At 49.9% G+C, this 141,849-nt stretch overlaps 3 protein-coding genes and 1 long non-coding RNA gene across 4 annotated transcripts; 3 read left to right on the top strand and 1 right to left on the bottom strand.

Annotated features, from left to right (window-relative positions):
• Nucleotides 1-32,845: 32,845 nt before the first annotated feature.
• LOC133227488 (uncharacterized) lies at nucleotides 32,846-40,550 on the bottom strand. Its single transcript, XR_009729845.1, has 6 exons — nucleotides 39,696-40,550; nucleotides 37,224-37,659; nucleotides 36,976-37,082; nucleotides 35,913-36,791; nucleotides 33,700-34,922; nucleotides 32,846-33,084 (listed from the first exon to the last, which is right to left on the bottom strand). It is a non-coding gene; the product is annotated as an uncharacterized LOC133227488 (long non-coding RNA).
• On the top strand, nucleotides 37,652-39,697 carry BLACAT1 (BLACAT1 overlapping LEMD1 locus). The gene has a single exon (XM_061382004.1). The coding sequence runs from the start codon at nucleotides 38,722-38,724 to the stop codon at nucleotides 38,821-38,823; it is 102 nt and encodes a 33-aa protein (XP_061237988.1). The 5' UTR covers nucleotides 37,652-38,721; the 3' UTR covers nucleotides 38,824-39,697.
• Nucleotides 40,551-58,982: 18,432 nt separating the features above from the next.
• Nucleotides 58,983-89,734, top strand: LEMD1 (LEM domain containing 1). Its single transcript, XM_061382003.1, has 6 exons — nucleotides 58,983-59,079; nucleotides 60,324-60,443; nucleotides 60,999-61,121; nucleotides 63,901-63,971; nucleotides 87,464-87,540; nucleotides 88,463-89,734. Exons 2-6 carry the CDS (start codon nucleotides 60,362-60,364, stop codon nucleotides 88,659-88,661), a joined length of 552 nt encoding a protein of 183 aa, XP_061237987.1. The 5' UTR covers nucleotides 58,983-59,079; nucleotides 60,324-60,361; the 3' UTR covers nucleotides 88,662-89,734.
• Nucleotides 89,735-123,272: 33,538 nt separating this feature from the next.
• KLHDC8A (kelch domain containing 8A) lies at nucleotides 123,273-129,977 on the top strand. The gene is made up of 5 exons (XM_061382002.1): nucleotides 123,273-124,080; nucleotides 126,731-126,895; nucleotides 127,115-127,330; nucleotides 127,904-128,005; nucleotides 128,948-129,977. Exons 1-5 carry the CDS (start codon nucleotides 123,705-123,707, stop codon nucleotides 129,139-129,141), a joined length of 1,053 nt encoding a protein of 350 aa, XP_061237986.1. The 5' UTR covers nucleotides 123,273-123,704; the 3' UTR covers nucleotides 129,142-129,977.
• Nucleotides 129,978-141,849: the final 11,872 nt, after the last annotated feature.

Genomic DNA, 141,849 nt, shown 5'->3' with positions numbered 1-141,849 from the left:
TGTGATTTGGGAGGCTGGAGGAGGACTGGTCCAAGATGGGAATAACTGGAAAGTCAAGGTGGATACACATGAGAAAAGGGTAATCATGGGGGAAATAATTTTTTTTCTATGAGGATGAATTTGAAGACATCAAGTAGAAATGCTCTGTGGATGCATACGGTGAGATATTAGAAGAGAATCAGAGCTCAAGATGCAGAAAAGGAGGGAATCAGCCACGTGGACATGATCTCTAAAGCTATGAGAGGGAGTCCGGTTGCCAGGTGAGCAGCTGGAGAGAGGCTGTGGATACGGAAGAAGAGGCGGTCCAGGGGAAGTGTACACTGGGCCCCCCATCCCATCCCATCCCAGGGGGAAGTGCGCACAGGGCCCCCATCCCATCCCATCCCATCCCAGGGGGAAGGGTGCACGGGCCCCCCATCCCATCCCAGGGGGAAGTGTGCACTGGGCCCCCTATCCCAGCCCTGAGGCCCCTGCGTGCAGCACAGGGCGCCCCTCTAGCAACCCCGCCTGCATGTTGGAGGGAGGGCGTTTGTGCTAAGTCAGGCCCATCAGAGAACCCCAGCACTTTTGATGGACCTGATGGACAAAAAAGCTGCCTGCACCAGTGCATGAACAGGAGGCAGGCTTTGGTCCCGGTCTGGGGGAGAGAGCCTCAGGCTGAGCCCGTGAGACAGGGAGGGAGGGAAGGAGACCTTGCTAGGTGCAGCCCTGCGGTGCTCCACCAGCCCTGCCTAAGCCACTGGTGAGCAAACAACTGCCCTTTGTTCTGTGGGGTGGGGTTGTCTGTTTCCTGCGAATGGAATATTCCTAAACCATGGCGAGGAAGAAGGAAACCCTGAAGAAAGTCACTTTTTGGTAATTGAGGGAGAAGATGTCCAAGTGGAGAGGGAAGTGAATAAACAGCGTCACGTGCTGGGGGTCAGAGGCGTCCTACCGTCCTACGAGCGAAGACTGCGCCAGGGAAGGAGAGACGCTTCCTGAGCCAAATCCAGACCCGGGCCTCGGGCTTCACAACTCATCACCTCGAGAGGGGAAGGGCAGCCATCTCTTAGCTGTTCCTGAGGGCTCTTCCCCACCCACGGCTTTGCTGCAGTGCCCAGCTCCTAGTCCTTTCCAGAAAGTTCTGGAAACTTTAATCGCCATCTCCCTGCCCTCATGCCAAACTTCTACTCATCCAACTTCAACCTCAGACAAGAAAATATCTCATATTTCTTAAACTCCAGACAAAGGAAGGCCACGTGGCTCCAAACTCGACCACCCTGACCCTGGGACAGTTCTTGCTAGCGTCCCGCTCAATTCCTCCAGGTTGAGAAGGACTCATTAGCCGCCCCCCTGACGAGGGCTGGGTGGGTCTGGAGGTCTGAACGTGATCCCGGGGCGGGCGGGAGGCGGGGTGGGTGGAGAGGAGGCAGACGCGGTGGGCTGCGGGGCACTGCGGCTCAGTCCCGCCTGGAACACGCCCCCGGCTGCCGCGTCAGGCCAGGCTCTTCCTGAGCGGATTACCGCGCGGTCTAAGTGACTGAAGCTGCCAGAACGCTATTGGAACGAGCGGCTTACGAAACGTAGACACCCAGCCCCGGCGTGTCCCAACACAGAGACTGCGAAAGTAAGCAGAATAATCTCCCGGTGCTAAGCCGATCCATTGTCCCGCTTCTTGCTAAACACCTGCAGTTTCTGCCCTTCCCCCACCCAGAACCGCATCTAGGGCCAGGGGAACTTTCTCCCTCTAAAGGTGGCAGAGGCTGCCCTCCGGGCGCCTGAGAGTTGTGCACAGCTGAAAGCTTCGTCCTTCGGCCTACATAGCACAGAGGGGCCTGAGCGAGTGAGCCAGGGTCGCAGGTCAGGTCTGTGGCAGGGCCAGGATTAGCACTGTGTCTCCTGGCCCCCAGGGAGCGCTCACTCCTGTGCACTCATTGACTCTCAAGAGTCTTATCCAGTTCAGTTCAGTTCAGTCGCTCAGTCGTGTCCGACTCTTTGCGACCCCATGAATCGCAGCACGCCAGGCCTCCCTGTCCATCACCAACTCCCGGAGTTCACTCAGACTCATGTCCATCAAGTCCGTGATGCCATCCAGCCACCTCATCCTCTGTCGTCCCCTTCTCCTCCTGCCTCCAATCCCTCCCAGCATCAGAGTCTTTTCCAATGAGTCAACTCTTCGCATGAGGTGGCCAAAGTACTGGAGTTTCAGCTTTAGCATCATTCCTTCCAAAGAAATCCCAGGGCTGATCTCCTTCAGAATGGACTGGTTGGATCTCCTTGCAGTCCAAGGGACTCTCCAGTACCACAGCTCAAAAGCATCAATTCTTTGGCGCTCAGCCTTCTTTTTAGTCCAACTCTCACATCCGTACAAGACTATTGGAAAAAACCATAGCTTTGACTATACAGACCTTTGTCAGCAAAGTGATGTCTCTGCTTTTTTAATACATTGTTGAGGTTTCTTATAGCTATCCTTCCAAGGAGCGAGCATCTTTTAATTTCACGGCTGCAGTCACCATCTGCAGTGATTTTGGAGCCCCAGAAAATAAAATCTGTCCCTGCTTCCATTTTTTCCCCTTCTATTTGCCATGAAGTGATGGGACCAGATGCCATGGTCTTAGGTTTTGAATGTTGAGTTTCAAGCCAGTTTCTTCACTCTCCTCTTTCACCTTCATCAAGAGGCTCTTTAGTTCCTCTTCACCTTCTGCCATAAGAGTGGTGACATCTGCATATATGAGGTTATTTGATATTTCTCCCAGCAATCTTGATTCTAGCTTGTGCTTCATCCAGCCTGGCATTTCTCATGATATACTCTGCATATAAGTTAAATAAGCAGGGTGATAATATACAGCGTTGATGTACTCCTTTCCCAATTTTGAAACAGTCCATTGTTCCATGTCCAGTTCTAACTATTGCTTCTTGACCTCAATACAGGTTTCTCAGGAGGCAGGTAAGGTGGTCTGGTATTCTCATCTCTTTAAGAATTTTCCAGTTTATTGTCATCCACACAGTCAAAGGCTTTAGCATAGTCAATGAAGCAGAAGTAGATGTTTTTCTGGAATTTCCTTTCTTTTTCTCCATGATCCAATAAACATTTACAATCTGAAGACACTCCTTGGAAGGAAAGTTATGACCAACCTAGATAGCATATTCAAAAGCAGAGACATTACTTTGCCAACAAAGGTTCATCTAGTCAAGGCTATGGTTTTTCCTGTGGTCATGTATGGATGTGACAGTTGGACTGTGAAGAAGGCTGAGCACCGAAGAATTGATGCTTTTGAACTGTGGTGTTGGAGAAGACTCTTGAGAGTCCCTTGGACTGCAAGGAGATCCAACCAGTCCACTCTGAAGGAGATCAGCCCTGGGATTTCTTTGGAAGGAATGATGCTAAAGCTGAAACTCCAGTACTTTGGCCACCTCATGAGAAGAGTTGACTCATTGGAAAAGACTCTGATGCTGAGAGGGATTGGGGGCAGGAGGAGAAGGGGACGACAGAGGATGAGGTGGCTGGATGGCATCACTGACTGGATGGACGTGAGTCTGAGTGAACTCCGGGAGTTGGTGATGGACAGGGAGGCCTGGCATGCTGCAATTCATGGGGTCGCAAAGAGTCGGACACGACTGAGCGACTGATCTGATCTGATCTGATCCTCTGCTTTTTCTAAACTCAGCTTGTACATCTGGAAGTTCTTGGTTCATGTACTGCTGAAGCCTAACTTGAAGGATTTTGAGTATAACCTTGCTAGCATGTAAAATGAGTGCAATTGTATGGTGGTTTGAACATTCTTTGGCATCGCCCCTCACCAAGGGCAAGTCACTAAACCTCTCTGTGCTGCTGCCTCCTTATCTATGAAATCAGAATGTTGAGAGTACCTGCCTTGGGACTTCCCTAATGGTCCGAAGACTCTGCCTTGCAGTGCAGGGGAGACGGGTTCAATCCCCGGTTGGGGAACTAAGATCCTGCATGCCACAACTAAGACCCAGCACAGCCAGATAAATAAATAAATATTTTTTTCAAAAGAGTCCCTGCCACACAGACTTGTGAGGATTAAAAGGGTTTTTCTGTGCTAAGCAGTTAGAACTGGGACTGTTACCATCTCCCCTTCCACCTCGCCTCGCTGCCCCTCTCTGCCTCACACATTTGCTTCAACAGCCAGGCTCTTGTAGAATTGCAAAAACCTCAGGAGCAAATTGTGCTGTTTCTCCTTTTAGTGCCTGGGTCCTTCAAAGAGGCTGTGTCCTATTCCCGACCTCAGTGTGCCCACCGAGCTCGTTGCTCGTGTTGCTGGCGTGTTTGCCTGATTTCTTGTGTGTCTCCCCAGCTGGCCTGAGAGCTCTGCAGGCAGGCTTGGGTCCCTGGTGCTGGAACTCTGCCCAGCACACAGCATGCCCTTGAGGGGTGTGTGTTGACCAACAGAACAAATGGAGCGTTCGCCCCTAGAGTGCTGAGTGTGGGTCTGCCCTGTAGCGAGGGTGCTTGTGTAGGGGGACTTTGTAGTGTCACCATGGTCCCAGAGATACACCTCAACATTTGTCTCAGTCCCCTAGGCTGTCTACCATACTGTAACAGGCATCAAAACACAGTGATGGTCCAAGCTAGGGGAAGGGCCAAGGGGAAGGATGACAGGACCCGAGTGGTGAGAAGTCTGCTGTCGCCCAGCTCTCCTCGGGTCCTCGGCGATTCCTGGGACCCTGGCACCTGCCCCTGGTGTGCCGCAACAAAGCTCCCTGGTCTGGAGTCAGACCATGGAGACGGTCCCACAGCTCTGCCGTGCCACTGCCCTGAGCCTCATAACAGGGGGTAATAATACCTATTCCACCTTTCCTGAGGAGTCGTGTGGCTCAGATTCATCCACTCGCCTACTGTTTACCTATCCATCCATCCATCCTTTCCATAACTTTGATCAGTATCTTCTATGCCAGGCATGGCCCTGGTTGCAAAGGATAGACCTTTGCTTAAGACATACTTCCAGGGAACTCGGAGAGTTATGAAACAGACAATGAAATCATGAAGTGTGAATTATGACCAAGAAATAGAGTGTAATAGCATGAATGAGATAAACGGGGGACAGGCCTTGATAGGGTCCCCAGGAACCCTGCTCATGGGGGGGTAATGGGTCTGTGGTCCTCACGGGCACAGACCCCTGGCACCACAATGCTGCTGCCTCGCTGCCCTCCCATGCCGAGGACGGGCTCTGCTGCCCTTCAGTGCGGGGAAGAGCTTGCACCTCTCAGGACTTAACACCGTGAAGCTCAAACTCCTGCCAGTCCCTTGTGTTTAGACCCAGTTCAGGGTAGTTCAAGGTGTCTGGGAAGAGAAGGAACACCATCCACAATCCCTCACTACCCCTCTGGCAGCTGGGATGCCCTGGCCCCTGGGATTCTCCCTCTTGGACTCATCCAGAAGCAGTCTAGTATTGTTCAAAACCTCCACCCTGGAGCTGGGTGGCCTGGGTTTGAATCACTCCCCACCTCCTTTACTACTAGCTGGGTGACCTTGGACAAGTTACCTAACCTCTCTGAGCTTCAGCTTTTGCATTTGTAATATCCACACATGTAAGATATAAAGTGCTTAAAACAGTGATCGAACAAAACAGGGATCGCACGGTGTAAGCTCTGTTTTATGAGCACTACCTCGGCCATCACCATGATGTATCATGTGCTATTTGTCTGCCTCTCCCGAAGTCTTTGAGGGCAGGGACCCTCTGACTTCCTCATTCATCTTGGTATCCCCAGGGCCTGACTCAGAGCAGACAGGCCGAAATATCTGTTGAATGATGACCGACTCAGGGGTCGGCGGGAGCTCTGGGACAGGCTGGGTAGAGCCAGGGCTGGGCGGGGCACTCGTACAGGGGTCTGAGGGGAGCTGTCCGAGTCACAGGAGGCGCGTCAGTGGCCACCTGGTCTGGGTGTCATGCTTTTCTTTTCCTGCTCACAGCTCCCGAGTGCTCTGTGACCATCTGCCGGGGCGGGAAGGGCAGGTGCCCAGGGAGGTAGAGCGGAGCCAGTCTAGAGGATTCACGCTCCTGTCACTAAGCTGCTGGACCAGGGACAGCTAGAAGGAGTCCACAGGGCCCTGCAGGATGGGTGAGGCACCCTGGAGTGGCCACGGGAGGCAGGAAAGAGGGGGCGGCCCTAGTGGCCACCAAGATGAGAGGGGCACCATCCCCGACAGACAGGACCGTCTGTCAGCAGAGCCTGCCCCATGCCCTGCCCACACTGCAGGGGAGTGGGGGCCTGCTCTGCGTCTCTCAGGGCTCCCACCCCGGTCCCTTGTGTGCTTCCCAGCCGTCACACAGCCTCACAGACGCTCACGGCCACGTGGACCTCAGTCTTTAAAGCCCGGCAGAGCCTGGACGGGCAGAGCAGGGGGCCCTGACATCACTCAGGAATTCACTCAGCTGAGTGGGCTGAGGAGTCACAGGTGATCAGAAGTGCATTCTAGGGGGGACCGTGTTCTATCGACGAAGAACTAGTTCTATTTCCAGGGGAAGGGCCTGGACTGTTGGATTATGCATGAGGCGGCGCCCTCTCCTCTCTGAACCTGCACAGAGTTGGGCTGCTTTTCCTTCTCTTAGTCCTTGATCCCTAGAGATGGGACCAGTGAAGAGTGGACAGCTGGGCATGTTGGCCAAGCCCCATTTGGCTGGAACATCCTGCAGAAATGACGGCAACCTGCTGCAAAGACCCCAGTGGACAGGGACTCTGATAGAGCTTTGTGAGTCGGAAGGAGACATGAAGGGCACTGGGAGGGAGCTAGTTGTCCTTCAGACCTCAGGAAGTGGTCTCCCGCAGCTCAGAGACCTCCGCTGGCAACTCCTACCTGGTGACTCAGAGGTGAAGAATCCGCTGGCAATGCAGGAGGCACAGGAAACAGGGTTCGATCCCTGGGTTGGGAAATTGCCCTAGAGGAGGAAATGGCAGTCCACCCCAGGATCCTTGCCTGGAGAAGCTCATGGACAGAGGAGCCTGGTGCAGTACCGTCCCTAGGGTTGCAAAGAGTCGGCCACGACTGAAACGACCGAGCAGACACGCATGCACATTACGATGACGACTCCTGCATCACCGCACACACATATAGACATCCCACTCACCATTATGCAAACACATATGCACCCTCACACAGTCATGTATGTATGCACATACATACAACTCCGCTCACATAGACACACCCCTTTCCCACCCTTACCAAATCATCGACACACATACACACACCACTCTGCCCCCTTCACTGGTTTAGACGGTTCCAGACATGCCTGTGAGATTTGAGTTTGTTTCCAGTGAGGAATAAGGTGATGGCTAATGGCCAGCTCGAGGGGGTGGTGGCTGCTGCTCTTAGCTGTTTTTTGCTGCTGTCGTTGCTCTGTGCATGAGGAACCTTAGCTCCCTGGCTAGGGATGCTGCTGCAGAGGAAGCAGCGAGGAGCCTTAACCCCTGGGCCTCCAGAGGAGTCCCGGCGGCTGTGGTTCTGCTGATGTTGTTTGCGTGACTGTCGTCCAGGCTGTGTTTGCACTTGTTTTCCATTCATCTAGTCTTGCAAGATACGTTTCCACATTGGCTGAACGCCTACCACGTGCCAGGCACAGTTCTAGGTTCTGGGGATCTCAGTTGGGTTTCCCACGAGGTTGGTCTCGAGATAAGGGCTTTAAAAGATAATTTTTAAAAAGCTTTATGGAGATAACACACATTTAAAGGGAATGATTTGATGATTTTTAGTGTGTGCACAGAGCTGTGCAACCATCACCACAATCAATTTTAGAACATCTTCCTCATCCCGTAAAGAAACCCTATACCCACCAGCAGTCATTCCCCATTTTCCTCCTCCCTGCTCCACGGCAGCTGTGAATCTACTTTTTGTCTATAGATTTACCCACCCTGGATATTCATATAACTGGAATCATACAGTCTGTGATCCTTTGAGACTGACTTCTCTCACCTGATGTAACGTTTTGAAGGTTCACCCATGTTGTAACATCTGTAGGCTTTTTGTTCTTTTTATGGCTAAATATTATTCCATTTTATACACTGGCTGTACAACATTTGCTTGTCTATTCATCAGTTGACAGACAAGTGTTTCTATTTTTTGGCTATTGCAAATTATGCTCCAATGAACATTTGTGTACAAATTTTTGTGTGGTCATATGTTTTCAGTTCTACTGAGTATATACCTAGAAGCAGAATTGCTGGGTCATAAGGTAACTCTATGTTTAACATTTTGAGAAACTGCCAAACTGTTTTCTAAAGCAGCTGTACCATTTTACATCCCCACCAGCAACGCATGAGCATTCCAACCTGAGACAAGATTTTATTTGGAAAGTGATCCCAGGAAACACCAGTAGGAAACATGGAAGGGAGAAAAAGAAGGGAAGGCAGCCAAAAGAAGATCCTTATCCAGCGAATCACCACTGAAAGTAATCGAAGCCTAAGGCCATTGCAAGTCCGTCTGGGAGCCAGTATAGAACTAGAACTAGGTATCCCACCTGAGGAGCATGGTGGGGAGATGGGGGTGGAGGGGCGCAGATCCCTAACAGCCCTGGCTGAGTACTCCTACGTGTGAATCTCCTGCCAATTCTCTTTTGCTTGATGCAGAAGCAAGCAAAGCAAGTGCAGCAAGAAAAATCTGTCAGGCAAAGAAATGCAGATGCTGGCAGCTGAAGCCAAGCCTGCTGGTCAGTGACGGTGGTAGGGAAGAGGAAGCGAGCCGGGGCATCAGCAGCATCTGCTACCGGGGGTGGAGCACAGATCCTGCCCTCGAGGGGTTACCCTGCAGTGAGAGACTCAGACTAGCATAAGCGGTGCACGGTCAGGTAGCACCCTACGGGAAATAAAGCAGGGAAGGGGACGAAGGGAGGTTAGGAGAGCTGCGTCAGCTCAGGGGGTCAGGGCGGCTTCTCGGAGGACGTGAGCTTTCAGCAGACACCTGAACAGAGCCAGGGACAGGCCATCTGAAGGCCAGTTAGGTGTCTGATGGAAGCAGCACTGGAATCTGGGCTCTGGGGTCAGCACGTGCTCAAAGCCCGAGCAGGGAATACTGCTGGTGTCCTGGTAGCGAAAAAGGCAGAGAGCAGTGGGAACCCCCAGAAATGCAGCCAGGGGCCAGGCTGGGAAACAACGTTGAATTTTGTCCTAGAGGTAAAACAGAGGCCACAGAATGGGTGAGAGCAGGGAAATTTCCTATCAATTTATACTTTGGTTTCTTGCTATCAAAGCCATTGGGTTCTAGAAATATTGAAAATCCCTAACCCAACATTTAATGAGCCCTTTAGGCTGCCAAACGCGATAACAGCTCGCTACTGGGCATCCAACCACCCCCTAAACATTCACTCGTTCCATTTATTAGTGCCAGGCACTGGTCTAGGTGCTGAGCGTGCAGCAGTGAGCATCTGACCTAAACTCCTCTCTCGCCAAGCATACATTCTAACGGGCAAGTAACGTAAATATGTCAAATACGCTCTAAACATATGACTCATTAGAAAATGATCACGGCTTTAGACTACAGAAAAATGAAGGGGACACAGGAGTACAGAGTGTGGGCTGGGGGTCGGGGCTTAGGTATTTTAAAGGGAAGTGTCAGGATGACTCCTGAAGGAGCTGATAACGCAAGGACAGCGCTCTCAGCTTGGTTGACTCCCCAAGGCTTCATCCCCACCTCCAGGGAAGGCATCCAGAAAACCTGCCACTGGACAGAGGGCACGGCTGGATGTCCGAGGAGCCAAAAGGGCCCCCAGGGTGGAGGACGGAGGTGTGCCCATCAGCGGGTCCGCACACAGCCTGGTGGGGGTGGGGAGGGGCCAGCCTGGGGGCAGGGCAGGGGGGCTGAGTCTGCCCGGGCACAGGGGAATATTGATGAGCTTTCTGGCAAGAAGTGACGGAGCTGGTGGGGATGGTGTAATGAAGACAGATGATCCCAGGCCAGCCCTGCTCATCCTCCTGCTGGAGGAGGGAGGGGGGCGGGGGTGGGAGAGCTCCTTGCTAGCCAGCGCTGTGGCTGGCAGCTGCCCGCCCTCCCTCTCCTACCCTCCCCCGCCCCGCCCACCTGAGTCCTCCTTCCTGCCCCCCGCCCCCCGTTGGGATGAGTCCCTTTCCCCTTCTCCACTCCGTTCTTCTCTCTTCCCCGTTTCTCCCTTGGCCCAACCTTCCGCAGCTCTCCCACCTCCCTTCTCTTTCTCTTTGCCCCCGTCCACCCCCAGCCTCCTGGCCGTGCACTCTCCTCTCTGGGGTTTCCCGTCCCCTGGCAGCTCTCTGAACGGCAGCCACGCCCCTCCCCATTCCGTCAACACTTTCCTGAGCGCCCACTGTGTGTCAAGCCCTGGCCATACTAGACTGTAGGCCGTGGCTACAGCAGTTCCAGGGAAGAAGGGAGCAGATTTGTGTGTGTCTCTGATTATATCTCTCTTCCTTTCTTTCTCCCTTCCTTCCTCTCTCTCTTTTTCTTTTTTTCTTAAAGTGGAAAAATATGCATAAGATAAAATTTATCATTACAGACGAAGGTGTGTGCACTCACACACTTGTGCACCATCACCAGTATTTAGCTACGGGACATTTCATCACCCCAAAAGGACCCCACGCTCATCACTGGTCTCTCACCCCTCCCCTCAGCCCCTGGCAGCAATCAATGATTAATCTGCTTTCTGTGTCTATAGATTTGCTCTTCTGGCATTTCATATGAATGGAATCATACAATATGTGCCTTCTTCTGTCTGAATTCTTTGACTCAGCATGTTTTCAAGGTGATTCCGTGTTTTAGCATGTACCAGTACATCGTTTCTGGTTGCATAATATTCCACAATATGGTTATCTCATTTGTTTATCTGCTTGCCCATCAGCTGATGGACACTTGGGTTGTTAGGCACTGAATTTTGAAACAAACACCCCCACACTGAGCCCCACACCACTCTTACCTGTGTGGCATTAAGCATCCATGTAATGTCTTTGAGTCTTGACGATTTCACCTGTAAAATGGAACTGTAAAAATTTAAATTTCTCATCCCCTTTCAGAGAATAAGAAAAATGAGCTGGTTGACCAGGTTGAACAACTGGAAACCTGCCTCTCACCTCTCTATTCCTGTACCCACTATCCATCTGTTCTTGAATTTGGGATAAATGTTCAATAAAAAGATCTACTGCCAAGACCAAGGGGACTGATGTATACTCTTGGGATATCTGTCATTCATTCATTTCTCTGGTTTTAACATGCACTATTTTTTAGAGGTTGGAGAATATCACTATGAACAATGAGAGAAATTAAAAACTCACTCCCTAACGACTGATTTTTGATGGTGGGCTCATGTGAGTTAACCCGTATCCTGGTGTGTGAATGCCCAGCTAAATGTGTTCATTGAGATGGAAATACTGATTTATTTCAGCTGACATAACATAGACATCATTTTAAAGCCATGTGGGCACACTCTGCTGGCACAGACGGCTCTGAAATGCACGGCCGCTGTGACAGGGTGGCAGAGTGGAAGAGAAGATATATGTGAATGGGCCTCAAGAGCTGAGACGCTTGATGGAAGTGTGAAGTGGGGTTATATCACGCTCTCATTCCCCCAAGGAACTGCCTGCCCCCACCCCTGCCCCCACCCCAACCATCTCCAACATAGGAGAAGCCACATACAGAGACTGTACATGTCTGCCTTCATTGAAATAGGCCAGACATTGTACTTATGTCCCCGAGTACAGAGGCTCCCTCTGAAAGGAAGGACGGGGAGTGGATGGAAGTCAGTTAGACTAGACATGCGGAATTCCTAAGTGGCTAGCTGAGCACCTCCATGGGGGAACACGTCTTAGCTCCCTGGGGAAGGAAACTGTGCCTGGTCGTCCTCACCCCACTCAAGCTCTGCCTCCTCTAAGGTCTCAGAGCATGAACCTGCAGTCAGGACCTTAGCACTGATGCCCCCGGACTCTCCTTTACACAACTGGACTGTGAGCCATTTGAGGATGGTGCCTTTTGTAGCTGCTGTGGTTTCCCCATGGGTCCAGGGATACAGTAGGAATATAGAGAGGGGTCATGAATCAGAGCAGTGGTTCTCAAAGTGTCCCCCCAGGCCACCTGTATGAACTACCTCCTGCTACAGCTGGTTACCAATGACATTGCCAGGGAGCCACCCAAGAGATTGTACTTCAGTAGGGAAGGTGGTTGGGGGCCATTAATCTGCATCTTAACAGTGTTCCCAAGTAATCCTATGCTTAGTAAAGTCACTAATACCCTGAATATTCATTGGAAGGACTGATGCTGAAGCTGCAGCTCCAATACTTTGGCCACCTGATGAGAAGAGCTGACTCATTAGAAAAGACCCTGATGCTGGGAAAAACTGAAGGCAGGAGAAGAAGGGGACGACAGAGGATAAATGGTTGAATGGCATCACCAGTTCAATGGACAGGAGTTTGAGAAAGCTCTGGGAGATGGTGATGGACAAGGAAGCCTGGCGTGCTACAGTTCATGGGGTCACAAAGAGTCGGACACGACTGAGCAACTGAACACCACCACCAACAATCCTATGCTTAGTAAAGTCAGGAAACCACCCAGACCAAGGATCAAGCTAGGTGATCTGGTAGGCACTTTCCAATCTGACAGCCTGTGACATACTGCTCCATCGTCTAAGCATTCCGTCTCCACCCACTTGTCATTACGAGCTTCCTGTGTGCCTCGCTCTTGCCCGTGTAGGAGACTGAAGCTGTCAGGGCTTAGGGGAATAGCCAAAGAGCAGACCAGCATCACTGTCCCTGCTCCCAGCAGAATAGCAGGGAGGGCGAGGCGAGGGGGAGAGGGGGCAGTGGGCTGGGGATGGGGAGGCAGCAGGGCGGGAAGGGCTGAGTGAGCAAACAGGAGGGGCACTCAGACCCTGGCAGCCACTGGGTCACTGCTGGTGCCCTGCCCACCCAACCAGCCTGCTAGGAAGGAGGGACCATTGCTGCCCAGACAGTCTCTGCTTTGATCACCAAGAGGGCTCACCAGGACACGTAGAACAGGCTGTTGAGGTCAAATAGAGCTGATGTTGTAGGATGAGAAGCCAACCCCCGGGCCTTTGGACGCCCTCATCTGCTCCTCAAAGCTAGTGTCTCTGGGCACACCGTTGGCAGGGAGACCCCTGTCCTTGGCCCTCCAGCATGTCTCTGATAGTTCCCCTTCCCTAAGAGGAGCATACCCAGTGTTTAATAACCATTCCTGTATTACATATATTACCTCACTGATACTTTATACCACCCCTATCATTAATATTAAACCCCTTTCACAGATGAGAAAACCGAGTCAGTCATATATTGCAGAGTTTGCACGAGGTCACTTACTTCTTTCAGCTGGTGAGTGTCTCACCGCTCCCCTAGCACCCATCTGGGTCCCAGGTGTCCTCTTCTGCATCCTGCGGAGCCCTGCCCACCTTTCTCAGAGCAGAGGGCCTGGGACTCGACCCCTGCAAGGGTGCCTTCAGGTCCCTCACCTCTCTGGTTCAAGACACGGCCCTTCTGTCGATGCAGCCCCAAGGTGGAAACCTCACCACACTGGTGACTCAACTGAGTTTGCTGTCAGATGAAACCAGTAGCTTGATGTTTTTTGGTCCTAACGCCCCCATCCTATTCTTGCAGAACAGGAATGCCGTGCCCAGGGACAGGAGTTTACATTGATTGCTTTGAATGTTTTCACTGACACTATTTGTGGTTCTGTCTGCCATATCCCCCGTAGACAGACAGACAGACATACGTGCACACACTCACCTCCTCCAGACAACAAGCACACATCTTGGATAGTCCTCTCCTCGACAACCTCTGTTTTCCACTTCCCTTTTGCAGAGTGGAGAAACAGGGTCAGGCAGTGCTTTTTCTGGTGTTCTCCGAGTCACACCGCATACTCAGACCAGACAGCCCCATGCCCAAGACGGGAGGCACTGCGTCAGAATCCCAGCCTGAGCACTTGGCAATGGACCCCAGAAAATAAATTTAGCCTCTGTGCCTCAGCATTCTTCCCTGTAAAACGGGGATAATTAGTATTAGTTTGGGGATTAAATGTGATGTGCGTACTTGTGTGCTAAGTCGCTTCAGCTGTGTTTCACTCCCTGTGACCCTATGGACTGTAGCCCTCCAGGCTCCTCTGTCCATGGGATTCTCCAGGCAAGAACGCTGGAGTGGCCAGTGTTGCCATGCCCTCCTCCTGGGGGTCTTTCCCAACCCAGGGATCAAACCCACATCTCTTATGTCTCCTGCACTGGCAGGCAGGCTCTTTATTATTGCCACCCAGTAATTGGTTAATAAAGGTCTCCTCTCCCTCCTTGCCTCCTCTGGTCTCTCTGGGTCCCCTAATCTGCTTTCTTGCCCTGACCCTTTCCACGTCTGCTTGATCACACTTGCCCTTGGTTACAAAGTGGAACCCAGAATGTCTGTGATGAAAGGGCCTCAGATGCAGTCTAATCCAGCCCCTTTGTTGTCCAGATGAAAAAACCACGGTCCCTCCTCCCATTTCTCTGTTGCTTCATTTTGTTCCAAAGTGGTTGTATTTCCAGTACTCCATCACCACCTTTTCTCTCTCCAGCTCACGTAGCACTCAGATAGGACTGCTTTTCGCCAATGCAATCAGTGAGCGCCCAGCCTCCCGCTTGCTGGATTTATGGCTCTCTGCTGCCTTGCGGGGTCCTCAGGGGTCTGTGCGGCTCAGGAGTTATGGACGCACAGAGACTGGTGCTGTGCACTTGGCCCAACTTGTCAGTCACCTCCCGGGGTGGGTTGCTTGGAATAAAGAAAATAAAATACTGGGGCCAATATGCTGACTACATTTTTATGCTCCCCATTCAAATCCAAAATTTTCCCCATGGGGCCTGCTGGAAAATATTCAGGGGAAAAAGGCAGAGATCGTTCTAGGATCAGCCAGGGAAGGAGGCCTCCCGGGAGGGTGCAGCGTGTCCAGCGGCTGGATGTTCCTTCTCAGACGGGTCTGCGCCTGTGTAAGCAGGATGCTGCAGTCACAGAGGGTGGCCAGGGAGAGACTCCGATTTCTTTGAAATCTCCATTAATCTTTCCAAACCAAAGTTAATAGCAACCAGCTTCAACTCAACTCTTAAACCCCCTCCCTCCAACCCCAAAATCCCTCTCAGCCTGGTCAAATGCCTCTGCCGGAGGCAGTGAGTGGCAGCCCGCGTGCATATCTGGGGCAGTTTTGTAATAGTGGGATTGGATGGTGTGGGAGCTAGCTTTCTTCCCAAGTGATGAGAAAAATACAATAATTTCTTAAGATAAAGGACATTCTAACACTGAAGGAGAGAAAGAGAGAGGACAAAATGTCAGACTGAAGGACTATTCTTTAGACTGAATCAATTTGGCTTTATTAAAAAGATACACGATTGTCTTTATGTCTGCTCCTTGCAGTAGAGCAAGAAGCTCCGGGTCTGGATTCAGAGATTTGGGATTTCATTTGGGGCCTGCCACTGAGCCGAGTGTGACTTCGGGTAAATTAACGGGCACACTTGAACACCAGTGGACTTGCCTTCCCAGGTGGCTCTAGTGGTAAAGAACCCGCCTGCCAGTGCAGGAGACATAAGGGACTGGGGTTCAATCCCTGGGTGGGGAAGATCCCCTGGAGGCGGGCATGGCAGCCCCCTCCAGTACTCTTGCCGAGCACCCCATGGACAGAGGAGCCTGGCGGCTGCATCCCGTGGCATCATGCAGAGTCAGACACAACCGAGCTGGTTCAGCACAAGCGCACGAGGTCTTGCCTTCAGTCTCCTCACTGTCGAACGATAACATTTACCTCATGGTGGGAGCAGGGAGAGGAGTCAGGAAAGGAAGGCGACCTCTGCTGAGCGTCAGTGAATAGACGTGTGACACTGGGTGTCATTTGATTCTCCGGACAAGCTAACGCGGCTGGGGCCATCAGGGCCACTTTACAGATGGGCGAACTGAGACTCCTGGACTAGACCATCTGTCTCCAGCTCTCACAGACCCAGGGCTGGCTCCCACAGCCGCCTGGCTGCAAAGCCACGTTCTTTCCAGAGGGCAGGCAGGCAAGGGCGGGTAGAGGCTGGAGTTCCTGCTCTCGGCCTCATCCTCCACTGAGATGAGGAGGCAGTGGAGCTTTGGCGAAGCTTCTTTGGCTAGAGGGTATGTACCCAGCGTCATAGATCATGCTGCTAAGACGTTGGTCACGAGCTCCTTGTCTCTGCAATATGCTCCTTGAGGGGACGGTCACTGTCCAATTCATGGAAAAGGAGTAGATTTTGTTTTTCATTCATCACCGAATACCTAGATCTTAGTACAATGCCTGGCATACCGTGGTACATTTATTTAATAATGCAGAGCACCTACTCTGCACTGACTCTGTTGTAGGTTCTGGGGTTTCAACAGTGATGAAAGCAGATTAGACACCTGCCCTTCTGACAATTGCAGCCTAACAGGAGAATCAGCTAGCAAACACAGAAATCAGCAAATAAAACAGTCTCAGATGGTAGTAAAGTTCTGAATTTAAAGGAACAGAGTAAAGGGAGAGGGTGTGTCTGTTGCAGTGGGGGATTTTTCTCAAGAGGTAACATCTGAAATCTGACTGGAATGAGGGGAAAAGCTCTTCGTTGACAAGAAGGGGGAGAGGTGTTTCAGACAAAGGGAACAGCAAGCACAAAACCGTGAGGCAGGAACAAGCTCGGAATGTTGGAGGGAGACAGAAGGAGGCAAGTGTGGGGAGAGCTGCGGGAAACGAGAGAAGAGGGGTCAGATCATATAAACCCCCATAAGCCAAGCTAAGAAGCTTGGGTTTTATTCTAATTCCAGTAAGAAGTCTTTGGAAGGTTTTAAGCAGTGGGAGGGATGTGATCTGATTTACGCGTTAAAACAATCACTCTGGTGTTTGGACAGAAAGTAGACTCGGGTGGGAAGGAGGGCTGGAAGCAGACAGAAGGCCGGTGCAGTGGTCCAGGAAATGTGGTGAACCCAGCCCCGACCAATCTCACGGGACTCGAGGGCTAGCAAGGGAGATGGGAGAGGGAACTTGGTTTGGGCACCAGGTCTTGCTGATGGATTAGACGCACAGGCTGAGGAAAACAGGAATCAAAGATATTCCCTAGGCTTTTGGACAGAGTTGATGGTGCTGTTAACTGAGATGGGAAAAATGGAGCAGGAACGGGTTGGGGGCAAGAGGTATAGAAATCAAGAATTCCACTGTGGACTGTTAAATTTGAGATTTCTGATAGACATCTGTTATGATTTGAACTGTGTTTCTTCCCCAAAGATATGTTGAAATCCTAACCCCTCATGCCCATAATCTTATTTGGAAAAAGCATCTTTGCAGATAAAAGTTAAGAGGAAATCATTGGGGTAGCCCTAATATAACTAGTGTTCTTTTAAGAAGAGAAAATCTGGGGACAAACAAGCACAGAGGAAAACACCATGTAAAGAGATTTGGAGGGAACATGGCCATGTGACGATGGAGCCAGAGACCAGAGTGATGGTGTTACCAGCGGGGCTACTAGAAATCAGAAATGGCAAGGAAGGATCCTCCCCTTAGAGGACTCCCAGGAAGCAGGGCCCTGCAACACCTTGATGTTGAACTTCCAGACTCCAGGGCTGTGAGAAAATAAAATTCTGTTATTTAAGCCAACCAGTGTGAGGTGCTTTCTTACAGCAGCCCTAGGAAGTTAGCACAGCATCTAAGTGGAGAGGTCAAGTGGGCATCTGGATGTGCAGACCTGGAACTCAGGGAGAGGTTGTGTTTCCAGTCATAGGTCTAGATGAGTCTGCCTTGAGTGTGAATGAGAGAGAGTTGACAGAAAGGAGGCTTCTGAGAGATGAGAGTGGGCAGTGGGGTGGGGTGGGGGAGGGTGCGGAGGTGTTTCAAGGAGGAAGAGAATGTTTCAAGGAGGAGAGCCTGGTCAGTTGTCTCAAAGACCAATGACAGAGCAAGTCAAACAGCTTGTTTGTACTTCAGACTTGGGAAGAGAGAGGCTGAAAAAAAATAATAAACGAGGGAGGCTGCATATGACCTTGACAAGAGAGATGTCAGCAGGTGGTGGAGACAGAAGCCAAGCTGGAGCAAGCTGAGGAGAGGATGTAAGTTTAAAAGTCTAGAGTGATTACAGAGAACTGCTTTGAATTTTGCTGTGAAATAAATGGGCCTTTCCTGAAAAAAGGTATAGGGCTCAAGGGAAGGTTTTCTTTTAAGGCAGGCATTATTAAGGCATATTCCTCTGTTAGTGAGTGACGAATGGTTCAGAAGAGAGACGGGACAACCGCTAGGAGCAGAGTCCTGGCAGGAGTGGAGGGGCCAATGCAACCAGGAGGGAACTGGCCCTGGATGAAAACAGAGCCTTCCCCTCTATTCTAACTGCAGGGATGGCGGAAAACGGAGTCGAGATCGTGCCGGCAGGATGGCAGATTTGGTGGTGGGCAGATGAAGTACTTCTCATTTGTTTGCATTTCTTGGTATTTATTGTATTAGTGAATATATTACGTATGGGATATATATATAGGAGAGGAGAAAGAGGAAGTATGAAACAGTCCTTTGAGAGGAAGAGGAAACGAACACAGCTTGGAAATGTAGAAGGTTGCTGGAGAGAGTGCTCTTTTGAGACTTAAAGTCCTAAGTTTCAGGGCTTCCCTGGTGGCCCAGTGGTTAAGACTTCACCTTCCAAGGCAGGAGGTGTGGGCTCAACCCCTGGTCAGGCAGCTAAGATCCCTCATGACTTGTGGCCAAAAAAAAAACATAAAACACAAGTGGTATAGTAAGAAATTCAATAAAACCTAAAAAAAAATAAGTGCTAAGTTTCCACTGAGACCAGTCAATAGGCCGGGTTGTGCGATTTTCTTCAGTAATATTCAACTGCTTGGGTACAGAGGGGTGGGTGGCTAGCTAGATTTAACCAGAGTTTTGGATTTCGGCGAGATCCCGAATGGAGAGAGGCAAAGAAAACGAGTGTTTGTGAGAGACAGATCACAGTAATGAACCTTGGAATTCAAGCTAGATAAGGAAGAAGCGCTCACATGTAGAGCATGGTGTACAATAAAAACTTATTTGGTGGATTAGGTCGCTATGAGATCAAAGAATAGTTGGAATGGGGGTTCCACAAAAAAGTTAATTGGAAAGATAGGAGGCATCAGAGACTGAGATGCCTGAAATGAGATTGTTGGAGGTGCAGATATCGGTGAGAGCAACATTTAGGTATGAGAATACAAGTGGGTGGAGAAGATAGCAAAAAGGTAGCAAGGGGTGGGCTCTAACCCCTTCATTACCAAAGATGCTGGAGTTTTTGCAGGAGGAAGAAGTAGCTTGGAAGCACCTCCCTTGACCCAAGATGTGTGAGGTGCAAGAGAAAAAACACCCTTCACTATTGTCTTCCTTCATCCTTGCCGGTAGGCGGGGCTGTGGAAGAGGCAGCATTTTCAGAGACATCCAGGTGCCAGTAAAACAAGACAGGAAGGGAACGCTCAGGGGTGGCTTTCAGGACAGAGGGGCTTGGGCTGGTGACAGATTGCACCCCAGGGGATACAGGGGAAAGGCTAGGGAGGCTGGGAAGAGGTGGGAGATGGGACTCAATTCATAGTTACACGGAGTGGTTTGAGGATTCTGGTCTGGGATTATGGATAACGTGGGAAGCAAGGACTTGTGATAGGAGGTGTGACGGGTGTGTTCTGGCCGTATCATCATCAGTTAAAGCCACATCCAGTCCAGTGTATTTAGCTGCCAAGTATGGGAAGAAAAGGATGAATGAAATGAGCCCTTGTATCCTTGAGATGTCCAATGCCCTGCCAGGCACATGGCATATTCATTGATTAAAACTCCGTGTATTTGATGCTCTGGTGACTGTAACAGGAGAGGGTCATAACCCAGAGCACTGCATACAATAGGTGCTCGGAATCCTGCAGATAGTGATGATCTCTTACTACCTTTGATGCTTAATATGGAACTAGTTTGCATTTTAGCCCTTCTGATGAAAGTCCGCTCCTGCATTCGAGACTCACCAGGGGCTAGATGTGGTTGTGTTCTGCCTTAATGGGCAAGGTGTGGACGGCTGAGGCAAAGGTGGGGATAGGAAGGTGACCTGTCCAAGGTTGGAGCTGCAAGACAGCCCTGTCCCCCAATCTCTGCCCCAGACTAAAACCTCCTTGCAGGCCCTGCTCTGGAGACACAGAACAGGTGCATTCATTGGCCAGACTGAGGAAGCCACTCCTGCCCTGGCCTTTGACATCCCTTCCTTTTCCCTGTAGCTGCTTTTCCCCCAGAATAAATGATGTCTAATTTTTTAACTCTTATTTTTTCTAGCCTTTTGGATTTTGTTTGCCTCCTCTTTGCTTCATTGAGGCCGGGGCTCAATCTCTGCCTTTTCTTCCCCAGAATAATGCTTCCCTCCTGTCCCCACCCCTCCCCCACACCATTAGCTATGAGTCCAGATCTTTCTCTAAGAGGCCTCTAAGGTTCCCGCTGATGTTATGCCCCAGTGTCTGAGGTGACCTGGCCTGGTCCCCGTGTGGCTGAGAGAGCGCCCCTTTGTGCTGGCTGATGAAAGGCTGCCCTGTCCTGTCTAGGACCTCAATACCGGGAAGGTAACAGGAGAAAGCCCACTCCCCTCCTTAGGCTCTGCACCTGCTGCTCTCAACTTTCCTCGGGGGCCACAGGGTGCCCGGGCAGGCAGCTCACTCACTAAGCCTTAGAAGAGCAACCCTAGGAAGCAGGTCCAGGAGCCCTTCCTGCCCTGTCCTCTCCAGACAGAATGGGGCCTGCAGAGAGGCTGCCCAGACCCCACGGCCTTTCCTCCCCATCACCCCCGCTCCATCCCCATCCTGCTCATGTTTCTTGAAGGGATTTGGATTCTTTCAGTAGAACAATGAGCCTGCAGGGAGGTTGTTCCCCTCTGTGACTGAGAGTTGAACTACAGAATTTCTGGGCTGGAAAACAGCTCATCCTGTTAGACATCCTTGCCTTTGGCTGTAGAAAGAACAGCGTGCAAACCTTCAGACCAGAGTCACTTTCTGTAAAAGACTCTGTTATTTTTCTTGGTAACACATCCTGGTGCTTTAAACTGCAAAAGTCAATTCAGTTCAACCTATGTATACAGAGTGACTTTTTAAATTGCCATTGTTACATTGCTTCACCTATTATCTCATTAAGTTATTTCATTACTCATTTTGGACAGGTAATATCCATAAGCTAAGCTAAGTCACTTCAGTCGTGTCTGACTCTATGCAACCCCATAGATGGCAGCCCACCAGGCTCCCCCGTCCCTGGGATTCTCCAGGCAAGAACACTGGAGTGAGTTGCCATTTCCTTCTCCAAGGCATGAAAGTGAAAAGTGAAAGTGAAGTTGCTCCGTCGTGTCCAACCTCAGCGACCCCATGGACTGCATGCAGCCTACCAGGCTCCTCCATCCATAGGATTCTCCAGGCAAGAGTACTGGAGTGGGGTGCCATTGCCTTCTCTGGTAATATCCATACAGGGTACAATATCAGAACTACTGGAGGGTAAACCATGAACACTGAATTTCCCTACTTACTCCTGTGCCCCACCCACTCAGATCCCCTTCCCAGAACCGACTGTTACCTTGTCTCGTGTATTTTTCTGTAGCTGTTCTGCACGCATCTAGTCTCACTTCATGTTCACAACAGCCTTCTCAGGTGGGTTCTGTGAATCCCCTTTGGTTCAGAAAGGCTAGGCAAAGTGCACAAAGTGTGTTAGTAGCAGTGGCAATTCCACTTGAGCTACGTGTAATTTCAAAGCCCACACAGCTTCTGCTCTAACAGGTTGCCATTCAGCCAGCTCACTCTTCCCTTCCCTTCCACAGTCATTCACTCAGCAGGGTTGGCTCGAGAGCCCGGGTGTGCAGGGCCCTGTCCTAGGTGCTGAAGACTCTCACAGACGCCAGGGATCACTTTGGCTTCTACACTCACCAGGCTTATGGAGGAGCTGGGGAGGTCGAAATTTCACAAACATGGCTTGGCCACAGGATTTGTATATGGCACTTAAGCAGACCACTCTCTCTTTCTGACTGTCAGTTTCCCTATCTGTCTGATGAAGAAAGCTTAACCATCTGATGAACTTGACTCAAGGGGCTGTTGTCAGAATCTAGGGATAATGAATGCAGAAGTTCTTGGGAAGCATACAGTCCCAGCACATGGGAAGGAGTCCAGGGTGTTCCTATGGACGGCTTCCCTGTGTGAGGGCCAAGGGTCACTGACAGATGAAGTCAACAGCACAGAACAAGGAGCTGGGATGTGATAAACTGAAACAGGGTTACCATCATGATGCTCTTTATTTCAGGGTTGTCTTTAGCATGCAGGGTAGGTTGCAACAGACTGTGACTAGAAGTAAAATGTGGGCAGCCTGTGGGGTTGGCCTAGAATGAAAAAGAACAACACACAACTGAGTCTCTTTCAAAACACTAGCCTGCAGGCTCTGAGGCTTCCCAGGCCCACCCCGCTCTCTGCCTGATAGATATTCACCTGCCTTTGAGGGTATGTTACCAGCAGATCAAGGGCCTTCCTACAAGTTCCTTCTGCCAGGACTCTCTGGGTGCCCCTCCCAGCCCATCTTCACCTGGCTATCCCTTTTTCATCCTGCAGGCCTCCGCTTAGATCCCATTTCCTCAGAGAAGCTTTTTTCCCTGGACTCCCCAGTGTAGATTAGGAGCCCCTGCTATTCACCACCCCCACGCCACCCCCATCTCTCCTGATTAGCTCATATCACCAGTCAGTACCCATCTTGTGCACCAGACTGTCAGCTCCAGGGGAGTGGGCACCAAGCCCATCATTTGCTTGTGTATCCCCAACGCCCAGCACAGAGCTTAAGACATGCTAAAGTATTTGTTGAATGAACATCTGAAGTTAGTCCCTCCTACCTCTGTGTTCAAACCTTGTTTCTACCTTGTTATAGCACTTCTCACACAGTTGGAGTTCTATTTTTTTAACACGACTGTCTCATCTGAATCTTCTCCCTTGATATTCCTGGTGCCCAGCCGGCATCACGGCACAGGGGTGTTCCTGCACACCGATTGCTTGCTGAAGGAATAAAGGAGGTAATTCCTTGCAAGGAGCTGCTCTAACCGCAGGGCATTTCCTTTGCAGACAGTTAAGGAGCAGTCTTATCAGGTGGGCCCAGGAAATGGGGGACGGGATTAGGTGGGAGCTGATGGGGCTGGAGAGAGGAGAGAGCAGAGAGCCTGAGTGCCATCTCCCCGCTGTTACTGCTGCGGTGTGGAGGGCAGGAGATGGCCCCGAGGGAGGAGCCCTGGTCCCCGGAGGGATCCTATCCGAGGGCTCTCGAAGCCCCGTCTCTCACTGGGATGGGCCTGGCTCAGGGGACCGACCCCGGCTGCCCTCGCCGGTCTCCTTCTGGCGGGGGAGGTGGAAAGAGCTGGGGCGGGGTGCGGGATGGGGGTGACTGAGACCGCCGCCCTCTGGGCTTTCCCCCGTCCCCACCCCGTCCCTCAGTCCCTGAAGCATCAGCCAGAGATGGGATGAGAAGCGGGTGGCTCGGGCCGGGCGGCGGGGGAAGGGCGGCGCGCCAAGGCGCCCAGTGTCCTCCGGCGGCTGGAGCCAAGGCCCAGGCTCTCGGGCCCCACGACGCGAGGCGAGCCGGGGCTGTGCGGTGAATGCAAAGAGCCAGGCGAGCGCCCAGCGCCGCGCAGCCGACGGCGTCCTCGGCCGCAGCCCAATGAAAAGAGAGCAGATAATTTATTCTCTAATCCCGGTCCGGGTGCCGGGCGCTGGCGAGTGGCGGGGGCCGGGAGGGGGGTCCTCTCCTCCCCGCCCGCCCCCGCCGGCCGCCCCCTCCCCGCCCCCGCCGGCGCCCGGCGCGCACACACACATTTCCTGACAATTAGCGAGCACACCTTGGCCGCGCGGCCTCCGGCGGCGCCGCAGCTTTTGTCTCCCGCCCGCCGGGCTGCGAGGCGCTGGAGCCCGGGCGCGAAGTTGCGGACCCGCCGCCCCGGAATGCCGGCCGCCGGCTGTGGTCGTAGGGCGCGGAGGGCAGGGTGGGGGGCCCGGCGCGCCGGCCCCGGGGCTGGGGGGCTGCCCCAGAGAGGAGAAGAGACAGGAAAAAGTAAGGCAGCGCTGCCCCCTCTTCCTTTGTTATAACCCTGAGTGTGAGCGCGCGCGGGAGTGCCTGTGCGCGAGTGTGTGCGTGCCGATATGCGCGCGCGTGTGAAAACGCATGCCTGCGTGTGCGGGTCGGGGCCGGCCGGGGGCGGCGGGGCCCGAGGGCGCCGGGCGGCCTGGCAGGGAGGGGAATTGCACCGCGTGCCGGGTCTTTCTCACTCTGCGCCGAACTCGGGCGAGCGAGCAGGTAGCCGTCCCGCTCTCGCCGGCTTCTCGAAGGACTGAGCTCGGAGTTTGTTCACAGACGAGCGCTGCGCGGGGGAGAAGGGGCGCGCCGGCCTGGGCCCGGCCTGCGGGTATTGGGGGAGTGGAACCTCCTGCAGAGGATCTGCCCTGACCGCAGGGGGCGCACCTGGGGGGTGTCTCTGGGCTTTGAGCGCGGCGCCGCCGCCGCCACTGGGCCTCCCCGCCCGGGGGTGGGAGCTCACGATGGCCCCTGCGAGCCCGGGGAAGGGGCGCGGCTGCGGGGGCTGCTGGTGGGGTTGCGGAGGGCATGGGAGGCGGCGAGACTAAGTGTGTCTAAATGCCAATTCCCCGAAGTTCAGCGCATCGGTTGTCATTTCATACCTTAATGCATATTTATGCTGCGCCGGAATAGGCTTCATAATTAACTCCCGGAGCATCCGCAGAGGTTAAAGGGACCCCGAAGATTTGTGCATTGATTGGGTTCCACGGCGGTGTGAGTGTGTGTGTGTGTGTGTGTGTGTGTGTATGCGCGCGCTCGTGTGTGCGTGCGCCCCGTGCGAACCCATTGAGAAGAATAATTATTTTTCTCCACTGGAAGCTACAGCAGAGAATAAGACAAGGAGTGAAGAGAGAGAGAGAGATAGGAGGGGGAGAGAGAGAAAGAGACAAAGGAAGTGAGTGCGAGAGAGGACACGGCTTAGCATCCGAACTGTGAGTACTGAGCGAAAACAAATAGGCAGAAAGTGCTGCAAACCCCTGGGCCGGGTTGAGGGCCAAGAGGCTGAGGAGGACCCTCTTCTTGGCCGGGGGTGGCGGCGGGGGGGTTGGCTGAGCGATGAGGGCTTCTTGAGCTTTGGGCGGACCCCAGGTTGCGGGCTCAGGCACTCACCTGAAAGCCGGCGCTGACCAGCCCCGGGCTGCGTCAACCTGCCGCCCCGGGTCCGCGGAAGGGAAGCCCCCCGCTCCGCCCGCATTGTCTTTGTTCCCTTTAAAGGATTTTGCTCCTGGTGGGATTCAGTGGGGAGTGTGAGAGGGAGCTGGAGCCCGGGTTCTTGAGGGAGCCGAGTCTCCCTCTCCCGGCTGGGAGAGACCCGGGTGCCTCCGCGCTTTGCTTTCCCCTCGCTGTAGGGTAGGATGGCGGAAGGGGCTGTGAGCAAGCCCAGGATCAGGACTTCGTGACCCCGGTGCATTTGTTTGGCGCTAAGACAGGAAAAGCAGAGGTGTCTGGAACTCTGGGGCAGAAGTCCTCAAGAGCCAGCTCGGTAGGCTGGAGAGGCCATTTCCTTGGGCAAAACCAACTCTTGGCCCTGGATCCTTTTCCTGCCTGGGTCCTCAACCTCGCATCCCGAGAGGAGCAGGAACGCCGGCCTGGGTGGGGCCTGGGGAGGCCGCGACGCAGGGGAGAGCGGCTTCCTTTCCTGAGACAGGGTCAGCGACGGGGTGCTCCTGGAACCCGGCTGGCCCCCAGCCCCGGCCTCTGCCGAACTGGTCAGGAGAGGGCGCCTGGGGGCCGGAGGGAGAATCCTCCCTTCCTGACGGACATTCCATAGTCTTCTTTCGGAAGCTCTAGTATCCTGCTCTTCTCTCAACCCTCGTTAACAGATTCTTCTTCAGGTTTGAATTTACTTTTTCCTGGTGGTTTTTCAATGTATCTTCATCTGCCGGTGAACAACTTAGCCTAACATAAGCAAGCCTCTAAGAAGCTGACTTTAGAGAGAAATTTGGCTCTTTTGAGTCTGAGACCGGAGCCCCAGGACCAGAGAACTCCGAAATGATTGTCCTTTAAGAAGCCCCCTTGGGGAGCAGTTTTGGTGGCCTGCAAACCCTGTTTCCAGCCTCCAGGAGGACACAGCTGGAGCTTGGGGCTGGGAACAGCTTCTGTGTCTGTCACTCATTTCCACCTTCCCATCACCCCACGGGGCCTGTCACAGGAGAGAGAGGAGGAGCTCCCTCACACACACACACACACACACACACACACACACACACACACACCCCACACCGGGCAGAACTTCCTCCAGGTGGTGCTGGGCACCCTCTGAGACTCAGAACAGCTCACCGTGCCCATACACCTGAACACACACAGAGAATGTCCAGCTGAGGCCACTCTCCTGAAGGTATGACGAGGCAGGACCCACCCTCAACTGGGGGGAAGGGTCAAGTTCAGTTTAACCCCCAAAGGGAGCGTGAGGACTCTGGGGGGTGGGGAGGAGCAGGGTAGGGCTGTGGGGCTGAATGCAGTCATGCGCACACACACCTGGGCCTGTCTCGCCACTGGACTGCCTGCTCGGCCCTGCCGTTGCGAACGACGTCTCCCTGCACCCAGCACGGCGCCTGTCCCCTCTTCTGAGTTGGTGCACGTGTGCTAAACCTTCTCCCATCCTTTCTCTCTGCCTGCCTCCTTCTCTGAGAGGTGGTCCACTGCGGTTTGGAAGAGCCTAGCCGTGTTGTTCTTTAGGTTCTTTAGGAGCCACCGTTGCCTTATGTGAGTTGAGGAAGGCGTGGAAAGAAAGGAGTCAGGGGGGGAATAGGGCCTGGGCAAGGCCCTGGAACCTTTTGACGTTCACCAACTGCTCAGGTCGACGTGCCTATGAGTTTGCCAATGACCTGTTATTGTATTTTTCTTTAACAGCATTCTGTCTCTGACAAGCCCAGCCCTGGAGTTTATTAGAGATCAGATGCAGGGGCCAGAGGTGTCAAGCCTGTAGGGACCACCCCCTGCCCCCCAGCTTCTGCCTGTATTCTCTACTTCCCTAATTTCGCTGTGCTTTTGTTGCCTGAGGCTGTCACCAGGTCTGGCTTCTCCTTGCCTGAGAGCCCAGGGACCCTGCCACCAGGTGGGAAGCTTCCTGTCTTTGCCCAAGAAGGCTCAGAACTGGGGCTCCTGAGACTACTAGAGGAAGCCTTTGGGAAAAAGAAAGTTCGTGCCTGACCTCTCTGCTTTCTTGCTCAGTGGAGCAGCACCCCCCTCCCCCCCAACCCTTGGGCAGGGGCTCCCAAGTCAGTGACTAAGTGGGAACCGAGCTGGTCACACTTTGAAGTAGAGACGGAGCTGGGAAACAGGAAATTTGAGCCATGGGGAAAGCTGGGGTAATAATAGGATGGCCATGCTGCTCTAGTAGCAAGCATGCAGCTGGGCTGGCTCAGGTCTGGAGGGTAAGGCACAGGAGACTGCCAGGTCCATGTGGGTCAGTTCTGGTTCGGGACTGCAGCAGTCCAATTGCAGCTCCAAATCTGGAGGTCCGTTTGGGACAGAGGCAGTAGAATCAAATCCCTACAAATTCTCTGAAGTACTTTGACCCTCCCTCCCTTGTGGTGGGTGGAGTTCCCCACCCACAACCTGCTCCAGTACAGGGACTCTCCCCCCAGAGAATACAGGCATGAGGGAGCGTCACACACATACCACGCCTGAACCATGGGACTACCTAGATCTCTTGCCCTTGCTTCCAAACTTCTTCCTTTATTCAACAAATCCGTACCGACACCATTCAGCCAACATCCTTATGCTGAATGTGTTTCCAGTGAACTCTTCACGCGGGAGTGACCGCCTGCCGTTCAGTACCTCCATCAGACTTCCTAATGTCCCACCATGGGCGAAGAGGCAAGGCTGCTTGGATCCAAACCGCTCCCCGCCAAAGTACAAAAGTCTATGAAAAGTTAGGAGAAGTCAGCTCTGGTGTGGGTTCAGTGTCTTGGAATTGGTGGGAAGTAAGTTTTGCTCTAACTTACTTCCAGGTGCAAATATTCCTTCCCCACCAGCGTGTTGGTTCTGAGTGCCTGCCTTGCACCTAGCTTGAGAAGTGGTTCTGCACCGTGTCTGGCTTTCGCTGGCAGCACACTGGCCCCGCTGGAGTTCTAGTTTCCTTCTCGTTTCTCTGGCTGAGCCCAGTCTGCATCCCACACCCCTTGCTTTCAGTTCAGCTGGAACCGTCTCCAGCCCCAGGGCCCCAGTGTGGGCTGAGGCTAAGTGTTGCTGTGTGCTCTTGAAGGGAATGGTGGGACTGGGGGCTCCCAGCAAGGGAGCTGCTGTGGCCTGTTCCCCTGTGAGACAGGCTTCAGTCTCCAGGCTTCCGGACATCTGTTCTGCCCCATGAGTGGGCATCAGGGGACTCATTACTGGCAAGGGGATGGCACACCTCAGGGTGTCTGCGCTTGGTCAGTCAGATGGCCCTGGGGGGAAGGGCAGGAGGTCAGGAATACCTCAGGTCTGCTCCCACGAGCCGGGCATCAGCCAGCAGCCAGCTCCCCCATCCCTCTCTGCTTCCTCCTGTTCTGCCTGTTTCCCACTGCAGCCCTCCACTTTCCTCGTGGTCAGCATTCTTCCTTTGCCTGCCTGCTCCTTTTTTCTCTCTCAGCATTCTCCTGCCCTCTTTTCTAAGAGCAGAATGCCCACCCAGCTTCTGCAAGCCTCAGTTTCCTTCTCTACCAAATGGGAAGAAGAACGATAGCGTTTGCATGACCAAATGATTATAATTAACAGGGGCCTGGCACTTGCATGATACGTAGCTTTCACTCAATAAAATATGAGTTCCTTTTCTTTTTTCTCCTACGTCATTCCTTTTCTTTCTCAGTTTCTCTCAGTGTCTCTGTTCTGTCTCTCCCATTGCTGTCTCCTCCCCTCCTCTGTTCTGTCCTCCACTCACTCCCTCTTATTTCCCCCCACTGCCCTCCTCCAGGCCCAGGCTGTGCTGACAGGAGCAGGGCTGGGCGGCCGGTGGCAGACTTGGCTTCTCACTGGAGGCCCAAGAATGTGTGGAGTCATGAGGGACGATGGGAGCCAGCAGCAGGAAGGATGGCGCCTCTGTCGTGGCAGGAGAAGCTTCCCACATCCTCAGCTTGGCTGAATGGGAATACCAGGGGCCAGGAGTGGGGGAAGCCCCCACGGGTGTAGGCGTGGGGGACCCGCAGGGTCCTAGCGTCTGGTGTTTCTAGCGTCTGTTGGCGTTTCTGGGGAGAGCTCAGACCGCAAAGGTGACTGTCTTTTTCCCTGGAGTGGCCTGTCCTGGGGAACAGGACAAAGGAGGCCACTGGCCTGTGGGGTGGTTTCTGTGTATTTCTCCTTGAGTTTCCTGGGCCCTACCCAGTCTTCACCCTCCCACACAGAGCTTCAGATGGTTCAGAGAAAGCCACAAAGGAGATAGGAATAGAGGGGGTGTGGCCCTAGCTTGAGGGTGAATCCCTGGGGTTCTCAGCAAGTGGTGGTCTTTCAGCAGAAAGCATGTTCTCAAGCCTGGAGGAAGCAGAAAAGCAGGTGAGGCCTGGGACCTCCTTCCCTTCCTGCACATTCCAAGGAGCTCTGGACAGGCCAGTACCTGAGACTTGATACCTGTTCTTTCCCCTCCCCCTCCCTCCAATCCTCTGGCCCCAGAAACACCAGTGGAGAGGGGCTGCCCACCTCCAGAGCTTACCAGGGGCTTGCCGGGTGGGCTGGGGCTGGCAGACCCAGGACTCAGCCTGTCCCGTGCCCACAGTGGGCAAGCCAACCCTGGGTCCCAGCTGTGGCCCGCGAACCCGAGGGCAGGACCCGCCCTGAGCCGGTCTGAGGCTCTCTGAGACAGAAGGCCGCTGGGCAGTGCTGGGGCAGAGGATGTGGGGGGCCCCAGGGAGGAGGGGTGAGTGTAGAGAGGAGCTTGGGCTGCAGAGACGGAGGGGGGGAGGGCGGGGCAGGCAGGCAGGAGAGGGGGCCCCCAGGGAGCCGCCTCAGGTCTCCTGCCAAAAATTAAACCATAAAAAAGCTGGAGGGGAGCAACAGGGGGAGGACAGAGAGAAAAGAGGTGGAGAGGGAGGGAGGAGACCAAACAGCCCCTCCACACCAATAGCCCGGCGGGGGGACGTGAGTAATACATGGCTGGTTCAGAGGCAGTGAGATCAAAAGCAAGCAGATACAAGAGGTTTGTGCTTCACCGACCAGACAGCCAGAGAGCTCAATGAGACCTTTGTTACCCAGGCCCGAGTCAGGGTTGAAGGAATACCTGACCTCCTGGTCCTGCCCCCATCCCGGCCCCGGCGGGGGCGGCCGGCTGGGTCCCCACTCACGAGTCAAGTTTAGCTGGGCACCGCTAGGCAGGCCGCGGTGGGCGGGCAGAGGGAGCAGGCCTGCCCGCGGGGGCTGGGCCTGGAGCTTCTGGGGGCAAGTGAGAGTCAGTGGCTGCTGGAAGGCAGGAAGTGGCTCTGCAGGGATGTGAGGGAGACTGCCTCGGACAAGGGGCCCCACTGGGCCCACCAGGTGAGCAGCTCCTTGGACCCCAGCCCAGGGCCCAGAGTCCCTTGGGAGGGGGCTGCGGGCATGCCACTTGGCGCCCACAGGTGTTTACAGGTCCCGAGCCTGGGTTTGGGGCCCCGTGGGAGAGGAAGGGCAGGGAAACCAAAGGCTTCTGGGGTTGGGGCCAATGACCCAAGTTCAGGTGAGAGGTTGCCCCCAAGTTTGGGCAAGGCTGGGGTGCACTGTGTGGATTGCTGGGGCGTGCGGGTGGCACAGCAGGAGGAGGCCGCCCTGGCCGGGGTCCTGCAGGAGAGAGCCAGTGAGTCGGCCCCGAGGCTGGGTGGGGGGCTGCCGTGGGGGTACTGCTGCTCCCTGGCAGACACAGGGCCGGCCGGATCCGGTCCTGAGGCCTCTTCCCGTCCTGCTGGGGGTCCCTGAGCGAGGTCAAGGCCAGCTCAAGGATCTGAACCCCTTGGGGCTTCCTTGCAGTTGTGCCCTCCAAGGCTGATGCATGCCCACAACTGACCCATCACGGGAAAGGGAGTGAAGACACAGTACTCGGGCTTCGAGAGCATCTTTTCTGGGGTCCTGAGACCTTGGTTCATCTCAGCTGAGCTCTTCACCCTAGTTCTAGAGGTGCCTGGCCAACCACACGTCCTTCCAGTGAGAGAGGCAGAATACCAGGAGCCCTCTCCCCCAGCATCGCCCAGGGATGGCTCCAAAGCTAGCTGCCCTCGGCTGCGGTGATTTCGAGGTCTGGCCTTTCCCTGCCTCCAGTGAGCTCTGAAGACAGATCCCTTTCCCCAACTCTGGGGCCACCCAAGAATGGATGCAGTTGCTAGCCACCCGCACTAGTCTAGGAAGTGTGGGCTGGCCCCCAGCCTTGGGGTTGCTTAAGAAACTTGCTCACGCCTGTAAACCCAGGCCCTCCTCTGCCCTCTTTGCTTCCGGTGGCTGGACTAGAAAGGGTTAAGCTTTGTAAGGAGGGAGCCCAGTATGGGACTGGTCCTGGGCGCAGGCAGCAGTGGCGATGAAATATCCGGCCTTATTCTCTAGAGGAGGAGGTAGTTAAGGACCCTGGGCAGGGGGCTGGAGGCTCATTAAGGACATTTGAGGAGGTCCTTTATGGCCAGGAAGCCCCCCCTCCTCATACCCCAGTGTGAGACCCATTGTGTGGGGCCTTTGTAGGGCAAGAACTGGAAACTCATTACTGGGATGGCTTTAAAGCTGCTGAGGCCCCGGCAGGTGGTGGGGGATGGTAAGAGAATGTAACCTGGGGGGCCCTTGTACATCCTATCCAGGCAGGCGATGGCGGTGCGGGTGGGTCTGTGGGAAGATGAATGAGCGCTCCCCAGAAACCCCCAGCTCCCTTTTGAGATTCCTGCCGCTGGACAGCCCCCTCCCCCCAGCTCTGCTGTGGCCTATGGCTTTTCATTCCTATGTGATTACTGTTCCAAACTCATGTAGGGCTAAAAGCCATGGGCTACAGTGAGGGGCGCGCGCCTACTCCCGCACCACCTGCGTCTCCCCCAGGACCAGGCTGGGGGCAGCCACAAAGCAGGTACCGAGGGGGCTCTGCATGCGGGGGGTCTGGTAACCTGGGATCGGGAGGCTGTGTGACCTTAGCCAAGTCACTTCCCCTCTCTGGACTCGGTCTCTCACTCTGATAAGAAGAGGCTGGACGAGGGATTCCCCAGGGAGGCTCCCTCAGCACAGAAGGAAACGTTCAAGGGTGCAGGGGTCTCTGGGCCGGTGCCTCTCCCTTTGCCAAGTTCCTGAGGCCTGTTGTGCTCTCAGGGATCGGCGGGTGGCGGGGGCTGGAGTCGGGGTGCTGGGCCACACAGCACTCTGGCCTCTGCTTCTTGGCCTTGCTGACGCCTCCTGTCAGCTCGGGATCCTCAGCCTTTTTCTGTGTGAGAGAGACCTCAGGACTTCTCAGGGGCTGAACTGAGAGAGCTCAAGCAACAGAATGAAGCTGGGAAGGCTGTGAGTTGGTGCCCAGCCCCGGGCTCCTGCCCAGTCCAGGCGCTTACCGCCCTCCTTCTGGGTCTCTGGATGGCGCCTGCTCTCCGTCCACCCTCCTGCCTGTCATCCCTCTTGCCGGGCTCCCCAGGGCTCTTTCTGCTTTTGTGTTTAACCTGCCTGACTCCATCCTGAAAGACGCCAACAGATGGAAATACTGGCTAGAGAGCAGAGGAACCACCTTCTCCTCGGTCCCTCTTCCAGCCCCCGGTCTGTCTAAGACCACTGAAGGATCAGAGGGTCATCTGTTTGGTATTGAGAATCAGAAGGCAAGCTACTTATAATGTCTCAGAGCCCTTAATTTCCCCGGCCAGCATTTACCTGCCATGTACCACGCATGATTCTAACTTACCTGGACTAACTCATTTAATCCTCGAAACAACCCCATGAAAAGGATACTGTTATTATCCCATTTTACTTCTGGGAAATCCAAGGCACAGGGTGCTAAGGAACTGGCCCAAGTTTGTGTGGTTGGAAAGGGGCGGGGCTGGGATTCAAATAGATGCTCTTGCCATGTCATCCTGGGTGCCGGGAGAGCCCACGGCCGAGGGCATGGGAAAGCGCTGCCTCACACCGGGCCTCTCCTCACCAGGCACAAGTGGCCCCCAGGTGCAGCTCTAATCACCCAGGTTTTCCTTTTCCATCAGAAGTGAGGGGGGAAATGAAAACAATGGGAGAAGCGAGAGAAAGCCCGAGGCAGCTGGGTTCTTGCTGGGGCTCATCCCAGTCACTTCCCCTCTTGCCCCAGCTTAGACGGTGCAGGAACAGGGATGAGGATTTGCCAGGGCTCCCCACTTTCCCCCTGAGCTCCCTTGGCCAGAGATCGGGGCCGGGGGGGGGGGGGGGGTGGAGGGGGTGGGGGCGGGGGCCGGCATCTCCTTCCCCCGCCCCCCTCCCATGAGTCTGTGGTGCTCTTCCTCCAGGACATCCAGGCACCTGATTTGCTCCCTCTAGCTCCCTGTCTCCTAGATTAACAGAGGTTGGAGCAGTGTCCCCTTCCTGCCTAAGCTGAGTCTCTCCCAGGAATCCTGTTGCCCAATTTGCCAGGAAGGCGCCGGACACTGGGCTGGGCCTGGGAAGAAGGGGACAGATGACCCCTTCAAGGATTGCTATCCCTCTCTGACGCTCCAGCAAGGCAGACTCTCAGCAGGGGTTGCTGGGTAAATGTTTGCTGAATAAATCCTGAACCGGGAGAGCAGGAGGGAGGGGTCGAAGCCACTAACGGGCTCAGGAGCAAGCCCACCACTCACCGGAGAGTCCCCCCTTGCAGAGCCTGGGGCTGGGTGCTTCTGGGTTTACAAAACTGCAGCTCCTTTCTCTTCTTTGTCTCTTGGCCCCTGCCAGTGGGGCAGGCCTGGAAGAGATAGGCAGTTAAATATTTCACATAATCGTTGAACTGAACTGAATAGGCGAGCTGGCCTCCTGCCCTCTCCCGGACGACGTGCAGATCAGAAGTCTGCATCTATCCAGTCCTCTGCCTGCAGACTGCTGAAACCTAAAATATTCTGAGCAATCTAAGTCTTTTTCACAGTCTTCAGAGCTACCCAGCATAAGGCCTCCCTTGGGAGAGTGGGCCCGTGCTTAATGCTGCTGAGATTCAAGTGAATCTCTCTGGCCATATTTGTCCCGTTTTTAGTGGAAATGGAGTTGGACTTCTAAAATTCTGCTTTCTGAATGCAAAGACTATCGGAAAAAAGTCTCTGTCCCATCTTTAGAAGGGGGTGGCGTTAAGGTTTGACATCTGGGGGCCCATGTCACCATGTCATGCTGATGACCCCAGTCACTCTTGTGATGACCCTGGGGGTGGGCCACCCTCAGACAAGCAGGCCTGGAAGACCCTGGAAGCTAGGGCATAAAGACATTTCAAGACTGTTAGTGTTTTGACCACTTGAGCTCCTAAGGCCCCCAAGTTCCCCAGAACTACTGGTAAATGAGGGGCTGCCCTTGTAGTTTTGAAAGCTTGATGGAGTTTCCCCTCCATCTCTGTAAGCAAGCGGGCAAGCAAGATACAAGGGTGGGGGCTGCCCTGGGCGAGTCAGCAAAGGCAAAGGGGACCTTGGCTTCAGATTCCAGGCGCTCAGTGAGCCAGAGGCTGGAACGCGGTCTCAAGCAGGCCAAGAAGGAGTTAATCTCCAAGGAGACCTGAACTTCTCCGAGACAGGAGGCTGGTGCCCAGCTCTGCTGCTGCCAACTCTGGAAAGAAGGCCTGGGATCTGTAGTTTGTGCCACCACCCACCCTTGGCCTGCCTTGTTTATCAACACAGGCTGGAGACTACAGTTCCCAGAAACCTACAGAGGCCAGACTCAGGGGGAAGAGGTGGGGTGTGAGGCTCTGGGGTGGCAGGAGGGAGAGGCAGAGGGGAGGAGGTGGAGAGAAATCCCAGTTCACTCCCCTTTAATTCTCTCTCCTGGTGTGTCTGCTCCGCGCCGATCTAATCCCCCAAATCCGGTCTGCTAAGCCGCAGCTGCTTCCCTGTGATGAATGGCGCGGGGAGGGAAGGTGAATCCATATTTTAATTACAAAGACGCGGTGCTGAGGGGAGCTGGGGAGGGGCAGGGGGTGGGGGGTGGTGCTCGGAAGTACTCTGGAGGCTGAGGGCACCCCTCCTCTCAGGGTCATTCCCCTTCTGCCCTTTACCTGGGGTGGGGCTGGGGCAGAGTGCGGAAGGGAGTGCCTTGCTGGAAGCTACCCTGCTTCAGGAGGTGGGGGGCGTGAGGGGGTGGGGAATTGGGGGGAGGGATATATCCCTTTTTAGCCTGTCAGAGAATTCCAGGCTTGTCTCAACACTTGTCAATATGTTCCTGTCCTTCCAACCCCCACTCCCGCCCACCTTGGTGAAGGACATTACCAAAATTTGAGACACCTAAGAATTTGTGGTCTGCCCGCTGGAACCCTGGCTTTCTCCTCGTCTTAGTCTCTGGCCAGCTCTGGCTCCCATCTACCTCTGGTTCTTCCACCATTCAAGCCCTCTCTGACCCACTGCCCCGTTTCTGCTGAAGGTGCTGGAATTGGAAGACCATGTAGGGTGTCTGCATGGTCCTCTCGGAGTGAAGGGGGGTGAGGGCTTGGGAAGGGGTCGGCAGGGAGGCGGGGACACTCCTGGCTGGAGATGATGATCTGGGGGTGGGCAGCGCTTCTGCTTAGCCCCCACAAAGCTGACTGGCAGAGAATCTGACTGGTATGGGTCTGCCCGGTACCCCAGACCATCTTGGACCTGAGCTGGGGTCCAGCCAGGGAGGAGGATGGGAAGGAAACCAAGGCCAACAGCTTGCAGTCAGATGCAGCCTAGCATGGGAGAGCAGGCATCTGTCCAGTGTTCACGTCCCTTTCCTTCCTATTCTGAGTTTTGGGAGCTGTTTTTCAACTCCGTGCCCCTCCTGGGCAGGGGAATTGAGGCTGGAGGGGAAGGCTGCAGAGTGGGAAGGGAAGTTTCCATCACACACATGAGCGGGGAATGCCCACCCCGCTGCCGGCGTCATTGCGACTCTCAGACTCCATTCATTTCAAACGTTCAGACCCTTTCCCCCTAGAAACAGGAAGAGGAGGTTCTTCAAGGTCTGGCTTCTCCGGAGAGCCCTCCAGCTACTGTGAAGAGAAGAAGGAAGGGGCACAGAGGGCACCCAGGTTCCTGCTGGTGGGGCAGAGGGACTCAGGGAGGAGAAAGGGGCTCTCAGCAGGCCAGACACTGAGTGGCCACCGGGGATGCCCAGGGACTTGCTGCTGAAAGGGCTTGGAGTGAAGACCCTGCATGCCCTAGGAGAGAATGGCAGGCCAGCCAGGCACTTCCAGTCAAAGCCCTGAGCAGAATAACCAGGCTCCCCCGATATACCTTCCACCTTTAGAAACAAGGACCTGGCTTTCCCAGGGAGGCGGTCCCCAGATCCACACCTGGAGAGCCAGGTTGCAGCCCTTCGCTCAGCTCTGAGTGGCTTTTTTAACCCTGCTTTCTCTAACGTGTAGGTCCTGGTTCCTTCCCCCATCCCCCACCTTGCTTACAGGGCGCAGAAAATTCAGCTTGTTCTCATCTTCCCCAAAGGACCCCTGGGAGGCACAGTCACAGGCCTAGCTAGGAGTGCGTGTTGGGGCTGGGGTGGTTGTGTGCATTTTGCTGTTTTGAAGAAAGCAGGCACTGGAAGGGAAGTAGGGTGGGGATGGAAAAGGATCTCTGAACACTGGGACCAGAGACTGTGAGGGTGGAGGTGAGGGAGCCACGGTCAAAGGTACTTCCCGACTTGATTCCGTTGTGAATTCCTTCCCCAGATCAGGTTGTTGCGCCTGCTGCTTCCTCCCCTATACTTTCTCCTGAACTTTGTCCATAGTACCCCTGATACACTCCACACCCTGCAGCAAAGAAAGTGTGTGCATTAACAATTACTGGTTACAAGGAACCCCCGACTCTGCCCTCTTCCTGATCAGGCTGGGATTCCCTTTCAGCCCCTTAGCTTTGGGGTCTAATTTGTTAAACCTTGATTAATCTCCTGGAACACTGAAATGAGGAAATGAAGGCCCAGAGAGGCGCACTTACGTGCTTAGGGTGATACACACGCCAGCGTCATAGCCAAGAATAGAGCCCAGGCCGCCGAAGCCCCCATTAAGATCCCTGTGTCTCTCTAGGTTTGTCACGGGAGGAATCTGGAGATAGATATAGTAGTTGTGTCTCGGCTCCGTCTATATATATCCTGGAGATTGTGTTCTGCTCTCTATATATACTCCAGAAGAGTGGGTGTGTGGCTGGTGCTGGAAAGCGGGTGATTAAATAACCAGTCTACCTACCCATGCTGACTCAAGCTGGGCTTCCTGCCCACCCAGCTGGCCATTGGAAATGCGCTGCACCTATTCATTACAGTCATTATCCGCATTACCGGGATCCTGAGCGCAGGAGGGAGGAGAGAATCCCGACAGGACCCAGTCCGCTGTGGGTGCTGTGCTTAGGGAGGACCTGCCAGCCAGCTGGGCACTCTGCTCTGCCCGGAGAAGCGTGAAGGAAGTTTGTTCAGAGGAGCAAGGTTGGCAGGACCCGTGGAACTCTCCGGAGAGCCACCACCTGGGCCCTGCCAGGTTCCTCAAAGACGATGGAGACAGTCCGGGCGCCCAGCACTCAGGGCTGGCCATCCCGGGCTCTGTCTACAGCTGGAGGGGCCGAGGCAGGGACGCGGGCCTGCTTGTTCTCAGCCGCTTCCTCGCAGTATCTGGGCTGTCCTTGGCGCTCCTTGCAAAAAGAGAAGTGATCACAGCAGGCCCGGTGTGTGGGCCTGACTTCCATGCAGGGGGCTTTCCTTTGTCCCTTCTGCTCTTCCAGGGCCAGAGGAAGGGCAGAGAAGCGAGCTACAGGCGTCTGCGGGTGGCCGCGGCCAGGGAGGCCTTGTTGTTTGGAGAAGGGGGTACTTTCACAGACTGAGAGCTGGCCTTGAGGAGCCATGACCCCTCCCAACCCCAGAGGGGCCCCTGCCTCCTGTGACAAGGGTCGTGTCAGCCGGAATAGGGGTACAGTGGGGTAGATCCAGCCTCAGCCTGTACTTCAGGCTGAGACTTTTGCACCAGGGAAGAAGCCCTGTCCTTACCCCATGTTCTTACCCCCACCCCTCTGCCCTGCCTAGTGCTCAATAAAATAGCCCAGGGTGCTAAAATAACTGTCTGCTCTCTGCTGAGGAGGGTGTGGACTCGGGCTGGTCAGGGGAAGTGCCTCTTGTGCCCCATAGGTTTCCCAAAGGGCCTCAGACAAATCAGGGCTGTGAGGGGTGCGGGGAATCCAAGACTCAGTGCCAGGTGTCGGGTGGTGCTGGCTGAGGGGCTGCCCTCAAGGCCCCCGAAGGCCACCCTTGGATCATGAGACTGTGTGGTCCCGAGGACCCGGTGGACGCCCGATGCCCGCGGTGGCACAGCGCAGAGCTCACTCTGAGCTGGCGTGCTGCCTGCCCCCAGCCGCAGGTGTGCGTGGACGAGGCAGCCACAGGTGCGGGGACGGGGAGGCCGAGGGTGGGCGGCGACGAGGCAGCTGCAGCCAGGGCCCCCTCTCCCTGGGCTCGCCCGGCTCCAGTCTGAGGCAGGACTCAGCTCCACAGAGACCAGGACGCAAGGAGCTGTCAGAGACCGCCATTTGGTGACTGGCCCCACCCTCAGCGCCGGGAGAGGCCCCACGGGGTCTCTGCAGCCTTGGGGGTCCCCGGGGTGAACCCCAGCTTGCTTCTCTCTCCTGCCTTTCTCCCACCCCCTTCCTCCTCTGCCTTTCCCTGCAGATCTCTGGTGAGTAGTCCCCGGCCTGGCCCAGGGCATGCCCCAGTTCACTTTCGCTTGCTTCTGTGGCCTCCACGGTTTCTGCAAGATGAAGAGGAAGAAGGAGGAAGCTCACAGGCAGCGGGAAACAGCGGTGTGAGCGGAACCGCGGGCCCTTCTTCAGCCCCTGCCCCTGGCTGAGGCTTGGAGCAGGAAGCCTCCCTCTGACCGGGGCTCTTCTCAGGTGACCCCTGACCCCATCTCACCTGTAGACAACAGCCTCCTCCGTGTGGCCTGGCCTCCTACCCCTGAGTTTCCAGTCCCAAGAGCTCCCTGAAGAGAGACCCCGGTCACACCAGGGGAAGCCCAGGATCTGCTGTGGGCCTTCCAGAGTCAGAGAAGCCCCAGGGAGGCCCCAAGAGTGAAGCATCTTCCTGCCCTGGAGGCTTCTGCCCAGAGCAACCACTCCCATGAGGGACATACTGCCTGGGGCCAGGAGAGCTGCTGCAAAATAGGAAACCGGCCTCTCTGCCAGAGAAACTCCAGCAGCTTTGACCCTGGGGAAGCCTCAAGCAGGTGGAAGCGTGAGGCAGACCCCTCCTAGCCTAGGATGGAGTCTGCCCTGGGATCTCAGGACGTGAGCCCGGAGCCACCTCTGCGGGAGTGCAGCCAGGAGCTGAGTCCCCTGCCCTCCATACCCTCCCGGCGTCCCGCTGGGCCCGGCCACAGGGAGGCCCCCTGAGTGCGGTAGAGGGACAGGGACATGGAGGGACAGAGACAGACGTCTGTCCTCAGCTCAGCGGGCCGCCTGTCCTCTGCCCCACTCTCCTCCACCATGGAGTGCAGCCTTCCCTCCAGCCCAGCTCACCTCCGCCCAGCCTGGCCTCACTCGCCTCCACTGGGCCTCCTCAACGGCAGCTCAGATGTGGCGGGGCCTCCTCAGGGACTGCCCTCCAGGCCCAGACCGAGGGACCCCTTTCCTGCACTAAACCGAGCCCCTCCTTTGCTCTCCCGTCTTCTCGCCTCACTCACCTGTCCCTTCCTTGTCTTCTCAGAAGCCATAGCGGGGAATGCTTGCATGTGGTGCCTTTAGGGGACACTCTGATACCCTCCTGGACGTGTCCCCTAATCCTATCTTCAGGGTCAGAATCTATCCCCACTCCCAGCCTGTTTCCAGGAGGCGGGAAGCAAAGGAAAATCCATTTCCTTCCTTCTCTGCCTGCCTTCCTCTGTCCTCTCGTTTTGATGAAACCTGGCCTTCTGTCACTGTGTCTGGACCTCTCAGGTGCTAGAGGGTCACACACAGCGAAGCCAACAGCTGAGGCACGCTAAGCAGATTCTGCGTCTTGAGCGAGTCTGCCGTCTACTTCGTCACTGGAACAACTCAGCCCAGGAACACACTCTGCATCCAGGGACAAAATAGCCTTGCTGACACATAACAAGTGACCTGGGTAGAGGAGGTCAGGGTCAGCACAGAAGGGGCTGTGCACCCTCTGCTTGGAATGTGCCCATCTCTGGGTAGTGGGGGAGGGCAGGAGACCTGCTGTTTCTTCTGGAAGCAAGGGCATGTGCCATCCTGGCAGCCTTTGTCCCGCCAGCCCCACGCTCAGGGGCATTTCCTGAGCTTTGAGCAGATGTGGTGGATTCCAGGTCCTCTTTGCAAGGCCAGAGCACAGCTTAAGATCTCTTTCCTCCCAGCCTCCAGCACCCTCCTTTGCCCTCACCGCCGAGCCCCAGCCCTCTACAATCTGTTATTTCCTTTTACATCCAGAGAATTATAAACAAATCCTTCCCTCGAGGAAGGAGTAATAATGGCCACTGGGGTCGCAAGGGACAGAAGAAAACCTCCCTGGTTCTTCAGCCTCCTGAACAGTAGCGGCCTCAGATGAGGCAAAGAGATGGTCAGGAAAGCTTCCCAGGGTCCTGGTATGAGGCCACAGAGCCCTCCGGGTGGCTGGAGACAGCTCTGGCAGTTGCCTGTGAGGCTGCAGCCCCAGCGAAGTCACTTCTGTGGCAGAGGATGAAATTGTATCCCTAGAGACCGAGGTGTTGGGTGTCCTGTCCTGACCACACGGGTTGACCTGGAGGAAAGGTCAGGAGAGTGGGGAACACGCGGGAGGGGTGGTGAACGAGAGCTTCTCTGCTCTCAGGCCCGGCAGGGATTTCAGCTGCAGAGGTTTGGCCGTGAGCCGGTTCGGGGAGAGCTGCTTCCCCCAGGGGAACTCCCTTGGCTCTGGAGGGATACTGGATACCTTGAGCCCCCGCTCTGGAAACATGGAAAGGTCCCAAGGTCACGGCCCAGCTGTGCCTGCAGACAACTGCCCTTGGCCTCGCCTCCAAGCCGTGGCCCCTTTTCCGTCCCACGCTGAGGTTGAGGCAACCCAACAGCTGAGTAGGAGGCGGCGGCAGCTTCCTGGCAGCTTACCCCACCGTCTACTGTCCCTTAGTTTCGATCTCAGGGAAACGGGGACTTCACTCCGCTCGGAGTCTCGAAGGTGAGCCCAGGGCACAGGTTTCACCCCACAAGGCAGAAGCAGCCCCGGCATCCACAGACCATGCTCCCCCGGCAGCGGACTTGGAGTCCAGGCCCTTCTTCCTCCTGTTCCTTGTGTGTGTGTGTGGAGGGGGGCGGGGTCTGTCGCCTTGCTTCCGGCCCTAAGTCTCCTTCCCAGAGATCAGGTGGTACTTGTGTCCTCCCCGTTTCCAGTTCCCTCCAGTCCAGCGTTCTCTCCCAGACCCCACCTTGAGGAGGTGATGGTTCTGAGGAGGGGTTGGGCCTCCTGGCCTTGCCGCGTGGCATGAGTCCTTGTGGACACGTGGGAAACCTCCCCAGGCGCACTTCCCCTCCATGTGGGCTGTTGAGCGGCAGGATAAAGAGAAGTGAAGGGTGCTTGAGGCTCCCATGACTTGACTGTTGTCTGGGACCCTGGCCGGAGGGCCCCCAGGGGTCTTTTTTCTTGTCTCAGGTCTTTTTTTTTTTTTTTTAGAATGTCATTTCCTTCTCCAGAGCATATGAGTCAATGGGACAGTACAGGGAGATTATTCTGTTTTGAGGAAAAAAGCAGTAATTTAAGTGCAGTATGTACAAGTGAGCACAGTGGGATGCAAAGAACATTGAGCTGGGAACCAGGACTCCTGGGCTCCAGCCCTGCTTGGTCACGGACAGTGGTGTGGCCTTAGGCTAATTATGCTGTGTTTCTGGGACTCCGTTTCCTCAACTGTAAAGAGAGAACTGCACTAATGTCCTCTAAGTTCCCTCCAGACTCCAGGGTTCTGTGGGTCTGGGAGGTCAGTGGGGCCCAGGGCTGTGGAACCAGAGCGCTGGCAGATTTCCTGTGCCCCCGCTGGAGTGCTTTGTCCATGTAGCAAATATGGGGACAGGGGATGGGAGTGATAAGGTGGATCTAAGAAAAGGTGGGAGGACTGAGGAAAAGCCAAGGCACCCAGAGCCTCTGCTAGAATCCCGCCCGCCCTGGCCCGCAGCTCAGAGCCAGGACGCCCTGCAGTTCTGTCTCCTTCCTGTAGCCAGGACTCCAATTCCAGGCCCTGTCGGGGCCATCCCAAGTACCACTTCTGTGCACGTTCTCTCTCACACACACACACCTTGCAGATGGGTCTCAAGGGTCTGCTCCCTGCCGCACTTTACGTAACCCCTTGCACAGCTGCTGGTGAGCCCCATCTCCAAGCTGACTGACCCGGCCCACGTTATTACCTTGCCTTCTGCAAGGGGAAGTGCCTCAGGCTGCAATCTGCTGTCTACAGACTTGAACGTGCATTTTGCCCAGCGCTCTGGGATGGGGCGTTGACTGTCCTTGGATGGAGAGCTGTGGCCCGCATCTCCCCACGCTCCGCACGGCTAACTCCTGACCTCGGCAGCCCGCTTCTGCTCTCCAGGCCTCCAAGAAAGGTGGTGACCAGATCCATTTCCTCCCTACCTCATAGGAAGGCGTACATTATATCAGATGTGCCCAGCAGTGGCTTGAACTTTTGCAGACAGACACTTGGTTTATAGCCATGAAGATGGGCTTTCACCAGAGAAGGAAATCTCAGGCTGCTGGGTCTGGTGGACTCCTTGGCATGCTGGTCCAGAAAGCGTGATGTTCACTGTGAAGGTGGCCACTGTATCCAGCAGGTGATGAAGCTGACACCACCACCAGAACCAAGAACCAGAATCTGTTCCAAAGAGCAAACTCAACCCCTCAGACACAGAAGCAAGAGCAAGAGGGAGTGGTCCTGCCCTCACCCTGCTCCAGACACACAGTTCCCTAAGGCCAAGGCACTGAACGAAGAAACAGGGGCGTTAACCCTCTACCCCCTCAGTGCGCGCTGCACTGGCTGCTGTGGCCAGTCCTGCCTGGGATCAGAACCACAGACCGTGAAGACTTAAAAGTAACCTTGGCTGTTCACAGGGGAGCCCAGAAGGTCAGGACCGTCCACCAGGAGGGTGCAGTATCTGGGCTACCCTGGACTTATTATACTGAGGAAGAAATTTAAAAATCCAAGAGCCCCCAAACTGGGCAGTCCAGGCTCTGGCGGAAACCTCAGGCTCTAGAGCTCAGGGGTTTCCTAGCGTGTGACTCTCCTGTCTCCCTCCCCTTGGGCAGCCTTCCCTTTTCCCTCTGCCCATCCCTGAGTTCCACCCAAGAGGTGGGAGGCAGGCTGGAGGGGGAGATGGCAAGACCCAGAGATCCTCAGGACTCTCCCAGCCTTCGTTGCCATGGCAACGCTGCTATTTTTATCCCATTGTTCATCCCGCTCAAAGCTCTGACTCTCTGTTCCAGAGAGAGGCCAGGCCGGCTTCTGCCCTCATCCTTCACTGCAGCACCTTCTCCCAGAGGCCTGACAGGGGAAAGCGGAATGGCGGGAACAAAAGCCCGCTGGGCCACCCTCAGCCAGGGGGACTGCCTGACAGCAGTTTTCCTCTGCACCTGCGAGCCTTTGTTTTCTGGCTGGCTTACGCACTCAGTTTTATGTTTTCAGTGAGATCAAAACTCCCCATGGTCTCCCTGAGAGGCTGCTCCAGAGAAAAAGGAAGAGCTGCTGCTTGCAATGAGTTTTTCCCACACACTGGGGTTGCTGCCCTTCTTGGGAAAACCAGAGCTGGTTCTGAAGAATGTCCTGTTGGTACAAGCCAACCCCTGGCCCCCTGAAAGGGGCTGGAGAGCTAAGTTTGGTTAGTTAGCAATCAGATGTACTGGACATCACTAGGGAACCTAACGGTTCCTCCCTTTCCTCTGCCCCTCCACCAAAGAACTGGGCCAACTGGGCATCATACCTTTGTCCAGTCTTCATGCCCAAAGCCTGTTAGCATGTATTCTCTAGTCTGGGTTTGTCGCCTTCCCTCCCTCTAACCCCTCAACAGCTGTCTCTCTCCAGAGGCTTGAAGTCTTAAACTTGTTGATGATGCTCTTGAAGGCTGGGTTTAATGAAAAGCTTTTTTAGCCTCTCCTCCCTGGCCCAGCCTCTGGTCCTCTCCCTACGCCCCACCCACTCCCGTGGCAAGGTACCCCTGAGAGCCAATGGTGCTAAGCTTCCCCACTGATACGCTTTGAAGGCCAGTGAGATCTGAGCCCTCCAGCTGGGGTAGTTGGGTTCAGAGTGAGCATTTCTTGCATGTCCTTAAGATCATGCTCCTGGAGACAAGTCCCAGGTCTTAACCCAGTAAAGTACAATCGTATTGTGTCATACTCTCGCACTGAGGTGAACTGACTCCCGGATGGCTAATTTTTCTAGGGTGGCTGGGACCCATTCACCTAGCCTCTAATGGGTTTCATTTTGGCTCAAGATGCATGGTTTCCACAATCTATGCACCTGGAGTAAGCACTTTTCTGGTTGCCTCGGAAAAGCATGCCGGCAAATGCTGCTCTGTTAATTGCTGTAATAAACAGACTTTTATTATATCCCTTTGCAGTAAATGAATTATGTTGTCAGGGTAGATGGGGCATCCGTGTTTATTTCACATTGTAATACACTGCAGCAGTAAAAGCTAAGCATTTATTTCCACCAGCTCTGTTGGGGAGAAGGGAGACTGGGAAAAAGAGGAGTATGAACATGAAGTGATGGGGTCCTGGAGGAGGTTTTGGGAGACACACAGAGCCCTGGGCCGTGAACCTCACTTGTGCTATCTAGAAATTGGAGGAAGGCAGCCCTTCTCCCTCCAAGCATCTCAGAGAAACAGTGGGATAAAGCTGGCTGGAGCAGATGATGTGGGGAACAGGAAGAGTGCTTTGGGACTACAGCATGAGCACATGGCTATGAAGATGCTTATATTTTTTACAAGAGAAATAAAGACCTTTAGGTGTACTTCTCGGGACTATTGACAGGACAAATGGGAATTTTCAGACTTATGAGGAGAGAAAGATGCCATAATATTAGGAACAAGAATGATTATATCATACGGTATGTGAATTATATATCAATAAAACTGTCTTTTAAAAGGATTATTATATCATAACTCCACTTTGATTAGAACGCCAGCGATTTCAAATCATCACTGAAGAGGCTCTGAGGAGGCCAGAGAGCTACAGCCATCAGGTCTCACCCAGAGTCACCTCCTGTGACGCCCAGGGTAGCTGGGGCAGGGGGGCACTGAAGTGTCTCAGGCTGCTGCAGCTTGGAGAGCCGACTGAATGCCCTGGGGCGGCCCACCCCTTCTCCTGGTGCAGCCACCGCAGAGCTAGTAACAGGCTCGCAACAGTGGTTGCTGACGGTCTGAGATAAATAAATGCCCCACGCCGCTCAGCCTTCAGGAGTCAGCTGGAGTGTCAGCTTCTGCTGTCAGAATCCCAGTCCTTGCCCCTCGTGTGGGGAACTGTGTGCAGCATACTGCTGTCTATTAATCTGTCCTATCAGACTTGAGTCCTGACTGTGCGAGGCCCTCGGGGAAGAGCCGTAGGAGAAACATGGGGAAATCACACACTGTCTGGGCCCTTGAGGAACTCACAATTTAATAAAACAAAAAGACTTGAAGGATTCAAGATGCAGGGCACAAGCAAAGTGCTTTGAGGCTTCAGGGGCCTGAGAGGGGCCTCCAAACACTATCTCAACCGTTCAGAGAGTGGGGAGGGATCAGACAAGGCTTCACAGTGGAAATGGACTTCCAGCTGAGATTTGAAAGATGGAGAGGAAGGCATGCTCAAAGCACAGATCCCAGGACCCCTCTCTCTTTGCCAGCATCTAGGACATTTGCAGGAGAAGGCAATGGCACCCCACTCCAGCACTCTTGCCTGGAAAATCCCATGGATGGAAGAGCCTGGTGGGCTGCAGTCCATGGGGTCACTAAGAGCCGGACACAACTGAGCGACTTCCCTTTCACTTTTCACTTTCATGCATTGCAGAAGGAAATGGCAACCCACTCCAGTGTTGTTGCCTGGAGAATCCCAGGGACGGGGGAGCCTGGTGGGCTGCCGTCTCTGGGGTCGCACCGAGTCGGACACGACTGAAGCGACTTAGCAGCAGCAGCAGCAGCAGGACGTTTGCCCATGGTTATACACACATGCGGTGACTTTGCAAACAAGTGCCATACAGGGCCTCTTCTGTCACAGGTGGGCCCTGTTGCTCCCAAATTCCTTTCCTTTCCAGGAGTCTGACATTTCTTCCACTTCAGGCTTTGACTCCCTGAGGCTTGTCCTCCAGGAGGAAGGGGAACCCTGAGCAGTTATCAGGCGTTTGCCCCACAGCATCAGAGAATACATCAGGCTGTCTTCCGGAGCAGGTTTCACTCGGATAGGAGAAAAGCACAGGAGCGTCAGTGGACATCTGGTCCCAGGGTGGCATGGGTTGGTGGTCACGGGGCAGGGGGCACCTAGTGGGGAAGAGGGACGAAGCAAAGGGTGGCTGGGAGCTCTGACAATGAGCTTCCCCTATGGCACGGCTCTGCGCCAAGGTGTGCAGTCTATGCACACTTAAGCTCCTTCACTCTCTAGACCTCCTCCCTCCTTTCCCTTCCCTCTTGTTTTCTCTCTCCAAGTACTTTCCCCCCAGCTTCCTTCCAAAGGATGTCCCATCATGTCCCAGCACACTGCCAGGGTCCAGGAGATTGGGGAGAGAGGCGTGGGTTGCCTGTCCTAAAGCTGCCCTGCCCCAGCTAAGATGCTTGTTGGTGGCCAGGAAGACGCGTAACTTCATCTGTCTGAATTCCGGTTTCCCTCCATCTGTCTGAATTCCAGTTTCCCTCCTTCTGAAAGGGTGGATCTCTGCCTCCACTTCCCTTCCTCTCAGCTGGCTATGGGGGCAAGAACATAAGACTTGGGTTCTGATCTCAGTTCTCCTCACTAGCTGTGGCAGCCCAGAGAACTCAGTCACCCCACCCCTCTGTTTTCCATATGTAAAATGCAGATAATAATGCCCACCGCATGTTTTTTGAGGATCAAACAAAAGACAGCATGTGCTAAAATGCTTACTTAGCTCACTGCCTGGCATAAAGCACGAGTTCAATGAGTTAACTGAGAGGGTTAGCTAAGAATGGCAGATTTTGCCCTTAACTCACACATGTACTGCCTTTAGCACAGTGGGGTGGTGTGCTGAAAAGTCAGCCGCGATTCCTCTGACTTATTCTCTACTTCCCACCCCACCCTCCCCACCTTCCCCTCCCCTTCCCACCTTCCCTTCCCCTCCCCCATCCCCCCTCCCTCCAACCCCAGCCTGGGTTCCTCTTTTATTCTGCCCTCCCCGCCTCCCTTTCCCCACGTCTCCCCTTCTCCCTCCCCTACCCAACCCCAGGCTGAGCAATCAAGGACCAGTCACTCCCTCTGCCGCTTCCTGCCCTCCCCTCCCCCCGCCCAGGGCTGGAGACCGAGGACCGGCGCTCCCCCCGCCGCACTTCGGGGAGCGTCCTGCAGGCGGCGCGCTCCGGTCGCTGGCGCGCCGGTCGAGTTGGGGCTGGGGTAGGGAGCGAAGGGTGAGGGGGAGTGTGCAGGGAAAACAGCCCCACGCGCAGCTCACATATTTACATCCGAACTGTCAAAATAGTTATTTTTAAGTCGAGCTCCGTCTGCTGCGGCTTAAAATCGAGCAGGGCGGGGGCGGGGCGCCCTGCCGGGAGCGCGGGCGGCGGGCGCGCGGAGCGGCTCGGAGCTGGGGCTCCGGGGGGCTGTGTGTACCTGAGCCCGGGCGTGTGGCCGTAGCCTCATCCTCCGGCCGCTTTGCCCCGAGCTTCGACCTTCGGGAGGCGTGGACACCCAAACCGGCCATGCCTGCCTTCCCAGAGCCGACAGGGGTGACCGCGCATCCCCCCGAGCCAGGATGGAGGTCTGTCCTGTGCCCCTGGGAAGGAGAGTGCCCTTGCCCCAGCCCCTGATGACCTCAGTCCCCAACTCAGCAACCGGCATCCCTCCTAGCTGCATCTTGGATCCACCGAGCTATAAAGCAGGACCTCTGGGGCTCCAGATCCAGCTGTCATTTTGAGGACCCCCCCACCCCCCACCGCCACAACACACACACATATACACGGGCATCCACAGCATAGCCACTCCCGGGAAGGAAGGTGCTGGTCAACGTTTGGACAGGCCTGAAGCTAAGGCCCCTTGGATCTGCAAGCAGTGGAGAGAGTGACTTCGCCTTAAATGTCAGCAATGGCAAGAATGAATTTTTTCTAGGCAAAGTGAGGGGCCAGCGGGTTTGACGCTTGTGACGCTTTCTTTCTGGCTCGCTCTCTCAGGGGCAGTGGGATTTGAGACAGACGCTGGCTGGCTCTGCTGCCATCAATATGTGTCCCAGCCCTATCCAACGTCTGCTCTGTAATGAGTGCTGTTTGGGAATGTCACCTCTGCTGATGGGAAGGCGGCCCTGCGCACAGCCAGAGCCGCCTCTCCGTCTTCATTAGGCAGCCCGCGCAGCCTGGCTGCCCGCCGCCCTCGCTGGGTGACGGATGAGGGCGACGAGGAGTCAGGGCAGCAGCCTCCTGCTGTCCAGGATTCATTCCCAGACGATGACCCCACCGCCGTCCCTGCCAACCCCCCTCCCCTGATAGCTGGAAAGAAAGGCCCTTCTAGGACAAGGTGCTGCAAGGACAGAGGATAGCCAGAAATCGGCACCAGAGAGTGGAGTCATTTCAGAGAACAGACACATGCCCTAACCACTGTGGTCTCCTGCCTAGATTGCTCTTTCGGGTCTTTCCCCTCCCCTGCCCAGCTGTCTTCAGAGGCCGCCTTTTATGTCCTTTTTAATCTGTTCATCATGCTCAAGTCACTGGATAAGGGGATCAGATCAGATCAGATCAGATCAGTCGCTCAGTCGTGTCCGACTCTTTGCGACCCCATGAATCGCAGCACGCCAGGCCTCCCTGTCCATCACCAACTCCCGGAGTTCACTCAGACTCACGTCCATCGAGTCAGTGATGCCATCCAGCCATCTCATCCTCTGTCGTCCCCTTCTCCTCCTGCCCCCAATCCCTCCCAGCATCAGGGTCTTTTCCAATGAATCAACTCTTCTCATGAGGTGGCCAAAGTACTGGAGTTTCAGCTTTAGCATCATTCCTTCTAAAGAAATCCCAGGGCTGATCTCCTTCAGAATGGACCGATTGGATCTCCTTGCAGTCCAAGGGACTCTCAAGAGTCTTTGCCAACACCACAGTTCAAAAGCATGAATTCTTCGGTGCTCAGCCTTCTTCACAGTCCAACTCTCACATCCATACACGACCACAGGAAAGACCATAGCCTTGACTAGACAAACCTTTGTTGGCAAAGTAATGTCTCTGCTTTTGAATATGCTATCTAGGTTGGTCATAACTTTCCTTCCAAGGAGTAAGTGTCTTTTAATTTCATGGCTGCAGTCACCATCTGTAGTGATTTTGGATCCCAGAAAAATAAAGTCTGCCACTGTTTCCACTGTTTCTCCATCTATTTCCCATGAAGTGATGGGACCGGATGCCATGATCTTCATTTTCTGAATGTTGAGCTTTAAGCCAACTTTTTCACTCTCACTTTCACTTTCATCAAGAGGCTTTTGAGTTCCTCTTCACTTTCTGCCATAAGGGTGTGTCATCTGCATATCTGAGGTGATTGATATTTCTCCCGGCAATCTTGATTCCAGCTTGTGTTTCTTCCAGTCCAGCGTTTCTCATGATGTACTCTGCATATAAGTTAAATAAACAGGGTGACAATATACAGCCTTGGTGTACTCCTTTTCCTATTTGGAACCAGTCTGTTGTTCCATGCCCAGTTCTAACTGTTGCTTCCTGACCTGCATACAAATTTCTCAAGAGGCAGATCAGGTGGTCTGGTATTCCCATCTCTTTCAGAATTTTCCACAGTTCATTGTGATCCACACAGTCAAAGGCTTTGGCATAGTCAATAAAGCAGAAATAGATGTTTTTCTGGAACTCTCTTGCTTTTTCCATGATCCAGTGGATGTTGGCAATTTGATCTTTGGTTCCTCTGCCTTTTCTAAAACCAGCTTGAACATCAGGAAGTTCACGGTTCACATATTGCTGAAGCCTGGCTTGGAGAATTTTGAGCATTACTTTACTAGCGTGTGAGATGAGTGCAATTGTGCGGTAGTTTGAGCATTCTTTGGCATTGCCTTTCTTTGGGATTGGAATGAAAACTGACCGTTTCCAGTCCTGTGGCCACTGCTGAGTTTTCCAAATTTGCTGGCATATTGAGTGCAGCACTTTCACGGATAAGGGTATAACTGTGTTCTAATTCCAGACTTCCCTCCAGCCAGGCCTGTATGTTGCCTCCCAGCAAAATCCTGCTCCCTTTAAATCTCAGCCCTCATCCCTGCCTGAGACAAGGGACGCTGAGATGAGTGAAGCCTTAAGGTGGCATGAGACAGTGACATGGCTTCAGAGGCCCGCTGCTACTGCGATAAAAGCCTCGCCCAGCTGCTGGCCGCCGCACCTGGGGGTTTCGGTGCTCGCCCCTTCCCCGGGCCGTGTCCCATCCCGGCTGCGGCATGGCCTTAGCCTTCTCTGGTGGCCGGGCCAGCTAAGCTGGACTCAGAAGTGTCCTTTCGTACTTGTCAGTGGTTGGGGGGTGAAGGCAGGTTGGTCCTACTTTGGAGGGTTGGAGTGGAGGGTATGATCACTCAGAATTGCATGAGGAACTGTCCCATCCAAAAGCTACACAGATAGTTGATTTCTTGACTGGGTCTAGTGGTGGAAGGGGCTTCACCTTTCCAGGTCATTTTGAAAGGCTGTGAAGGGGCCACCTGGACTTTTTCCATCACTCCTCCATGACCCCGTGATGGGCACCCTTGTTCAAGCCAGAACTGTTCCTTCAACTCAAGCCAGAGTGTCATCTTGACGTCCCCCCACTCTCCACCCCCGCCCCCACATTAAACCCATCACCATGCCTGTGGGCTCTCCTTCCTAAATCTCCCTTGAAACTACCTGCTTCCATCTCTACGGCCAGCAACTTGGTGCAAGCTGTCATCTCGTCTCACCTCGCCCTTGGATCTTGTCTCTACCGCCCTTGCACTGGCGCTTCTCCAGCCGCCCTCGTGGTGCCCCAGCTGCACGTGACCATCCCTGGCCGCCCGTTCTAGCAGTTAGGCCCTCCCCTCCCAAGTCCTTCTCTGTCGCCTGTCAGTCTCATCGTCACGCTCTTGAATCCCCTCCTCACTCCATTTGCTTGTTTCTCTGCTTTCCCCTCTAGGAGCACAAGCTCTAGCAGGACAGGAACCCCATCTGCTTTATTTACCTTAAATCCTCAGCACCAAGAACAGTGCCAGGCATGTGGTGGAAATGTTTGTTGAAGGAATGAATGAATCAGTGAGTGAATAGCTTGCCACCACCTCATGGTAGCCCAGCCCTGCCCTGCTCTTCTCTTTCCGTCACGTTTAGAGGCATCTTCCTCCAACATCGGTGTCACCGAGTCATTCCTCTGCTCAGAGCCCTTTGGTGAGGCAAAACGCTGGCAACTGTTGAAGCAGCGTGAAGGGTATGTGTGGATTTTATCATACTTGCACTTTACTTGCTTGTAATTTACTACTGTTTGAGACCGTTTAAAGTAAATTGAATTTGAAAACTGTGGAAGCAAAAAAAAAAAAAAATTGTAAAACCTTCAGTGGCTCCCACTGTCCTCAGGGTAAAGCCTCGGTGCTCTTCTTTCTCACGCCCTTCACTCTCCAGCCCCTGCCAGGCTTCCGGCCTCACCCTCAGCAGTCACCTCATTGCTTTGCACATTGAGAGGATCCCCGTGAAACAGCCACACTTGTCAGCATCAGGAAGACTCAGAATTCGCTGGAACAGTTTTCTGTTTTCATTTTACCAGTGTAGAATTGTAGATGTGTGTGTGTGTGTCTGTGTGTGTGGCTGCTGGAAAGCAGGGTCAGCTTAGAGCTTCTCCTGCAAGGACTGTAAAAGGATATTTAGGCCATTAGGGTTTCCATCTCTCTTAGCCTCGTTCTTGGTTCCGTTTTATGCTCCCACTTTTTTCCTTTGCTTCTACCTTGATTATCTTTCTGTGCCTGTCTTCAAACCCTTGCCGATACAGTCTCCTTCAAGCTGTGAGAATTCACCTCTCCTTGGTTTTAGGGGCAGGAATGGATGTCCCACCATGCCCTCTTCATCTTGGTTTGTCTCATCTTTTATTAAATTTGGTCTCTCTTTTGTGAGTTGTTCCTTCCGCTGAACAACACTCTCTCCCTGTGATGTGAGCCCATTCCCTCCAGTGCATTCTCTCTCTCTCAAATGTCCCTTAGAGTAAAAGCAGATCCCTGACTGGCCTTTTTATTTAAATTCATTGTCATCTATAGGCATACAAATCCCCTCCCTCTTGACCCTACCCCCCAGCTCCCACCCCCATCTCACTCTTCTAAGTCGTCACAGAGTGCTAGCTTGAGCGCCCTGTGTCATAGAGCAGATCCCCGCATAGTAACGCCTGTGTTTGTGTGCTGCTCACTCAATTTGTCCCATCCTCCCCTTCCCCCACTGTGTCCACAAGTCTGCCGTCTATGCGGACATTGCCATTGCTGCCCTGCAAATAGGTACATCAGTACCATCTTTCTAGATTCCATATACATGCATTAGTATATGATATTTTTTCTCTTTCTGACTTACTTCACTCTGTATAATAGGCTCTAGCTTCATCCACCTCATTAGAACTGACTCAAACGTGTTCCTGTTTATGATTGAGTAATATTCTGTGGCATATATATACCACAGCTTCTTTATCCAGTCATCTGTCGATGGGCATCTAGGTGGCTTCCATGTCCTAGCTATTGCAAATAGTGCTACCATGAACACTGGGGTACATGTGTCTTTTTCAACTATGGTTTTCTCAGGGTATATGCCCAGTAGTGGGATTGTTGGGTCATATAGTAGTTTTACTCCTCATTTCTTAAGGAATCTCCATATTGTTCTCCATAGTGGCTGTATCAATTTACACTCCTACCAACAGTGCAAGAGGGTTAAGACTATACTACAAAGGTACAGTCATCAAGACAGTATGGTACGGCACAAAAACAGAAATATAGACCAATGGGACAAAACAGAAAGCCCAGAGAAAACCCACGCACCTATGGGTACCTTGTCTTTGACAAAGGAGGTGAGAATATATAAGGGAGAAAAGACAGACGCTTCAATAAGTGGTGCTGGGAGAACTGGACAGCTACGTGTAAAAGAATGAAATTAGAACACTTCCTGACAACACACACACAGACAAACTCAAAATGGATTAGAGACATAAATGTAAGACCAGAAAATATAAAACTTTTAGAGGAAAACATAGGCAGAGTACTCGATGACATAAATCACAGCAAGATCCTCTATGACCCACCCTCTAAAGGAGTGGAAAATAAAACAAAAATAAACAAGTGGGACCTAATTAAAGCTTCTGCACAGCAAAGGAAACAAGGTGAAAAGACAGCCCGCAGTGGGAGAAGATAAGAAGTGAAACAACAGATAAAGGATTAATCTCCAAAATATACAAGCAGGTCCTTAAAGGAGGACAAGCTACCTTCAGTTTCCCCTGATTCACAGGGAGAGGTGGGCTGTGACCGTGAGGCTGTGAGGCCGTGAGGCCATGTCCCCGCCCCACCAAGAGCCCTGCAAGAGGCCACTGCTGCCCCTGCAGAGTAACGGGGCTTCGCTCACAGCTCACACTTCTGAGCCCTTACTATGGGCACTATTGAAAACAGTGCATTAAGCACGTGAAGTGCATTACCTCAGTCCTGCGGCATTCTGTGGAGAAGGTAATTTTATTGCATTTCCATTTCACAGATGTGAAAGCCAAGGCACAGAATCCCAGAGCTTAGAGTAGGTGGCGGGTCCAGGATAGAAGCAGAGGCAGCCTGGCCCGAGTCGGCTCCTGATCGCTCTGCATTTGCCTCTAAGTTCCTCCGGAGGGTCCTGAGCTCCCGGCTGAGACTCTGGCAGTCCGCAGCCTCCCTCCATTGCTTTTGCTACTGTTTATTATCATTTCACGGGGAGACTACGGTGAAGGACCCCACGTCTCCCTCCCCACAGCCGCTCTTCCCCTGTGGTTCATCTTGTCCTGCACTGTCAGATTAGTCTTCCTGATAGTCAGGGACCTCCAGGGACAACCCATCATTGTCATCAGAGAGCCCCAGAATGGGAGGCTCCTGGAGGCAGAAGGGACCTGGGGCCCTACACCTTTGTAGGAAATCCTAGGGCTCTTGTTCAACCGTGTCCATCCCTATGTAAAGCAAATCCTTTGCTGAAGCTGGTCTGCTCTAATCCCCATTCCTACTTTAAGTCTTTGTCCATAATGTGTCTGTCCTTGCCTGGAAGGTCCAACCTTTTGCTTCTGCCTACCCACACCTTACTTGTTTGGTAGGTTCCAGCAACCCACTCCAGTACTCTTGCCTTGAGAATCTCTTGGACAGAGGAGTCTGGTGGGCTACAGTCCATGGGGTCGTAGAGCTAGACATGACTGAGCGACTCACACACACACACACACACAGTCAGAGTTTCACCTTCTCCAGGAAGCTCTCCCTGAACACCTCCCACCCCTAACCAGGGGTGATTTTTTCCCCTCTGCTTCTGAATTTCTGCAACATTTTTGGGTACTATGTTGGTATCCAATTATGAACTTTGACTTCTTACTTTTAATCTTATGTCTTTGGAGTTTGTTTCTTCATGTAGACATAATCTCCTTGAAGACAAAAATCACATTTTGATCTCTTTCTATTGTCCACAGATTATCCAACATTTTTTGTACATTAGTTATGCACAATAAATCTCGTATGCAAGACCTACAGGATACCAGAAAGGGAGTGCTTAAGATAATAATTTGTCAGCATTTAAGGGCTGGTTTGTCTTCATAAGAGAACTAGAGGATAGATTCATTTCGGTTTTAAGAAGCAGCACAGAGAACAGGGTGGATGGGTAGCCTCCTAACTTTGCACAGCAGTGAAATTCTGCCTTTAAAAGCAGTCTTCATAGGAGCCCAACATGCGAAGCTGGCAGAGGCAGACTCGTCCTGACTGCCCTGGAGTGTGGCTGCTCTGTGCTCACCACCCGCCTCCGCAGCAGCTTGGAGGGAACCTTGGGGATGGAGCATTGTATCTTGAAAACCACTGGGAATGATCCATCTTGTCTTACTTCACATAAGCAGCATCTACTAACTTGGAGGCTGAAAGAAGAGACTGTATGCACTCGATCTTATTAAAAACATATTTGCTTTGTGTTTATAAAATGGCAATTAAGCAACTTTCTTCTCTTTGTTTCACAGAAATTTGGTTTTGTTTTTTTCCGTTAGCCTTGTTCATGCCTTATTCTCCTGAGGAGAAGATGCTTCTGCCAGAGCCCTCACTGCATTTGGTTAAACAATTGTTCACTCCTCTGTTGTCCCCATTAAAGAGGCAGCTCTTTGAAAGCAGACACTCTGCCTTACCCATCTTCTCATCTTCAGTCTTAGCAGGGTGTCTGGTGTGCAGTAGGTGTTCAGTAACTGATGTCCCAAGGGACCTGAGTCTCTAGCTATACAGCTCTCTCTCAGTGAGCCAGGCGCAGCTCGTGGCCTCTGTGGCTGATCCACATGGACTGTGGGTGTGGCGTGTCTTTCTCCTGCTTCACAGCCTAAGGCTGAACACCTCCCCTGCCCTCCCCTCCCCTGCTCCCCTCTTCCCCTGCCCGACTGTCACGGGCTCCAGGAATATTAGTTAATTTTAATACTAGCCTAAGAAAGATTAATTAGGAAGGCAAATTTGCTCTTAAAAGTGTAATTAATTCCAAAGCCAAATAGCGGAGAGTTATGGATTATCTGCTTTGCTGCTGCGTTCAAGCAATGTGAAGAATCAAGAGTTGACTAGGTGAGCAAAGAATAATCATTTAAGTGTCAGTGCTGTGCAGACCAAACTCCAGAAGTAGGCTCATGGCTGAGACAAAAGATTTAGGCTGAAATAGTTCCCGTGCAAGGGAGGCAGAGGAAACCTCCAATCAGACATCCTGTCCAGTCTGTTCCAGCTCCTAAACCATTCGCAAACCACATGTCGTTCTCTCTAGTCCTCCCGCAAACTGGCCTGGTCCAGTCTGAGTCAACTCTTTTCTGGACTATTGTAATAACTTCCCCAAGAGGCCTCCAGACTCTGCCCTACCAACTCATTCTCTACTCAGACTCAAACTGAAATTGTATCAAACGCATAAATGCATTGTCCTCAACCCAGAGTCAAACACAGTCACGCCATGCGCTGCTTCTGAACTTCCAAATGTGCATAGGGGTGAAGGGTTAACTCCTTGGCATGGGCCACAGAAGTCTTCATAAGTTGGCCCAACCTGTCCACCAGGCTCATTTCCTTCTTGCTCACCACATCCCAGAATGACGGTCCCCAGTTCTCTTTTTACAGGGCAAACTATGGCTTATTCTAGAAGCCTCAGCCCAAATGAAACTTTCAGCCCTTAGAAACTTCCAATTCTGGGCTCCTGGAGCACTCTGTTAACAGTTTATCTTATTTTCTTGATATTATTTGCTTTCTTTTCTCTTTAAGGGAATGAGCTCCTTAAAAGGACTGTGGGTTTTGCATGTTTGTATTTTCTCTTCTCTGTCTCCCTAATTTAGGCCAAGCATAAAGTCTGTCCCATAGGAGATGACCAATAAATATTTGTTGAAAGAAATTGGTCAGTTCATAATTTCAATAGTGATGCCAACCGGATTAGCTCACTGAAACAAACTTCCTCCTTTGTCCCTCAGTCCATAGTAAGTGCAGCTTGAGATATCTGAGAAAATGCCTCAGTTCTCCACTTCCTTGTACCTGCATAGCTGTGGCTCAGAGGCAGCTGGCTTTAGAAGGAAAGTTGGGAGAGAATGGCAAGTGATGCAGACTTCAGCCTGACAGCTGCTGATCCTTGCTTTAGTTGATTTCCCCCTTTGCAAATGGTTATTGGCAATTGAAACTGCATATCTACTCTCTGCTCCCCTATGTAAATTGCATTTACATTTAAATTGTGCATTCTTCCAAAGGATGGGGTTAGTAAATAACATCAGATTAAGCTTGAGGAGAGGAAATTGTGCCCCATGTCAAACCTGAGACTGAAGTGACATCTGGCTTTTAGTATTTCCGTTATTTCAGTTTAATAACAGCATGTGGCATTAAGGGAAAAGAAATTGGATCTACATTTTAATGAAAGGAGGAAGCTCTCAGGGTTTAGATACCTTATCATGTTGAATACCTAGTCGATTGGCAATTAAAACTTGTTTCCCTGGAGAAATGGAATAAAACATCTTTGCAGTCATGGAGAGAATAAAACAAAAAACAAGCTAATGACCGGGACTTCACAGATAAAACCAAGGGAAGTGGGTGATGTAAACATAAAAATCAAATATTTCAGGAAATCGCAGAGCACGGGAAATTTTAAACAGAATAACACTGAGAATAGAATCATGCATACGCTTCAGACAGAATGGTTTGCGAATAATAGGGGGGTCAACCCAATCATACCATCTGATTAAACTCTTTGTCAGCCTAGCTTGTTTTAAGCTCCAGAGGTCTGACCAAGAAAGTATTTTAGAAATGCTACTTTCTCCCAAGAGTCTGTTTCAGTGGAAGCCGTTCCACCTGCTGGCTGCTTTCTTTGTTTAAAGCAATTCTGGGAAATGTAAATAAAATGCTTGTGCATCCTAATAACCCAAGCCTATCATTTATTTGCTTTGATTTGAAACACATGTGTCAATTTTCAAAGTCTTTGTTTGGTAAACCCAGTGTTCAGATGTTGGCAAATGTTTGCATTGTATGTTTGTTTGGAAACTGATGTTTTATTCACAGACTTGGGAGCCAGAGCCCTTGGAACCGCAGTCTGGGATCCCTCAGTGAGACTCCCTGACCATGCACACAGAGATGTTCAGTCCCCTCCCAGAACCTGCAAAGTGTTGACATGATAGAGTCCCATGGGCAAGTGTAAGTGGGGGGGAGACTTTTAAGAAAGACATTGGTTGTAGAAACTTTCTGCAATAGAGCTCATGAAAAATCAAAACAACAGAAAACTTTTATATACTTACTATGTGCCAAGCACTTCATGTGCCAAACACTTCATATGCCAAGCACTCAGTGAATCCACGTAACAGCCCTGTGAGGTAGGTGCCACTGTCATCCGTCTTACAGATGAAGAAAAGGAGACACAGTAAGGTTAGTAACTTAGCCCACCCAGGGGCACTCAGCTGGTAAGACACAGAACTGGAATTTGACTCTAGCCAGGCTGGCTCCACTGTCCTCTTAAGCCCTCCCAGTGATTTCCTCCTACCCCTGGTATTTAATGAAGGCATTGTGTTTTCACAAAGCTATATTTTGTCTTGCATAATTGTTTTTAAAGTCTCAGCAGTATTTTTTGAAATACCCAAGCTAATAGTCTGAGGGTTCTCTCTTAAACAAAATTAAGCAACGAGAACAAAAACTAGCTGCTGCAATATGGATAATAAATAATATCTGTGCCAGAGGTCTTTCAGGAGTGTGCGGAGGGTGAAATGAGATGAGATGAGAGTGCTTTGAAAAGGCCAAAACCATCAAAGTTCTGAAACATTGTTTACCAAAATAGTCTTTTTCCTACATGAGCAGTTCCTTAACAAGTTAATATGAGTTCCTTCTACCTTCCCATTTTCCCTAGAGTATATGGCCAAATTATCCGTCTACTACTGTGAGTCTTGATGATGGCCTGGACACTTGAGTCTGTTTGATTTCTCCTTTATCTTCCCAATTCCTGAGCACCATTTGGTTTGGTAACAGACCCTTCTCACTTCTATGCATGACAGTCTCTCTGCGTCCCTTGATATTTTACCATGGCACTTGGCCTATGAAGTTGACCAGTGCCCCTTTCTGTTTGAAGTCAGGTTAAATTCATCATCTGACTTTCACATCAGTCTGTTGCCAGGGGGATTTCTGATGTCACATGTCAGTATTATGATTACCATAATACTTAACAGGCAAAAAGGGATTGGTTGCTAGTGGAAATCCTTGGGTGAAACTCACCCAGCTTTAGTAACTACCCAACTGCAGAGACTTTAGACAACCATGTAAACGGGTAAGTGAGTTAATCATTCAACTGGATTCTATTTGAATTTTTCTTCCATATGGGTGTTCCTTTAAGCAATTGTCTGCTGTCACTTGAAATTGATGAGGGCTCTTTTGGAGGTTATTTTTGGGAAGGTGGTGAAATAACAGACAGCTGTTCTTGGGAACAAGTGTCATAGGATCTGCCTAAGCTAGCTTCCAGTTTAAAAAATATCTGAGGTGCATCATCCTTTTCTTTCATAACATTAGGTCATTTACTAGCGGCCCTAAAAGTGTCAATTCAGCTTTCCAAACACATAGGAAAGAAGGAAACTTACATTTACCAAGTACCTACTATGTGCCAGAATGTGACTCTGGTCAAAGTATAGCTTTATTGAACAAATAAAGTTCAAAGTCATTACTTAAAATTGGTTCAGATCCTGATATGCTGAGTAATTGTCTTGAAGTCATTTTCACTGCAATATTAAGAAGACTGGAAACATGATAAAAATGAGGTATAATAAACAAAGATTTGACAAATGCATCTGTCTTTTCAGATTAAGTAGGTAGAAGGTCAGTTTTAGGGGATACAGGGATCAATGAAATAAAACTGATTGAACCTGAGGTTTTGCAGATTTGGAAAGCCATATCAAGAATTGCCTGAATCTATATAAATCAATTTGTGTGCCAGAGAATGAATAGCTGACTTTTTTTCAAATGCCAATTCAGCAATTACAAAGCCTGTTGGCAGCTAATTAAAAACTGCCGTCCGTTATGTTCAGACTTGAATTACAAGTGTGAAAAGACTACTGTCTGCAGTAGCGGAGTGCTCTGCACACTCTGTGCTCTCATCAAAAGGAGGGCGGGGATAAATAACTTTTATTTAACTCACTAAAAAATCTCTCTCAGCTCTTTCATATTTAATTAACTTATCTTCTAAGAGCTTGTGTCCTACTCAGAGCTCCTAAGCAGTGATCGAAATATCTGTTCATTTTGTGTAGAAGATTTTTCTTACATTAGTTGAGTAGAAAAGTTAGAAATAATTGAACCCCAAAGACACTGGGGAAAGTGACACCCTACCAAAGCTTTGCATTGAGGCCACTAAAGCCAGAAGAGATTGATGACAGACAAACAGCAGAAAATGGTGGGTTTTGCTTTATTGATTCTGCACCTCCACAGCTGGGGAGCTGGGGCTGTAAACATTTCTGTGGACTGGTAAAGTTTTAGTTCTCATTTACAAGTCTCGTTTATAACTTAACGTTTTGCTATCTCAAGGATTCCACTGTCAGAAAAGGGACCCAACTTTTGTCACCATGGTGGAAGTGAAGTGTCTAAGTGATGACGAATTACAGAATGAACTCCACAAACTTGGATTTCCACCTGGCCCAATACTACGTACGTATGCGGCAATTATTAGAGGCTGCTCAACGATTACTTGTGAGCTAACTCCAAAGGCTGAAAATTATTTGTAATGGAAGGAACATATGCAATAAAAAACTTTAAAATAGAAATAGGAAAAAATTTTAAAACCCAGAAAACCGTATAGAAGGAAGAGACCATAAGTAACCCAGTTCTTACTCACAGATTAGTGAAGAGAAAGTATTGATATTTTACAATCGTGAGAGTTACTCTTGATTATATCACCCTGGGCTCTTTTTACATTTCTAGAATGTGCCCGTGTTAACTGTTTATGTCCTTGTCCATATTTCCCATAAATAGGATGTACGACTTTGTCAGTCTTGTTCTCAAATGTCCACGACACCTAACTCTGTGGCCAGCCCACAGAAGCCCACCTTAAGTGTTGGTGGAAGGCGAGGAGTGAGTCCAGTAGGTATGGGGTCCACCTTACTGTAAAAGCCACAATTTCCCAATAATGTAAGAATAAAAATCTAAGTTGTGTAATATTTTGAATCACAGACTGACTTAACTGCTCCCCACATTCTTGCTCAGCTTCCACCAGAAAAGTGTATGAGAAGAAGCTAGTGCAATTGTTGGTCTCAACTCCCTGTGCACCACCCAAGAAGAATGGACCCGGAGAACTGAACAGAGCTCAGGACAATGACGACAGTGAAGGTACCATCAGAAGCTGACCTGTAGATAGCAGCTGTGCACTTATTCACGCCTTTACGGTACGGTTTGTGCAGCCTTAAATGCTATGCCAGGTGACCTGTGAAATATCCCTGTGGCCTGTTTGCACACAGAGCCGAAAAATAGGCCCCTGGGCTGCAAAAGGAATCTATTAACGCCACATCTACAGTCATGCCAGTGACTGAGTGGGTGGACTGTTGGAGAAAGGACTGGTCAATTTACACATTCTGTTACTAATCAGAGCCAACTCTGTGTTTGATTTCTAAAACCAGAAGTTCCGACAGGTAATTTCCTAGTCTCCTTTGAGGTCTCAACCTCTGCTTTGCCTCAAGCAATAAATTTGGCAGTTATTTTCTTCAGACTAAATGATGACACGTCCATTCAGACGTATGAACCAAATTGTACCTCCCCAAAGTCCTCCTGTGCCTCCTGCCTTCCTGACTTCATGGGGGTGGACCACAGCTGGTCTCTTCCAGGCCCCAGGGTGGGTAGGGAGTGGTGAACTCTGGGATCCGTGGTTTTTCTTTTCAGGGGCCCCTGCTGTAGGGCTACAGTTCTCCTGCAGGAGTGTCTAGTTTAGGCTCTGAGGGGGTGGGCTTTAAGAGTCCCACAGTGCATTCTGAGGCTTTTTTTGTTCAATAGACATTGATTAGAGTCCTATGTGAAGCACAGTAAAATAAAAGGAACTATTATTCGTTGAAGGCCATCGATGCATTTCTGGCCTAGTATACATTATCTCACTTAACCCTCACAATACTTAGGTGAAGCTCAGAGAGGCCAAGTAGCCGGCTTAACATATAGCTCGGAAGTGGCCCCAGAAAATCAGCTCCCAGTAGAATGTGCCACGAAGAGCAAGGCCCATCCGTCTTCATTATCACCAAGTGTCCAGGTCCTGGAACAATACTGTGCACACAGCAGGAAGTCACTCTACACTTCTCTCATAATTTCCATTATGAGGATGAACATATGACATTTTTATCCTGTCTGACCTACAAAAAATGGTAATTTCATATAGTTCAAATTAAGAACTCGACAAATAAATGCCTGGGGCCCCCGAAGAATCCCCTGGAATACCTAGTGTTGGTGGTGCAGACCCTGAGGCTTTCCCTGAGCCCGGCATGACCTCATGGAAATGGCAGCAGAGTTTGGGGACGGACCTCACTGGCCCCTGAGCAGAGTAGTTAGCATGGGGGTCCCTCAGGACAAATGGCTACTGCAGAGTTTTTCTGGAGGTGGGGTGTGTTCAGAGTCTTGATCCAGATCTGGGGCTACCACTGTATCCTGCCAGAGACAAGAGCTGAAGGGACCTGACCAGCCCTCTGATGAAATGCAGGGTGAGCCTAGAAGATTCCAGAGAGGAAGGCTTGTACGCTCACTGCTCATGACTGCCCAGGACTGCAGGTCAGAGCTACACAACCAAGCTGTTGTGTTCTCAAGCCAAGCCATCCTGGTTCTCAGCAGGCAGGTTCTCCACAGAGGTGCATTTACGCGAGGTCTCGGAGGGAGGTGGACCTTCGGTTTGCAAGCTCTGCTATTGCTTTACTGTCCACCCAACACTAGCCAACTGCAGGCAATCAGAGTGGAAGCTCTGCTTCAGTCCTGCTCTTGTAAAGCAAGAGTCAATGGCCGGTGGGTAGTACAAGCAGAAAACCTGCTTCTCAAGGCCAGGTCTGAATTAGATGCTTGAATCTGCCCATTGGAGGAGTTTCATAGACCCTGGTGCCGTTAGAATGCAGAGGTTGTCATGGAATTCAGGAGGTCTTGTGGACATTCGGCCTTGGCTGTTTCACAGAAGCACGCAGTCCTGGGGTGGGGTTGTGGTGGAGGGGACAGGGCAGCACCAGACCTGAGGCTGAGCATTAGGTCGTCCAATCAATGAGTGGATTCGGTTTTTCTTGTTCTCACTCACTGTGCTGGCATTCGGTGGATCTAACCTCTTCAGGGGCCTCCCTGGTGGCTCAGAGGGTAAAGCGTCTGCCTGCAGTGCGGGAGACCTGGGTTTGATCCCTGGGTGGGGAAGATCCTCTGGAGAAGGAAACGGCAACCTACTCCAGTACTCTTACCTGGAAAACCCCATGGACAGAGAAGCCTGGTAGGCTACAGTCCATGGAGTCACAAAGAGTCAGACAAGACTGAGCGACTCCACTTTCAGTTTTCACAACCTCTTCAAACGTCCCAAATATTTTTGACTTAGAGGACTCATGTAAAATCCTATGCAAGAAAACCTCAGCTGCAAGTCCAACAGCACACAGTTGCTCCAAGTTGATCAAAACAGTTCTCCACCAACTGAAGCCGAGAGCTGATTAACAACCTCATGGCGGTTTCTGCTCATGGTGGTTCCCCTGATTTTAAAGCCTTTTTAGCACAGGCCAGGCCTTCCCTCCTCTGGGTGCTCCTTTGAATACGGGACAAATTCTGCCCTGTCTTGACAATCAGAGATGCATGAGGCTCACAGCCACTTTGAAAGGGCAATGACGAGACCAAAAACACGCCCAGATGAGCAGCCAGCTCTGGCTCTGCAGCGTGTTCTCTTAGAGGCACACAAAGCTGACTGCAGCCTCCCAGGGAGGAGCCCGCAGCGTGCTTGTGTGTTCCACAAAGGCCAGTGCAGAATCTGCTCTCAGAAGGCGAAATGAATTTTCTCCCCCTCACAAGAATCTTTCGCCCTGTGATTGAGAGGATTCACTCCTGTGATTGGTGTATATTCCCTTTGCTAGCTTGTATGTTCTCATGGCCGATTTTCCTTTTGTTTCCCATCATCCAGAGTTTAATGCCACTATCATTTTGAAACGAAATATCACACCCTCATCAGAAAAAAGCAAGGGACCCAAAAATGTATGTACAATTCTAATGCATGAATACTTTTACACATATATTAAATATGGGAAATAGCACTTTTCATGTGTCTTAGCAAAGGAAATAGCTAGTCCGCTACACTCAGTTATAACGGTAAAATCCTAGTGTTTTAAAAAGCCCCTGTTAATGCAGGTTTCTGTTTTGTGAAAGTATTTCCACATCCCAGCACAGGGCCCAGAGTAAGTGTCTCCCGCCCCTCCCTGAATAGCCACCCTCGCCCCCTCCAGCGGTCGTCCCCTGTCTCTCCTCTCGCCTGCGGTCACACGTACACCCACAGTGAGCATGGGGTGAGTGTGAGTTCCCGTGCCCTTCTCTCTGTCTCCCGGACGCCAAGGTCTGCCCTCCACCCTCGTCACCACTGAGACAAGCAGCCGGTTGGTGGGAGTCACAGGTTTGGGCAAGCCCCGCTGGGTTAGCAGCCCTGCCTTCCACTTGCTGGTTATGCGACTTGAACAGCTCTAGGCCTCCCCGAGTGCAGCTGGATCGCTGTGCCGTGACACAGGGCAACTGGGAAGGGGAAGGCTCTCGCCTCGGACCTGGAGCACTGTTAGCCCATGTCGTGAACTCCGGGCCATCAACTCTAGAGCCGCTTTCTCAGCCTTCTGATCACTGTCCCTCCTTGCTGAGATGCCTGTTTGCTTAGATTTTGGCAGCTCCGTGCTCTCTCGGCTCTTGGTTCTGGCCTCTTCCTGTTCCCAGCGGGGTCTTTGTCTGTTGGCCCCTACAGGCGCTGGTGCCCGAGCCTGCCTTCAGCCGCTTCCCCCTCACCTCCGGCCTCTCTCTGGGGTGTCTCTACATGGCCTACACAGAGAACCTTCTCCTAGGCTTGGGTCTGCATATCCAACTGCCTGCTGTCCTGGAGAGCTCCTTCCTTCTTCTCCTCCCCGTCCTTCCTTCCCCATTTCTCACATTCACCCAACAAATGCTTGTAATCATGCACATTTCACAGATTAGATAGATGTGCTTATACTCCCCCGCTTCAGTTATATCCCAGCAGCTCATTCTCACTCATCCCAACCTCCATCTGTGGCCTCTGCTCATTCTGATGGCTTCACTGCCTTCCCACTGTTCCAGCTCAAAACCTCTGAGTTATTGTGGGATGTCCACAGTCCTCAGCTTCCTACACATACATCATTGCCAAGTCCTGTGGATTAGAATTATGAGTTTTGTTTTTAATTATCCCTCCTTCTCTCTCCACTGCTGCTATGTTGGTTTGCATTCATCTACTTTTCTTTTTTTTTAAACTTTACAATATTGTATTAGTTTTCCCAAATATCGAAATGAATCCGCCACAGGTATACATGTGTTCCCCATCCTGAACCCTCCTCCCACCTCCCTCCCCATACCATCCCTCTGGGTCATCCCAGTGCACGAGCCCCAAGCATCCAGTATCGTGCATTGACCCTGGACTGGCGACTCGTTTCATACATGATATTATACATGTTTCAATGCCATTCTCCCAAATCTTTCTCTCCCTCTCCCACAGAGTCCATAAGACTGATGAATACATCAGTGTCTCTTCTGCTGTCTCGTACACAGGGTTATTGTTACCATCTTTCTAAATTCCATATATAGGCGTTAGTATACTGATTTGGTGTTTTTCTTTCTGGCTTACTTCACTCTGTATAATAGGCTCCAGTTTCATCCACCTCATTGGAACTGATTCAAATGTATTCTTTTTAATGGCTGAGTAATACTCCATTGTGTATATGTACCACAGCTTTCTTATCCATTCATCTGCTGATGGACATCTAGGTTGCTTCCATGCCCTGGCTATTATAAACAGTGCTGCAATGAACATTGGGGTACACGTGTCTCTTTCCCTTCTGGTTTCCTCAGTGTGTATGCCCAGCAGTGGGATTGCTATTCATCTACTTTTTTTAAAAATTTGAACAATTGCAACATCTTCCTACCTGGCCTCTTCCTCCAACTTTACCGAGTCGGCTCAAACCTACCAGTAGAGATTAAATCATATTTCTAATTTGCCTGGAGGCTGTAGAACAGGATGCAGGCTTATTCTACACTGTGAGGAGACACCAGTGTCTCCAGTAACTTTATCACCCTCATCAGACTCAACTGTAATTACTTGTTTCTGCACCTCGCTCACTTTCTTTCCACAGGCCTTTGCCTCAGCTGTTCTCTTTGCATGGAATTCTTTTCATTCTCCCACCTGCTCCCCGTTTTCCTTCCTGTTAAAATCCTGTGATGACTTAAGGAGCATCTCAAAGGCCAGTGCAACGCGTCCCTCTGCAGGTGCCTTGTGTCCCCTTCAGTGGCTGCCACAGGCTCTTGCGCATAGTAGGAGCACAAAGCTCACCTCATCAAATCTACCAAACAGTTCTGTTGACAAATGGGTAAGTTTACCAATGTGATCTAGTGTGTAGACTACTTGCTCAGTTTAAATACCGAGTGAAAAGGAGCCCCCATGTAAACATTCCTGCAGTACACTCTAGCTTCAGCTTCCCACGGAAACATAATTCAAATTTGATGAAGGAATTCTGATATCTTACACATTTTCTAAAAGGATTTTTAAATTCTTCTAAATGGCTCATTAAAGGAATCCTTTCCATTCAGTAAACCTCATTTCCACAGAAAAAGCCTTTTGTATAGTTCCTGCAAAGACATTTACAGAAAAAATAGCAGCCTGAGTATTTAAAATGCATCAGGTGGGACCAATGCCCTTCATGCTTTGCTTTACGGAGACCCGAAATAAAACATGTCAATATTTTAAATGAGCAATAGAATTTAATAGAAAGTTTGTGATGGCATAAGATGTTTTGATCTGAAGGATTTATATAAGCCATTTTGATTCTTGGAAGGGCCCCAAGACATCTTTTCAACTTTAAGTCTGAAAGTAAATGTAAATAAGCACTTAAATTTCCATGTACAATGTGGTAGAAAGTGTGTTTATTGAGACACTTGTCGAACACCATAGACTTTAATTACTTAAAAGCACTGGTCTGTACCTAACAGGCCTCTAAGTACCTGCAAGGGCAGTGTTTACATTTCTCTGAAACACCAGTGAGCACACATTTCCCTCTTATTTTAGAAGATTTCTAGGGGAATACAAACCACTTTGAGATTTGGATTGTATCAATTTCTGCACACTTTTGAATACTATATGTGTGTGTGTGTTATCAAGCCACATGTATGGCCCATTTGATTCGGTGGTTAAAACTACCAGCAAAGCCAGGTGGACATTTTGAACTGAGTGTTTTCCATTGGATAGACTCTAGACACAGTTTGGGCTTCCACTGATGGAGGAAGGAGTGTGTATAACTCGGGCTCTAAGTCCCCTTCTCCCAAAGAGGGAAAAACAGTGTTCGGGTGGAAGTAGGAAGGCAACACAATCTAAGCACTGAGGTTGCATACAGTGGGGTTTGAGTAGGGTGACCATATAATTTATTACCCCTAACAGGATGCTTGAGAATGAAACCAGAAGGGATGCTGAAATAGCAGAAGTAAAAGCAGGGCTGTTCTGGCAAAACAGGGCATATGGTCACCCTGGGCCTGGGAGTGGTTCCAAAGGGTGACGTGTTTGTGCATGCACACGTCTTTGGATGGGGGGGCTGCCGTGTGCAACACCCAGAGGGCAGCTGGCCCTGGAAGGTGTGTGCTCCTGGTCCCATCTGGGTGTCTCCTTATTCTCTCCCCAACAGAGCGTGCTCTTTTCGGCCAGAATCCCCGCTCATTCTGCTCTCCCAGCCTGGAATGCCTTCTTCTCATCTTGCTGCCTCTCCTGTACTACATTCCACCAGGAGTTTCTCCTCATGTGCTCTGTGGGTCTGGTTCTAGGAATCTGCCTTTTCAATCAACCCCTACTTCCACCCTCTGCCCAGGAGTGTTCCAGGCAGTCAACTTTTGAGGGTGAAAAACTGTATCTGAGTCCTCTGTTTAGCTCAACGCCAGGCATGTGTGGGTTGGGGCAGTTGCTCAGTCCCTGCTGCTGACCTGCAGGGAAGCTTCACCTGCACTGGCGATGATGACCTGGCTCTCTGGCCTCGTCGTCTGTGCCATCTCCTGGGCGCACCTTACTGTAGTCTCTCGAGAGACAGTGCTTGGGTCAGAGCAAAGTAATGACCACCCAGGGGGTCGTGACCGCAGAGCTTCCACCGGCTCTCAGCGTGTGAGTTAGCGACTACTCATGGCTCTTAACTGTATATAGGGCATATACAGTTACGCACCCTGTATATAGGGTGTTGTGCTAGATCTTCATTAGGAAGAAAATAGGTGCAAAAGAAGCCATAGTTTCTGTCCTGCAGAAATTTAAATAGAGCTCCGGAAACAAAGATCATGTATATAAAAAATACGGACTGTACCGCCTGGGCTCATATCCCAGTTCTGCCACTAACTTGGACAAGACACTTGCCCTCTCTGTGTCTTCATGTTTTCATCCGCAAATATGGATGATAATAATCTCAACTTCATATAATTCTGTAAGGATTAAGTTGGAGTGGGTAAAATAGAGAAGTGATGGAGAATAAGGAGCTATATAAGTACAAATAAATAATATTCTTATCATTAATATTATATAAAAAGCATGATATTTAATTATCTGCAATACAAAGCAATATACTTAGTGAAAAATAATATAATGGAAACGGAATCTTCAGTATCGAGCTCCCAAGTGCCATAGAATGTGATTTACAGTTGCCTACAGGTGACGCTGGTGGTAAAGAACCCGCCTGCCAATGCAGGAGACTCAGGAGTCATGGGTTGGATCCCTGGGTCAGCAAGATCCCTTGGAGAAGAACAAGGCAACTCACTCCACTATTCTTGCCTGCAGAATCCCATGGACAGAGGAGCCTGGCAGGCTCATCAGTCCATAGGGTCGCAAAGAGCGGGCATGACTGAAGTGACGGATCCCATCACACACAAATGTATTTATACAGTTAAATATACACATATAATTAAAGATTGCTCTCTGTGAGTGTTGTGTGTTGAATGAGGCAGATCAAACTTAAAAAAAAAATGTTATATGTGCTCTATCAGTACATAGGATTCCTTCTTCTCAATCGTAGATGTAAATCTATCCCTGCCTCTTTAAACATTTTTTGAATAATTTATTTTGAGATAAGTTCAAACTTAGGGAAAGTTGCAAGAAGAGTATTCAGTTCAGTCCCTCAGTCGTGTCCGACTCTTTGCAACCCCATGAATCGCAGCACGCCAGGCCTCCCTGTCCATCACCAACTCCCGGAGGTCACTCAGACTCACGTCCATCGAGTCAGTGATGCCATCCAGCCATCTTATCCTCTGTCGTCCCCTTCTCCTCCTGCCCCCAATCCCTCCCAGCATCAGAGTCTTTTCCAATGAGTCAACTCTTCGCATGAGGTGGCCAAAGTACTGGAGTTTCAGTTTTGGGTTAGCCAAAAAGTTCGTTCGGATTTTTCCATTACATCTTACAGAAAGACCCAAAAGAACTTTCTGACCAACTCAATAGAATTCCTGTATCCCAGAAAATCCAATGGTTACCTTTCACCACGTTAAAAAAAATTGAACTATAGTTAATTTACAGTGTTGGTTAGTTTTAGTGATTTAGTTTTTGTATGTATACATATATGTTCCTTCTCCTTATAGGTTATTACAAAATACTGAGTATAGCTCCCTATGCTATACAGCAGGTCCTTATTTTGTGTGTGTGTGCACATATGTGCACATGCACACGCGTGCGTGTGTCCCACCGTTATGTCTGAACCACTGAGAGCAAACAGCAGCCACACAGCCCCTCAGTTCTCCAGCATGTACTCCGCCTGCCCCTGAGGGATTCCTTCCCACATAACCACTGTGTAACACGCAAATGCACAGTAATTCAGTGCTACCACCCAGTGTTCAGACCCCATTCAGATTTCACCAACTGTTCTGATTATGTCTTTTGGTTTCTGGCCCAAGGCCAATCCAGGAGCATGTGCTGCCTGTGGCTGTCAAGTCTTTGCAGCTTCCTTCAATCTGAAACAAAGTGCCTCAGTCTTTCCCTGTCAAATGTCCTGGACTGTTTTAAGGAGGGTAGGCCTTTCATTTTGCAGGGTGATTCTTCTTTTGACTTTCCTTCAGGCCATGTATCCAGGCAGGAATTCCTCAGAAATGGTGTGCTCTTGTCATTCTGTCCCACTGCTGGTAAATGCTAGCCTTAATCACCTGGAAAGGTTGGTGTCTGTCAGGCCCCTCCATAAAGCTTTCATTTCTCTCTTTGGAATTGAACAGAGTTTTGAGGGAAACTATTCTGAAATGATACCTCATCAAACCCAGTATTCATTAGCCCACTACTCAGAAATGACTGCCTAATTCAACTTCCATCATCAGGATGGCCCGTTGAAAGTTTCTATTATCTCTTCTACGTTTATTAGTTGGTATTTTACTCTAAGGAAGACTTTCCCTTCACCCTCATTTATTTATTTGTTGGTTGGTTGGTTTGGTTTCTCTGGTGGCTCAGACGGTAAAGAATCTGCCTGCCATTGCGGGAAACATGGGTTCAACCCCTGGGTTGGGAAGGTCCCCTGGAGAAGGAAATGGCAACCCACTCCAGAATTCTTATCTGGGAAATCCCGTGGACAGAGGAGTCCAGTGGGCTACAGCGCATGGGGTTGCAGGAGTCAGACATGACTTAGTGTCTAAATAACAACAAGGGGTGACTAATATCCCACATGCAGTGCAGTGAGAGCAATACAAGACAAAACAAAGAGAAACAGACATGTGCTCATCATTCCTTGAGCATTTCCTTCATTTCTGAAACATAACAAGAGGTTTCAGACCTATCTTGTGCTTTTTCTTTCCCAAGAATGCTGGCTCCTTTTACTGCAGAACGATATTCAGAAACCAAGATCTTCAGTGAGCTCGCTGTTACTGGGGAGTCATTGCTTCTAGGCCCTCTCAGTGGACAGAGCTAGGAAATGTTTGTTTCTAGGTACACATAGACTTATGCATCTATCACCATTTTTATATCTCTCTATATAGACATTTTAAAAGTATGAGTCCGTTCAGTACAGTTCAGTTGCTCAGTCGTGTCCAACTCTTTGCGACCCCATGAATCGCAGCACGCCAGGCCTCCCTGTCCATCACAAACTCCCGGAGTTCACTCAGACTCACGTCCATCCAGTCAGTGATGCCATCCAGCCATCTCATCCTCTGTCGTCCCCTTCTCCTCCTGCCCCCGATCCCTCCCAGCATCAGAGTCTTTTCCAATGAGTCAACTCTTCGCATGAGGTGGCCAAAGTACTGGAATTCCAGCTTTAGCATCATTCCTTCCAAAGAAATCCCAGGGCTGATCTCCTTCAGAATGGACTGGTTGGATCTCCTTGCAGTCCAAGGGATTCTCAAGAGTCTTCTCCAACACCACAGTTCAAAAGCATCAATTCTTCGGCGCTCAGCCTTCTTCACAGTCCAACTCTCACATCCATACATGACCACAGGAAAAACCATAGCCTTGACTAGACAGACCTTTGTTGGCAAAGTAATGTCTCTGCTTTTGAATATGCTATCTAGGTTGGTCATAGCTTTCCTTCCAAGGAGTAAGCATCTTTTAATTTCATGGCTGCAGTCACCATCTGCAGTGATTTTGGAGCCCAAAATAATAAAGTCTGACCCAGTTTCCACTGTTTCCCCATCTATTTCCCATGAAGTGATGGGACTGGATGCCATGATCTTTGTTTTCTGAATGTTGAGCTTTAAGCCAACTTTTTCACTCTCCACTTTCACTATGGGCTTTCAATTACAATCCAGCATTGCAGTGTTCTTTCTAACCTTTCCCCTTTCTGTGTTTGTTAAGTCACTTCTCTGACAGGGAAAAACCTGCCTTCCATTATCCTCAGTGTATTTACATTTTTGTTCAATTTTCTAATTCTCTCAGCATAAGCAATTTCACCATCATAATAGTCAGCTCCTTGTCTGCACAGCCCCCATCACTACTTCCTTGACCCCTGGACATGCCAACACCTCCATATGGCCCTCCCCTTGCTGTCTTTCTGTCCTGGGACAGAGAGTATACAAAGCCTCCAAGCCGTTCTCTCCCCTTCAGTTCCTGTTCGTTACCCATCAGGTACCCCCAAAGTCCCGCCCATACACACAGCCCCCCGCTCCACGTCCTTGACCTTCAGGCAGGCTGGCACTCCGCGTCCTTGTCCCCACCTCCCATCTTCCAGTGCAGAACACACTGACAATCCGGGGAAGGAAAAGGAAAGGAGAGAAAGCTTCATGTCTTTTCCATTTCTGATTCTGAGATCGGCTTCAACGTCTTTGTGCCAGGACTTTCATAGGATTTTTTGCTCTGTGTCTCAATTGCAATTGTTGCTGATAATATGCCTTGTAGGCCTGTAAATATCATGTACAGAGCCTACCCCAAGCGCTGCAAACAGAAGACCCTACATACTGAGGGAATATGCTACTCTTAAGACTGCCATCAAGTGTGTGGTTTGAGTGGCATGTAAAGATTTTAGGAAACCATAGTTTCTTAATTAATTGAGAAACATCCTTATTCCCAGTAATAGTTGCATATTCAGTTGAGTCAAAGTGAAGAGTAAATTGCATATTCTATAACTATTTAATAAGCCCTTTGTTCTTACCTATGACATGTGCTAATGGGAGCTAAATGCCATCTTTACAAGGAATGTAATTTAACATTGTTCTTCTAAAAATACTGACCTCCCGGAAGATATGCTTAATAATCAATGTCCCTTTATCTTATTTTTTTGCCTTTATCTTATTGGTTACATGCTGGTTCTTTCTATGTAGTAAAACCCAGTTTTTGAAATACAAGAGCAGCAGGAAGAGATAGTGAAACCAAACTCTGATTATAGTAATTCTAGGCTGATAATAAAAGTAAACATTTATTTTCATAAAACAGAATTATGAGCAGTGGTGGTCTTTTTCTATAGGAAAAATATGTATTTGCTTAGGATGTACATCTTTCTATTCCCTTTCATCTAAGAATATAACCACACCGACTTTAACTAATTAATAATTTGCCTTATGAGTAGATATATGTATCCATTTGGGGGATAGGAATTACTCACATGAGGACCCCTAAGTTATTTGAATTTCTTGGGACTTGTTAGGGCTTTGTGAGCACCAGAAACTATCCATCACAATTCATGAGTCTAGGCGTGATTTAGTAGAGATAATTATTGATTATGGAATTTCCTAACTGAAAGGCTTCTTGGAGGAAGCCTTGCACATGGTTCATCTTAGAGATGAAATAACAAGCAGAGAGGGAATATGACTTGCCCAAACCACAGATTTAGAAGAAAAGCTGGAGTAGAATTCCAGCCTCCCAATTTCCATTCTATTGCCCTTTCCAGCACATCAAGCTTTCAAAGGGGCGGAAAAACAACTGGGCGCCTGAGTGGTGAAACAGCGCCCCCCAGTGTCTCTTCTGTTTGTATCGCAGAAGGACTCCATGTTCACCCATGGAAGCAAAGACTTTCTTTGTAAAAAGAGGCGCTTGTCATCCATCCTTCCATTCACTCATTAAACCATGCTACAGAAATCGGGAGAGTTAAAATGGGCTGATGTATATGCATATGGGTACCCGGAACTTTCCCAAGTGGACAAAAAAATTCAAACCTGAAAAACTTTTTTTGACATTTTGTTATAACGTATCTTATGCATTTAAAAAGGTATAGAGAATCACATGAATAGTTAGAGTCCCACTCCAGAGATTTTAAAAAATCATTTCTAATTCAGTTGAAGACCCCAGTGTATCCCTCCCTGACCGTATCCCCTTCCCTTTCCCCAAGGTAGCCACTAACCTGAATTTTCTACCTTTCATTCTTTTCCTTTTCTTTACAGTATCCACAAACTTTAGTCTCCCGTGAGTTGGGATTTTATTTAGGTTATATCACAATGTAAGTATTCTTCTGTGGTGGTGGTGATTTAGTCCCCGAGTCGTGTGCAACTCTTTGCGACCCCATGGGCTGTAGCCCACCAGGCTCCTGTCCATGAGATCTCCAGGCAAGAATACTGGAGTGGGTTGCCACTTCCTTCTCCAGAGGATCTTTCTGGCCCGGGGATTGAAAGCGTGTCTCCTTCATTGCAGGTGGATTCTTTACCACTGAGCCACCTGGGAAACCCAAGTATTCTTCTGCAACTTTCCTTTATCATTTTGTATTATGTTGTGAGCTTCACTCTATCTGTTGCTCTAGTCCATTTTTACTGCTATATAGTTATTATGAAAACATATCTATTCATTCTTTATTTTTTGGACTTCTCAGATCATTTCCAAGTTTTTCTGATACAATCAGTGCTACCACAAACACTGGGGCGCATGACCCACTGTGTACATGCACGAGAATTTTTTCTGATTGAATGAATATACCGAGAAGTGGACCTGCTCCACTAGTAGCAGAATCCAAGGATCTCTCTCTCTTCAACTTAAGAGAATATGCTAAGTTGTTCTATAAAGTAGCTGCAACATTTTACGCTCCTACCAGCGGTATAGTAAGAGCTCCATTGTTCTAAATCTTCTTCAAAGTGCGGTATTGACAGACTTAATTTTTGTCAATGCAGTGGGTGGAAGATGGTATTTCATTATGACTGTAATTTGTATTTTTCTTATTGCAAGTTGAGCATCCTTACACACGTGTATTGGTCGTCTGTGTCTTCTCATCTGGGCAATGCCTGTTCATGTCTCTTGCCCATTTTTTTCTCTTAAATTGTTTACCTTTTTCGTGTTGATTTGTAAGAAATCTTTGTATATTTTAGATACTAATCCTTTGTCAGTCATTTAGTGTAGAATGTATCTTCTAGTAGTTTGAGATTTTCTCTTTTTTTGTGAGACAAGTATTTTTGCAATAGTTTTAGGTTCGCAGAAAAATTGAGAGGAAGATAGAGATTTCCCATGTAACTCCTGCCCCGTGACATGCCCGGCCTCTCCCGTTAGAGAAGGACATTCCCCATCAGGAGGTTTGTCTTCTTACTCTTTTCTTGGTGTCTTTAAAAGAAATGATTTCAAACTTAACAAAGTTTCCAACAAAGAGTTCCTGTTTGTTGGAGTTCCAGTTTGTTGGTGAGTTCCTTCACCTAGAAATATCAGGTCTCAATGTTTTACCACATTTGTTTTATAACTTTATCTATTCAGTTCAGTTCAGTTCAGTCGCTCAGTCGTGTCTGACTCTTTGCAACCCCATGAACCTCAGCACACCAGGCCTCCCTGTCCATCACCAACTCCCGGAGTTCACCCAGACTCACGTCCATTGAGTCGGTGTTGCCATCCAACCATCTCATCCTCTGTCGTCCCCTTCTCCTCCTGCCTTCAATCTTTCCCAGCATCAGGGTCTTTTCAGATGAGTCAGCTCTTCACATCAGGTGGCCAAAGTATTAGAGTTTCAGCTTTAGCATCATTCCTTCCAAAGAACACCCAGGACTGATCTCCTTTAGGATGGACTGGTTGGATCTCCTTGCAGTCCAAGGGACTCTCAAGAGTCTTCTCCAACACCACAGTTCCAAAGCATCAATTCTTTGGGGGTCAGCTTTCTTTATAGTCCAACTCTCACATCCATACATGACTACTGGAAAAATCATAGCCTTGACTAGACAGACTTTAGTTGGCAAAGTAAGACAATATACAGCCTTGACGTACTCCTTTTCCTATCTGGAACCAGTCTGTTGTTCCATGTGCAGTTCTAACTGTTGCTTCCTGACCTGCACACAGATGTTTTTCTGGAACTCTCTTGCTTTTTTGACAATCCACTGGATGTTGGCAATTTGATCTCTGGTTCCTCTGCCTTTTCTAAAACCAGCTTGAACATTTGAAGTTCACAACTCATGTGCTGTTGAAGCCTGGCTTGGAGAATTTTGAGCATTACTTTACTAGCGTGTGAGATGAGTGCAATTGTGCAGTAGTTTGAGCATTCTTTGGCATTGCCTTTCTTTGGGATTGGAACGAAAACTCACCTTTTCCAGTCCTGTGGCCAATGCTGAGTTTTCCAAATTTGCTGGCATATTGAGTGCAGCACTTTCACAGCATCGTCTTTAAGGGTTTGAAATAGCTCAACTGGAATTCCATCACCTCCACTAGCTTTGTTCGTATATTACTGTTTCTCAAACTAAACTGTGGACATTATGACCTTTTACTCCCTCCCCAAAACTTTATTATGTATTTTCTTAGACTAAAGATATAAAGGCAGGAGTCCCCAACCACCTGTTAGCAACCAGGCTGCACAGTAAAAGCTGAGTGGTGGGCAGTTGAAGAAATCTTCATCTGCATTTACAGCCGCTCCCACTGCTCTCCCATCAGCCCTAGGTGGGACCGTCTAGTTGCAGGAGAACGAGCTCAGGGCTCCTACTGATTCTGCAGTATGGTGAGCTGATAATTATTCCATTGTATATCACAATGTGGTAATAATAGAAATAAAGGGCACAATAAGTATAATGCTCTTGCGTCATCCTAAAACCACTCCCCTCCCTCCCCAGTCTTCTACAAGAGTGGTCTCTGGTGCCAAAAAGGCCGGGACCACTGCATAGAGACACACACAGCACAACGACAGGAGTCGGACGTTTTTAAAAATTGAGGTTAAATTCACATAATGCAAAATTTACTATTTTAAAATGAACAATGGCACTTAGAACGTTCATAATGCTGTGAAACCACTACCTCTATTTAATTTCAAAACATTTTCATCGCCCCAAAATAAACCTCAGTGCCCAGTGGCCAGTTATTCCCCACCCCGCTCCTAACAACAATTTATGTGCTTTCTGTTTCAGTGAATTTACCTCCGGATTTTTCATATGAATGGGATCATTTAGTATGTGATGTTTTGTGACTGACTTCTTTCACTTACCATAAGGTTTTCAAGGTTCATCCACGCTGTAGCATGTATCTGTATCTTTTATGACTGAATAGTAGTCCGTTGTATGTGAGTGAAGTGAAAGTCGCTCAGTCATGTCTGACTCTTTGCAACCCCATGGACTATACAGTCCATGGAATTCTCCAGGCCAGAATACTGAAGTGGGTAGCCGTTCCCTTCTCCAGGGGATCTTCCTGACCTAGGGATCGAATCCTTGTCTCCCGCTTTGCAGGTGGATTCTTTACCAACTGAGCTACTAGGGAAGCCCATTGTATGGATATACCACAATTTTTTTATTCATTCATTCATTCACTGAAGGACATTTGGATAGTGGCACCCTGAATATTCACATGCAAATAGTTGAGTGCCTGTTTTCAGTTCTTTTGGGTACATACCTAGGAGCGAAATTGCTGGGACATACGGTAATGGCTGCAGCATCTTCCTACCACCTATGTATGAGAGTTGTAATTTCTCATATCCTTGTCAACTCTCCTTATTCCACTCCAAGTTTTTTAATAGCCGTCTGGTGGGTGTAGTATCTCATTGCGGATTTGATTTGCATTTTCCCTTAATGATTAGTGATGCTAAACCATCTTTTCAAGTATCTATTTCCCTTTTGTGTATCTTCTTTGGAGAAATGTCTATTCAAGCCATTTTAACCAGATCGTTTGTTGGTTTTTTTTGTTATAAGACTTTATATATTCTGAATACTAGACTGTTATCAGATATATGATTTGCCAATATTTTTTCCCCATTCTGTAGGTTGCCTTTTCACTTTCTTTATGATACCCTTCAACATCACAAAAGTTTTCAGAAAGTTGATTATGACATATCTTGGCATAGCTTTCTTTAGGTTTATTCTGTTGGAATTCATTCAGCTTCTTAAATCTGTAGATTAGTTGCTGTTGTTGTTCAGTCACTAAGTACTGTTTCAACTCTCTGCAACCCTACAGACTGCAGCACTGCCAGGCTTCCCTGTCTTTCACCATCTCCCAGAGTTTACTCAAATTCATGTCCATTGAGTCGGTAATGCTTATTCTAATCATCTCTTCCTCTGCCACCCTCTTCTCTTCCTGCCCTCAATCTTTCCCAGCATCAGGGTCTTTTCTAATGAGTTGGCTCTTCACATCAGGTGGCCAAAGTATTGGAGCTTCAGCTTCAGCATCAGTCCTTCCAGTGAATATTCAGGGTTGATTTCCTTTAGGATGGACTGGTTTGATTTCCTTAATGTCCAAGGGAGTCTCAAGAGTCTTCTCCAACACCACAGTTCAAAAGCATCAGTTCTTCGGTGCTCAGCCTTCTTTATGGTCCAACTCTTGCATCTGTTCACGACTACTGGAAAAACCACAGCTTTGACTGTATGGATCTTTGTCAGCAAAATGATGTCTTTGCTTTTTAATAAGCTGTCTACATTTGTCATAGCTTTCCTTCCAGGAAGCAACAGTCTTAATTTCATGGCTGCAGTCAATGTCCATGGTGGTTTTGAAGCCCAAGAATGTAAAATCTGTCACTGTTTCCACTTTTTCCCCTTCTATTTGCCATGAAGTGATGGAACCAGATGGCATGATCTGATTTTTGAATATTGAGTTTTAACCAGCTTTTTCACCTTCTTCTTTCACCCTCATCAAGAGGCTCTTTAGTTCCTCTTCGCTTTCTGCCATTAGAGTGGTATCATCTGCGTATCTGAGGTTGTTGATGTTTCTCCCACCAGTCTTGATCCCAGCTTGTGATTCATCCAGTCTGGCATTTAGCATGTTGTACTTTGCATATAAGTTAAATAAACAGGTTAACAATATACAGCCTTGTCATACTCCTTTCCCAATTTTGAACTAGTCAGTTGTTCCATGTCCAGTTTTAACCATTGCTTCTTGACCCTCATACAGGTTTCTCAGGAGACAAGAAAGGTGGTCTGATATTCCCATCTCTTTAAGAATTTTCCACAGTTTGTTATGATCCACACAGTCAAAGGCTTTTGCTTAGTCAATGAAGCAGAAATAGATGTTTTTCTAGAATTCCCTTGCTTTCTCTATGATCCAGTGAATGTTGGCAATTTGATCTCTGGTTCCTTTGTCTTTTCTAAGCCCAGCTTGTACATCTGAGAGGTCTTGGTTCACATACTGCTGAAGCTTAGCTTGAAAGATTTTGAGCATAACCTTACTAGCATGTGAAATGAATGCAATCATCCAGTAGTTTTTGCACTCCCCTTGTTTGAGATTGGAATGAAAACTGACTTTTCTAGTTCTGTAGGTTGGTGCCTTTTGTCAAATTTGGGACATTGTCAGTCATTATTGCTCCAAATACCTTTTTTAGCCTGACTTCATCTTCCTCTGCTTTCAGTTCAGTTCAGTCGCTCAGTCGTGTCCGACTCTTTGCAACCCCATGAATCGCAGCACACCAGGCCTCCCTGTCCATCACCAGCTCTCGGAGTTCACTCAGACTCACGTCCATCGAGTCAGTGATGCCATTCAGCCATTTCATCCTCTGTCGGCCCCTTCTCCTCCTGCCCCCGATCCCTCCCAGCACCAGAGTCTTTTCCAATGAGTCAACTCTTCACATGAGGTGGCCAAAGTACTGGAGTTTCAGCTTTAGCATCATTCCTTCCAAAGAAATCCCAGGGCTGATCTCCTTCAGAATGGACTGGTTGGATCTCCTTGCAGTCCAAGGGACTCTCAAGAGTCTTCTCCAACACCACAGTTCAAAAGCATCAATTCTTCGGCGCTCAGCCTTCTTCACAGTCCAACTCTCACATCCATACTTTAGGGACTCTAATTACATACATGTTAGACCTTATAATCCATTAAGACTCTGAGACTTTTTTTTTATTCTGTTTTCTCAGTATTGTTTGTTTTGGATGATATATTCTTCTATCTCCAAGGACATCGATTCTTTCCTCTGTTCTCTTCATTCTGCTGTCAAGCCCATCTAAATAAATTTTTTATTTTGGTTGTTGAATTTTTTCAATTCTAAAATTTACACTTGATTTTTCTGTATATATTGTACCATTTCTGTAGAGAATTGAAAGTTTTTCATTTGTTTCAAACATGTCTCATTGATCCTTGAAGCGCTTTGTGAAAGTTACTCTGAAATCCTGGTCAGATGATTTTAGTATGTGTGTCAACTTGGTGCTGGCCTCTGTTAGTTTTTTCTCGCCTGAGTTATGAGGCTCTGGATGCTATTTAAGTCTTCTATTTTAGCGGGCCTGCTCCACACTGGTGGGAAAGAGGAGGGCCAACTCTCTGCCGTCTGGTGCGAATAGAAGCCCAGGGTCCCACTGGGCCTCCACTGCCGCCCTGGTAGGTGTACGCGCTTTACTGTTGCTGGGCTGTGGGGAGTGAGGCCCCCAGCTGGCCTTCACCCCAGCTGGGGTGGGGGCTTCTGACACATGGAAGCGGAAGTCCAAGCTTTCATGTGCCTTTGTGTGGCGGGTGGAGTATGCCGTTTGTCAGAGTAGGGCCGTTACTGTCAAAAGTCTTCTGTCTTACTATACTATGCTATGCTAAGCTAAGTCACTTCAGTCGTGTCCGACTCTGTGCGACCCCATAGATGGCAGGCCACCAGGCTCCCCCGTCCCTGGGATTCTCCAGGCAAGAACACTGGAGTGGGCTGCCATTTCCTTCTCCAGTGCATGAAAGTGAAAAGTCAAAGTGAAGTCGCTAGGTCGTGTCCGACTCTAGACTGCTCCTTTTCCTTTTCTTAGTCCTTTGGCTTTTTAGCGAGCTTTTTGGGGTCTGATTGCAGGTTATGGCTTCTCTAGCACCCAGTCCAGGATTTACCAACTGAAAAGAAAACTCAGAGCACTCACCACATGTCATTCCTTGCTTCTCTCCACCTCTCAGAGTCTTTTTATGCTTGCTTTATTTATAACATCCTGGAGAAGGAAATGGCAACCCACTCCAGTATTCTTGCCTGGAGAATCCCATGGACAGAGGAGCCTGGCGAGCTACAGTCCGTGGGGTCGCAGAGTTGGACACGACTGAGCACAAATGTGACTTCCAGGGTTTGGGCTACACTTAACTGAAGAGGCCGGGAGGAGCACCTCTATCCCGTCTCATCCTCAGCGCCATTTGGAACAGTCTGTCCTTTCTCTTCTTATCCGCAGTGCTAACTCTCATCATACATCAATTTCTAAATATACGTGGGTGTTTTAAAATGTACACAGGATTTGTTTTAATCAAGTATGTTAAGGTGACAGACATGGAGACAACTGCCTTTGAAAGAAGAGTTTATTGCCTACAGTCCCCAAGAGGAATGGGCGCATCATGCCATGCTCGGCCACGTGGAGAAGTATCAGAATCAGGCAGGAGGCGGGAGTGGAACAAAGCATGGTCTCATGCCTTTAGTGTGATGTTTGCAGGAAGGAATTGGTCAGGCAAGGTAAGCATTTTAGGATTAGCTAGTTTGAATAACTTCAGTGGGCCTGGGCTATAGTATAGGGTGATTCCTAGTTGTCCATTATCGGAGTCGGGGCTGATTCACAGCAGGAGAAAAATTAGCTTGGTGCGTGAGAGGTGGTTAGGGATTGGTGGGTTTGGATTGGTTGGTTTGCATATGAAACGGCATGCTTTACAGTCTCTCCTGGATTAGCAAGACCCCAAGATGTCAAAGCATCATAAAATACAGGAAATAAACATCTATGATTAATACAATGGAGTCTTTATTCTGATAATTCGCTGGCCTGTGCTGAGAGCAGAATGTCTTAACTCCCTTAGCATACCTTCCCCACCTTGTTTTTAAATGGTGTCTTTACTTGTCCCTTTGTTCTTCTATATAAGTTTTAGAATAAGTTTATCAAGTTCCATGAAAAATGTAGACTGGAATTTTGATTGAAATTGTATTGACTTAATAAATTAATTAGGACAAAGCTGGATCTTCACTCTGCTGAGTCTTCCTGTTCGTGTTCTTTACATTTATTGAAATTTTCTTTAATGTCCTTCAGTAAGATTTTATTATTTTCTCAGTGAAGGTCAGGCTCTGCTTTTGTTAGCTTTATTAGGTAGCTGTGTTAGGTGCTGTACTATGCTTAGTCATTCAGTCGTGTCCGACTCTTTGTGATTAGTATTGGGAATAGCATCTTTTTAAAATTATGTTTTAAATGGTTAGTTGCTTGTAGATAGAAATGCAGTTGACTTTGGTATATTGGTTTTCTAACAATGAACTTTTTGCAATCATAATCATTTTTCTGTAAATCTCTTTAGTTCGTTTTGATTACCTTTAATTTCTTTTTGTTTTACGGTGCTGCCTAAGACCTCTTTATTACAATATTAAGTCAGAGGGATAATAGTAAGAATTCTTACTTGATTCTGATCAAAAGAAAATGTTTATGACGTTTTCCTTTTGAGTATAATTTTTGGTGTCAGAAGAAACCTTTTAACAAGTTGAGGAAATTCCCATTCTGTTCCTGGTTTGCTGAGAATTGTTTTAAAAATCGAGAATGCAAATGATCACAGAGTTTTTAACCTTTCTTTTGTTAATGTGATGCAGATTATTAAATTAATTCAAAATCATTACTCAGGTTAAAAGAACACAATGTTTTAGATGAGAGCTTTATTAAAATCAAAGTTGAAGTAAAAACAATAAAGTAAGAGTCTGAGATTATTGTAAAATCTTTTATTAACTTAATCATTTTAGTCAATAAAGGGATTTGGGCTAACTCAATTTTAAAGAGTTCTAAACCAAAAGGTTTTCTTCTTTAAGCAGGGTCACAAACTGCCAGTTTGCCAAGTCATTGGTAAAAAGTCTGGTTCTACATGTAGGCCTTTTCCAAAAAATTGCTTTAGTGAGTTAGTGAATCACTAATTGCATTAGTGATTAGGAGAGAATTTCGTCCCCACCCCCAGGAGCTTCACTGCCTCTAGACTCCCCAGAGTCCAACAGTTAGAAGTCACGGGAGGATAAGAGGAAAAAAGGGTGGGAAACCCAGCGTGTGGCACCCCTTTGATTGCCTATAATTGTGGGTGTCAGCCTATGACCTTTTTGGCTAGGTTTGGGTCTGCATTGTAAAATACACTTCTTGTGGAAATGCAAACAAACTTGCATTTCTATATGGGCAAGTATGAATGGCTTTAGTCAGGGTAGATTATTTTCAAAAGCGAGTACATTTTTGGATGAGTGATGATTTAATGAGGATACAAAATGATTACTGTTCTTTCTGGCTCTAGAAAACAGCCCAGTGTTTTAGAGTTAGCCATAACAGAGTATGACATAATACCACATACACAATCCACTTTCACATTCAATATGATATCTATATATATACACATACACACACGCACACACACATATATATAAGTAGCATCACCGACTCGATGGCATCACCAACTCGATGGACATGAGTTTGAGAAAGTTGGTGGTGGACAGGGAGGCCTGGCATGCTGCAGTCCATGGGGTCGTAGAGAGTCAGACACGACTGAGCAGCTAAACTGAATTGATAGATAAGTAGGCCAGAATTAGCACAAAATAGTCTACCTGGAAAAAGCTTATTAAAAAGCCAATTTATCTGAAATATTTAAGAAGAGATCTGATGGTTACAAGTGTTACTTCTTCAGGAAATTAGTTGATGATTGGATTATTTATCAATTAATGATATCAGTTTTCAGAAATATTTTTGATGTATTTGTAATAATGAATTTCCCCAACAATATGATTCCAAGACTAAAGACCAGGAAACATAGGCATCGAAGCCAGAATATCTGAATTTAAATTACAGCTATGCCTTTCACTAATTGTGTAATTTGGGGTAAATAATTTAGCCCATAAGTCTCTATTTCTTCACCTATAAAATGGTGACGATTAGCTCTTAGAGTTGTTAGAAAGATTAAACGAACCGAGGCACGTTCAGTGCCCAAGATATTAAACGTTCGAGCACAGTATTTCTAATTCCAGTAAAGCAGCACCATCATTATGCAGTACAGTGTGGTATGAGGAGGGGGGACTCTGAGGCCACACCGCCTGGTTGGCCGCTGGCTCCACCATCTCTCCAGCTGTGTGACCATGGGTATACTACTTAAACCATACGTACTTCAGTTTTCTCATCTGCAAAGTGGGCATTATAAAAGCATCTTCCTCATAGGGTGGTAGGATTAAGTGAGTTTATTTCTGGGAAATGCTTAGAACGGGGACTAGCACACGGGAAACGCTATGTAAGCGTTAGCTGGTATTGCAGTGAGACACTCATGGTTTATTGCACTGGTATATCTCAGAACTACTACATTTATATCTAGAGTTGATCAGTAATATGTGGATGAGTGTATTTTTCTGATTTCGGTGCTAGGGGGGTACAGAAGAGGGTGGAGTAGCAGAGGAGGTCATGCATTCCCTCAGTATCAGCTGCAAATGCTCTGCAAAAGCAGCTGCCTTTGCAGAATCTAGCTCCGGGCGTAGGGAGAAAGGAGCAGAGATATTCCATTTCCCCAAGGGTGCTGTTTACCCTCACTAAGCCATGGCTTTAATGAGCACCAATATTTTTTAGTTCCATTGTAAATGGTGCTTACAGTGAAAATCATATTACAGCAACATTAAAGGAATTGTTCAAAGATAAAAAATAAATCAACTACAAACATGCAAAAACTGATTTAATTTTTTCAATTTCTCTCGTTTTTGTTTATGTGCACAGGCAGTATGTGTTTACACCGCTGTCGTCAATGTGCACACAGCATTTTGTACTTCACTGTGTTTAACTTTAGCTGATAACTCTTTCCCTGTTATATAGTCTTTATTATTATTATTATTGATGGCTGCAGAGTCATGTTGATAAGCATAATTACTCTTTTTTTGAAAATCAAAATGTTCACCTTTTACATACTGTAGGAGAACTCTAGGAATACAAGTAAGGGCAATAAATTACAGAAGAAAAAGAAATCAAAGACCTACACCTTCTATGACAGGAGGAAAGATAGGAGGGGAGTGTGTGATTGCCTGAGAACTGTGAAATCCTATAATTTGATTTTGCAACAGATTTCTACCCCAATGCTTTACTTAACGTATCTATTTTTAAATGTAAGAGAATTAAAAAGAACTTGCATGTGATGGGTACACAGAGGTTCATTATACTATTGTCTACTTTTGTATATGTTTGAAACTTCTGTAATTAAAAAAGGTTTAAAGAAAAGAATGTGCTTATAAAAGATTTTTCCAACCCCCTTGGAAATAGTTTGAGTGTCTCTTGGTGAGCAGGCCCCCGCAGCCCACACATGTGGGAGTTTTCAAAGTCCTTCTACCTCCAGAGCCTTGCTTTCTTCCTCCAGGAAATTGATGTAGTGCAGGTACCTAACTCTTCCTGTAGGGATGTCCTCGATGGAAACAGTGCTCCCTCAGACATGGAACTCTTGTGCCAGGCACAGCTCCTACCATCTGCAGAGACCCTGCCCGGATACCACTACACCGCTGCTGAGAACATCTTGTTTAAGAACGTGGGTTAGAGTGGGTAGAGCGGAACGGTGGAGGCCACAACTGCCTCACTGTTGGTGGTCTCTGCTGGGAGTGGGTGACCCCCAGTAGACGGTCGCAGAGCAGGCCAGGCCCTTCCCACTCACGCTGGGCTGAGGCCATCACGCCTGCTGACACAGCACCGCCTGAAGGTGGCTGTCCAGTCACTAAGCTGTGTGTTCTGTTGGGTGTCCTGACGACACACTTGCTGAGACCAGGGCTCTCCTGCCTCCTGCTCGTTCTGTGACTCACACGCGGGCCCAGTGGCTCCTTCTCCTGCCCCCACCACCGCCTCCATCACCCTCGAGTCAGCCCATCTCACTCCCAGTCTCGGAACGCCTCCTTTGGACTTCCCTTCTGGATCCTGTTTTGATTGCTCTGTGCAGGTATGGGTCAGTCCTCCCCTCGCTGAGGCAAGTCCGGTCTTGCTCTTGGCGCCTGAGCCCCTGACCCTTAGCCGACAGCCTCCTGAGGCCTCTAGCAGCACGGCAGCTGTCGGAGGCTCCTGTTGTGTTCAGGTGTGCTGGGCTCCTGGGAGGGGGAAAAATATCTACCCCCAGTGGTAGAAAATATGGCTTGATTAAAGAGAAACAGAAAATCCAGCCATCCTGCTGTACACTTTAAATCCATACAGCGATGTATGTCAATTATTTCAATAAAACTGGGTCGGGGGGAAAAGAAATAGAAGACAGCTCTGTGAGATCCAACAGATGGTCTGGCTGGGGAGAAGGAAGTCAGTGCAGAATACACACAAAATCCCCACACTCAGTGATTAGCTGTTTAGGACAAGGATGGTGTGGTGGTCTCTTTGAAAATCCTCACTGCCAGCATGGGGACTGGTACTCTGCAGAACAGTACAAAGTTTGTTGAACAAATAAATAAAACTTCAGGTCAATAAGGTCAGGTATAGAACATGTATATGAGGGTCAAAGAAATATAGACCAGATGAGTGATCTGAGTGGATAAGGGCAGTGAAGAAGACTTCTTGTAGGAGGGAAAAGAGGAGTTTGGTATAGAGTTCCATTGATAATACTGAGTGACCTTAGACAACTTACTTAACCTTTCTGTGCCTCAAATATGCGATCTCTAACATGGAGCAATGAGTGTCTACAAATGCGGGCAGGGTGGTCGAGGAGGCTCAGTGCACTCACGGGAAATGGGACCCAGAACTTGATAAACGGCGGTCAGCAACACCATCTGACACCGCATCATCACCTTTCTGGGGCTCACCCCCTGGACACTGCAGACATTTGAGATGATGAGGCTTGAATCTTAAGTATGAGTGGACAGTCAAGGGAAACCAGACATATGAGGAGAAACGACAGCATGAAATTAATGTTATCATTCTCACAATCACATGACTAATGTTTACTGAATGCTTACCGTGTGCCAGATGTTTTCATCACTTCATACAGTTTAAATCATTTAATCTTTACAATTCTATTTCACAGAGAGGGGCCAAAGGCCTAAAGGGCCTTTTGACTTTATTGAAAATATACCAGTATGAAAGAAATTTGGGGGAAAAGGAAAAAACAGAAATGCCATGATTATCTCTCCTTCTACCCCTCTTACAGAACATTTTCATTTTCCTAAATTATTTTCTAATCCATGTTCATTGCCAACTGGTCTTTTAAAATAACTTTATTCTTTGTATAAAAATGATGCGGGCTCATTAAAAAAAGTTTCAAGCAATAAAGAAGTACAAATAAGAGAGAAAAAAAGAGCTGATGTTTAAGAACAGCATGCTGCTGGCATCACGTGACCCTCGTCACCGGTGTGTCTACTGTTCGTGTTGAGTCACTGAAGTAAAATATTACACTACAGAACTTGGATGTTTTTCCTAATTGTTGAATAAAGGAAGCGTAACTGAAAGTTTTTGTTATGAGGTACTAAACTACCCCATGGGCTTCCCAGATGGCACAGGGGTAAAGAGCCCCCCTGGCAATGCAGGAGATGCAAGAAGCGTGGCTTCAGTCCCTGGGTCAGGAAGATGCCCTGGGGTAGGAAATGGCAACCTGCTCCAGTATTCTTGCCCGGAAAATTTCATGGACAGAGGGGCCTGGCGGGCTACAGTCCATGGGGTCGCAAAGAGTCAGACACGACTGAGCGACTGAGCACACACGCATACACACACACACACACACACACACAAACTACCTGATATACCAAAAACGTATCAGTTCTCAGATTATGTGACTTTTCCTAGAAAAAAGATTCTTTGTATAAAATATTGGAAACTATAAATTCTTGATATTTGTTTCTGTTCGTTAGAGATGCAAGACTTCCACCAGTAAACCAAAAGCCGTAGAAATCTTCTGCTCGGATTCTAAGCGTACTGAAGGAAGAAGGTAATGCTTTTCTTAACATATGAGAAGATATGTATGTACATAAGATATGAGTCTTATGCAACTCCTGGAAAAAAACTCATTATTCAGATTTCTGTGAAAGGTTTGAGTCTGAAAGGAATGTGTGGAGAAAGGAGAAAGATTGGTGATCTCTCACAATTTCGAAGTCTAAGGAGCCTTACAGACTCTGCACTTCACTACTCATATTTAGAGATAAGGAAATGGGCCGGAGAAGCTGAGGAGGATAGCATAAATTACAGTAAGCTAAGACCAGAACCCAAGTCACTTAGAAACATTGGTAGTCATTTAGAAACCTTTATTCCTATTGGTAGGGAAGGGAAAAGAAAAGGAAAAAAAAAAAGAAAAGAGCAAGGAGCTGAAATAAGAGCTCAAAACAGGATGTTTTATGGGTCAAAACAGTAAAGCCTTCTGGTATACTTCCTAACTTCTGAATAAATTTTGGCCGATTGCCAGGATTTGACTAGCAGATCAGAAATTCCCCTTTTTCCTTTGGCAATGTAAAATAAGAAGATTTCAAAAGTAGTTCCCATCTCCTCCCTGAAAAATCAGTGCTCATACCTGTGGAGAAAAGGAGAGGGCCAATGCACAGATGCCCCCATCAGCGAGTACCCATCCCCAGTGGGCACCAGGGGACTGTAAGGCCCTGAGCCTGGCCTTGCACCACCATCGGAAGATGGCACACACGGGGTGATAAATACACGTTCTGTGGGATTTTAGAGCTCTCACACGTTGATGATATCCTGTTAATATTACTCTTTGAAATTAGCTTAGGTTTTAAATGAGCAGAGGGTTGCTTCCTGAAGTCTCACCATGGTTGCTCCCTCGGGCCTGAAGCCCCAAGCATTTTAAGGGGTCCTCAAGCAGCAGTTGTACAGAACTCTAAAGGCCCCTACTGTTTTCACAGATGTGCTGCAAGAACATCAAACATCAGATGCAAAGCACTGAGGAACCTCAAAGAGAAAGCCTGCTGCAGAGTGAACAGGAGAGCTGGGGACAGTGACCTAGAAACGTTTCCAATGGGCTTGACGCTTGCTGTGTTTGGCATCCTCGTTATTGTGATATTTGTCTACATAACTATGGAAAGCAAGTCACTCTTTGGTTAGGTGCTTTAGAAGCAGAGTGATGAGCACGTGCCTGAGTACTGCTCCGAGCCCTCTGCTTCAGGAGGGAGCAGAGATGGAAAGCAAGTCACTCTTTGGTTAGGTGCTTTAGAAGCAGAGTGATGAGCACGTGCCTGAGTACTGCTCCGAGCCCTCTGCTTCAGGAGGGAGCAGAGGCTCCTCTCAAGGTGGAGACCCAGCCCCACAGCCGGGTAGTCTTCCCGTGCCCTGTGCTGAGCTGAAGGGTCTGCGGCCAGGCTCCAGACAGGTGGCAGGGATGAGGGAGCGAGCCAGGCATTTGTGTCAAAGAGCTTGACAGTAGGAAGTTCCCCGAGTCAGATTGGCCATCATTAAAAGTACTTTCACATTTGTGCAGACCTCTAAGAAGGAAACTGTGCCTGGAGTTGTTCTTTCTAACTGTGGTGATAAGCTGTGGATCACATTTTTTCATTCTTCAAATTGGGTAGTCGACTATGGGAAAGGCCACACAGGTGATGAACAAAAAAAGGGACCGTATCTGCTTTGGCAAACCCAAAGAACTAGCCACCATCACCAGTAATGACAAGAAAAGCACTCAGAACAAGATTACGTTTTCACCACTGAGCTTAGAAAGGTTTGGAAGGATTAAGACCTGGTGAGGAGTGTAGTGATCATGGTCCTGGGAGTGGGCAGGGCTGGGCAAGCACCTGAACGCCTCTGTTCATTGGCTTTGTGAGCTCAGGGGAGGTAGTTGTCTTCTCTGAGCTTCAGTTCAACTTCTGAAAACAGGGATAAAATAGACGCTTAGGGTGACAGAGGATGAGGTGGTTGGATGGCATCACCAGTGGACACGAGTTTGAGCAAGTTCCAGGAGTTGGTGATGGACAGGGAAGCCTGGACTGCTGCAGTCCATGGAGTCACACACAGTCGGACACAACTGAGCAACTGAACTGAACTTAACTGAACTCTTAGGCTAATGAAGAATTTGAAGAAATTGCACATATAAAGTATTGATATAATACTTATTGTTGTTCACAGCTAACTGGTAGAAGCCCTCAGTAAATGTTCAATAAATGCTTAAGCATTGTTACACTTTGGCATAATAGTTCAGCTTCTGGGAAGAGCCACTTCTAGACAGAGAGAAGTCTTAAGTACCAAGAAGTCAGCTGCAGCAATTTTCATGGCAGTCAAAAGGTAGAGCCAACTCAAATATCCAACAATAGGGGAAAGGCTTAATCAGTTGAGGTTTATTTAGACTCTCAATAGATGACTGTGTAAGAATTAAAAATATTTAAAAGTTTATCATAACATAAAATGCTTATTAAAAAAATTGTCAGCAGCTTTCTCCAGTACTCTTGCCTGGAAAATCCCATGGACGGAGGAGCCTGGTAGGCTGCTGTCCATGGGGTCACTGAGGGTCGGACACGACTGAGCAACTTCACTTTCACTTTTCACTTTCATGCATTGGAGAAGGAAATGGCAACCCACTCCAGTGTTCTTGCCTGGAGAATCCCAGGGACGGGGGAGCCTGGTGGGTGCCCTCTATGGGGTCACACAGAGTCGGACACAGCTGAAGTGACTTAGCAGCAGCAGCAGCAGCAACAAGCAGCTTTATTGAGATATAATTTACATGTCATACAGTTCACCTAACGTGTACAATTCAATGATTTTTAGAGTATGCATAGTTGAACAACCATCACCTATCCATATTTTAGAATATGCATAGGTATACAACCATTACCACAATCAATTTTAGAATATTTTCATCACCCCTAAAATGCTTTTTTTTTTAATGGTAAGCAAAAATGATGCAGATTCATTACTACTGTATTATCACAACTAAACAACACTGGAAGAAATATGTCAAAATGTTAATAGTACGTCAACAATGGGGCTCTGATTTTCTTTATTTCTACTATTCCATGTTTTTAAAGATTTCTATAAGCAGAGTGTGTTGGTTTGTGTCAATTCAGGAAAGTTTTAATTTAAAAAAATGTATACTGTATTACAGTTTGGCTGTAAGGAACATAAAACTCAGTAAAGCTGGCTTAAACAGCGATTTATTTTTATCTCTTAAAAAGAAATTTGGAGCATAAAGCATATAATACTATTAAATAACCAAACGTAATACGATCCTGACTCAAACCAACTGTAGAAAAAATTATGATCATGAAAATTTGAAACTGACTAGATATATGGCGATATTTAGAGATGCTTGATCTTACTGAGCATCAGCAGCTATTTTGTGACTACAAGTTAAAAAGCATAAGAGGAAGGCTAAGAGAATCGCAAAGATATTGGCCTGCTGTCTTTAAACTCCTGAAATTAGTTCTGAAACGCAGCCCATTGCATTAGTATTTTAAGGCAGAACTTAGGAACTCACCGCCTCCTATCCCCAGCTTGTGTTATGAATTTCATTCAGAACAGTAAGTCTTCCCAGGTGGCTCAGTGATAAAGAATCTGCCTGCCAATACAGGAGACCCAGAAGACGCAGGTTCAATCCCTGGGTCAGGAAAATCCCCTGGAGGAGGGCAACCCACTCCAGTATTCCTGCCTGGAGAATCCAATGGACGGAGGAGCCTGGCAGGCTATGGTCCATAGGGTCTCAAAGAGTTAGACATGACTGAAGCGACTTAGCATGCAGAACAGTAAGGGAGGCTAGGAGAGTGGGCATTTGAAATTTAGCAGCCTCTGTTAGACAAGGGAGTAGAGGATTGAGCATAAGAACAGGAGAAAGCAACCTTATAGTGATGGCCACTTGTTCAGTTGTCATAAGATAAAGCATAATAAATAAATAAATCTCTCCTAGAAAGCCTTCTTCAGTACTTTGAATCTTTGCCAATTATTTCTTGTAAATTAGAATCCTGGAATCAGTCTCTGGAGACTGAACAAGACCTCTAATTAGTGCCTCACCACTCAAGGTAAGGTCTCCAAACAGCAGCATTGGCAGCTCAGGCCCTACCCCAAACTACCAAGCTGGAATTTGCATTTTAACAGGATTCCAGGATTCCTACACATAGTAAAGTTTGAGAAGCACTGCTGTGGTTCATGCCCATCAGGTGCTTATGTGGGAGGAACCCTAGCTCAAGCCTAAGCCAGGCTGACCCTAAGCGTGAGGCCAGAAGACCAGCAGGGCGGGTGCATCGGGGGCCTGTGCACACTGGGGACTGGCTACCTTCTCGAGAAAAATGCGTCTTAAAGGAAGAGACTCAGGGGGGCGAGTTTGATCTCAGGAAATGTGTCACTATGCATCCATCTGATAATTTATCATCTCCTGCACCCTCTCAATAGAAGGGCAAATAAAATCAATGTAAGATACAGTCCCCACTCTTAAGGGAGTGGTAGGGGAGAAGGAGATGCCAGCAGACATTGCAATGTTAAGTGACCTCCTTTTGACGGGAGGACAGGGAGTATAGAAGAGGGCGACTTTCTCCAGCGTTGGGAGTAGACACAGGTAGCTTCCTGGAGCAAGTGGTATCACAGTTGAACCCAGCAGGAGTAGGATTCGATCAACAGAAGTGGGAAGAACGTGGGTGAGGCTAAAGGTGAAAGGGCCATCTCCAGGCCGAGGGCACAGTGTCTCTAGAGACTGGTAGGGAGGCAGGGCGGGCGAGAAGCACCATGAGACTGAAGCGGGTGGTGAGGAATGGGGCTGGAAAGGAAGGCAGAGTTTGGATCATAGCGAGCCTCGGGGACCGTGTTAAGGTCTTTAATCCCAGGGCTAACGCAGAAGAAGACCCAAGAACAAACCATCCCTGCCTCCCCGTCTTCCTCGGCAGCTTCCATTGCCTCCCCTGAGAACTGGGTAGAGAAAGGCTTCTAAAGAGGCATCAGACCGAAGGAGCCATTTTCTCAGGCCCCTGAGAGACTTCGGGCACACAGGGCAGTTATCAGGGTGCTGGGCCCCGGCAGGGACAGGAGCAGGAAGCCCTGCATCGGTGGGAGGGAGGGGGCACACTCTGACATGCACTTCCTGTGTCGCCCTCGGCGAGGGCACCACGCCCGCGAGGCTACAGGAGCAGGGGCAGGAGCGGGGAGGTCAGGGGATGCTCCCTGCGGTTGGTGTGCACACACGAGGCACCTTCGTGGAACTCCCTGGAGGCGAGGAAGGAGCTGCTGCAATTGGCCCAGCAAATAGGGTAGGGGTGACAGGGGGCCGTTGAAACCCCCATGCGTAGAGAACGCACACCTCTGCCATGTTCTTGAATCTTCATGATGTGACCCAAGTGTTTCACGATTGTCTCTGTGAGGCTCCCATTTCCCTGGCAATCCGGGGAGAGTGTGTATACGGAGGGGAGCTGTGTCCTCTAGGACTGCTGTCCTCTATCTCCAGGAAACTGTTGCCACCAAACTGACCTCACGGAGCTGGTGCAGGGAAGGCTGTGTGTGCAGCAGGCTTTTCTGGAAGTGTAGACATGATGAGGAATCTGAAATGTGGAGAGGAAAGAACTGGGCCTTACTTTGGTGCCCTTCCCAACTCCGAGTCATCTACCTGCCCAACCCCACTCTCAGCTACGCACCACCGCAGCAAAAGCCGTGATACTGATTGGCTTGACTTTAGGCCAAATTGAATTCTCAGGTGGAGCTCCCCACCCCCCACCACTAGTCTCACTGATAGGAAAGGAACTGGTGTAGAGATTTATTCTCTCATCAAGGGCAAACTCCAAGTCATCAGGGTGTTTTATTTTCCCAGTTCCAACTACTTGTCTGCCTCCCCTACAAATCCTGGAGCTCTTTGGGTTGGGGACTGTATCTTAATCGTCTCTGGATCTCTTCTTAAAAGTCCTGACTCATCCAGAACAAGCCCACTTCCTTTTCAAGCCATTTCCAACCCAAACAGACATTTGAAACGACAAAACCAATACCCTAGATTTCACCTCCTACTTATCCCTGTGAGAAGTTCCGAAAATGAGCAAACTGCTGCTGAAAGGCATCATTATGCGTGTTATTCCTGAGCAGTCTGTCCTTCCTGGGCATGGGTAGTGCTCATGGGTAGTGACATGGATTAAATGTCACTTACCTCTGGGTGAGACCTGCCACCCAGAGTCACTGTTCTCCCTCTGGTCGCCAAGCAGTTAAGGGGAGCGCTGGCTGGTGACACAGGATTCAGCTAATTTCATGTCCCAAGGGGCGTTGGATTTCGTGGGCATGTGTTCTGCATATGGGGCAACAAGTCCTATTCTATGACGTGTGCTGTTGAAATCTCTATGCAGCCAACGTTCAGGCTGGCAGATGGAAGAAATTCTTAAAGGTTCTATTTCTGGCTTTCAACATTCAGAGAAGTACTGTGCTCCCACCTCTTAAAAATAATTGGTTAAGTACCAAGTTATATTCATTGCCACAGTCATAAATAAAGAAGGTGCTAGACCACATCGTTCACATCTAGGGTATTGATAATAATTCTTACATGCAAGAAAAGGGATTATTGATGTTTGGGAGGTCTTTATTTTTGCTTCCCCCCGCCCTTTCCTTCTGTCCTCAAACCCCACCACTACCCCCCAGCCAAGAAAAGCCTTGCTGATTAGAGTAACATGAAGAGGCTCATCTCTGAAGTAAAATTAAACGTTACTCTTTTCCAAATCAAGAAATAATTTCAAGACTAAAATAAGAAAGTGCCAAACCAATTTAGCATTTGATTCTGAGGAAGATTCCCCCTAGAATCTTGGATGGCAGAACATGAAAGGGAAGCCAATTAGCTTGTGTGAAGCCACGCTAACTCTGAGCAAGCTTGCTCCAGAAGAAATGCACCCAGTAAGAAGGTACGTGGAAGCCAAAGCAAGTGCCATCAGGGTGTCTTCCCGTTGGTGCACACAGACAGCTTCCTGCCCATTTCCTGCTGACAAAGTTAGGTGAGTGCAGAGCAGGAAGAAATATGCAGAGGCGTTGCAGATACACAGCACCCAGCAGTGGTTCACGTTCACGGAAAAACGATGGCTCCCGCATAATTCTCATGTGTGGGTGTGACCTAAACACAACCCTGCCTAATGAATCACTCCCTGGAGAGCCAGCAGGGGCTATTCTAGGTACGCTGCAGGCGTGGACGAGGGTGCCTCGCCGTCTCCTGACAACGGGAGAACGCTGTGACAACTCCAGTTCCTAGAGAGCCATTGTCAAATTCTCTTCGGAGCTGAGGGATTAGCTAAAAATACCCTGAGGGGACAGGATGAATTTGCTTTGTTGTGGTTGCAACTAGGGTTTGTTAGCCTCTCTTCTGCTTTCCCCAAGACTGGTGTGGGGCAAGCAAGAAGGACACGTTCACAGCCTGCCTGAGTCAGGGGGGCTCTGCTGCCAGGAGGAGCACGTCTTTCTCCCTGATGCTGCTGGAACGTTGAAACTGGCCTGAGGGGGTTGGCACGGGGGACGGTGCTGAGATGGAACTCAGGGGATCCAGGCTCCAATCTCACCACGCCCCCGTGGGCATGGGACGCTTGCCTGGAGCCTCAGTTGCCTCCTCTGTAAAATGAGCAACAGACTTCTGAGTTGGAAACTACATTGATGAACCTTAAAGACAGTGTGCTAAGTAAAATAATCCATCCACAAAAGGGCGGGTGCTGTATGATTCCGCTTTTATGATTCCCTAGAATAGTCAGTCACATTCAGAAAACGAAGATCATGGCATCTGGTCCCACCACTTCATGGGAAATAGATGGGGAAACAGTGGAAACAGTGTCAGACTTTATTTTGGGGGGCTCCAAAATCACTGCAGATGGTGACTGCAGCCATGAAATTAAAAGACGCTTACTCCTTGGAAGGAAAGTTATGTCCAACCTAGATAGCATATTCAAAAGCAGAGACATTACTTTGCCAACAAAGTTTTGTCTAGTCAAGGCTATGGTTTTTCCTGTGGTCATGTATGGATGTGAGAGTGGGACTGTGAAGAAGGCTGAGCGCCGAAGAATTGATGCTTCTGACCTGTGGTGTTGGAGAAGACTCTTGAGAGTCCCTTGGACTGCAAGGAGATCCAATCAGTCCATTCTGAAGGAGATCAGCCCTGGGATTTCTTTGGAAGGAATGATGCTGAAGCTGAAACTCCAGTACTTTGGCCACCTCATGTGAAGAGTTGACTCATTGGAAAAGACTCTGATGCTGGGAGGGATTGGGGGCAGAAGGAGAAGGGGACGGGAGAGGATGAGATGGCTGGATGGTATCACTGACTCGATGGACGTGAGTCTGAGTGAACTCTGGGAGTTGATGATGGACAGGGAGGCCTGGCGTGCTGCGATTCATGGGGTCACAAAGAGTCAGACACGAATGAGCGACTGAACTGAACTGAACTGAACTGAGAATAGTCAGACTCAGAGAGACCAAACGCAGAATGGTGGTTGCCAGTTTCTGAGGGGTGGGGGAGTGGAGGGCTGTTGGTTGATGGGTTCTGAGTTTCAGTTTGGGAGGATAAGAGAAGTTTCAGAAATGGATGGGAGTAATGGTCACACAGCAGCATTTAGGATCACCAAACTGCATCGCTAAAAATGGTTAAAATGGTACATTTTATGTTATGTATGAAAGTGTTAATCGCTCAGTTGTGTCTGACTCTTTGCAATCCCACGGACTGTAGCCCACAAGGCTCCTCTGTCCATGGGATTCTCCAGGCAAGAGTACCAGAGTGAGTTGCCATTGCCTTCTGCAGGGAATCATCCCAACCCACGGATCAAACCTGGGTCTCCCATATTGCTGGCAGATTCTTTACTGTCTGACCCACCAGGGAAGCTATGTGTTATGTATATTTGCCACAGTTTTAAAAAATAAAAAAGAAATGAAGCAATTATTCATAGCATTTGCTCACAGCATCAGGGGTCTCAAATTCAAACACCCATAGAAAGAAAGAAAGAAAGTGAAGTCGCTCAGTCGTGTCCGACTCTTTGTGACCACATGGACTGTAGCCCACCAGGCTCCTCTGTCCATGGGATTCTCCAGGCAAGAATACTGCAGTGGGTTGCCATTTCCTTCTCCAGGGGATCTTCCTGACCCAGGGATCGAACCCGGGTCTCCTCCATGGCAGGCAGACACTTTACCATCTGAGCCCCCAGGGAAGCCCAAACATCCATGGGCCCAGGCAAATTGTGTAAGTGAATGAGTGAGTCCTGTGACTTGCTCAGTACACATCGCCCCAGAGGGGGCAACAGCCCCCCAGCCCAGCCAGGACTCACCATGCAGGAAGGTGAGTCGGTTTTTCAAGAAGAGTGAAAATTCTGGATATTTGCGTGAAATCTCTGAATTCTTCAAATTGGCAACTAATTTAAGAAATGTTTTAAACCCTCAAAACTGTGAGACAAACAAAATACATCTACAGCTTCTATTCTGCTTGCAGACTTTCTCCCCCTGTGTAGGTGAGCCCTATGTACCATCTGGGTTCCTTTCTTCTGTGCATCCCAGCCCCACTACCTCCTCAATAACATTGTGGCCACGACAAGCTGTATCGGCGTAAGTCTCTTGACTTTCCACACCGTGTGCCCGTGGAAACCCAACCAGAATGTGCCAGAACAGGCAGGATATACTTCACCAATAACAAGCAGGTAAGCTGGAGTCAACATCGACGGCTCTAACAGAGTCCATCAGAGATGTGGGGGTACTTATATGCATAGTCTAGCCCCAAACTCCACTAACTCTTATGATTTTTTTTAACTTTCCTTAAAGGAGAAGGCAATGGCACCCCACACCAGTACTCTTGCCTCGAAAATCCCATGGGTGGAGGAGCCTGGAAGGCTGCAGTCCATGGGGTCGCGAAGAGTTGGACACAACTGAGCAACTTCACTTTCACTTTTCATTTTCATGTTTTGGAGAAGGAAATGGCAACCCACTCCAGTGTTCTTGCCTGGAGAATCCCAGGAATGGGGTAGCCTGGTGGGCTGCCATCTATGGGGTCACACAGAGTCAGACACGACTGATGTGACTTAGCAGCAGCAATGGAGGCCTAGTGAAATAGACCCTGACTCTCCCATCACACTTGATGCCTTGCATCTCTTGATTTCTGCTTTGAAACTAATCAACTCCCTTGCTACCTCTGGTGTCCGTTCTCATTACCATATTCAGAAGTCAGATGATATCATGTATCTTTCTTAATTTTTGATGAGTGTGGAAAATACATCCCAGTGTATGAGACCCCAGGGTAAAGGGATTTTATGTTATCAGAGTAGTAACAGCTTTATAGATGCTGGAGGCTGCCTTACTATATTTCACTTATAAGCCCAATATGCAACTTGGCAAAAGAACATAGGCAGTTTTCTGCATTTGCTAGCAGCTTTATTTAAAGGTGGGATATTGCTTGCAAAAGTAGGCCATTTGGAGACGTGCAAGGAATACACCACTAATCACCTGCCAGCATCTTTCTTGCTTATACCAATTCTGGTAGCAAAAAGGAAAAATTGGGGCATTTCCTTAGGCCAGGCTTTCTACAATTAATTCTCAGTGACAGCACATACTTCCACTTGTGAGAAACCATCAAAAGGTTCTTCTTGAGGTGATAAGTTCTCCCAAAGTGGGGAGGCAGAAGCATCGCTTAGATGAACAGATCTGCACTCTCGGCAAATCCTGCTGGTGATGGGAAGGTCGTGGCTCTGTATTCAATGAGTCTTTCTGCCTGCCTGCTCCTGTGGGCCACGGTGACCTTATGCTCAGTGACTCTTCATTCAGCTGGAAACTTCTTTCCAGATAACTTCAGTTTACCTCTTTGAGAGATAGCAACTTCCTTCCTAACAATGTGTCATTTTGTTGGCATTTATGAAGGGCTTACTGTGTACCAGACCCTGTACTAGGAGCTGAACTGTAATGATGCTCTAGCGGGGGAAGCAGAGGACTTGTCCAGAGTCTGTGTGAATGAATGCTCCTTGGTGCTCTGCCCTGAGCCCCTTCCCTGCTGTGTGGGTTCCTGTCACAGACTCATGGGTACCACTCTTTCCTGAGAGTTGCCTTCAGTTGATGGGGGCTGCTTCTCCTGATCAGTGAGACCCACCTGGGTAGCCCAGAGCCAAAGACCAATCTGGAAAAACAAAAGGCCAGCCCCTTGGCATCAAGGAGGGGAAGGGACACCTCTGTGGTACTGATTGTGTTCCAGCGGTCTCCACGTCCCACCCATCCACCCTGAATCAGGCCAAGGCTTAGCTGTGCCTGGGACCAGAGTCTCGTGTGACCGCTTCCCCTTTATCCTGCTTCAGACCCATACAGGTTTTCTGAACAGCACTTCTGCAATAAGCCACAGGCCTCAGACTCCGATTCTAGGGAACCCAACATGTGACAGGGTTATGAAGATGATATTTAATGGGAATCTTCATGAAATGTTATACTTTTCTTTTGCCTTTTTAAGCAAAGAATCTGAGTATATAATTTTTCAGGAGAAAATATTTGCAAATCACATATCTGATAAGGGCTTAATATCCAAAATATATAAAGAACTCATAGAACTCGGTAGCAAAAAAACAAAATCAAATGCCTAAAAAATGGGCAGAGGGTTTGAATAGACATTTTTCTAAAGAAGACATACAGATGGCCAACAAACACATAAAAAGTTCTCAGCATGACTAATCATCACGGAAATACAAACCAAAACCACAATGAAATATAACATCACACCTGTTAAAATGGCTATTATCAAAAAGACAAGCAATAACAAGCATTGGTGAGGAGGTGGAGGAAAGGGAATCCTTGTGCATGTAAATAAGAGCAGCCACTATGGAAAATGATGTGGAGAGTCTTTAAAAAATTACTGATAATATAGAACTACCATATGACCCAGCAATCTACCTCTAGGTATTTATCTGAAGGAAACAAAAACATTAATTTGGAATTATACATGAAACCTCCTGGGTGTTCTTTGGAAGGAATGATGCTAAAGCTGAAACTCCAGTACTTGGACCACCTCACTCGAAGAGTTGACTCATTGGAAAAGACTCTGATGCTGGGAGGGATTGGGGGCAGGAGGAGAAGGGGACAATAGAGGATGAGATGGCTGGATGGCATCACTGACTCGATGGACGTGAGTCTGAGTGACCACTGGGAGTTGGTGATGGACAGGGAGGCCTGGCGTGCTGCGATTCATGGGGTCTCAAAGAGTCGGACACGACTGAGCGACTGCACTGAACTGAACTGAACTGATACATGAAACCACTGTGTTCACTGAAGCATATTTTACAACAGCCAAGATATGGAAACATCTTATGTGTCCGCTGGCGGATGACTGGATAAAGAGAGGAAAAAACGTGTATACACAGCACAGTGAGTACTATTTGACCATGAGAAAGAATGGATCTTAGCATTTGCAACAGCGCAGATGGTGCTAGAAGGCTTATGTTAGTGAGATGTCAGCGAAAGACAGGTACTTATGTCACTCACATGTAGAATTTTAAAAACAAAAAACCTGCCCAAGTTCGTAGATACAGAGAATAGACTGGTCATTACTAGAGGTAGACGTGCACAGTGGGAAAAATGGGTGAAGAAGGTCAAAACATACACATTTCAGAAATAAATGTCATGGGGATGTTAACATATGGCATGGGGGCAATAGTTAATAATGCAATATTGCATTTTTTAAACATTAAAAATAGCTCTTAAAAGTGAGAGAATAGCTCTTAAAAGTGCTAATCACAGGAAAAAACTATATGGGGACAGAATTACTGTGGTTGTCATTTTGTGATACATACAAATATTGAATCATTACATTGTACAATGAAATTAATATGTTAAATTATACCTCAATGAAATATATAGAATATAATTTTCATTTTTTGAATGGCTTCCTCCTCAATGAAATAGGGTCATTGAATGAGACATTTTCCCTGCCAAATCTTATGTGTCTTTGACTTTGTAACCATGAACATCACTTTGGGGATGGAATGGAGACAGACAGACCTGGGTTCAAATTCTGACTTCGCATGGAACAGCTGAGGGCCCTTGCAAGCTGTTTGGGCTTGCTGAGCTGCAGTTCCTTCATCTGAATGGGAAGTGGTGCTAGCTCGGCGTTGTAGTGAGGACTAACGAAATACCCCGTCCTGAAGCACAGAGTGCAGCACCTAGCAAGAAATCACAGCTATTAATACTAGCATCTTGCTTTTGTATTAAAACAGGGACATCTCTACAGGCTTATCAGATGGCTCGCCCTGTACCACATGGTCCCAGACCACTGTGCTCTTTGAGTTGTTGAATTTGTTCCTCCCTCTGCCTTCAGGTTTTCAACTATCTGGAACAATTCTTTCCCACATTTGACTTTTCTGACTTATTTGCTATAGATTGTAGAAACCCTCTAATCAGACGTATTAGCTCTGACTGGGTTTATTATTAATAATATTAACATCATTACTAGATCCCTTGGCCTGTCTGAGTCATCTTGTGGTAAGTTGTAGCTGGGCAGCTTTCAGCTAGACCATGGCCTCGTAGAGCTTGCAGATGATGTTGGAACCATTGATCAGTCTCTAACAGCTAGTCTAGGGCCAGCACAAAGTAGGGATCCAATAAATGCTAGTTAAAATATGCTCTTAAGGGTTGAAAGTAAAATGTAAATAAAGAGGCTCAAAATGAGGGCCTAAACCTCTGCTACAAAATCAAGTCCACATTTTTTTTGTTCTGGATGGTTGAAGCTTCTGGTTAAAAGATTTTGTGATCAAAAAAGGTTTTATTACATAAGTGGACACTGAAAGGGGAGAGGAGAAAGCGAATTTTATCTCCCAGTTAATGTTAATACAAGGACTAGGATGTCGAATGCTAAAATGCTGCTTTTCTTTTCCACAGTCCCCACGATGGGCAGAGTGTCTTAACATGACGGGCTTTGCAAACAACAGAGAAACCCAAGGGAACAGCCACATGCTGTTTGCTCCCTGTGGCTCCTAATCACCCTCCTGCCATTCCCCTTTGATGTCTTCCTTGTCCATTTCCCTAAATGACACAGATCCTCCTGGCCTGCTCTTGGGCAGAGTTGTCTCTTGCTTTTGGAGAGTCAGACAGGAGCCAGAAGAGAGAAAGCAAGGATGCTTAATCATCTGTCTTTACTGCTCAGGCCACCAGGCAGGGATGGGAGGGGAAACGGCCCCTCTGAGATCAAACTCTACAAAGTGCTGCAGTGGTACATTTTGTTCGCACAACAATTAAACTGGTTAAACACGGCCTGACCCTAGGATTGCTGGCTGGGAGCCTGGGTTTGGTCTTCTTATCTGTCTAACAGGAACCTACAGTGCAAGAGTCCTTCTGGGCTGCCTTTAGGCCTAGTAGGGAAATATATTTCTTCCATATCTTAAAGGTCCAGCAACTTGTGTGCAAAACTCATCTGGCCAAAGCTCAGTGGAAATGGAGGCATCTCCTTTCAAAATCATTACCACACAGGTTCCCCGAATCCAGTGGCCCTCAGCCTCATAGCCCATCAGAATAATCCTGGGTCTGGTGCCCAGGCTGTCCCCCAGACCAGTTAGCTCAGAATCTCTGGGGGAGGGACACAAGTCGCCAATGTTGGAAATGAATTGCCTTGGATGAAGATCCCCGCAGAGAAGATTAAAAGATTTCCAAAGACTGAGCTCAGAGAGGAGCAGAGAGTGTGACTTTAAGATTTCTGCAGGACTTCCCTGGTGGTCCAGTGGTTAAAAATCTGCCTGCCAAAGCAGGAGACATGGGTTCGATCCCTGGTCGAGGAAGATTCCACATGCCTCAGGGCAGCAAAGCCCCCGCGCCACAACTCCTGAAGCCCGTGCACCTTAGAGCCGAGCTCCGAAACCAGAGAAGCACCGCAAAGAAGCCTGTGCACTGCAGCTAGAGTAGCCGCTGCTCCTGCACCTAGAGAAAGTCCGTGCACAGCAATGGAGATCCAGAGTAGCCAAAATGAAAATAAATAAGTAGAAAGATTTCTGGAGGCCCTAGTGACGGAGTAGAAGAAACTTTTACATGGTGTCAGACTCATGGGGCTCGGGCGCTGGCCCTGCCGCCTACTACCTCTAGATCTTGGGAAGCAAAGTCTGGGCTTCAATTTTCTCATTTATAAAATGGGTATCGTGCAGTAGATAATACATGGAAAATGTCAGTACATAACAGGTATTCAAACAGTAGTCGTTACTGGACTCACAGACTTAGAAAGCAAACTTATGGTTACCAAAGAGGAAAGGTGTGGGAGGGGAGAGTGAAATTAGGAGTTTGGGATTAACATACACACGCTACTGTATATAAAGTAGATATCAACAAGGACCGATTGTGTAACACACGGAACCCTACCCAATATTCTGTGATACCCTGCATGGGGAGAGAACCTGAAAAAAATGAATATTACATACGTACAACAGAATCACTTTGCTGTACACCAGAAATGAACACAACATTCTACTGCTGCTGCTAAGTCGCCTCAGTCGTGTCCGACTCTGTGCGACCCCATAGACAGCAGCCCACCAGGTTCCCCCGTCCCTGGGATTCTCCAGGCAAGAACACCGGAGTGGGTTGCCATTTCCTTCTCCAATGCAGGAAAGTGAAAAGTGAAAGTGAAGTCGCTCAGTCGTGTCCGACTCTTAGCGACCCCATGGACTGCAGCCTTCCAGGCTCCTCCGTCCATGGGATTTTCCAGGCAAGAGTACTGGAGCGGGGTGCCATTGCCTTCTCCAACACAACATTCTAACACTATTCCAATATACAATAAAAATTGAATTAGAAAATAAAAGGAGGCTTAATAAGAGGCTATATACATGGGTATATGTGTATATATAAATATACGTTAGTAGTTATTATTAACACAGGAAGTGCTTCCTTAGCCAGATTGAGATTTTTTTTTTTTTTTACAGGAAGCTAATAGCAGTTTCATTTAAAATAACACACATAGGGGAAAAAAATCAATAAAACAAAATTCCATCAAAAGGAGAATGGGCCATCAAAAGGAGAATGCCCTCTGGGCATGGCCTGGCGTGCGTGGCGCACCCTGCCGCCCGCGGGAACAGGCCGGTGCTCAAAGTTCTTCCTCCCGAGACACAAGGTGCTGCGGGGAAAGGCGGCTGCCGCCTCGCAGGTCCCGCACCGCACGTTCGTGCGGAACCTGGTGCTGAACCATTCACAGACGACGACCTGCTTCTGGGTCGAGGTTTGGAGCTCCCTCGCTGCGATCTATTGAAGTTTGTAAGGAAGTAATAAAGATATGATAAATATCTTTTAAACAATATATAGAAAGGAAATAAATACAAAAAAGACCAAAAAAATAGAATTTAAAAAATAAAATAAAAAGGAGAATAAATAATTCAATTTTGATTCCACACAATGGAATGCCACAATAAAGATTAAACTACTTCCCTGGTGTAGTTCCTTGGACAGGTTACTCACCCCAGCATTCTGGCCTGGAGAATTCCCTGGGCTGGATAGCCACGGAGTCACGGAGAGTCAGACATGCCTGAACGACTTTCGCATGGGGTTCTCAAGGCAAGAATACTGAAGTGGTTTGCCATTCCCTTGTCTAGTGGGCCATGTTTTGTCAATCCGAAAGGAAATCAGTCCTGAAGGGCTGATGCTGAAGCTGAAACTCCAATCCTTTGGCCACCGGGTGCGAAGAACTGACTCGTTGGAAAAGACCCTGCTGCTGGGAAAGATCGAGGGCAGGAGGAGAAGGGGACGACAGAGGATGAGATGGTCGGATGGCATCACCGACTCGATTGATGTGAGTTTGAACAAGCTCGGGGAGTTGGTGATGGACAGGGAGACCTGGCCTGCTGCAGTCCATGGGGTCACAGAGTCAGACACAGCTGAGCGACTGAGCTGAACCCCTGGAGTGGGGAGGTTACAGACCAAGAGAATCATGAGAGGAATATACACTGTGCTTGAAGAGACCCCTTTTCCTTGTCTTTTCTACACTTGCAAGCCTTTCCCCATTTAAATTGGGAAGCAGGATTAGGAAAAATTGAAACTGTTAAAGTTGATACTCTAGATACGCTAGACTTTCTTTTTTGCTATATACTTTTTTACATTATTTTCCAGTCGAACTAGTTAACCGTCTTTTCATATGTTCATAGGCAGTTATGCTTTCATGGCATGACAGGTAATTAATTTTCACAGTTCGTTTCAGTGACAAAAAAAAACACCACTGTGTGGAGGCTACAGAAATTGTGGTAGAACTTTTCCTTACTGTTCTAGTCTTAGTTATACCCTCTCTTAACCAATCATATACCCATCAAAATTACCTTCATAGAGTTCCACTCAAAGGATGTGAAGCTAATATAAATACTCCCTGCTAAGTTTGCTGTGCAATCTTGAACCAAAATTAGTTTAACTCACAGTGTCTTCTGAGTCTTCTAATTCTGAAGATTGTGTTTCAACAACTGAGGAATCTTTCCTAATTTTGTCATGCTATATGGAATTGCAGAGTTGTAACTTCCTCAGATGTATAAACAGTCCCATAAAGATTTCAGAGAACACTTAATATGCTAGAATTAAGGATGGTCTGTGGTCACCCACAAAAGTTGGTACTCATCTGAACTTGGTTGCATAAGTAACATTAATTAAAAGCTTATTATATGCTTGGAACTGTGCTAGGTATATGACTGGCATTATTTCATTTAACTCTCTCAGCAACTGTGACATAATATTATTGTAATATTATTGTAAAGTAACTATATTCCAATAAAAACTGATTAAAAATAATGATATTATAACAATTCTGATTTGACAGCTAAAGACATTGAGACCCAGAAAGTTGATTTATTCAAGATCAAGTGGAAAACTGGGATACAAACCCATACCCATCTGACACTAAAATTTGATCTTAAGACTTCACTCTTTACAAAAAAAGGCTTTATTGAGATATGATTAGCATACCATATAATTCAACCACATAAAGCATGCAATTCAATGACTTTTACCAAACAGTCGCATAATCCTCACTACAATCAATTTTAGAACATTCTTGAAAGTGAAAAGTGAAAGTGTTAGTCACTCAGTTGTGTCCAACTCTTTGGGACCTCATGGGCTACAGCCCACCAGGCTCCTCTGTCCGTGGGATTCTCCAGGCAAGAATACTGGAGTGGGGAGCCATTCCCTTTCTCCAGGGGATCTTCCCAACCCAGGTCTCCTACACTGTAGGTGAATTCTTCAATGTCTGAGCCATCAGGAAAGTCCAAAAAGAAACTCGTCTATCAATTAATGAATGGATTAAAAAAGTCATTCATACAATAGAAGGTTATGAGGGAAAAAAGAAACGAAGTTCTGAGGTAGATTTGTTTCTTTTTAATGCTCCTCCTTTTGGTATCATATCTAAGAGTTACCAATACTGTCCTGTGTATTATACACTTGACAGTTGATGGAAAAGAATATTTTAAGTGTTATTACCACACAAGGTCACAAAAAGGAAGGAAATTAGTGTGAGGTGATAGAGTCTTAACTAACCTTATTGTGCTCATCATTTTGCAATTTATACATGTATCAACTCACCTGTACACCTTAGACTTACATAGGTTATGTATCAGTTCTATCTCACCATCTTCCCTTCACCTAGACTCTCAGTACTCCAAGGTATCACCAGCGTCAGTCAGACCTCGGGTGAATCCCGTCACATGTCAACTGCTCAGCTAGAGCCACAAGTTGTTTAAACTCTAGAAGGCTTAGTTTTCTCACCTGTGAGATGGATATACTGATACTCACTTTGCAGAAATACTTGCAGTGGGTTACAAGTAACACTTCTAAGCGCCTGCAAAATTGCAGGGACTTGATGGATGAGACTAGACATTGGCTCCTGCCATAAGGTTACCAGATTTCGTAAATAAAAATACAGGATACCCACTTAAATCAGAATTTCAGATAAATGACCAAATTTTCTAGTTTACCTAAATATTCTAACGTAGCTGAGTGTTCTGTATCTTACCTGTCAACCCCCAATGGTGTTTTTTTCAACCACACCCCAGTCTGCACAAACCTGGATCTATTCCTTCGTCTCTGCTTGGATGCCTTCCACTCTACTTTGCTGAAATCTGCCACCTGTTTGAAGGACTGGCTCCTCTCTCTGGAGGTCTTCTCTGGCACCCTCAGAGCATTGCTTTCTTCTTCCTCTCCACTCTCAAAACGCAGAGCAGACTGATCCTGCATCACTTACCTGCTTCTACTCTGGATATGTGCATCCTGTGCCTTATTTCCCCTGGAGCTAGAAGCTTCCTGAATCCACAAACCAGACCTGAAATGCTACCTGGTGTTTTGATTCAAGAGGTGCCCCATAGCTATTTGTTAAATTAAAAAATGAGACTCAATTGTCCTAAATCAGAGTTGCTTTCTATTTTCATTTTCAGAGTGGATTTTCCCTTTTAAGTCTAGAATCTGGGCACCACTGCCATATGGGGCTTTTAAGAGACTTAACTGAACCCTTACAATTTAGGATAAAGGGAAGAAATGTTAATCGTTTTCTTCTCTGGACAAGGAAATGAGAGTTTGGCTGGTGGCAGGGGGGAAGACTCTGGACAAGGAATCGAGAGTTTTGTGGGGAGGAGGGTGGGGAAGACTCAGCATTGGCAAATCACTGGTTACAAAATGAAATAAATACAGCATTAAATGAAAATGTCTCTATGTGAACAAAGTTCTCTTTCTCGCGTGCACAGGCAGACTGATGTATTCCAGCATCTGTCTGAGTAAGGTTTGTACTGAAAAGCAGAAAAATGAAATCTGCAGGGCGCTATTTACTGAGGGATTTGCTCCCCTTCTTTGTCTGTTCTGACTAATCCCAGAGTGGCTGAGAGCTGCCTATTTTGTTTCTGGGTTCAGACAGAAGGGAGAGATGTTTTCCAAAATCGCCATGAGATGGCTGGGCTCCCTGAGACAGGATTTGAGGAAGGACAAAGGCATCGTGTGGGCATTTTGTGAAGGGTGTCTGGACGGGGGCTGTCATCGGTAGGCGTCTGTGCCTGCCATTTGCACATCTTACGGTAATCCTCCATTGACCGCCGCCTGCGCGCCTTCCTGCCCACTTAGACTGTCCCTCCCCGCCGGGCCTTGATGTCAGGCCCCTATTTTGCTGCTCTAATTCAATGGCTGCTAATTGGATGCTCTGCCGGCCTAATGGCTTCTTCCCAACTGCAGAGCTGACATTTACTCACTTGATTTCCACCCCTCCCTGTGCTCTCTGGCCTCCTTTGTGAGCAGAGCTTAAATTAGGCAGGATTTCAGACCCAGCACCTTTTTACATTCCAGCTTGGGCCTCTTTTTCGGGAGGAGGGGATGGCTAAGTTGAGAAGAACCCTGGAAATAGACCCTGCTAAGTCATTTCAGTCGTGTCCGACTCTGTGTGACCCCATAGACGGCAGCCCATCAGGCTCCCCCTGTCCCTGGGATTCTCCAGGCAAGAACACTGGAGTGGGTTGCCATTTCCTTCTCCAATGCATGAAAATGAAAAGTGAAAGTGAAGTCGCTCAGTCGTGTCCGACCCTCAGCGACCCCATGGACTGCAGCCTACCAGGCTTCTCCGTCCATGGGAGTTTCCAGGCAAGAGTACTGGAGTGGGGTGCCATTGCCTTCTCCGGAATAGACCCTAGGCTGGTCAATCTTGACACCCGCAGATAAACCCAGCTTTGTGACTTAACTGTATCCCAGGACACCAGCTGACTCTGCGCTACCTTCCTTTGTTTGCTCTTTAACCTGGACCCAGCCTGCTAATTTCAACTGGAACTTGCTTTATTTCGTCACCTAATATCAGACCACTGCCAAAAGACCCAGTGCTTGTTTTCATCATTGGCAAGGTTTGGGTTGAACATTAGACCCTCTCATCGCTAGGGTTTCACATTCAGAACTGCAGTTTAGGGCTATGATCTTAATGGCTGTTTTAGTTGTCACGATCCCAACTTGTCCCCTTCTCTTCCCTGTCCCTAGACATAAGCATCTTTGGAGAGATGAAGGAAGTAATCCTGAGAGGATTTCACGTTTGAAACATCTTCAGCATGTCATCCTCTTTGCATTTGTCTCTTACTCAGTCTTGTATCCCCAAACAGTACAGAGAAGCAAGAAGCGCCAGGGCCCCCAAACATTGGCTTAGAATGGATAGTCACAGACTGAGTTTAAAATTATTCTCAGATTATGGATTAGAGATATGTTTATTTATAGGCACCAGTCCATAGGACAAACAAACAAGGGAGATTCTGGGGCCATTTGGCAGCATGGATTCTGTCTTCAGCGTCATCCAAGCAGCTATCCTTCAGGCAAGCTGTTTGCTTGTGGCCTATAATCTGTCTCCAGGGATCAGTTTTATTTGATTCTTAATTGTATTCTACTTTCACTCCCTCCAGTCCCTTTACACATGTGCTCATGCATACACACACGCGCACACACACACACAATGCTTCTTTAATTGGCTGTAGCAACCTCTCTCAGGCATTTCTAATGTGGCACACAGTTCCTTCTCGGGCTGCTCTGATGGACAGCTGTCTCCCTGGGCCAATGCTTCATTAGGTGTGACAGCCTGCAGCCAACCGTCGCCATGCCACCCTGCTCAGGGGGCAAAGTGCAGCTCCGGGGAGTCTGGGAGACAAAGAGCAGAGGCCGTGGAGGGGAGATGGCTCCTGGAGCGGCAGGTGAAGCGAGCTGAAGTGCAGCTCTGTCTTGTACCAGATGATGACATTAGGAGCTGGGTTAATAAAGGAAACTTGGTTACCCGGGTGTTGCCTCTGTAACTGAGAGACCGACGTTCAATCCAGAATATATGAGTCTCCACAGGTGGTCCGTTACCTCCGAAATCAATGTGGCCCGTGTATGGACGCCCCCTCCCTACGCAGCCCTCCTCTCCCAGTATTCGCTGTCTGTCCGCCTCTGTCTTCATGGAGAGAGATCGGGGAAAGAGAATGTTTCCTGTGTTCTAGACACTCGTGACTGATGCACTTGTTTATATAAAGTCATATAAAAATCAAAGTGTCAGTTACACACAATAAAATCCACAGTTTGATGGGTTTTGACAAATGTATACCCTGTGATAATCACCATGCCATCGAGTATAATCTCATAATCCTCCCGTTTAATTCCCATGAGAGATATTGGTGTTATTGGCTCACTTTATAGCTGCGGAAACAGAAGACCAGAAAAACTACCGACAGTAACAACAGCAATGGTAAGCACCGTGGGCCAGGTACTATTCTAATACTCTGCTCACAGATTGCCTCACTTAATCCCCTCCACAACCCCACCAGTCCCATTTTACAGATGGATAAACTTGTCTCTTAGGGCTTCCCTGCTAGCTCAGTTGGTAAAGAACCTGCCTGAAGTGCAGGAGACCCCAGTTCAACTCCTGGGTTGGGAAGATCTGCTGGAGAAGGGATAGGCTGCCCACTCCAATATTCTTGGGCTTCCCTTGTGGCTCAGCTGGTAAAGAACCCGCCTGCAATGCGGGAGACCTGGGTTCGACCCCTGGGTTGGAAAGATCCCCTGGAGAAGGAAAAGGCTACCCACTGCAGTATTCTGGCCTGGAGAATTCCATGGACAGTAAAGTCCATGGGGTCTCAAAGAGTAGGACACAGCTGAGAGACTTTCACTTTCATACTTGTCTAAAGTCTCACAGCTGAATAGCTGGTGGGATTTCTGGGGCTCAGTTGATGGTCTTACTCCAATAGTACCTTCTCCTCAGAGAATAAAAAAAATGTTACCCTAGTTAGATTTTCTTTTGCCCAGAGAGACAATCCTCCCAAAATAGAAGAGCCATAGAATGGAGAAGCCACATGTACCACATCTCTGCAATCGCCCCCGCTGTCTGTCTTCAAGCTCTGGACAGTCTGCTGCGCCCCATAGAGGAGATGGGGCTTAAAATGCAGCCTTATCTGGCTACCCCTTGGGACACTGCACTCTTCATCATTTCTGCAAGCCATCTCCTCAAGCAAACTGACCCAAACTGCCCTGAAAGGTTGGCAGCCTGTGCCTAATGTTTCCAGCAGTGCTGGGTGTTTCGAGGGAGCTGCTCCCCCTCTCTGAATGCTGATGCCCACTCTGCACAGAAGGACAAAGGTGTAGGGTGGCTGTTTGGGGCTCTGATACCAAAAGGTCAACTCACGCCTCTGCATTTTACCCACAGCCCAGAACAGGGAAACTGGCCATCACTGGATCAGGGCTGAAGTGGACATGTCATTTTTGCATAAAGGTCCTGCCACAAAGGCCAGCCGCTTTCTCTCTTCCCTCCTTCTCTCCCACCTGGCAGAGGAGTCCCTAAATCCTCTTGCTGGTTAGTTTCCATGGCAGGCATTGTCTGTGTGTGCGAGCGTGTCCGCCCTGCACCCTCTCTCCTCAGAGATCAGGCCCTGGCAGCTGAGGCCCACAGAGGGAGAGGCAGGCAAAGCCGCCCAGCTCCATAAAGGGCCGAGGCTCTCGCGGTGGGGGATCACTCCTCCTGAGTGGAGGACCCCCTCCCAGGCATTGGAGGCAGCCCTCTGCGTAGGACATGATCCTAGTTCATCAGCCAGAGGCGGCAGCGGGGGACTCGAGTCCTGGAGGAAGCCCTGGGATTCTGGAGCCCCTGCTGTCCCTGCCCCCAGCCTGCTCCTCGGAGGGGTTCTGGGCCGACCCCCGCCCAGGCCTCTCCAGCCCCGTCTCCTCATTTGTCTTTGGCAGACGATCACTGATACCCTTCTCCCCGGGTCAGGTAAGTTTTATTTTAATCCGTCTCTGCACTGTCACCTTGGCATTCCCAGTGCCTCTGCTGGGGAGACAGGCAGCAGTGTTAGAGACGGGCTGGTGTGAGACTGGGAGGGGTGAGTGTCTCTAAGGGCCTTTCTTCCTCAGCTGGGCCACTCTAGCTTTGCAGTTAAAGGTTTGCTCCCAGATTGGACAACACACAACCAATATCCAGAACTTTTAGCTTCTGGTCTGAACTCAGCTCAATTTACTGAATACCAGCTATGCACAAGTTGCTGTGCTTGGTTTTGAAAGGATGGCAAGAATGACACACAACGCTGGCTCCCACCTTCAGACTGCTGATCGTCTGGTGAGTCAGATAGAACCTCTACCCAAATGGTATGTGGACCCCAAGGTCAGCCAGTCTGGATTTCACTCCCTATTCTGGCTCTCTGACCTTCAGCAGGTCACTTAACCTAAGTCTCAGTTTCCTCCTCTGCCAAGTGGGGATAATACTGACTACCTTATAGGCTAAATTATACACATGCATATGTATAGAACGGAGAAGGCAATGGCACCCCACTCCAGTACTCTTGCCTGGAAAATCCCATGGATGGAGGAGCCTGGAAGGCTGCAGTCCATGGGGTCGCTGAGGGTTGGACATGACTGAGTGACTTCACTTTCACTTTTCACTTTCATGCGTTGGAGAAGGAAATGGCAACACACTCCAGTGTTCTTGCCTGGAGAATCCCAGGGACAAGGGAGCCTGATGGGCTGCCGTCTATGGGGTCGCACAGAGTCGGACACGACTGAAGCGACTTAGCAGTAGTAGTAGTAGTATATGTATAGAACTATAGTCACTATAATAGTAACTATCTTACAGGCTAAAATTTACACGCACACATATATAAAACTGTTCACAAACACTAATAATCACTATATACTTGTTAACTACTATTAAGTTCATATGAAATTTGAATGATAAAAAATATGTAAAGAGTTTGGAATAGCGCTCTGAATATCAGTGGTGGTTATTATCGCACAAGAAAATTGTTGTAAGTCACAGATAAAATTCTACAGAAACATGGGAAGATTGCTCTTGCCTGCCAGGATCATGAAAGGCTCCTGGAAGAGGTGACATTGAGCTTGAGCACTGGAGAAGGAACAGGATTTCAACAAGCAAGAGTGCACAAACCCAGCAGAGAGCAGCAAGCCACGACCGGGCCCTGAGCCTGGCTGAGAGGCTGAGCTGGACTTCGGGCCCCAGCACCTGGGGACAAGGGCCAAGTTGGGGTGTGACATTGTAAGTTCTGGAGTAACCAGCCCAGCCAGAGAGGAGGGGAGTGTGACACTTGAAAGAGATCTGGGCTGAGAGCCCCGAGACTAAGGTTCAGGTTCTGACTGAGCTTCCAGTTGAACTGGGTGCTCTGAGGCTCACGTCTTCACCTCCCCTGGGTTTGTTTTCTCACCTGTGAAATGGGAATAATAAAACTTGGTGCACTTTTCAATTTTGCTATAATTATTCACCATGGCATCAGATCAGATCAGTCGCTCAGTCATGTCCGACTCTTTGCAACCCCATGAATTGCAGCATGCCAGGCCTCCCTGTCCATCACCAACTCCCGGAGTTCATTGAGACTCACGTCCATCGAGTCAGTGATGCCATCCAGCCATCTCATCCTCTGAACCGTGGCATAGGAAGGTGAATTTATAAATCAGTATGTAAAACACAAAGTACAATTCCTCAAGACAAAGAAGAATGAGGGTATCATCTGCAGGGCTCTGGGGGCAATGCAGAGGAATAAACTATTTAACAAGGAGGCTTATGAAAATCACCTAGTACAGCATCTGAGTCATAACGGTAGTTGAATGAATGATCTCTCTCATAACTGACTGATTGGCTAACTTACTCATTCATTAAATCAGCAAGCATTCCTGGAGTCTCCACTGCATGCCAGGCATTAGGCTTGGTGATGGGAGAGGGTGGTGAATAAGCAACTCAGGGAACTGGCAACCTGAAGACGTCCCTCTGCCCGATGCTAGAAGCTTCATCCTGCTGGCCCTCTTCTCCTTTCTTTCAAGAATGATTGCTGTTGGTCGTTTATTTTTGGGTGAGTTTAGGTTCCCAAGACACACATCCTTCCATCCTTCCATGAGAACGCCTCCTCTCTGCCCTCTGCTGGTGGGGAGTTGTAAGGGCTTTGCAGTAAATAGCAATAATAACCGCTCATTCCTGCTGCCTTCCATCACCCAAGAGAGGTACTAAATGCTTTAATATTTAAAGAGGAATGAATTTGTAATTAACACCTTAACTGTTATATCAGAGCCATTCTGGAGGTTTTCTATTTAAATGCAAATTGAGCCTTCCCGAAGGAAGCCTAATAAGTGATGAAAGTAGATGGCAAGAGATGAGGAAACGAGGAGGGAGGCACTGACTGTGCAGCTGTCTGTGGTGCTGTTGACCTGCTTCCTGCACGGACACTCCCCTCACCCAGAGACCAGGCTCTGAGCCTGAGCAGGGTCTGGGTCCCTGAAGCCAGAGTCTCATCCCCCTGTTCATGGGGAGGCCCAAGACAGCAGCCATGGGGGTGGGTTCTCACTGGGTGGTTGGAGTCATCTTAGCATCACGCTGGCCTGGGGATGATCCTGGCTTTGGAAGAAAAGTATTTTCAGACAGAACTGGGCTTGAATCTAGAATCCTCTTCTGATCAGCCATAAGAGCTTGGGTGGATTTCTGAAACCCTTTGAGCCTCCAGGCCTTCGTAATGTAAGCAGCTGTTAGTGCTTGCCCCTCTCAAGACTGCTGTAAAGAGAATGTGATAAACAGAGGAAATGCGCCTGCTAGACAGTAGGTGCCCAGCAAAGGTTAGTTTCCTTCCATTGCCACAAGATATTCCTGTGCCAGCTTAACATGTCAAGGGAAGCAAGAAGCAGGTGGTCAAGAAAAAGGTGGTATCCCTCAGTTTCCCTTTAAAGGGGCCTAAATGTGGGACAGCACAGAGACACTTTCTGTAAAGGACCGGATAGTAAATATTTCACGCTTTGCGGGCCACGCGCTCTCTGTTGCAACTAGTCCACTCCCCACTTCAGTGGGAAAGCAGCCACTACGACACATAAATGAGTGAGCGATGAGCGTGGCTGTATTCCAATCTAACCTTATTTATAGACGATGAAATGTGAATTTCACATAATTTTCATGTATCACAAAACATTTTCCTTTGGATTTTTTTCCCCAACCATTTAAAAATGTAAAAACTGTTCTTAGATCACAATGCCCTACAAGAACAGGTGGAGCCCTGGATGTGGCCCAGGAGTCATGCTTGCTCAACACCCCCACGCACAGCCCCAGAGTGTCATGAGAGAACTTCACCTGTGATTCGGGAGAGTCTGCACTGAGACACCCCTCAGAACATGACTCCCGAGGCCGGGACACAGGATAGTGGCGTCATCCAAGGGAGAAAACAGCCCTCTGGACCAGGACCGTCGAACGCAAAAGGACTCACAGGACCCTGGTGATGGTCTCTGCCGGGGTGTCCAACCCAGGGTCAGGGCGTGAATAGAGGTGTCACTCAGTATACTTCCCTGGTGGTGTCCAGGGAGGACTGAGGACTCATGAGCACCGAGCAGGCGGCATCCTTGGTGACACGTGTTCTCGCCTCAACTGGGCAAGCGGTGCACGCTCCCTGGGCGCCTCAGCCCTCCCAGATGGCCTGGTTCACCCCAGCTCGGCCTGCGTCTCCCCTATGCTGGGTGCTCATCTCTATTCCTAAGCATGCACGCGCACAAAGCCCACTTGCAGCCAGCCTGTCACGCCTCTCCCTTCTCTCTTTCTCCAGCACAGAGGGAACGCAGGTCACCACGCCAGATGGCAACCTTGCTTCTGCAGCAGATTGCCGGTCTTCCATGGGAGGGAGGGTTAAAGCAGGGCACAGGGTGATGCCAGCTCTGCCGTGCCCACCCCACCCCCACGTGCCTCTGCCTGGTCCCTTCTCCAGAACCTCTGGGGAGGAGGGCGTGTGTGTGCGTTTGTGCGCTTGTGTGATGCGGAGCACAGAGGACAAGGGGAGGAGGTGAGGAGAGACAGTGCCAGAGGGAAACCACCCTCTTCTTCCATAACGGTCCCAACGAGGGTGGACAGACACTCTTTCCAGCTGGAGGATGAGCCGACCCTGCTTCTCGGGCACCCGTGGGAGATGGTGGACTCCCGGAGGTGGAGGTGAGAGTCACAGGCTGGAGAATGAGGCTGCTCAGCTAATAATAGAAGCTGCCCGAGGCCTGGCAAGAAGGGAGAGGCAAAAAATGCTAGGACCTCTGACGGTAGCTGCTCCCAGCTCCCAGCTCTCTAGAGGCCCTGGACTGAGTGCCATCTCCTGCCAGTCCAACCCATAGACCCCGGTCCTCGTCCTCCCAACTCCATAAACAGCCCCAGAGCCTTCAATCCCATTGCATATCAGGTTCAGACAAAATCTGGGGTCCTAGGGAGGCAGGGAAGGAGAGTCAGGCCGTGGGAAGCCCTCCTCCTAATGTAAGCAGCGATGATCAACAGAAGAGCAGTAAGTGTGATTTGCTATGTGAGCCATACTCACCTCTGGGCCAGGCCCTGGCTGAAGACAAGACAACAGCCTCCAGCCTGAGCATTTGTCCTCTCATGAGACAGTTTCGCTGGGAAGTGGGGGCCCCTGCAGGAGGTGAGCAGGTGAGCCTTTTGTTGAGGAAGGCCTTATTCCTGGGACCCGACTGCATGTCCTGTGCCCTGCTCACTGAGAACCTGCCAGCCGGAGAGCCAGCACCCCCATCGGGGCCCCCAGTGCATACACACACACGTGCACGCCTGCGCCCGCCCTGACAGGCAGGCCGGCCCATCTGCCAATCAATCTTCCTCGCCCATCTCCCAGCTGGAGCAGCGGGAATGATGTGTAAATCATTCAGAGCCCTCTCTCAGCTCTGCCAGGACATGGAGCTCTTTTTAATTAAGAAGAATGGAGGATGCGGCTGGCTCTGGAAATGGCGATATTAACTTACTAATGGGCATTTAAAGAGCTGTGTTTGAGTGCTCCGCGGCTGCCTCCCCCAGCCGGCAGCCCCCAGCTCCTCTGCAGAGCCGCCCAGACCCCTGCAAAGGCCTTACTATCCTCCAGGTCAGCAAGGGTGTAGGATACGGCCGGCCCCATGCCCTGGCCTGGTGAGCTGGGATAAACGCTCCCGTTTTTTTACTTTTAGAGGAGGCGCCAGAATCAGTGTGTCTTAAGCCCCGAGTCCTCTGCCTCCTGTTCCTGCAGCCTGTGGAAAGGCAAGAGGCACCCCGGAAATGTCAGGATCCAAGAACACAGGCTTCTGGGTGGGTGCCCAAGGTCTACCAGGAGCCAGTCCTCAGCCGCAGCGGCAGCTCGCCCAGGTCCCCGGGTCCCTGGCTGAGCTGGGGAAACGAGGCTGGTGGCCACAACAGCTCCAGGGGAAGGTCCCTAGTACGGTCCCTTCTGGTGACAGAACCCTGGGGAGTGGGGAGCACCCATGAGAGCCAGGGAGGCCAGACCTCTGTATGGTTGCCCCACCCAGAAGAACGTGAGGATGTCCATTCTGGAACCTCCTGCTTTGTCACTCTGGTTAAACGATTATTTCTCTAGGGCTTCCCACCCTGCGTGCCCGCTGCGGAAGGACGCTCCAGCTGGGCCAGACCTCAGGCCACTGTCTACTTCCCTCCTCTCTCATTTTACAGACACCAGAATAGATGTGCTTGGTCCAGAGGTGCACAGCCTGGTTATGACAAGATGTGAGCTGGAACAGAGGTCTTTTGACTCTCAGCCCTGTGTCTTTCCTATTTCCAGTACCTCCCAGGGGAAGTGACACCATGGTCTCTCACCTCACCTCATGCTGGTATTTTAATTTTCTGATGCTCCCGGGGCAGGAAATTCTTCCTTTTTATAACCCAGATCCTCAGGCTTTATTACAAGCCCCATTTCCTCTGACAATTTCCTCAATAAACACAGAGAAGTAGCCGAGGTCTTTCTGAGAAGGCTCCTCTTCCTGCTGTCTTTTATCATCTGATGCTTTAAGGAGCAGAGGAATTTGTGCTCCCCAACTCTTCCTTCTAAATTGTGTATCTTGTGAGTCTGAAAATCAAGATGACCACCCTGCCAATGCCTTATCTGTGATCCACTTTCCAATGTCCTGGTTTTACCTAAATGGGCAGAGGTTGCTCCCAGGCAGACTGATGCGTGTATGGTGACCCCCGTTTCGTCCCTCTAGGCTCCAGGCTCTACTCTCTGTGCTGAGTGCCATGCTGCATGCCGCGCTCCGTGCACTGCGCTCCGTGCTATGGCAGGGTGCGGGTAGCGGAAGGAACGTGGCTGACTCCGCCCTCCAGTTGAGGCTGCATGGTCAGGAGGTGAGGCCCTCTCATTCGAGGCCATCCTAAGGGACCCCCGACTGCCACCCCAGAGGCTGGTGGTGTCGTGCGAACAGATGCAGATGATGGTTGTGACTGCTGCCCTGGTGCCGCCCTGGCTCCACTCAGGTCCACTCGAGCCCTGAATTCTTCCTCGGGGCTGGGCAGGAGGGGGCTCTAATGAGGCTTTTCCAAGTTGGGGAGGGATCGACCCTCCCCTTAGTCTGCTGTGGCCTCTGTCCTAATCGGATGAGTCATCCTCTTCCCTGGCTCCCTGAATCCAGCCCAAGCCTCAGATGAGGAATAAGAAGGTGATTATCTAAAGGAAGAGCACCAGCTGTTCTCCTGATCAGAATACTGTTCAGGCTGCAGTGGAAGAGATTCCAGTTAGCTAGGAGGAAATATCCTGTTCAAGACACAGACCCAGAAATGGCTGGATTTCTGGACAGGTGTGGGCTCTGGTAAGGTGCCTCCCTTGTGAGACTGGAGCCTGCTATTCAGGCTCTCTGGCCAGAAGTATGGAAACCTGCAAGGGGAAGAAAGCACACTGCTCTTTACAGAGGACCTGCTGCCTGCCCCAGAGGCACGCCTGGCGTCTCGTTCCCCACGTCGTGCTACAAGTAGTTTCCTTCTTCCCTTTCTCATGGATGAGGAGCTGAGATTCAGGACGTCAGGGACTCATTCAAGGTCACACAGCTGGGAGTGGGCGATCCAGGATTCAGCCCTGTCTGTCTGACTCCAAAGTCCACACACCTTCCCAAGGCCTCCTGCCTGCGGAGAGAGAACTGCACAGGGACAGAGACCGGCCCCAGGGGAATGCAGGCTGCCGTCCCCCAGCATCACACCCGGGAGGGTAAACTGCGTTTCTGAAGACGGAGAAAGAAGCTACTGCAGCTCTTTAGAGCTACACAACTCTCCTTTCCCCACTCCCACCACAACTGTGTTCTGCACTCGGCACCCCACCAGCCCCCTGAGGCCCTGCACACACATACGTCACCACAGGATGCCTCGCTGGGACTCTGCCTGCTTTCCTGGGCAGAGACTGTCCCCTCACCAACACCCTCAGCTTCCCCACTACCTACCACAGAGTTCAGTGAAGGCCAGCCCCTGAATATCTAATAAACTCTATTGATGCTGAGTCAGACTGTGCAGTTTCTTGTATGTAAATTAGGCCTTAACAAACCCAAAACCTGGAGAAGGAAATGGCAACACGCTGCAGTATTCTTGCCTAGGAAATCCTAGAGACAGAGGAGCCTAGGAAATCCCATGGACAGAGGAGCCTAGGAAGTCCCATGGACAGAGGAGCCTAGGAAATCCCATGGACAGAGGAGCCTAGGAAATCCCATGGATGACCCCACAGTCCATGGGGCTGTAAAAACGTCAGACCTGACTCGGCAACTAAACAACACCCGAAAAGAGACTTCTTTAAAAATATACTTAATAAGTATTTCTGAGGCTAAATACCCCTTCAACCAATTTGACTCATGCATCAATATCACAATAATAAAGGCTCCTGAGTATCAAGGCTTCATGTTTAGAGACTTTCATGAACTTCCTCTCCCCACCTTCCTACCTTTCCAGTGCTACCTTATAACCAAGGCAAATACTCAAACAGTATCTAAAAATGAAGAGAAACCCAGACCAATGCAACACAAAGTCTGAAAGCAAGAAGGATTTAGGCTTCTAAATCCTTCCTCTAAAGAGGAAGACCTTCCTGACAGGTAATGTGGTTACTCACTGGAATGAGCTGGTGAGGAATCAAAGGGGATCACTGGACCCCCACCTCTGCTTGGCACTGCGTAAGTCCCCAGCCTGGTGCACTCAGCCCAGGCATGGAAACGGCAGGTGACTCAGGGAATCCTAAGTGGCGGTTGCTAGGTTACAAGCTTCCTCAGTGTGCATTCAGTGTAAGGACTAAAGGATGTCACCTGGCTGGGAGGAAGAGCTGTGGGGGAAGGAGCGGGGGCGATGCAGAGAGGCCAGGACTTCCAGAACAAGCAACGAGGCCGTGGCCTGGAAGGCATCCTGTCTTAGTACTTTTCCAAGGGTTTGACTCCCTGGATCCCACAGCCTTCAAAGAGCATTATGATTGCAGGACATGAACATTAGGTTAGAACTGTCCTATTCGGGGGGCTGACTCTGGTCCTTTCCCAGCTATGCTGCCTGGCCCAGACTGTATGGCAACGGGGAGAGGGTAGTCCCTGAAACCTCTGAGGGCCCCTGCTCCTTCCTTCACTGTAATTGGGCTGAAAGTGAGAGGAGAGAAGTTTGACGCCCTTAGTAATATACAATTCTTTCATTAGTGATTTAACTGGAATATAGTGAAAGGCACTGGATTTGGAATTCACCAACTAGACCCACCCTGAACGGCTCACATGGTCATAAGTCAATTACTTCATTTCACTAAGGCTCAGAGTCCTCGTCTTAAAAAGCAGACACTGATACCTAACTGACAACATTTCCTAGGGTTGTTTTCAAGATTATGGGGAAGCGGATGTGCAAGTTTATTTCAAGTTAGGCAAACATAAAGTAGTATGAGCTTTATATACCTGCTCACTGAGCTGTCCCAGCTGGGGTGGGTGGGGCCACAAGAAGCCTTGCCTCGCTGCTTTGGTAGAAGGCTCAGTGGGCAAAAGAGGCTGAAAGTGGACCCACCCAACAAACCCCTTTGAGGAATATGTACGGCTTTCGATACTTCTGATCACCATGTCCAAATCTTGTGAAGACTGTTTAAGTTGATGGTTGAGGATTTGTTCCCAGTTCCTCTGGGCAGATTGTGACCTCCAGGAAAAAGAGAAATGTTTGCTGCTTCCAGTGAAACTTCATTAAAGCAGATCACATTTTTTTGAATTTATGCATTCTTATTAAATAAACAGAACATTACTTTTGGGGAGGGGGAAATATTCCCTCCCCCATCTTGAGTTCTTTCGGCTGGTCTAATAATTAAAAGGACACAAGATTATCAGCAGGGATAAAAAATTTAACTCACATATCCAGAGATCCCATAGAAATGGGACCCCCAAAGTGACCAGGGCAGGTTGTTTATATATCATTTTTAGACAAATAAACACTATTTGTGAAAATTTAACAAAGGAATTCATGCCTGGTGTAGCAGACTAATAAAATAACAAAATTTGTTTATACAAATTTCTTAGCCTTGAATTCCCTACCTCTGGTGGTGAGGTTGCTTTCTCTCCTCTTGGTTTGAGTAGGGTACTTTGACATGGAAGATTTATTTCCCACTTTCAGGGGTAAAGAAGGAGTTCAGAGTGTTTTTCAACATCAATTTTTTTCCCGCTGGCTGTTTCTTAAATAACTAACTTAAAACAGTCAATATGCCATTGTGGTATATCTTGGGGTGGGCTGCTCTGAGCCCCAGCACAACCGTCTTCTGAAAGGTTCTAGAGGTGCTTAATATGTAAGTACAGGGAACTCAAACTAGAAAGCAGTGGAATTTTTAAGCCAAGAACTCAAGATGTTAAGATGGGCCTATCGGGAGCTGTGACTTCTGTTTCTCACAGGAAGTCATTTCTCAGTGAGGGGCAAATTTCCTTTTTCTTGGTTTTGTTGACAGTAGTTGTAATAGTTACGGCATTAATGGCGATTTACCAGGCCCTTGCCGTGTGTCAGAAGCTGAACTGAACACTTTACAAATGTCTTCTCTTTTAATCTTTGCAAAAATCTACAGTGATGTATCTATACCATGGAATGCTACTCAGAAACAGAAAGTAGTGAACTGGTGATATATGCAGCGACTTGGATGAATCTCCTCAGAATTATGCTGGGAGCAAAAGGAAAGCCAGTCCCAATAATATTCTTTTTTTTGCAGGGGGTGCGGTGGTAGACCATCACTGTGGGATCTTAGTTCCCCAACCAAAGACTGAACCCCAGGACCGGCAGTGAAAGTGCCAAGTCCTAACCACTGGACTGCCAGAGAATTCTGTACATAACATTCTTGAAATGACAGAACTATGGAAATGGAGAATAGATTAGTGGATGCCAGGGGTTGGAGAGATAGAGGCAAGAGGGAAGAATGTATGGGTATAAGAAGGCAACATGTACACCTGAAACTAACATTGTTGTTGCTGCTGCTAAGTCGCTTCAGTCGTGTTCAACTCTGTGCGACCCCGTAGACGGCAGCCCACCAGGCTCCCCCGTCCCTGGGATTCTCCAGGCAAGAACACTGGAGTGGGTTGCCATTTCCTTCTCCAATGCAGGAAAGTGAAAAGTGAAAGTGAAGTCGCTCAGTCATGTCCGACTCTTAGCGACCCCATGGACTGCAGCCCACCAGGCTCCTCCGTCCATGGGATTTTCCAGGCAAGAGTACTGGAGTGGGGTGCCATTGCCTTCTCCGGAAACTAACATAGTGTAAATCAATTATAGCTCAACTTTTTTTTTTTTTAAAGGCAACATGAAGAGTTCTTGTGGTGATGGGAATTTTCTGTATCTTGACTGATAACTTCCATATTCTGGTTAGGATATTATTATACTATACATTTTGCAAGATGTTACCATTGAGGGAAGTTGGGTAAAAGGTGTTATATCTTACAACCGCGAGGGAATCCACAATTTATCTCAAAATACAAAGTTTAATCTAAACAAAATAAGGAAACTGAAGTTCAGAGTAAGTAGTTAAATTCTTTTAGAGTCAGAATTTAAATCCAGGTCTGTCAGATTCCCAGGCCTGAGTGTTTCAAGACTTGGCTCTGTTCAGAACTGCATAGGGGGACCCCAGAAGCCTGCAGTTCCTCACACCAGGCGGCTCACCGGCCTCAGGGGCACCTCTGTTACTGCAGACTGCTGGCCTGATAAGGCCATTGCCGGTCTTGAAAGAATTATTTGTCAAGCCCTGTGGGTTGGTGCTGGAGGGCCCAGATTTGGTACCCAGGTTTTCCCTTCCTAAGGTGTGTAAAGAAGGATGATGTGGAAGGGACCACTCACGTGTTTGCCCTTCCACTTCTGTCTCTGGCTGGCTGTGTGTCCGCCAAACTGTGCATTTGTCAGCTTCTCTGTGGATATGACCATTTCCGGGTGGACGGTGTGGTGGCGATGTGTAAATTATGCATGTGTGCACAGGTTAGCGTGTACATTGTTCGGATGCCCCTGTGTCAGGTCTGGGGGTGTCACACCCACATAACACGTTCCTATTAGGTTAAACCATCTGATAATACCTCCCCCATAGCAGAGCCCACTGTTGAGCCAGTCTGTCACGAACTGGGTCTGTGTATTGTAGATAAACTGGGTAATTGGACTCTCCGCCTCCTCACCCAAAACAAACACTCACAAACCGCCCACCCCGCCCTGGAGCGAGTCCCGGCCCGTCATCCGGATACTTGGCTCTAGGGCCCCGCTTTCCCCGAACAGTAGGCAAGGGGGTGCGCGCCTCCCGCCGGGCCCTTTCCCTCCCCCGCGGCCGTAGCACCGAGGCTTATGTAAAGCGGCCGCGCGGCGCACGCGGCTTCCCGCACAGGTGTGGCGGCCGCGGGGAGGCTGTGCGCGGGGCCGCCGCACCCCCGGCGGCGGCTCGGCTTCTCCTCGCGCTGCTCACTTGTTCTCCGCATCCGCCTGGGTGACGGCGGCGCGCGCTGGGCAGGACGGCGCGCCCCCTCCCCTGCGCCCCGCGCCGCTCTCGCGTAATGTGCTTTCCGCGCCCCGCCGCCCGCCGCACCCTCCGGCCTGGCTGTGTGAGCCGCGCGGGGCGGGGGCGGGAGTCGGCGGGCGGGGAGAGCCGCGGGGGACGGGCGGCGGCGCCCGGAGGTGTCAGCTCCTCGCTTCGCCCGCAGGCCTCCCGGCGCCCAGCGCGCAGGGGCCCTCCCGGTCTTCCGCGCGGCTCCAGGGTCTCGGACCCGCGGGGGACAGAGCGGTGCCGGGGAGACCCCGCCGCGTCTTCCCTTGAAAGTTGTCCGGGGCGGGGGGCTGGGAGGCCAGGAGGCCGCGCGCGGGGCCCCCGCCGCCCTTGATTCGTCCGGCTCATCCCGCGGGGCCGAGCGCAGACGTCGCCGGGCCGCCGAGTCTTGAGGGACCGAGAAGCGCTGGCCGGCGTCGGGGCCCTAGCCGGGGGGCGGGCGGCGGCGGATCCCAGCGAGATGGAGACGGCGAGGGGCGGCGCGGAGTAGCTGACCGACCCCCGGGCTCGCTCCGCGCTCCGCGGGGGCGCGGCGGGCGGGGCCCCCGGGGCTGCCATGGAGGTGCCCACCGTCAAGGACTTCCAGTGGAAGCGCCTGGCACCGCTGCCGAGCCGCCGGGTGTACTGCTCCCTGCTGGAAACCGGGGGACAGGTCTATGCCATCGGGGGCTGTGACGACAACGGCGTCCCCATGGACTGCTTCGAGGTCTACTCCCCCGAGGCCGACCAGTGGACCGCCCTGCCCCCGCTACCCACGGCCCGGGCCGGCGTGGCCGTCACCGCCCTGGGGAAGCGGATCATGGTGATCGGGGGTGTGGGCGCCAGTCAGCTGCCCCTGAAGGTCGTGGAGATGTACAACATCGACGAGGGCAAGTGGAAGAAGAGGAGCGCGCTGCGCGAGGCCGCCATGGGCATTTCGGTCACCGCCAAAGGCGAGTGGGGCCAGGGCTGAGGGCGGGCGGAGGAGGGGTGGGAGGCCCCGGGAAAGGGGTGGAAGCCAGCCCTGGACTGCAGGCCACTGTCACATTACATGGGCACTGAAACTAAAGACCCTCTGGCCTGGTTTCATAGGTGGGAAAATTGCGGCTCAGACAAGTGAAGTGTGTAGTAAATCCACATGATGCCAGAGCTCCACTCCACCCCAGCAGCCTCCTCCCAGCAAGGTGGGCAAGCCTGCCTGAGGGGAGAGCCAAAGGGCACTCTGTCCATATCCCTGTGGATACCTTCATTCAGCAGAATGGTTGGGCCTCCCACGCACAGTAGCAAATCCCTTGAAATCTGCCTTGCAGGTGCCACCACCTCCAGACACATATTTGGGGTCCTGGGCCTGTTCATGCCATCTTCATATCATCCCAGGCCCCACAGGGAGGGTCTTGGGACCTGATTCCAGGACCTTCTCCCTACAGTCTGCCTCCTAATCTCAGAGGTACTGATGAGTGGAGACCAGAAGGTTCCTGAGGTTCATGCTCCTGCGGCTTCTTGCCCAGGTTCACTAGGTTCTCAGGGCATGTGTGTGCTCACTACATAGCTTTATGCTTCTTATCTCAGTTTCTCCAAGCCCATCCTGTCTTTCTTTTCTGGCCTGGTATAGCCCAGAGCAGAGAATGGGCCCTGGAAAGTGTTTTTCTAAAACACAGTTTTATGGGAAATGGCCCAGTAGGAGTTAGGAAACCCCAAATGCAGATCAGACAGGCTTAGAGGTTTGCAACCTTACCTCCTTCTCTTGCAAAATTATTTCAGCTCCCTGTCAGGTCTACTGTAGGTCAGAAATCAGTATTTCTTGAGCGCCTGCCCTGTTCCTGGCACAGTTCTAGGTCCCAGGTGGGAAGGAAAGATGCAGAAGATCCGATCCCTGCCTTTAGGAGCCCAGGTCTTACCAATGAAGATCAGACAGAGAAACTCAAGAAGCCCTCAGGGCAGAGTAGCCAACAGCGCCTCCTGAACTCCCAGTAAGAAAGATGGAAAGCCTGGAGGTCCATGGGGAAATGGAGAGGGAAAGGGGAGCCCTTTATCCCCAGGCCTCAAGAAGTGGTGCTGAACAGTTAAGAACTAACATTTATTGAGTCCTTACCATAGGTGCTTAATAGGTATTAACCCCTTTGACCCTCAGAACTTGTCAGATGAGGGAAGTAGTACCACTGTCCTCATTTTACAGAGAAGCAATGTGGGGCCCAGAGAAGTTGAGTAACTCGCCCAAGTAACAGCCTGAAGGTGATGGTCCAGTCTGTGCTCTTTTAACTATGGCGCTGAATGGGCTCAGCAGTTAGTTTACTAAAAATGTACATGCTCGTGTGCCAGGCTTTATACCATATTCCGGGGCCACAAATTAACAAATTTTCAGGATCTAACAATCTATTGAAAGAAACATACAAAGGTTATCCCAGTAACAGTGTGGGAAGCAGGGTGATGGCCACAGGAGCCACCACCTTCAGCCCAGCCTTGCAGTCAGGGACACCAAGGTGATTCTGAAAGCATGAGTAAGAATCGGACAGAGGATTGGTAGTGTGGAGTGGAGGGGCAGGTTCCCAGCTTCAGAGGTATAGGTGAGAAGAGGAATGGGAGACAGAGTGTGCGTAAGGTGAGTGTCTCTTTAGCAAGCCCCATCTCCTAGCCACAGGGTAGGCTTTGGATTTCTTTGTTTCTCTCTTTAGTAAGATTGGAAAGTAGAAAGAAGTACTCATTCCTGTAATTCTCTTGAAAAATAAAAGCCTCTTAGAGCCAGAAGTGGTGAGGACTGGCCTCTAGTAGACATCCCCCGAGCAGGGATGGGTCCCTGGGAGAAGAGGGCCCTGGGGGTCGGGCTGTGTCTTGAGAGGGCTGCCTGAGGTCCTGGGGTGAAGGGAGCCTGGAGGCTGCACGGCCTCCAGGTGTGCTGTGTCACCTGCGGCCACAAGGAGTAGAGAAGCTCTCCTTTCCTCAGAGCGCCCAGCTCGCTGCCTGCTCAGAGCTTCTTCCATCCAAAGCCTCTCCCTTTTTCACCCCTAGCCCTATCCCATTCAGTGCAAGCTGGCTCCTGGAGCCCACAAGCTTTCCTGTGTGTCCAGGAGGATGGCCTTCCCCTATCCAGAGAAAGAAAAGGACAGCAGCGGGCCAGCATCCCACAAGGCCAGTGGCAGCAGGGCTGACCTCATCTCCAGAGGCTCCCTCTAGGTCTCGAGTTCCGGTCTGGGAGTGCATGGCATCAGGCTGCTCCTGGAGGGCGTCAGGGGAATACTGTCCCTCTTTGGCATCTCTCTGGCTGCCCTGGAAGGAGAATGGCGGGGACAAGACCTTCAAAGGGTTGTCCAGGCCTGGACTCCACCTCAGTCTACTTCTGGGCATGGCTTGGCATCTTGGGCTTAACCAAGGGCCAGGCACCAAGGAAGGTAAGGCACGAAGGCCTGACGTGGCTTCAAGAAGACCCAGGCTTGAGTGTGGCAGGAGCTTTTAATTGTGCCACCAACCCATTCTCTGGCAGAGCAGTGGTTGGGAACGTGGCCGGGCTTCAGTGCTGGGATTCAAGGGGTTGACAGAGCCTGGCCAAGGTAGCGGCTGAGTGCACGGGCCTGTCTCACGGTGTCTGCCGTGTGCCCTTTCTCCTAGATTACCGCGTGTACGCAGCAGGCGGGATGGGCCTGGACCTCCGTCCACACAATCACCTCCAACACTATGACATGCTCAAGGACATGTGGGTGTCTCTGGCACACATGCCCACCCCGAGATACGCCGCCACCTCCTTCCTCCGAGGCTCCAAGATCTATGTGCTGGGTAAGGACATAGATGTGCTGTCTGGCCCATGTCCGTCTCTCCTCCTCTCCCGGACCAGTTCCTGTTAGAAGCAGTATTTGTGTGCCCAGCATCTCCTGGGCACTGGGGGTTAATCACACAGCCCCCCACCCTCAGGGAGCTTCCTATGTGATTGGAACCCAGCCCCAGTCCCCAGGGGCTTACTCTCCTGCCCAACATGTGCCCTGCCCTGGCCTCCAGGAGGACGGCAGTCCAAGTATGCGGTCAACGCCTTCGAGGTCTTTGACATTGAGACTCGCTCCTGGACCAAGTTCCCCAACATCCCCTGCAAGCGGGCCTTCTCCAGCTTTGTGACCCTGGACGACCGCTTGTATAGCCTGGGGGGCCTGCGGCAGGGCCGGCTCTACCGGCAGCCCAAGTTCCTCCGGACGATGGATGTGTTCGACATGGAGCAAGGTAAGCTGGACACCAGGCCCTAGCTACCCACCTCCCTTCTGCCCTCCTCCCACCTTACACCCATCCCACCCATCTGCCCCGGCCCGTTTACCCAGCGGCGTGAACCTTTCAGAAGTCTGAATGCTCCTCTCCATTCAGGGCTACTCTTGGGCTCAGATTCTTTCATCTGTCCAGGGCTCCCTCTGATTGGCTGGCTGTTTTTATCAAAGCCTTTCCCAGCTGTTGTTCCTTCTTACAACATCCAGCCAGGGCCAGATGAGGGAGGGCTTTGAAACAGAGCATGCTGACTGGGACACTCTCCGTCTTTCCAGCTTAAAGTCCGTGAAAACGGAGGTGGGGCAAGGTGATTCATGATAAGAGCTGATGGTTCCTTGGCCTGCAACAGGCATGGAGAGGGTCGGTTGAGTGCCATTTCGCACGGCAGGAGGCGTTGTACACGCCCTGAGCATACAGGGTAGATGGAATCAAGGTGCCACTCAGGATGAGAGCGGTTTGGCACTCGGGCGTATTTGGCAGGGGCGGTCAGCATCTCATTCTCTCTGTGTTTCTCCTGACATCGCCCACGGCCTGCAGGGGGATGGCTGAAGATGGAGCGTTCCTTCTTCCTCAAGAAGCGGCGGGCAGACTTTGTGGCCGGCTCTCTGAGTGGTCGGGTCATAGTGGCTGGAGGGCTTGGTAAGGAAAGAGCTTCCAGGCTGTGGCCTGGTGCTCCGTGGACTCTGGATGTGCATGCGCAGAAGAGGGTGCTGGCTCCTGGCACACCGCCTGCCTACCACCTGATTCCAAGGCACTCTCTTCTCCCAGCCTCGACGTCCTGCCTCCGTGGGTGGGCCTCAGATGTGGTCTCTCTGTCCTCTTACACGGGGGAAACTGAGGCTCAGAGAGCATAAGGGACATGCTGAGAACCACGTGACAGGCTGGCTGAGCCCAGGTCCCCGGGGCCCTGTATGGGGAGGGCTGGAGGTAGAAGGGATTGGCCTTGATCCTCTTTATTTTCTCCCTGAACACTCAGCTCTATCAGGAAGTAGGAAAGCAGTCTGATCAAATCAGCTGTTCTGATGAACTCAAGATTTGCTGGATGAGCCCTCCCAGAGATCAGGGAAATTTGATGGTGGGGTCCCACCATCAACTAGGGAGAGATAAGTAGGCAGTGGGGCTCCTGGGAACCCAGAGTTTACTCAGTGTGGACAGATTCCCCGACTTTACCATGCAGGAAAGGAACTTGACGTGAGCTAGACCGTGTGAGCAGCTTTCTTCGTCATGGGCAGGAGAGAGGCAGTAGTGTCTAGAAACGTGTAGTAAAAGCAGGCAGTGGGGGAAGAAAGCTGAGTCTTGCATCTTGAGGGGATGTAAGGACTGAGAAGGCAGGAAGGGCAGAATGGCTGTTTGACAGAGGGTGGGGAAGGCCTGAGGCTCAGGGAGTCCAGGGTGCTGGGCTTCTGCCTGAGGTTCCCGAGGGAGGCAGGAGGTGGGTCACCTCCCCCGGGGCGGAGGGAGGGAGGGCAGGCAGTGGGTCACCTTCTGCCTGTGGTTCCAGAGGGACGGCGGAGGTAGGCCCTTCCCCCGGGCGGGCTGGTGGCTGGACGCTTGGTGAGACCCGGCCCCTTGCACTTTCAGGGAACCAGCCCACGGTCCTGGAGACGGCCGAGGCGTTCCACCCGGGGAAGAGCCGCTGGGAGGCCCTCCCCGCCATGCCCACGCCCCGCTGCGCTTGCTCCAGCCTCGTCCTCAGGAACTGCCTGCTGGCCGTGGGCGGCGTCAACCAGGGTCTGAGCGACGCGGTGGAGGCCCTGTGTGTCTCAGACTCCTAGCTGCCTCTGGGCCCGGCCACAGCGTCCCAGACCGGACCACCCGCTCTGAACAAGAGTTGGGGCCACTTGCCTGGGTACCGGCTCCTGTCCGCAGCCAGTGGGGTCAGGCCCCGGGGCTCTAAGTGATCTCTCCACCTCCAATCCCTACCAACCCGAGGAAACTGGAAGACATGTCTGGGACGCAGCCACACCTCCTCCCCACTGGAGCCGAGGTGACCAGGGTGGGGAGTCCTCACTTATGCTCAGGCAGAGAAAGTTACGGGAGCGTCTGCCACCTGCCTGCTGTGGGCTCACCTTTGCCATCTCCTGGGTTCTGACCCAGGGGATGGCTGCTCACTGCTGTCCTCTCCCTGGCTCTGCACCCGTCCGAGGGTCTCCTGGGATGAAGAACAGACAAGGGCTGTCTCCAAGCCCTCTTGCCTCCCTTGAGCTCCATCTCTTCCCCGCTGGTGGCCGGCTGTGGGCCTGCCCCAAACCTCATCTGCTCAGCAAGAATGGCCCTGGGGCTGGAGGCGGCTGGCTTGGGAGGGAAGTCGGGTTCACGGGGGCTGGCCCAGGTTGGCCACCCTGGCCGGAAAGGACCGGTCCTGCTTGGGGTCCTGGTGGGAATGTAACAATGTGGAAGGGGCAGACTGCCAGCCCAGGATCTGCTCCCTACCCTTTTCCTCACCCCGTTTCTCCTGCGGGCACCCCTCCCCTCCAGAGGCCTGGCCCTTTGTCACCGATGGGCTGTGTGAAACTTGCTCATTTACACTGTGGCATCCACATCCATGAAGGGTGGATTCGTTGCACTCTGGTTAACAGCAGCAGCACAATGATTAAAACCTATATTCCTATCTTCCGTGGCACCCTCATGCAGGGGTTGGGTGGACGGGGTCTGGATACGTGGAGGGGACCCCATAAAGCAGTCCCTCTGACTTTCTCAGGCCACACGGGACCCTGAGGGGCCACTCGTTCTTGGCCACTCTGGGAAGGTTCCTCCTTCCAACCACCTCGCGCCGATCAGTCGCCTCACTCCTAGGAAAACAGCATGCTTTCGGTCTCTGGAGTGCTGATGTGCCACGGGTGTGCTGGGAAAAGGTTGCGCTCGTTAGCTGAGCTCTTTGTCAGGTCACTCTCGACCTGACCTTTGTCAAGCCTAGCCTCATTTCGTTCAGCTCATGCTCATTTCTATGGGGTCGCACAGAGTCAGACACGACTGAAGCGACTTAGCAGCAGCAGCAGCAGCATGCTCATTTCTGTTTTGCCCAGAGCAGAAAGAGAACGGCTCACTGATGTGAAAACGTAGAGGATGGGCCTCCTTTTAGCTGGTACAGTGCCTCTTCCCGATTCCACGTTGTTTTTAAAAGCTGTGCTAACACCAGGACTACAAAGACGAAAAAAATACCTGCCCTGGAGGAGCTGTGGGGGTCAGATAGCACTCACTATGCAAGGGTATCGTTATGTCTCTTGAGGCAGGAACACCTGTCCGAGGGGCCAGGGGGAGCCTCCTGGAGGAGGTAACCCCTCCACCAAACCTTCAGAGACAAGAGGAACCAGGTTCCGGACAGGATGGGTTTTTCTTCCCTTTCTCTGGGCACCTGCTCTTCTTCACTGGGCCCTGGAAGGACACTGCCACCTGCTGACTGAGCTGTTCCTCCCCACTCTAGCATTGCCTGGCAGCGGGTGCCCCCTGGTGAGCAGACTGCAGGAGGCCTTCCCCACTGCATCCAAACCCCCGCCCCATTTTAGTTTCGCCCTCTGAAGAGACTGCTAGGAAAGAAGGCTGCGGAAGCCAACACTGGGAGGAATGGATGGTACGTTGTGGGGAGCATTGCCAAACCCAGCCCTGGCTGCCTCCTGGCTCTGCCCTGCCTCCTTCCCTCTCACCCCTCCCTAGGAAAGGTATTTACAACTGGGGCCCCTCCACCCTTTCTGATAAGAAGCCTAGCCTGTGTGTAGGGGGCTTTCCAAGCACCCCAAATGGCACCAGACGTGTGGATTGGACTGAGGCATTTCAAATATTCGGGGTTCCTTGGGGGTACAGCCTGCCCCAAAGGTTCTTCCCATCATGAGAATAGGGGACTGACTGCTGGAATGTGAGGGCCATTGGACTCAAGCTGGCGTCTGCTAGGACTCACTCACCTGTTGGAGTCCGTGCTGGGAGGACTGGGGGAGCTCACTGAGGAGTGAGGGAAATCGGGGGTATCAGGAGCACGCGTCTCAGCTGTGCCCCGTGGAGCTGTAGAGAGCGCTCAGCGTCGGGTCCAGTGGCCTGGCGCCAGGCCTCACCCGCTCCCCGCCTGAGGCCTTCTCATCCCCATACCTCTCGGGGCCCCTCCACTTTCTTGTCTCCACTTCCCAGCCTGTAAAACAACAGCAAGGACGTGCCATCTCACCCGGTGCTTCCATCCTCAGGTTAACCCTGGAGTAGCCGGTATTTTGCATTTGAGACTGCGAAGGCTCCGAGAGGTTATGTAACTTGTCCAAGAGCACAAGCTAGTAAGTGACTGAACCAAGTCTGACTCCAAAAGCTGTGACCACAGCACTGCATTGCCTCAAACGGAATAGCACGTAGAAAAAGGAAGACCATCAGCTGCACTGCACAACGTAAGGGGTTCAAAATGGCAAACCTGAAAAGGTGAAGGCTTGGTTTCCTGAGGAATGAGTATTTTCTGTTGTTGGGGGAGAGACAGAAGTGTTCTCAAGCCACTGGGGGACAGCACACACATAGAGAATCCAGGGAGATGCAGGCAGTGCCGGTCTAGGGGCCTTGCGTGCCTTGCGTGCCTTGCGAAGGACTCTGGGCTTGATCCACATGGGACACTGGGAGCAAATTAAGGATTTTGACTGGAGAAGCATCCTGGGAGCTTCTCCGGAGAAAAATGAAGTGAGTAAAATTACCAGGGCATATCTACGATCACAAAGGACCCCAGTGGATTTCCCTGGTGGCCCAGTGGTAAAGAATCTGCCTGCCAACACAGGGACACAGGTTCAATCCCTGGTCTGGAAAGATTCCACATGCCAAGAGCAGCCAAACCTGCAAGCCACCACCACTGAAGCCCACGCAGCTCAGAGCCCGTGCTGCTCACAGCAACTGGAGAGAGTCTGTGCACAGCCATGAACACACAGCACAGTGAAATGTGAATAATAATAATGTTAGGTAGTTAGAATAGGGAAAAGGAGTCCAAAAGACAAGGAAGAGAAAAGCCCACGAAGATAGAACAGAGGAAGGTCAAAGGAAGGTCCGAGGACCGGAGTGAGCACTTCAGGTAGAACAGCACTCCTGACTAAGCCCATTTTGTATAGGGCAGGCCCAGGGGGAAGGAAAACATATAAAAAGAGAAGCCAAAGGGCTCCCCCCGCCACCCCCGCAGGGCGCTCTTCTCCTCCTGTTTTTGGGTCGACATGCCCTCACGCCTTGAAGATGAATTTTCCTGCTATCTTCTAAATAAAATTGAGCTGTAACACTGATTTGTCTAAGAGCTATAACATGGTCCTTTCGAGACCTGAGAGCTGTAACACGGTCTGTCCAAGACCCAAGAGCTGTGACACGCCGAGGGCTTTAATGTCCATCACTCCAAATCTTTGTTGTGACGAAACAGAACTGAGGAGCATACACTCGCTTGACAATAATAACAATTTTTTTTAAAAAAAGAATGAAGCCCAGTTGGTGTTGGAATCCTCAGAAAAACATGTGGGCCAAACCCTTCAGGCGTCCTCTGGAGGGAAGTCTGCCTGCTGTGCAAAGTGGCAGGAGGGTTTGGGACCACAGGGCGTAGACGAGTCCCTCCTTTCCGTTGCTGCTTCTGCCCCAGAATTTCTTTCTGATGATCTCCTGCGTTTGATTGAGCTTTCTGGCCCATAGAGACCCTCACAGGAGATGGGGTACCGTTGGCCTTTTCCAACCTCCATCTTGTAGAAGAGACTAAACCAGCAGCCCTGTGACTAAATCTAGCGGCACAGCTAACAAGCGATGAACAGCTAACAAGTGACGGGAAGGAGATTCAATTTTAACTTGGGGGTGGAGGGGCGTGCAGACCTCTGCCCCCACTGCAGGAAGAGATGGCACCCCCATCCCCACCCCCACTCCCAGTGTCTGCAGAGCAGGACCAGTGCTCAGGTCAAAGGCCTCCAACTCCAGAGAGTTGGAGAAATCTGCTTGGTGAGATCAAAGAGTTGCGTGGGCAGGCGCTTCTTGTTGGAATTAAACAACTGCAGAAGCAAAGGCAAGAGGCGGAGCACAGGCAGGAGCTGAAGAGGCGGCTCATAAAAGCACGCAGACAGGTCAGGCAGATGAGTTTCCTAGGGCTGCCATAACAAAACACAGCAGACTGGCAGCTTCAAAAACAACAGAAATGTACCGTCCCACAGTTGTAGAGGTCCGGAATCCGGCGGGGAGGGGGAGTCTCCTTGCCTCTTCCTAAATCAGTGCCATCACTTCACGGCAAATAGATGGAGAAACAATGGAAACAGTGACCAACTTTATTTTTGGGGGCTCCAAAATCATTGCAGATGGTGACTGGAGCTATGAAATTAAAAGATGCTTGCTACTTGAAAGAAAATCTATAACCAACCTAGACAGCATATTAAAAAGCAGAGACATTACTTTGCCGACAGAAGTCCACATAGTAAGAGGTATGGTTTTTCCAGTGGTCATGTATGGATGTGAGAGTTGAACCATAAAGCTGAGCTTCGAAGAATTGATGCTTCTGAACTGTGGTGTTGAAGAAGACTCTTGAGAGTCCCTTGGACTGCAAGGAGATCCAGCCAGTCCATCCTAAAGGAAATCAAGACTGAATATTCACTGGAGGAACTGATGCTGAAGCTGAAACTCCAATACTTTGGCTATTTGATGTAGCCAAACGGCTGACTGGTTAGAAAAGATCCTGATTCTGGGAAAGATTGAAGGCAGGAGAAGTGGACGACAGAGGATGAGGTGGTTGGATGGCATCACCGACTCGATAGACGTGAGTTTGAGCAAGCTCCAGGAATTGGTGATGGACAGGAAGGCCTGGTGTGCTACAGTCCATGGGGTTGCAAAGAGTCGGACACGACTGAGTAACTGAAATGAACTGAGGTCTTCCCTGCTTACTTCGCATGCTCAGCACATGGGCTGAGCAAGTGTATGGAAACACCCGAATGCCCCAGTCCCAGTTCCTAGTTTGGCCAGACAAGATGCTCCTGGATCCTGAGACTTCTATGGTTTTTTTTCATGCAAAACCTCCCAGCCATCTACCTCCTCTGAAAAGGAAGTATCTGACAGATGACTCAGAAGGTCAGTGGGGTAAGGGGCTGGAGGCCAGAAATGTCTGAAGATTTGATGCCTAAGGTGACGCTTTAGAAGTGATGGGTTTTCTGGGTGGCTTCAGGAGAGCTCCATCTCTCTCAGGCTGGTGGGGTTGCTCTCCCTTCCCTGCACCGTCCAAGTTGCTGCCCCGAGGTGACAAGGTGGACGGGGAGCTCCAGGCTTGCCGCTGGCGGCCTTCTCACCTGCTGGGGCCCTATCTGGGCCATCCAGACTCCAGCCTGGGTCAGCCGCGGAGGTGCGGGCGTCCCAGGAGGGCCGGGCCCCGGGCCCATCCACTATCTCCAGGACTTATCCGCCTTATCTGGAGGGCCCGAGGGAGCGCTGGGGGTCTGGCCTCCCAGAAAGTTTCTCTCAACAGAAAGTGGAGTCTGACTCTCTGAGGTCTCAACTCAGGTTAGCAATTCACATTCTTAACAACACATGTTTATCAGGGAAGAACAATTTCCAAAGCCTTTCCCAGCCTCCCCGGTCCGGATCAGCACCCCATCTGTAGAAGCAGGGACTGGATTGGAGCTCCCCTTCCAACCTGGTCTTACCTCAGATCTCAAGCCCCAGCACCTCAGGGAAGTCGACTCAACCCTGGGTGGAAAACGACCACCTCATCGCTTTCTTCCAACCTCCCTCGCCCGCAATAGATCATGGCTGGATCACCCTGCCTTTTGGGAAATCGTCTACAAGTTCACGTACATGGTTACAGAGCTTAGACACCGTCCCCCAGCCTCCCTGGTCCTCTGGGTGATTCCTGGCCCCGGCTCCTAAGACCCTTCACCAAAGCCCTGCCCTTCCAGCCACCTCTCCTCACCTCTGCCTTGCAGCCCCTGGGAGACCACTGGGAGCAGGCAGCTCCCCGGACCACCCCTGCCGCTCGCCTCTGCTTCCATCCCCAGCCCAGCCGCCCCCAGAATACAGAATGCCCCCTCCCTTGTGTACACCCACCTCACCCCCTGCACACAGGTTCCCCTCAGGACATGGCGATATCAGTAACCCTTGTGGGCCCACGATACTCTATGCCTAACCCTCGCTAGGCACCCAGAGCCTAAGTGAGTAACTGAATGGAGTGAAAGTGCAGCCAGTGACTGAACTGAATGAACGGCAGACATCCAAGAGCTCAGAGAGCACCAGCTTTGAGAATAACCTTTACAAAGCCCCCCATCCTCTGAGCACAGATATCTGACTGTGCAGCAAGGAACCAGAGCTAGGAAATCAGCAGGATTTCAAATTCTCCTGCTTAGGGCTAGGTTCCCTCTGCCCTTTGCCTCAGGCTCTGACAGGAGTGATTGTTAAGAACTGGGCTTTTCCAAAGCTATGCGTGAAGGCCAGCCGGTTAATCCAGGCTGGAGGTAACAGCCCCAGCGCCAGACTGTGCAAGTGTCATTCAGGGCCAAGGGAAGTGCCAGCTGCTGCTATCCCTTCCTGAGGGCCAGGAGCTGGTGACCTGGTGAAAGAATGTGCTTGGCTAGGGGTGTACATTCCAGGATCAGCTTGGGAGGCAAAGGGCTCAGGCCACGGGTGGGAGCCAAGCACGGGCAGATCCTCCTCCTGGGCACCCCCGCCCACCTCTGCCCTGTGTGGACCTCCCGGGACCTCCCCGGGTGCAGGGCAGCAGCTGTGGCGCAGGCCAGGAAGAGGAGGGCCTTCAGCCCCTTCAAGGGAACAGCATTTCAGTGGAGCCACAGTAGGCACAGCCGTAAATCCGTGACCACTGGGGAGCCTTTTCCAGCTGACAGAGAGCATCAGAGTTCAGGATCTCCTCTGATGGACAGGAACCTAGCCTCAAGGGGACTGAGTCAACTGCCCCAGGTCACATGGCCAGCATGGGGTGGGGCTCCTCAGTATGGAAACCCATTCTCTGGCTGCCATTCTGAGTCTCATGAACCCCCTGCTTCATCTGGATCAACAGCCCTAGGGTTTAACCCAAGGCTCTGACTTCATAGGGTCAGTGATGGATCAGTCAAATATGGGGTGTGAAAGCATGGACCCCTGTCAAGGTAGGAGTTTATTTTTATTTTGGGTAGGAGTTTATTTTTATTTTCTTATTCTCCATCTCAGTCCATCAAGCATCTCAGTAACTCACTAGGGTTGGTTGGTGGGAAGGATTCAAACTTAGTGACTGGATACCCAGCGGGGAATCCAGTGAGAGCTTTTGCCCCAGTCATAACCGTAAGTGCCCCCTGCTACTTCCCAACCCCACAGCAATGCGAGTTACACAACCTCAGAGACTGAGAAAAGAACACAGAAGTGAGGGGCAGAAAAAGACCTTCTTATTTAGCCATTAACAAATGAGGTAAGGAGACCCCTTTCCAAAATACTGACTAGAAGTTCTAGACCTAAATCGACACAAATACCTACCCACCCCACCTCCCAGCTCGAAGAAAGAGCACTTGTCTGCATTAAAAATCAGCAGTGAGAGTAATTCAAGGGCCCTCATTTCCCCCAACCCCAGAAAGGCTGTTCTCTCCCTCCCCCAGCACAGAGCTCCTGCCTCGGGCGGTTTCCAGGACCACTTCCCAGCACTGGGCTTATCTGACAGTTCTTTGTCCCAGATCAGATCATCTGTAGCTCAGGGAGTCTGATAAGCTCCCGTGCTGTCCCAGCTCCCATCCACAGAAACACATGCTTGGGTGTCTGCCAGAATGGGGGGTTTGGGAGGAAGGAGACTTGGGAGGACCAGAGTCCAGCAAAACCCCGAGTAGGCTGAAGAAACATCCGTCTGACAGCTTCACGTCTTGTTTCATCCGACAGCCAGCCCACAAGGAGGTCATGAGGAGCATTTCAGGTTGAATGAACTATGACTTAGCTTAGGCTACTGGAGACTTGAGCCACTCAGGAATCCTCTCCGGGCTTCCCTGGTGGCTCGGTGGTTAGGAATCCACCTGCCAAAGCAGGAGATGCACGTTCAATCCCTGGTCCGGGAAGATCCCACGTGCCGCCGAGCAACTGAGCCCCTGGGTCACAACTGCTGAGCCTGTTCTCTGGAGCCTGGGAACTACTGAAGCCCGCAGGTCCTAGAGCCCGGGCTCAGCAACAGAAGGAGTCACCGCAGTGAGAAGCCCACGTGCCCCAAGAGAGAGCAAGCAGCTCTCGTTCGCTGCAGCTAGAGAAAAGCCCGAGCGGCACCGAAGACCCAGCACAGTCAAAAAACAAGTCCATTAAAAAGAATCATCTCTAAGCCAAAGCCTGGTGGCTGAGAGTGCTGTTTTTGGAGCCAGATTGCCTGGGCTCCAATCTGGCTCTACCACTTGCCAGCTCTGTAACCCCACAAGGGCAGTTACTTAATTTCTCTACGTCTCAGTTTCTTCATCTGTGCAATGGGGATAATCATATGTTAGAATCTACATAGAACCGTGATCAGGAGTGAATTCATTCTTACGGTGACTAGGGCACAGTGAAAGTTAGCTGTTCAAAGGGGAATAATTCTTTTTTTATATAATGTTATTTATTTTTGGCTACGCCAGGTCGTTGCTGCTGCACGGGCTTTTCTCTAGTCGCAGCAAGCGGGAGCTACTCTTCGTTGCGCTGCGAGGCCTTCTCGCTGCGGTGACTTCTCTTGTGCCGAGCACCCTCTCTAGGGCGCCCAGGCTTCAGTGGTTGTAGTGGGCTTAGTAGCTGCAGTTCCCAGGCTCCAGAGCTCAGGCTCAATAGTTGTGGCTCATGGCCTTAGTTGCTTCAAGGCGTGTGGGATCTTCCCAGATCAGGGATGGAATCTGTGTCTCCTGCATTGGCAGTTTCTTTACTACTGAGCCACCAGGGTAGCCCAAAAGAAAATAATTCTTATCCAGAGAGGTGCCAAGAGATAGGCTATTAGTGGCAGAGTGGAGCTTGTCGCGCAGGGTGTCAGACCCCTGAGCCAAGACATTACGTCAGGGGTAGCAGAAGGAACAGGGCTCCTGAGTGTCCTGTAGTGAGGCGATCAGTTGCCTGGTGGGCAAAAAAAAAAAAAAAAGGTGTGACTGAGATTTCTAATATGTTGCTAAATACCACAGGAAAAGTTACAGCAGAGTCGAAACAGAACTCAGATTTTTTCAATCCAAATATCTTGCTATAGATGAAGAAACTGCCCTCCAGAGAGAAAGTCCTCAGCCATGACCATACATGGATAGTGGTAAAAGGGAAGCTGGAATTCAGGACTCCTCCAGCATCCTTGCCTGGAAAATCTCATGGACACAGGAGCCTGGTGAGCTGCAGTCCATGGGGTCGCAAAGAGTCGGGCATGACTGAGCAACTAACACTTTTTTTTCTGCCCATTCCGCACAGCTTGCAAGGTTCCCCAACCAGGGATTGAACCTGGGCCTTGGCAGTGAAAGCATGGAGTCTTAACCACTGGACTGCCAGGGAATTCCCTGGAACCCAGCGTAGAGTCTGTGCCAAGGCCACAGGTGCAAGACCTTTCACCAAGGCCACAGACACGGAGCCCAGAACCAACATCACCTCCGAAGCTGAATGAGCACCTTTGTAACCGTTGCCAAAAGGGCCTCTGATCATCACCCACCAGCTTCCTGACCCCACTTGGCAAAAGTGCCCACATCAGTACTCACCCTCTAGTGCCCTAACCAATCACCTATGCCAACTTTCCAGAGGGAATCATCTTTGTTTTGAGGCTATAAAAATTGACTACTAACCCACGAAGTGTCAGCTCTCTATTGAGCCAGCTTGCTGTTCTAACTTGTGTCCTGTCGACTTCCCAGGGCTGTTAGGAGGTCAGCTCACCGTGCTCACAGCCCTCGCATTACCTCTGCTCTTAATAAACCCACTCCTTTCTGCAATACCCATGTTTGGACTGCCAAAACACCCAGGACTCCTGTTTATCTATGTGTATTTTCCCTGCTGCTGCAAGTGGGGGACAGTGCAAGTTGTCTGGCTTGCAGAGAAGAGCTAGCTTCTCCTTGGTCACATCTTTCCTAGGCCTGGCCTGTGAATAACATTAAATTTCCCATTTTAATGGATAGCTTGGGGACTGTTTTCAGAGTTGGTAACACAAAGTTTCCCAAACTCCTGGTAAGGCTTACTAGAATTTAGGTTGTAAGTAGCTCCATCTTGTATTTCCAGAGCCCATTTGGGTCCCACAAGACAACGTGATTCTTAGGGACTTGAGCTGTGATGTCAGACTGACGGGGTTTGCCTCCCAGCTTTGTTACTTCTAGCTAGGGCTGGGTGGTCTTGGACATGATACTATATTGAAGGTGCTTAGAACCAGAACTGGCTCAATAAATGTTATATAGAAAGTAAAGTGAAAGTGAAAGTCACTCAGTCATGTCCGACTCTTTGCGACCCCATGGACTACACAGTCCATGGAATTCTCTAGCCTAGAATACTGGAGTGGGTAGCCTTTCCCTTCTCCAGGGAATCTTCCCAATCCAGGGATCAAACCTAGGTCTCCCACATTGCAGGCAGATTTTTTACCAGCTAAGCCACAAGGGAAGCATAATATTATACCTATTATTGTAGTTGCTCAGTACATATTTGTTGAATGAATGAATGAATGAATGGCTCATTAAATGAACAAATTGCCTAAGCAGACATATACTTGTGGTCACAGCTTTCAGTTCAATTGCTCAGTCATGTTCGACTCTTTGCAACCCCATGGACTGCAGCACGCCAGGCTTCCCTATCCATTACCAACTTCTGGAGCTTGCTCAAACTCACGTCCATTGAGTCGGTGATGCCATCCAACCATCTCATCCTCTGTCGTCCCCTTCTCCTCCTACTTTCAGTCTTTCCCTGCACCAGGGTCTTTTCCAGGGAGTCAGTTCTTCGCATCAGGTGGCCAAAGTATTGGAGTTCCAGCTTCAGCATCAGTCCTTACAATGAATATTCAAGACTTATTTCCTTTAGGATTGACTGGTTGGGTCTCCTTGCAGTCCAAGGGACTCTCAAGAGTCTTCTCCAACACCACAATTGAAAAGCATCAGTTGTTCGGTGCTCAGCTTTCTTAAGAAATGGTCCAACTCTCACATCCATACATGACTACTGGAAAAACTATAGCTTTGACTAGATGGACCTTTGTCGGCAAAGTAATGTCTTTGCTTTTTAATATACTAGGCTGGTCATAGATTTTCTTCCAAGGAGCAAGCATCTTTTAATTTCATGGCTGCAGTCACCATCTGCAGTGATTTTGGAGAGCTCCCAAATAAACTCCACCTCTGTTTCCACTGTTTCCCCATCTATTTGCCGTGAAGTGATAGGACTGGATGCCATGATCTTAGTTTTTTGAATGTCGAATTTTAAACCAACTTTTTCTCTCTCCTCTTTCACTTTCATCAAGAGGCTCTTTAGTTCTTCTTCACTTTCTGCCATAAAGGTGGTGTCATCTGTATATCTGAGATTATTATTTCTCCCGGCAATCTTGATTCCAGCTTGTGCCTTATCCAGCCTGGCATTTAGCATGATGTACTCCGCATATAAGTTAAATAAGCAGGGTGACAATATACAGCCTTGACGCAATTTTGAATCAGTCCATTGTTCCATGTTGGTTCTAACTGTTGCTTTTGACCTGCATACAGATTTCTCAGGAGGCAGGTCAGGTGGTCTGGTATTCCCATCTCTTGAAGAATTTTCAACAGTTTGTTGTGATCCTCACAGTCAAAGGCTTTGTCATAGTCAATAAAACAGAAGTAGATGTTTTTAGGGAACTCTCTTACTTTTTCTATGATCCAACAGATGTTGGTCACAGCTTTGGGCATTCCATAAAACATGCTAGGCTTAGTTTTGTCAGCAGAGGGCAGAATTGAGTCAAGAATCTCAAATTTGTCAGCAACGAAGAATTCCGTCCCAGTCCTCTTTTGAGAGCCCACCTCCCAGTCTTGGAAGGCCACCGCTAATAAGCAGGTTCATAATCAAGCAGTTCCACTAGCCCCTGAAAAAGAAAGGGCTATACTGTCCACCACCTGAGAGTGACAGTTACAGAGGGCTATAACTCAGAGCTCTGAGGAAGGGAAATGCAATCATTGTGGTCTCAGGCAAAGCAGTGGTAAGCTGAGCCCTCCAGCTTGCAGCAGCCCTTTTCCCAGAGGAAAGGAAAGGGGTCCAGGTATCTATACCCAGATAAATCCCAAGGCAGGAGATGCTCTAGAGCTTGGGAGCCCCTGCAAAGCTCAGCAGATCCATAGAGCGCTCAGCTAGCCCTCATCTACTTTTCTCCCCTACTGCTCTCTCTCACCCCACTACCCCATCCCTGACGTCTTTCATCACAGTTTACTCTCCGTTTGGTCCAACTGGCCTCCTGTGAAGCCTTCCCTCGAACCCCTGAGCCAGAATAAGACCCATCCTTTTAACTGTACATGGCATTTTGTGCCTGTCTCTTAAAAACAATACATACATAATTTAAATGTATTATAGTTTGTTTTCATCTGTCCAAGAGAATGACAGAATTAACACTATAGATACAGGGATGTGAAATTTGTGATATCAGATGAGGCATA

This window comes from Bos javanicus, chromosome 16, assembly GCF_032452875.1.
Source record: "Bos javanicus breed banteng chromosome 16, ARS-OSU_banteng_1.0, whole genome shotgun sequence".
Lineage (NCBI taxonomy): Eukaryota > Metazoa > Chordata > Mammalia > Artiodactyla > Bovidae > Bos > Bos javanicus.
Note: the sequence above shows the minus strand (reverse complement) of the source record. Positions and strands in the feature narration are given on the sequence as shown.

Excerpts from the sequence above, each read along its gene's own strand:
- BLACAT1 (XM_061382004.1), top strand. The coding sequence starts at position 38,722 with ATGCCCCAGTTCACTTTCGCTTGCTTCTGTGGCCTCCACGGTTTCTGC.
- KLHDC8A (XM_061382002.1), top strand. The coding sequence starts at position 123,705 with ATGGAGGTGCCCACCGTCAAGGACTTCCAGTGGAAGCGCCTGGCACCG. Across the intron at positions 124,081-126,730 it reads CATTTCGGTCACCGCCAAAG|ATTACCGCGTGTACGCAGCA; the intron begins GCGAGTGGGGCC and ends CCTTTCTCCTAG. Across the intron at positions 127,331-127,903 it reads TGTGTTCGACATGGAGCAAG|GGGGATGGCTGAAGATGGAG; the intron begins GTAAGCTGGACA and ends CACGGCCTGCAG.
- LEMD1 (XM_061382003.1), top strand. The coding sequence starts at position 60,362 with ATGGTGGAAGTGAAGTGTCTAAGTGATGACGAATTACAGAATGAACTC. Across the intron at positions 63,972-87,463 it reads AAAGCAAGGGACCCAAAAAT|AGATGCAAGACTTCCACCAG; the intron begins GTATGTACAATT and ends TCTGTTCGTTAG. Across the intron at positions 87,541-88,462 it reads AAGCGTACTGAAGGAAGAAG|ATGTGCTGCAAGAACATCAA; the intron begins GTAATGCTTTTC and ends CTGTTTTCACAG.